Raw genomic sequence first — 122,546 nt, forward strand, 5'->3', positions numbered from 1 at the left:
GAGAGGAGTGGAAAGAAGGAGGCAGAGAGGAATGAGTCAAAGGTAGACGTGGGGAGGTTAGTCACCCAGAACTGTGAGAGGTGAGCCATCCTCAGGAAAGGAACTTATCAAGGCGTCAAGCTCATTGATGAACTCTCCAAGGGAACCTGGAGGGCGATAAATGATAAGGATGTTAAGCTTGAAAGGGCTGGTAACTGTGACAGCATGGAATTCAAAGGAGGCGATAGACAGATGGGTCAGGGGAGAAAGAGAGAATGTCCACTTGGGAGAGATGAGGATCCCAGTGCCACCACCCCGCTGACCAGAAGCTCTCGGGGTGTGCGAGAACACGTGGGCAGACGAGGAGAGAGCAGTAGGAGTAGCAGTGTTATCTGTGGTAATCCATGTTTCCGTCAGTGCCAAGAAGTCGAGGGACTGGAAGGAAGCATAGGCTGAGATGAACTCTGCCTTGTTGGCCGCAGATCGGCAGTTCCAGAGGCTGCCGGAGACCTGGAACTCCACGTGGGTCGTGCGCGCTGGGACCACCAGGTTAGAGTGGCAGCGGCCACGCGGTGTGAAGCGTTTGTATGGTCTGTGCAGAGAGGAGAGAACAGGGATAGACAGAGACATAGTTGACAGGCTACAGAAGAGGCTACGCTAATGCAAAGGAGATTGGAATGACAAGTGGACTACACGTCTCGAATGTTCAGAAAGTTAAGCTTACGTTGCAAAAATCTTATTGACTAAAATGATTAAAATGATACAGTACTGCTGGCTGGTGAAGTAGGCTAGCTAGCAGTGGCTGCGTTGTTGACTTTGTTTGAAAGTGCAGCTGGCTAGGTAACCTCTAACTGGCTAGGTAACCTCGATAACCTCGATAATTACTCTAAACTACACAATTATCTTAGATACAAAGACAGCAAAGACAACTATGTAGCTAGCTAACACTACACTAATCAAATCGTTCCGTTGTAATGTATTATTAGTTTCTACAGTGCTGCTAGTCGGTAGAAGTTGACTAGCTAGCTAGCAGTTGTTGACTAGGTAGGAGAACGGCGGCGCGGCGGACGAAAATAGCTGGCTAGCTAACCTCGATAATTACTCTAAACTACACAATTATCTTAGATACAAAGACAGCAAAGACAACTATGTAGCTAGCTAACACTACACTAATCAAGTCGTTCCGTTGTAATGTAATAGTTTCTACAGTGCTGCTATTCGGTAGAAGTTGGCTAGCTGGCTAGCTAGCAGTGTTGACTACGTTAGAAGGACGAAAATAGCTGGCTAGCTAACCTCGATAATTACTCTAAACTACACAATTATCTTTGATACAAAGACGGCTATGTAGCTAGCTAAGAAAAATTGCTCAGATCAAACAAATCAAACCGTTGTACTGTAATGAAATGTAATATTGCCTGTGGAGCGAAGCGAAGTGCGACTACTCGCTCCAGCCCGGAAGTCATACTACATGCTGTATGGCAATTATTCATTTTCAAATCACCTTAACTGTACAGTAGGTGTAGTAGACATGCTGTGTTGGGAAAATAAATCAGAATGAATTTCAAGGGAGAAAAAGTGATTTTAAGTAAAAAATGTATTCAATTATTATTGATTGTCACAGGGAATGTCATGTGTGCCCAACACAGCATGTCTACTACACCTACTGTGCAGTTAAGGTGATTTGAAAATGAATAATTGCCATAAAAGAACAAGATATAACATTTACAAACACAATGTATGCACCAGTCAGTCAGTGTTTTTCTGGGCCTGGCTAGCACCATTCTGGGACCTCACCAGTTCCAGCCACTCTTCCACAATTTGGCCGCCAGAGGTAGCGGCACAGAATCGCACAGTTCCATTCAGTGTCCAAATTCACAAGTTTTAGGCTTGCCACATTTAGAACAGTTGTATCCTTCATACGGCTTGTGCGCCCTGACTTTATTTCCAGACTCCAGCCTCTTCCTCCTCCTCCATTCGGTGGTCCTGGAGACCTTGGGTCCACCAGCAGGAGGGGGCAGAGGAGTGCATGTCTTGAAAGACTGGAGTTATAGGGAGGGAGGTGGTAGGCACACTGGGTGGCAGTGGCTGACTAGTGGCTGCCCTGCCACGCTGTGTAGCCTGCCCCGTTCTGTCCTCTGGAAGCTGGTACAGTAGGTGCTGCTGGTTGACGGGGCTGGCAGCGGTGGTGTGCTCCTGACTGCAGCGTGGAAGGTGCCTGAATCCTCTGGTGAAGGGTCACTCTCGCCATGGAGGACATCCTATTGTTGTACCTGTGTGATAATTGTAATTGTTTTCAGTAACACTGTGTCAAGGTCAACTTGTTGACCTCGAACAGTTGCAGCGTTGTGTGGATCTTCAGGTTTGGGCTGCTCAGCACCATGTTCCCAAGCACAGTCTTGCCAGCAGGGTGTTTGTGGCACAACTCAATGAAAATGGCCTCTACTGTCCTGCTGGTGTTGGGCCACTGAGCAGGTCCAGAGCCTTGGCCAAGCAGGGAGCTGGATGAAAAAGGGAAACATCACGTTAATGAGAAATACACTCACATGGCTTTGTGTGAGATTAGAACAATGTTCAGCACGTACCATTTCATACTCTCTTCCCCCTTCACGGTTGAGGACTTTGAATTTTTTAAGCGCCCCTGCAGGACTCAGTTCCGGGAACCTCTCGGGGAAGGAGACAGCCGCCTTGTCTCTCTCTGGAAGATTTTCCCAGAGAGCCATGATCTCCTATGTGCCTATTGGAGATCCATGGCCCCTCCAGCAGCCTCACCAGACTCTTGTCCAGGTATTCACCAACCCCATCAATTCCTATGTACTCCTGGAAATAGAGTAATGGGGAAGGGTTGGATTAATAGTTATGAATGGAAAGAAACTTAAGCAATCCGAGCTGTTTAGGATGTAGACAAGCGATCAAAAGTTGTAGAACACCTACTCATTCAAGGATTTCTCTTTATTTTTACTATTTTCTACATTGTAGAATAATAGTGAAGACGTCAACTATGAAATAACACATGGAGTCATGTATTAACCAAAAAAGTACACTGCTCAAAAAAATAAAGGGAACACTAAAATAACACATCCTAGATCTGAATGAATGAAATATTCTTATTAAATACTTTTTTCTTTACATAGTTGAATGTGCTGACAACAAAATCACACAAAAATTATCAATGGAAATCAAATTTATCAACCCATGGAGGTCTGGATTTGGAGTCACACTCAAAATTAAAGTGGAAAACCACACTACAGGCTGATCCAACTTTGATGTAATGTCCTTAAAACAAGTCAAAATGAGGCTCAGTAGTGTGTGTGGCCTCCACGTGCCTGTATGACCTCCCTACAACGCCTGGGCATGCTCCTGATGAGGTGGGGGCTTGTCTCCTGATGGATCTCCTCCCAGACCTGGACTAAAGCATCCGCCAACTCCTGGACAGTCTGTGGTGCAACGTGGCGTTGGTGGATGGAGCGAGACATGATGTCCCAGATGTGCTCAATTGGATTCAGGTCTGGGGAACGGGCGGGCCAGTCCATAGCATCAATGCCTTCCTCTTGCAGGAACTGCTGACACACTCCAGCCACATGAGGTCTAGATTGTCTTGCATTAGGAGGAACCCAGGGCCAACTGCACCAGCATATGGTCTCACAAGGGGTCTGAGGATCTCATCTCGGTACCTAATGGCAGTCAGGCTACCTCTGGCGAGCACATGGAGGGCTGTGCGGCCCCACAAAGAAATGCCACCCCACACCCACCGCCAAACCGGTCATGCTGGAGGATGTTGCAGGCAGCAGAACGTTCTCCACGGCGGCTCCAGACTGTCACGTCTGTCACATGTGCGTGTGAACCTGCTTTCATCTGTGAAGAGCACAGGGCGCCAGTGGCGAATTTGCCAATCTTGGTGTTCTCTGGCAAATGCCAAACGTCCTACACGGTGTTGGGCTGTAAGCACAACCCCCACCTGTGGACGTCGGGCCCTCATACCACCCTCATGGAGTCTGTTTCTGACCGTTTGAGCAGACGCATGCACATTTGTGGCCTGCTGGAGGTCATTTTGCAGGGCTCTGGCAGTGCTCCTCCTTGCACAAAGGCGGAGGTAGCGGTCCTGCTGCTGGGTTGTTGCCCTCCTACGGCCTCCTCCACGTCTCCTGGTAGCGCCTCCATGCTCTGGACACTACGCTGACAGACACAGCAAACCTTCTTGCCACAGCTCGCATTGATGTGCCATCCTGGATGAGCTGCACTACCTGAGCCACTTGTGTGGGTTGTAGACTCCGTCTCATGCTACCACTAGAGTGAAAGCACCGCCAGCATTCAAAAGTGACCAAAACATCAGCCAGGAAGCATAGGAACTGAGAAGTGGTCTGTGGTCACCACCTGCAGAACCACTCCTTTATTGGGGGTGTCTTGCTAATTGCCTATAATTTCCACCTTTTGTCTATTCCATTTGCACAACAGCATGTGAAATTTATTGTCAATCAGTGTTGCTTCCTAAGTGGACAGTTTGATTTCACAGAAGTGTGATTGACTTGGAGTTACATTGTGTTGTTTAAGTGTTCCCTTTATTTTTTTGAGCAGTGTATATGATAAATATTCCCTTTGATGATCTACATCAGAAAGCACACCAGGAATCCCAGGTCCACAATAAATGTTTGTTCTGTTCGAAAAAATCCGTTATTTATGTCCAAATACCTTCTTTTGTTAGCGCGTGTTGTTTACATATCCAAACGCTAATTCTGGTCAGCGTTATATAGGACAAAAACTTCAAAAAGTGATATTACCGGTCGAAGAAACATTTCAAACTAAGTACAGAATCAATCATTAGGATGTTTTTAACATATAGCTTCAATAAAGTTCCAACCGGAGTATTCTTTCTTGTCTTCGTGAGCAATGGAACGCGCATGAGGAAAAAGCATGATCAGAAAATGGCTGCTTGATGGACACCTGACTGATTCTGCTATCATTCTCTCCCACAACATCATAGAAGTCTCAATATAATTTCTATTGATGGTTGACATCTAGTGGAACCCCTAGGCAGTGCACAATCATTCATATCTCAAGGGGATTTCATTAGGGACTCTGGTGAATACATACAAGCTCAGATTTCTGACTTCCTGTTTTGATTTCAACTCAGGATTTTGCCTGCCAATATTTACATTTACATTTAAATAATTCAAACAGTTTTAGAAACTTGTGTTTTCTATCCAATACTAATAATAATATGCAAATATTAGCAACTATGACTGAGGAGCAGGCCGTTTGATATGGGCCCCTTCAGCCATAAGAAGTTAAGCAATGGCTTTTTTCTGGACACTCTTCCGTAAAGCCCAACTCAGTGGACTGTACGGCTTGAAGTGGTACTATGGACAGGTACTCCAATCTCTACTGTGGAGCTTTGCAGCTCCTTCAGGGGTCTCTTTGTTGCCGCTCTGACTAATGCCCTCCTTGCCTGGTCCGTGAGTTTTGGTGGGCGGCCCTCTCTTGGCAGGTTTGTTGTGGTGCCATATATTTTTAATAATGGATTTAAATGGTGCTCTGTGGGATGTTCAAAGTTTCTGATATTTTTTTATAACCCAACCCTGATCTGTACTTCTCCACAACTTTGTCCCTGACCAGTTTGGAGAGCTCCTTGGTCTTCATAGTGCCGCTTGCTTAGTGGTGTTGCAGACTCGGGGGCCTTTCAGAACAGGTGTGTGTATATATATACTGAGATCAAGTGACACGAAGGTCATTGGTTGCGCCAGATCTTATTTAGGGGCTTCATAGATGGACAAAATCAACATGCGGACGCAAGCGCGTGCCCAGTGTAGTCAGCATGTTGTGTTAACACTATGGTTTTGGCGTGCGCTCATGGAAATGTGTTCACTGGACTTTAACAAATGAAGCATCCAAACCAAATATGTCTCTTTATTTGCTCTGCAGAGGACCAAGATCCAATGAACTTGAGTGAAAGTCCTTGAACCAAAGTTAATGTTTGATCTGCATGTACATATATACCTATTAGCATTGTGTCTAACTGTCCAGTGTGGAGATCGAGATGAGTGGCCTCATGAGTGTTCTGCTGGTCACATCAGCAGCCTTGCTGGTTATAGCTAACGGACAGAGCAACTATGATATGTTGAGGGAGGTTGACAAGAAACATGTTGACATGGCTATAAGATATGCAAATAAGAATAGTGAGTTTCAGAACAATCGAAAAGAGCACCTCAATTTTTTACAAGTTCTTGGAAAATCTGAGGTAAGATTTAAATTATTCATGTTTGTTTTTGTCATGTGTGATTCACTGTTTATCATAAAAATGATAAATAGCTCCTTCCATCTTTCTGTCTACAGATCAACGCTCGGGAATTTAAAATCAACTTGTTCTTGAAAGCAACAGTTTGCTCTAAGGCCAGTAGTGACAGTGAACATAAACATCGCCCTGAATGTGGCTTTAAATCCAGAAGGGTGAGTAGTTCAGAACCTCCATGTGTCTTATATCCTCTTATCGCTTGGTAACATGCCATAGCTGTGTGTCTTAAATATCCACATACTATTTGAAATAGTTTTCTTGTAAAGGATAAGGATACATTGGACTGCATGCTCTGGTTTAGAGCAGTGCTTCACGGCAGTAGTAAGGATCCTCCATGTGTGTGATTAGAGTTGTAGCCCTCTGTGACCATTTCTGATTTGTAGATAATGAAGCTGAAGCACAAGAGGTGTAGATTTCAGTTAAAATATTGAATTTACCTCGACTCTGGAATATGAAGGAGGTCAGTACAAGCTCACCCATGTCCAAATGCATGAAATTCAGTGTTTAGTATTTAGGGCTCCCATGTGGCGCAGCGGTGTCACTACAGTCCCTGGTTTGAACCCAGGTTGTATCACATCCGGCCGTGATTGGGAGTCCCATGGGGCGGCGCACAATTGGCCCAGCATCGTCCGGGTTTGTCCGTCATTGTAAATAAGAATTTGTTCAACTGACTTGCCTAGTTAAATAAAGGTTAAATGTAAAAAAAAAATAACCACGTCTATACATTTTTACTTAATGTGCTTTCTCTGTCTCTGCAGCCTTTTATAAACTGTGTTGTTTGCAGCAAAGACTTCCATGACAGCACTGCCCCCTACATTGACTGTGTTCTCCACAAAGATGTGAAGAAGGTAATACACTTCAAAACATAAAAAAAAAAAACTTCTACTTCAAAAATACACATTTTGTTCAATTCTAATTTCATAAACTTTTTCTCCTGACAAAATCATTGTTTTTATGAATATTATTTTCAGCAAGATGACATCCGACATGACAAGTGTACACAACTTCAACGTGGAGGGTATACAACTTTAGCCTTACTTGCCAAAGAAGACCTTCAGACTGGATGCCTTGGCTGTTTCTGATAACTAATGAAAGTACGTGTCCAGCACTGACGGTCAGAGGCAGTCCTTATAAAGCACTTCTGTCTATGGATTTATAATGTAGCCTGTTGGAATTTAACACAATGCAATTGTCTCAAAAATACTCTTTCCAATTTTGAATCCCTTATATTATCGTAATCCACATAGAATATTTATCTAAACGTACCCTTCTTTGCTGATTCTCCACATATATTTAAAGAGAAAGTGAGAACAGTCTGCTACTTAAGATTCACATGGATTACCCAACCGCTTATTTCAATGTTGTACGTTTACGAAATAATATTACTGTTGAAAGTAAAGCTTATTCTAATTTAACCAGTATGAGGGGTGAAAAATGATTGCATCAAATAAAAAACAAATGAAATAAGGATGTTATTGGATTTTCTTTATCTTAGCATTGTTTTAAAATTTGGGGAAGAAAATTGCCTGTATGTCTGCATATATGTCTTGCAGTGTAAAATGATTGCAGCTCTGTTTCTACTTCTCTCAGGGCAGAGTGCCCACAGTCTCATCTCTGGGCAGCCAGGTCTGCCTGTGACCGTAGATCACTACCAGGTTTTTATAGGTAACATAATGAACTTAGGGTCTGGTCCCTATTGTCAATTCAGTATTTTCCTCAGTCACTGTGATCATATGTCTGCTTTGGGTTTTGTCTTTCTAATAGGTGATCTTTTTATTTTTAGATTCGATGACGGGTTGGTTGTTTAACAACAACCGAAACGTGCGCAACTATTGGGCAAAATAGACGTAGAAATACATGTTACTTCGACACTGTCTGCATCTGGGTCATACCTGAGATGTGATATAAGGCACTGATTCATAATCTATCAGCCAGCAGTTGACATTCACCAATCAAGTAGGTGACCCTTGTCAACATTTCTAAGTGACCCCCAAGCTTTTGAACGGTAGTGTCTAACTTGGAAGTACAATGTTTGCTGGTGTACAATGTTTACGGAGGCAGGGCAGACGTCACCCGCTTTGATGTGTGGTCATTAAATAACAAACTGGATGAGTTAGCGGCAAGGGCTAAATTTGAAGAGGACTTTAGGAGAAGTAATTTAATCTGCTGTACAGAAACGTGGCTCAAGCAGGACAATATTGATGGATACACACCTGTCATTCGAGCAGATGGAGACAAAACAACGTCACACAAATCAATAGGCGGGGGACTATGTATCTTTGTAGATCATACTTGGGCCACGCAGTGTAATGTGATTGAACAAGTGTTCACCAGAGACTGAGATTCTAATTGTATCTACCACGCAAGTTCGGACAAATTACCGTTTCTCTGGTCTATGTGCCTGGACCTGACATAAGGAAGCTGCTGACAGGGTGAGACTGTTTCAATGCTGCGTTTTCACAATCAACTGACCAGCCAGTATTTGTGCTTGGGGATTTTAATACGCTCTCCCTCTCCGCGCACCTCCCCACTCTGCAACAGTAGGTCACCTGTCCAACTCACATCCTGGATCAGTGTTATGGCAACGTAGAGGACACATACAAAGCAGTGTGCAGAGCACCCATCGGGAAATCACACTATAACGTTATCCATCTCCTACCGAGATACAGGCAGCAGGTGAAATGTGAAAAATCTGTAGAGACATCCATTCAGGTGAGGGGAGGAGCTCAAGGATTGCTTTGAAGTCACAGACTGGGAGGTGCAAGGATCCCCACGAGTTGACAGACAGTATTACGTCATGTCATTAACAAAACTTTCAGAGTATTTCCCAACAACAAGCCCTAAAGACATGAAAGGATATACTGATGCTGTAAAGGAGAGAGAAAATGAATTCAGGTCAAAAGTATTCAATCCCCTTGGCGTTTTTCCTATTTTGTTGCATTACAACCTGTAATTTAAATTGATTTTTATTTGGATTTCATGTAATGGACATACAAAAAAAATTGTCCAAACCGGTGAAGTGAAATTTAAAAAATGGAAAAGTAGTGCGTGCATATGTATTCACCCCCTTTGCTATGAAGCCCCTAAATAAGATCTGGCGCAACCAATTACCTTCAGAAGTTACATAATTAGTTAGATTGCAGACAGGTGGACTTAAATTAAGTATCACATGATCTCAGTATATACACTGCTCAAAAAAATAAAGGGAACACTTAAACAACACAATGTAACTCCAAGTCAATCACACTTCTGTGAAATCAAACTGTCCACTTAGGAAGCAACACTGATTGACAATAAATTTCACATGCTGTTGTGCAAATGGAATAGACAAAAGGTGGAAATTATAGGCAATTAGCAAGACACCCCCAATAAAGGAGTGGTTCTGCAGGTGGTGACCACAGACCACTTCTCAGTTCCTATGCTTCCTGGCTGATGTTTTGGTCACTTTTGAATGCTGGCGGTGCTTTCACTCTAGTGGTAGCATGAGACGGAGTCTACAACCCACACAAGTGGCTCAGGTAGTGCAGCTCATCCAGGATGGCACATCAATGCGAGCTGTGGCAAGAAGGTTTGCTGTGTCTGTCAGCGTAGTGTCCAGAGCATGGAGGCGCTACCAGGAGACAGGCCAGTACATCAGGAGACGTGGAGGAGGCCATAGGAGGGCAACAACCCAGCAGCAGGACCGCTACCTCCGCCTTTGTGCAAGGAGGAGCAGGTGGAGCACTGCCAGAGCCCTGCAAAATGACCTCCAGCAGGCCACAAATGTGCATATGTCTGCTCAAACGGTCAGAAACAGACTCCATGAGGGTGGTATGAGGGCCCGACGTCCACAGGTGGGGGTTGTGCTTACAGCCCAACACCGTGCAGGACGTTTGGCATTTGCCAGAGAACACCAAGATTGGCAAATTTGCCACTGGCGCCCTGTGCTCTTCACAGATGAAAGCAGGTTCACACTGAGCACATGTGACAGACGTGACAGAGTCTGGAGACGCCGTGGAGAACGTTCTGCTGCCTGCAACATCCTCCAGCATGACCGGTTTGGCGGTGGGTCAGTCATGGTGTGGGGTGGCATTTCTTTAGGGGCCCCACAGCCCTCCATGTGCTCGCCAGAGGTAGCCTGACTGCCATTAGGTACCGAGATGAGATCCTCAGACCCCTTGTGAGACCATATGCTGGTGCGGTTGGCCCTGGGTTCCTCCTAATGCAAGACAATGCTAGACCTCATGTGGCTGGAGTGTGTCAGCAGTTCCTGCAAGAGGAAGGCATTGATGCTATGGACTGGCCCGCCCGTTCCCCAGACCTGAATCCAATTGAGCACATCTGGGACATCATGTCTCGCTCCATCCACCAACGCCACGTTGCACCACAGACTGTCCAGGAGTTGGCGGATGCTTTAGTCCAGGTCTGGGAGGAGATCCCTCAGGAGACCATCCGCCACCTCATCAGGAGCATGCCCAGGCGTTGTAGGGAGGTCATACAGGCACGTGGAGGCCACACACACTACTGAGCCTCATTTTGACTTGTTTTAAGGACATTACATCAAAGTTGGATCAGCCTGTTGTGTGGTTTTCCACTTTAATTTTGAGTGTGACTCCAAATCCAGACCTCCATGGGTTGATAAATTTGATTTCCATTGATAATTTTTGTGTGATTTTGTTGTCAGCACATTCAACTATGTAAAGAGAAGTATTTAATAAGAATATTTCATTCATTCAGATCTAGGATGTGTTATTTTAGTGTTCCCTTTATTTTTTTGAGCAGTGTATTTAATCACCACCCACCAGAACATGAATAAAGTTAGCAGGACAGTCAATTTCATTATTCATTTTACATCTATGCCTAGCCTTAGACTACACTCTTAGAAATTGTTCTTGGCTGTCACCATAGGAGAACCCTTTTTGGTTCCATGTAAAACCCAATAGAGTTCTACCTAGAACCAAAAAGGGTTCTCCTTTAGGGACAGCCGTAGAACCCTTTTGGAACCCTTCTTTCTAAGAGTGTACAGTATGCCTGCCTCCTGAAAAGTAGGAGACCATCAATCACTGGAATTGTTTTATACATTTATTTAAAACATAATTGAAGTTATTGACATTTATGAATAAACAATATAAGTTAGATACTAATTTACCTTTTTGCATGTAGTCATATTTCCTCTTCCTTGGTCGGGGTTGGATGGGGTAGGATTGGGTTGGATGGGATGGGGTTGACTGTCATGCTCAGTGAGTTGGAGTTTTTTTTAAAGGTGACAGGACTTTCTCCCCGTCTTCTTTGGTTTGGTGTGGGTGTAGCTGGTCTCCTGGGTGGTGGGGGTTATTGGGGGTTTAACCTGGTTGGGGATCCGGGTGAAGCTGGTCTCCTGGGTGGTGGGGGATATCGAGGGTTCAACCTGGTTGAGGATGGGGGTGTAGCTGGTCTCCTGGGTGGTGGGGGATTTCGGGGGTTCAGCCTGGTTGAGGATGGGGGTGTAGCTGGTCTCCTGGGTGGTGGGGGATATCGGGGGTTCAGCCTAGTTGAGGATGGGGGTGTAGCTGGTCTCCTGGGGGGCAACTGTATCAGACAGTTCTTGGGCAGCAATAGGAGGAGGGTTGTAGTGTGGGGGTATGGGTGTTGATTGCCACTGCGAAATAGAACATATTAAGGAAATGGGACAGACAAGTGGACAACAGTTTCCAATTGGCAGAGGTGAGCATGTATATTTAAGCAATAAGGCCCGAGGAGGTGTGGTATATGGCAATATACCACGGCTAAGGGCTGTTCTTAAGCATGACGCAATATGGAGTGCCTGGATATAACCGTGGTATATTGGCCAGGGTGGTAGGTGTTTAGGGTCTGAAGAGAAGGGTGGTAGGTGTGAAGGGTCTGAAGAGAAGGGCGGTAGGTGTGAAGGGTCTGAAGAGAAGGGCGGTAGGTGTGAAGGGTCTGAAGAGAAGGGCGGTAGGTGTGAAGGGTCTGAAGAGAAGGGCGGTAGGTGTGAAGGGTCTGAAGAGAAGGGCGGTAGGTGTGAAGGGTCTGAAGAGAAGGGCGGTAGGTGTGAAGGGTCTGAAGAGAAGGGCGGTAGGTGTGAAGGGTCTGAAGAGAAGGGCGGTAGGTGTGAAGGGTCTGAAGAGAAGGGCGGTAGGTGTGAAGGGTCTGAAGAGAAGGGCGGTAGGTGTGAAGGGTCTGAAGAGAAGGGCGGTAGGTGTGAAGGGTCTGAAGAGAAGGGCGGTAGGTGTGAAGGGTCTGAAGAGAAGAGAAGGGCGGTAGGTGTGAAGGGTCTGAAGAGAAGGGCGGTAGGTGTGAAGGGTCTGAAGAGAAGGGCGGTAGGTGTGAAGGGTCTGAAGAGAAGGGCGGTAGGTGTGAAGGGTCTGAAGAGAAGGGCGGTAGGTGTGAAGGGTCTGAAGAGAAGGGCGGTAGGTGTAGGTCTGAGGAGAAGGGCGGTAGGTGTAGGTCTGAGGAGAAGGGCGGTAGGTGTAGGTCTGAGGAGAAGGGCGGTAGGTGTAGGTCTGAGGAGAAGGGCGGTAGGTGTAGGTCTGAGGAGAAGGGCGGTAGGTGTAGGTCTGAGGAGAAGGGCGGTAGGTGTAGGTCTGAGGAGAAGGGCGGTAGGTGTAGGTCTGAGGAGAAGGGCGGTAGGTGTAGGTCTGAGGAGAAGGGTGGTAGGTGTGAAGGGTCTTTATTTGGAGCTGCAAAGTAAAGAGAATTAAACAAGTTTAGAATTGTATTTCACAGCTGTATATGTAGGATACTTATTTTAATAAAAAAATTTAACTGAGCATTAAAATGTACTTAATTTGTAAGTGGATTACATCACAAAAAATGTAAAGAATGTGAATGATGGATAACAAGATGACCATTGGATAGATTCACTGTGGATGGGAGCATTGCTGTCTGGTGGTCCCAATTCATCCATTGTTTGGAATTGTTTTCTCCACAAGATCTAAAACTGTCTTTAGAAAGACTTTGCAAAGACAAGTTGAACCAGCTCTATTAGGCAGGGGTGTCAAACTCATTCCACAGAGGGCCGAGTGGCTGCTGGTTTAAGGTTTTTCCTTTCAATGAACACCTGGACAACCTAACCAAGGGAGGGGAGTTCCTTGTGACCTTCATTTATCAATCAAGGGTGGAGCAAAAACCTGCAGACACTCGAACCTCCCATGGTACGAGTTTGACACATGTGGATTAAAGTAATTAACCACTCAAACGAGTTTAATCAGGTGTGTAGATGTTGCCCAGAACAAAACCCTGTGCCCACCATGAAACTCCATAGACTGTAGCCTAGCTCGCTAAAGCTAGCTGAAACTGTTGAGTAGGCCAAAAGCTAAGATTTTGTTTGAAAACCTTGACAGATCAGTGAAAATGCATAGTGGTTTGAGAAATGTCGTAAAAAGCAATAAATCAATCTCCATAACATTACATACTAGCGATTAGAACCACGTGGTTTATTTGTATACTTCACTTACCGGGAAAGAGAATAATCGCATGGGAGGATCGGGTACGTTCCAAGTTGTCGTCATGATGCGCATTTGTGTTGTAGGTCAAATTACACAGATTCTGCACATACATTCAAACTGACTGGAAAAGCGTTTCTTAGATTCATTTAATTTGATATTCTTATATAAATTGAACACAGAAAGTAACCTCCCCTGCAGCCGATTGTGTTGACGAGCTGCAACGCGCTCCGCATTACATTGGGTTGAAGTTGCATATGTACAGTACTGATCTTGGGTCAGTTTTCCGTTATTTTCTCGTACGACTTGGGGAGAGAAAGCAACATCACCCGCAAGGGTTTTGATCGGCCAACATATGTTTTCTGACTGCAATGAGCGCAAAACCCAAAAATATTAAGTGAAATCAAGAATAGAAAACAGTATTTGCCATTGATAATGTATTTACATGTTCCCTGGCAAAGATCCCAAAGAGTGCCATTACTTGGAGTAATCTCTGAACGGTTTCAAAATGCCTACCTGTTGAATATCATATTGTCTGCAGCAAATAAATGTATCGGGAAGAGTGGAGTGGAAGATTAAATACATTTCTTTCAATGGGAAAATCACCCATAAAATAAATCTGAACACAGATGTAGGCTGCTATTACACATACTAATGCCTTGTTCAGGTACTATCGGAGTTCTCGGGAATTCCTAGTTCCGACTGGGAAGATTCACTTGAATGACCCTCCAAATAGGAAGTGGGAAATTAGAAAATGATGTGGCCAATCTTATTAGTTTAAGAATTGTTCAGACTTCAAAAGCACTTGAACACAATCATGTCGGAGTTACAACTTCCCATTTTCCCACGAGAATGTGAAGCCAGCATAATACAGCATTCAAGTGCTAGTCGGTACTAGGAAACTGACATTTCTGACCTGTTAACTGGTTGAACGCGTTAGAGTAGCCTAAGTATGTGACATGACCGTAATAATCATAATGGAAAGGCCTTGGAAGTGCCATAAGTGTAAGCCAGCATCATTCATTATTTTTACATTAACCTGTTTAACATGTAATACATGCATTATGAAGAAACTTGTGTGATTTAGGCTCCACGAAATATGAAATTGGTTATGAAGAAAATCGTGTACTGTTGCCTACATGACAAAAAGGCCTTCTGGTTACAAGTGCGCCAGTATCCAAAGTATTAAGCGAAATCAAGCACAGAAAACAGCATTGGCATTAATAAAACCATTTTTCACACAAATTAAGTCGCATGTAAATGCGTTTTTTCTCAAATTCTGTTCAGCAAGTCTAAAACAGTACATATAGGCATACAACGACACATTTTAAAACATGTTTAAACAAAGGTAACATTGCTGTATATTCATAACGTTGAATTAGCCATTAAGAAGAACAGAAATGAAATATAAACTATCGTGTCTATATGGTTGTTGCAAAGGCTTGTGTGTAGCCTATTGGTTAAATCTGTGTCTTTTCTCACTAAATAAGCCACACAAAAACACAAATTGATTGTGAGACTGTGTTGAATATGTATAAACTGAAGGTAGAAGCCTAAGTGTTATTGTTTATTCGTTTACTCCAATTGGGGGAGGGGTGGTAGGGTTTGCGGGGAATAATAAAGGTATATTTACCCCAAAATATGGGGGATTGGAAATTATGCAGACAATTTACATTAATGGAAGCAATTTTTATTTGACCTTTAACTGACTTGCCTATTTGACCTTTAACTGACTTGCCGTCATTGAAAATTCTTATTTTCAATGACGGCCTAGTAACAGTGGGTTAACTGCCTGTTCAGTGGGAGAACGAGAGATTTGTACCTTGTCTGCTCGGGGATTCGAACTTGCAACCTTTCGGTTACTAGTCCAACGCTCTAACCACTAGGATACACAACCTGTCTGCATTAAAGCTGATCCACCCCTTAAAATAATATTTGATTAAAGCCCGACAACAATCTAAGCCAATCCCGTCTGTTTTGCCCAATAGTTGTGCACGTTTCGGTTGTTGTTAAACAACCAACCCGTCATCGAATCTAAAAAAAAACCAAAGCAAACTTTAATGCTGTTTGGTCTACAGACATATGATCACAGTGACTGAGGAAAATACTGAATTGACAATGTGTGAACACAGCCTGGCCATAGGGACCAGACCCTAAGTTCCCTAAGTTACCTATAAAAACCTGGTAGTGATCTGCGGTCACAGGCAGACCTGGCTGCCCAGAGATGAGACTGTGGGCACTCTGCCCTGAGAGAAGTAGAAACAGAGCTGCAATCATTTTACACTGCAAGACATATATGCAGACATACAGGCAATTTTCTTCCCCAAATTTTAAAACATTGCTAAGATAAAGAAAATCCAATAACATCCTTATTTCATTTGTTTTTTATTTGATGCAATCATTTTTCACCCCTCATACTGGTTAAATTAGAGTAAGCTTTACTTTCAACAGTAATATTATTTCGTAAACGTACAACATTGAAATAAGCGGTGGGTAATCCATGTGAATCTTAAGTAGCAGTCTGTTCTCACTTTCTCTTTAAATATATGTGGAGAATCAGCAAAGAAGGGTACGTTTAGATAAATATTCTATGTGGATTACGATAATATAAGGGATTCAAAATTGGAAAGAGTATTTTTGAGACAATTGCATTGTGTTAAATTCCAACAGGCTACATTATAAATCCATAGACAGAAGTGCTTTATAAGGACTGCCTCTGACCGTCAGTGCTGGACACGTACTTTCATTAGTTATCAGAAACAGCCAAGGCATCCATGCTGAAGGTCTTCTTTGGCACGTAAGGCTAAAGTTGTATACCCTCCACGTTGAAGTTGTGTACACTTGTCATGTCGGATGTCATCTTGCTGAAAATAATATTCATAAAAACAATGATTTTGTCAGGAGAAAAAGTTTATGAAATTAGAATTGAACGAAGTTGGGGTTTTTCTATGTTTTGAAGCGTATTACCATCTTCACATCTTTGTGGAGAACACAGTCAATGTAGGGGGCAGTGCTGTCATGGAAGTCTTTGCTGCAAACAACACAGTTTATAAAAGGCTGCAGAGACAGAGAAAGCACATTAAGTAAAAATGTATAGACGTGGTTCATTTGTTTTTTGTTATTTTTTACATTTAACTAGGCAAGTCAATTGAACAAATTCTTATTTACAATGACGACCAAACCCGGACGATGCTGGGCCAATTGTGCGCCGCCCTATGGGACTCCCAATCACGGCCGGATGTGATACAACCTGGGTTCAAACCAGGGACTGTAGCGCCACATGGGAGCCCTAAATACTAAACTCCTGCATTTGGACATGGGTGAGCTTGTACTGACCTCCTTCATAGTCCAGAGTCGAGGTCAATTCAATATTTTAACTGAAATCTACACCTCAGCTTCATTATCTACAAATCAGAAATGATCACAGAAGGCTACAACTCTAATCACACACATGGAGGATCCTTACTACTGCCGTGAAGCACTGCTCTAAACCAGAGCATGCAGTCCAATGTATCCTTATCCTTTACAAGAAAACTATTTCAAATAGTATGTGGATATTTAAGACACACAGCTATGGCATGTTGCCAAGCGATAAGAGGATATAAGACACATGGAGGATCTGACCTACTCACCCTTCCGGATTTAAAGCCACATTCAGGGCGATGTTTATGTTCACTGTCACTACTGGCCTTAGAGCAAACTGTTGCTTTCAAGACCAAGTTGATTTTAAAATCCCGAGCGTTGATCTGTAGACAAAGATGGAAGGAGCCATTTATCATTTTTTATGATAAACAGTGAATCACACATTAATAATTTAAATCTTACCTCAGATTGTCCAAGAACTTGGAAAAAATTGAGGTGCTCTTTTCGATTGTTCTGAATTTCACTATTCTTATTTGCATATCTTATAGCCATGTCAACATGTTTCTTGTCAACCTCCCTCAACATATCATAGTTGCTCTGTCCGTTAGCTATAACCAGCAAGGCTGCTGATGTGACCAGCAGAACACTCATGAGGCCACTCATCTCGATCTCAACACTGGACAGTTAGACACAATGCTAATAGGTATATATGTACATGCAGATCAAACATTAACTTTGGTTCAAGGACTTTCACTCAAGTTCATTGGATCTTGGTCCTCTGCAGAGCAAATAAAGATACATATTTGGTTTGGATGCTTCATATGTTGTCTTGTTAAAGTCCAGTGAACACATTTTCATGAGCGCACGCCAAAACCATAGTGTTAACACAACATGCTGACTACACTGGGCACGCGCTTGCGTCCGCATGTTGATTTTGTCCACCCCACACCAGACGCGATCAGGACATGCAGGTTGAAATATCAAAACAAACTCTGAACCAATGACATTACTTTGGGGGAGGAACAATGTTGTTAGAGCCTTCTCTTGCCAGTTTACAAAAAATGTTAGTAGTTGCACTTTCAGACGTCCCTTGTTTCTTCCTATTTACTTCAGCTCTTGCACAAGGCTGTGTACAAATGCCTCATCCTTCAAGGTAGCAGCAGAAAGGATTGGCTTCCTGACAAACGCAAGCAGCTCTTCATCCACATCTTGATGGTTGACCTTGTTTTATTTTTCTTGGCTGCCAGTCTTGAGCCGTGTCTGTTAGTGGTTGGTCTTGACTGTTGTTCAGGTGTCTGTAGCACAGGGTCACCATGTCGTCGGGCTCCACAGGTTATGGATGGAGGCAAATTAGTATTTTCAAGGCTGAGGTTGCCTTTTGAGCTGAAAATAGGTCAACATGTTCAAGTAAACTTTAGAAACCTCAGCTCAGGCTCAATGAATCATTTCTCAAATCTGGGCCACGAAGTCTAACAATGCTGGTTTTCATCATTGATCTGTGTCGCTTGTCTCCACCCCCCTCAAGGTGTCGCCTATTATCCCCTGTGTATTTATACCGGTGTTGCCAGTTCGTTTTGTTTGTAAAACCTACCAGCGTTTGTTCCCCTGCTCCTTCCTAGTTTTGACCGTTCTGCCTGCCCTGACCCTGCCTGCCGTTCTGTACCTTTCCCCACCTCACTGGATTACTGACCCTGCCTGCCGTTCTGTACCTTTCCCCACCTCACTGGATTACTGACCCTGCCTGCCGTTCTGTACCTTTCCCCACCTCACTGGATTACTGACCCTGCCTGCCGTTCTGTACCTTTCCCCACCTCACTGGATTACTGACCACCCCTGTATTAGAAATAAATGTTTCTTCGACTCTGGGTCATACCTGAAATGTGATATAAGGCACTGATTCATAATCTATAAGCCAGCAGTTGACATTCACCAATCAAGTAGTTACTTAGGTCGAAAATAAAGCCAGCAATACTGCAAAACCTTGAGGTTCGGAATTCAGTGCGATCAATTCAAATGAACAGTACCAGTCAAAAGTTTGGACATACCTACGAGGGTTTTTCTTAAATTGTACTATTTTCTACATTGTAGAATAATAGAAGATATCAAAACTATGGAATCATATAGTAACCAAAAAAGTGTTAAAACAGATTCTTCAAAGTAGCCACCCCTTTGCATTCTCTCAACCAGACTGGTGTTTTACGGGTATTATTTAATGAAGCTGGCAGTTGAAGACTTGTGAGGCGTCGGTTTATCAAACTAGACACTAATGTACTTGTCGTCTTGCTCAGTTGTGCACCGGGGACTCCCACTCTTTCTATTCTGGCTAGAGCCAGTTTGCGCTGTTCTGTTAAGGGAGTAGTGCACAGCGTTGTTCGAGATCTTCAGTTTCTTGGCAATTTCTCACATGGAATAGCCTGATGAGTTTCAGAAGACTTTGTTCCTGGCCACTTGAGCCTGTAATCGAACCCACAAATGCTGATGCTCCAGATACGCAACTAGTCTAAAGAAGGCCAGTTTTATTGCTTCTTTAAATCAGCACAACAGTTTTCAGCTGTGCTAACATAATTGCAAAAGGGTTTTCTAATGATCAATTAGATCAATCAATCGCCTTTTAAAATGATACACTTCACTCTTGTCCTGCTGCAGTAGAACAGTACCAGCACCTCTGGCACTAGCATCTACCTCAAGTTTAAAAGGTTGTTCAAAATCCAGAGCAGCAAGTACAGGGGTATTACACGAGTGATTTAGCAGATTCAAAAGCTACCTGACAATCAGGGGACCACTCAAACGCTCTAGCCGGACTGAGCAAATCGGTCGTGTTAGGCTATAAAAATATAAATGGATTTTATCGAACAAAACGACCATTTATTGTGTAGATTGAAGATCTTCTTTTGGCAATAGAAAATGTCCAAAGGCAATTGATTATTTTATTGCTATTTACGACTTTCGTGACGCTAATGCTTGGTTGGAAAATGCTAGTAATACTTGTGCTGGGCGCTGATGGTTAGAGGTGTGCGTAAAATTTACGCACATTCAAGTACAAATTGATAAATCCCACACATTGCTTAGAAATGTTCGTACGCAACATTGTTAAATGAGGGCCCAGGGTCTTGACCTGATTTGCAGATGTTCACCTTTGATGGCCACTGGTATGCTGGAGAAGTGTGCTCTTCATGGATGAATCCCGGTTTCAACTGTACCGGGCAGATGGCATGTATGGCGTTGTGTAAGGAAGCGGTTTGATGATGTCAACGTTGTGAACCGAGTGCTTCATGGTGGCGGTGGGGTTATGGTAAGGGCAGGCATAAGCTACGGACAACGAACATAATTGCATGTTATCGATCTGAATGCACAGAGATAACATGACGAGATCCTGAGGCCCATTGTCGTGCTATTTATCCGCCGCCATCACCTCATGTTAATCCATGGCCCCATGTTGCAAGGATCTGTACACAATTCCTGGAAGCTGAGAATGTCCCAGTTCTTCCATGGCCTGCATACTCAGACATGTCACCGATTGAGCATGTTTGGGATGCTCTGGATCGACAGCTTGTTCTAGTTTCCGCCAATATCCAGCAACGTTGCATAGCCATTGAAGAGGAGTGGGACAACATTCCACAATCAACACCCTGATCAACTCTATGCGAAGGAGCTGTGTTGCACTGCATGAGGCAAATGGTGGTGACACCAGATACTGACTGGTTTTCTGATCCACACCCCTTGCCAACGTAGCAGAGTGAACCCAGCCGCCCTAGAGACCCACACACACCGGGTGCTCTCACTGAACTATACAAGTAGCCTAATTGTCTGTGTGCCTACATGATGTATCTACTCTCTAACAAGCAATATGCACCCAGCCAACCAGCTGTAGGTAATGCACTGAACTTTATTACGAGAACCATTAAAGCAATGCTATTGACTGTGGGCTGAACGCCAACATAGCGAACTATATAAAGGCATGGAACTCACTCACTTTTGGGCATCCAAAATCTCCTTTGCATTTAATCTAATATAGCTTTCGTAGGAAACAGAGGACCAACGGCCCCTTGATCTTCAGTGTGGACGCAAGGACAGATATTGAAGCAGCACCGACGTGAAATGAATGGCCTGCGTATAGCTCAGGAGATTAGCCCACAGCGTTGGCATAGACGGAGCCGTGACACAAACCAGTATTTCGTCATTGGTTTGCCACACCGATAGATAATGGATCGCCCGGCATGGCCAGTGGTCGCCATTGCAGGTGGCATAACATGAAACAGGACAGAAAGCAGTGTTAGTTTGAGCAATTACCACTGGACTATCTTTACCCTTCCTATCAGTTTAAGAATACTTTACCAACACGGTGAACAGGTGAGTGTCAGAAATCGTGAGATCATGCAACGATTAAATAGAAATGAATAGGAAGTATATTCCACCCATAGAAAGCCATGACAGACTGCCTCTAATAAAATATTGTACGAGCCAAAACAACACCGTTCCCATAACGTGAACTCATTTTATTTTGGGCCATCTTCTGTCACTGCATCAATGTTGAACAGAGGTTCACCAGGTACTGCCCATGTTCAGCATGCAAGCAGCATAATATGAAAGAGAGAGGGCAAAGCAGTGTTAGTTCTGGTGGTGACGACCTGATGTTCCATGCTAATTCTTTCATCTAGGGGTTTTTGAGAGTACGTTTAACATGTGAGAGTCCATAATGCAAACACATTTTAAGAGATCATGTATGATTAAAAATGGTAAGGAACATTTAGTGAAGAACCCATAAAGCCATCATACGGACCGCCTCTGAGCAGACTGCCCGCTGAAGGGTCCTGATAGCCAATATGAACTGAATCCATGCTATCGGAGCATGATAACGTTGCATTTGCCTGACTGAAATTGGAATAGAAAAGGCATGCATGGTTATATAGCAGAAGACTGAGACGAGCTTTTCAGTAGACTGCTGCTTAGCCATGACATACGCCTAGTTTCCTGAAACGAGTCACAAATGTCTGTCGTGGGTCACTACTTTCACAGCAGAGACATTTGAACGCACTTTTTTTAATTTATCGAAATGCCTTCTGGAACATGTGAACTTTCATGTGCCTTGAACTTGTATTCCATCTGTAAATAAAAATGTTAAATTATGAGCCTAGTTGGTTTATCCACAGAAAAAGACAGCAACCTTAGGTTGTTGTAATATTCATATGTGTAAACATACTGAATTATAATTGGATGCATTTTACCGCCATATCATACTGTGCTATGATTGGTTAAGACCACCCAAACGGTTAGGTGATGGTCAGTTTGATCCTGGTTGGCGATATGTGAACATGCCAGTTATAGCTAGCTAATAAAGAGCTACGTTAAGAAATATCCTGTAGTACTGCATTTTGTTATTTTGTACAATGCGTGCAAAACAAGACATGGTGTCAGAGTAAAAGGTCTTAAAAGATGGATTTTTCTGGAGTTCCTTCACCTCGAATGGACTGGGAGTCTACAAACTTACCCGATGCATGGCGTAAGTACAAACAGCATGAGGAGCTCATGTTCACGGGTCCTCTGAAGGAAAGAGGAGAAGAGGAAAAGTGTAGCTACTTGCTCCTCTGGATCGGTGAAAAAGGAAGAGATATTTACAACACATGGACACTTACCGAGGCTGAATCAAAAGGTACTGAAAACATACTACGATCGTTTTGAAGCATATGTTGTACAGAAGACCAATACGATTTTCGCTAGGTACAAATTCCATGAGAAAGTACAGGGAGCTAGCGAGTCTTTTGAACAGTTTGTGACAGAACTGCGTCTGCTTGTGAAAGACTGATTATGTAAACAAGGATGAGATGGTCAGGGACCGTATTGTATTTGGAATACACTCACCGCGAGTGAGAGAAACTTTTGAATGTTGGGTCTGAGGTAACGCTGGACAAAGCTATTGACATAGCCAGATCTCACGAGCTAGCACAGGCTCAGATGAAAACCATTTCGCTCGGCAGCACGAGCGCATCACGTGAACAAGCAGTGCACGCAGTCAGGCAGACATCAAAGCACACCTCCGGTGCACAGAGAGGAGAGAGACATAACTCCAAAACAGAGCGACACAGACTCAAAACATGTGGATACAAAGTGCATGGCGAACAAGGAAATTGCCCAGCGAAAGGCAAACAGTGTACTAAATGTGGAAAATGGAATCACTTTGCAAAAGTGTGCAGAGCTTACCGTGGAAAAACAGTACACACAGTGAGTGAAGATGAAATGTCAATCAGAGTCAAACGCTGATAAACTGTTTATTGATTCAGTGACACAGAAAAGTCAAATAATCAGAAACAGAGCAAGCCTTTGCTGACATTGAGATAGGAACACAAGGCACAGAGCTAAAGTTCAAACTAGACACTGGTGCACAAGTAAACATTAGTCCTCTGAATAAGTACCACAGCTTGACATCTGAGTGCGAGCTGCAGACTGACTGGTTATGGTGGTGAACAGCTCCCAGTAAAAGGCACATGTCACTTTCCTTGTATTTGCATTTGAAAGTGCATGTTGGACTTTTACGTTGTTGACACTAGAGCACCTGCAGTGCTAGGTCTTAAACCATGTTTAGACATGGACCTCATCAAGCTAGTTTTATCAGTGACAGCACCAGTAGAGACAGACAATGTACTGGAGGAGTTTGCTGATGTTTTTACAGGAATAGGATTATTCCCAGGAGAATGTACCATTCACCTTGACCCAGACGCAACCCCTGTGGTCTGCCCACCGAGAAAGATTCCCCTTGCCCGTCTGAAGAAAGAGTTGGAAAGCATGGAGCAATCTGACAAAGTCACCAAGGTTACAGAACCGACTGACTGGGTAAACGCCTTAGTGGTGGTGGAGAAACCACACACAGGCAAGCTCAGAGTATGTCTCGACCCAAGAGACTTGAACAAGGCTATCAAACGCCCCCATTATCCTTTACCGACGCTAGATGGCATCACACACAAGCTAGCGGGAGCACACTACTTCAGTGTCATGGACGCTAGATCAGGCTACTGGGCTATCAAGCTCACAGAAGAGTCATCTAAGCTCACAACATTCAACACACCGTTTGGACGCTACAGGTTCCGTCGCCTGCTTTTTGGGATTATCTCAGCGAAAGATCGACGAAGTGTACGAAGGCCTCGACGGAGTTGTGGCAATTGTGGACGACATCCTTGTCTATGGTCGAACCAAAGAGGAGCACGACCAAAACCTCCGTGCGATGCTGCAAAGGTCCCGCGAGAGAGGAGTCCGGCTCAACCCCGAGAAGAGCACAGTCGGCGCTACAGAGGTCAGCTACTTCGGACATCTTACAGCGACTGGAATCAAGCCAGATCCACAGAAGATCTTAGCCATAAAAGAAATGGAGCCACCAAAGAACCGTGCAGAGCTGGAAACAGTGCTTGGCATGGTCAACTACTTAGCCAAGTTCCCACCCAGCCTCTCCAATACTAATGCACCCCTGCGTCAACTGCTAAAGCAGTCCAGTGAGTTTCTCTGGGACAAGCAACACGACATTGCTTTCCAGAATGTGAAAGACTTGATCACGAGAGAACCAAGACCAATCCGTGCCTACTACGACCCCAACAAAGAGCTCAGACTCCAAGTGGACGCGTCAAAGTATGGACTAGGTGCAGTGCTACTGCAAGAAGGAAAGCCCATCGGCTACGCTTCCAAATCTCTCACAGACTGTGAAATCAACTACGCTCAAATCGAAAAGGAGCTCTACGCCATTCTGTTCGGATGGAAACGTTTCCATCGGTACATATATGGACGACAAGTCATTGTGGAATCCGACCACAAGCCCCTTGAGTCAATTATGAGGAAACCACTAGCCGCAGCCCCGCCAAGGCTACAGAGAATGATCCTTCAACTACAAAAATACGACTTCACAATCACTCACCGTCCAGGCAAAGACATCCCTGTCGCAGACACACTCTCCAGGAAGTTTCTTACCTATAAGGACAGCAGCCTCAGTGAAGGCATGGACATGCAAGTGCACACTGTGTACAGCAACTTACCAGTTAGTGACACAAAACTGAAGGAGATCCAAGCAGAAACAGAAAAGGTCATACAGGATGATGGCCTGAGAGGAGAAAATGTCCTCAGAGCGTCTCAGATTTCTGGAACTATCACAGATCAACGGAATAATTTTCAAAGGAGAGAAAATCATTATTCCTACCAGTCTGAGGAGATTTTGACAAAAATCCATGCTGGACACATGGGCATGGAAAAGTGCAAACAGAGAGCACGGGTCATTTTGTTTTGGCCCGGAATGTGCAAACAAATAGAGGACATTGTTGGTAAATGCGCCATATGTCTTGAACGACGCCCCTCAAACACCAAAGAGCCAATGTTACCTCACTGTATCCCAGACCGACCCTGGCAGGTCGTGGCAACCGATCTGTTTACTTGGAACAACGAGGACTACATCGTAACAGTGGACTACTACAGCAGATACTTCGAACTCGACAAGCTTCACAGCACCACATCTGCAGCTGTGATACACAAGCTGAAAGCAGCCTTTGCCAGGCATGGCATTGTAGAGACTTTAATATCTGACAATGGGCCCTGTTACAAATCAAATGAGTTTGAATCCTTCACAAAAGCATGGGAGTTTACACATGTCACCACAAGCCCGCATTACCCTCAAAGTAATGGCCTTGCTGAAAAATCTGTGCAGATTTCTAAATCACTCATGGATAAAGCAGACAAGAGAGACCCCTACCTCAGTCTCCTTGAATACCGCAACACTCCAGTTGACAACTTCAAATCACCAGCCCAGCTGTTGATGAGCCGCAGACTTCGCTCAATCCTTCCCAGCACCAACCAGCAGCTACAACCTGAGGTCGTCAGCTACAAGGAAATGCATGAAAAACGTGCACAGAGACAACAACAAAAGCGATACTACGACAGGTCAGGTAGACCACTGCCACCACTGATCGACGGAGAGTCAGTTAGAATCCAGGAGCATGGCCTCTGGAAGCCAGCAGTCGTCATCCAGCCAGCTGACACTGAACGTTCATAGCACGTCCGCACCGCAGAAGGAGCAGTGTACCGCCGCAATCGCCGTCACCTACTGAACACAAAAGAACAACACACTGATGAGATGAACTGTTCCCCTGAAAGAGAACGTGATGGACTAAACACACACACAGTACAACATACACCATACTTACCTGCAACACCACAAGAACTGTTGACTGACACAGAAGCATGCTCAGCATCATATCGCACAAGGTCAGGAAGAGAGGTCAAGCCCAGAGCTGTCCTAGACCTGTGAAATGTCAAAGGGTGTAGGTGGATCGCTGCCCTAAAAGAGTTCCAGACTGTAAACTTGTTATTGAAAGTTCACTTGAAATGCTTTGGTATTGTATTTGTTTGAAATGTTAAGATGTTATTTCTACAGTGAAAGCTGAGTTGCTGAGAATCCTTTGTTCAAAAAGTAACAGTATGTTGGATCGTTGTTTCAGAGTCTGTTGATTCAGTTGGTATAGTATGCAATATAAATGGTTACTTACCTTGAGTTCAAACTGCAGAGCATGTTTTCAAAAACGCTTAGAATGTAAACATTTTTATTTAAAAGGTGGATGTAATATTCATATGTGTAAACATACTGAATTATAATTGGATGCATTTTACCGCCATATCATACTGTGCTATGATTGGTTAAGACCACCCAAACGGTTAGGTGATGGTCAGTTTGATCCGGTTTGGCGATACGTGAACATGCCAGTTATAGCTAGCTAATAAAGAGCTACGTTAAGAAATATCCTGTAGTACTGCATTTTGTTATTTTGTACAAAGCGTGCAAAACAAGACAGTTGTCATTGGAAATAAGAATTTGTTCTTAACGGACTTGCCTCGTTAAATAAAAAACATACACTACCGGTCAAAAGTTTTAGAACACCTACTCATTCCAGGGTTTTTCTTTATTTTTACTATTTTCTACATTGTAGAATAATAGTGAAGACATCAAAACTATGAAATAACGTAGTAATCAAAATATATTATATATTTGAGATTCTTCAAATAGCCACCCTTTGCCTTGATGACAGCTTTGAGAAAAGGCCCAGAGTTTGCAATCAGCTTCACCTGGAATGCTTTTCCAACAGTCTTGAAGGAATTCCCACATATGCTGAGCACTTGTTATATAGCCAACTTGTTTGTTCCCAATACCAGCTTTCGGGTAAAGCCGGTGCTCTCCATGAACACACCCCATCATGGAGAATCATCCCTAGTCCATACAAGGATGAGTAGCCTATGTTAGGCTAGCATACATATACGAGCAGGAGATGGTGCCTATCACGGTGATTCGACAGTATTATAGTCTGTATGTGGACGTTAATTGGTTTAGTGCAGCATCAATATTGATAGTAGCTTGAATTTTGTGTCATGCAGCTCATGAGACAACTGCAATCAATGCACACGATTAGTGAGCCTACATTTTACAGGTCATCCCAGTCACACTTTAAATGTTGTACTAATTATTCTGACTATGGAACCCTATTCCCTTCCATAGTTTAAGCTAGAACACATTGCATTTGTATAGCCACACTTTTGCCGCTCTGAGCAAGTCAGAGGATCTGCTAGCTCATCAGTGCATACCAGAGATGGAAACTCGAGTCGCATTTCAGCCTCAAAGAAAATGACTTAGACTCGTGATCACTTGATTTGGATTAGATGAGAAACTCGTGAACAATGCAAGTCAGTACTGGGATAAGTTTTTGTTGTGTATTCTGTCAGAACATGGAACTGGCAGTATTGTGACAGAGAAAGTAGTTTAATACAGAGAGCTGAAAGCATTCTAGAACATCTGCGTTCCTCAAAATATGCAGACAAGGACATATTTATTTCAGTGGGAGGAAAGTGGTTACTTTGTCCTTATTTGATTGAGCGATCATTGTGTATGCTATTCCTATATATAGATCGTAACAAAAGTTATCCATAGTATGTGAAATCATGAAGGTCTTATTCTGGTGACATGATTGCCGTTTGACAAATAAAAATATTCTATCATACATGATAATATACTCTTATGTAGACTAGCCGTGAAGTTCATCATAATTTATTTAATCTGTAGCCGAATAAACTGCATGGTTTCTTGAGTTGTAGTTTGAGGACCACACACACACACACCATATCATAGCGTGACTCCAAGTTTACGTCAATATGGTTATGTCGCGGTAGGGGATTTTGCTATAAGACCATTGAGGTACCCCCGTCGAGAGTGACACAATTAGTCTCACTCAAGTTCTTATGTCACCCGGCTAACAGGTGACTCACAGGTCCGCCGGACTGACCTGGTTAGGTATCCTGCCCTTTATTCGGAGAGTAGCCTTATTGTGGTGCCGTTAGGCGTTTTTCGGGATCTTAGACAATATTAAGCAGACTTAAGAGAACCTTCTCATTTTACCTTCACTTTCCCTTTGTATGCTCCTATATCTAGACTCACGCAAGCTACGATTTATAGTCTATGTCCGTCGACTAATACTACTTGAATATTAATATAGAGGATACTTGTTACAGTAAAATGAGTATTCTGTCCAAACCATTATATGGTCTTTTGTGTAGAAACCAGGCTTATTTCCCTATATGTGGGAGTGTCGGAGGCATTTTCTCCCACAGGGCTTTAGACCGAGCTTCTACTTTTTATTCAATGTTTGCAAAGCACACAGTTATACACGTCATTACAGTTTCTTTACGTCTTTCCAATAAAACATCAAAACACTTAACTCTCAATGCCTTATCCCATGTATTACAACAAGCAGTTAATTACCTTAACGTCGGTTGACTTGGTTGGGTCCCGGAGAGTATGTTCTTCAACTCACAATTGCTCTACCGGTTTAGCCAATCACTCCAGTATCTGTTCCTCCTGCTAGAAGTTGTACCATGACCTTTTTCTTTTTTTGTATATTTTTTTCTGATTAGTAACGAGACTGCTATCGTAGTTCAAGACCCTGTGTAACACCACTGAGTGTGTACGGTGTACTTGACTCAGTAGGTCTCGCCTAAAAACCAGCGGTCAAAAGGTACAATTGTTCTAGAGTATGAAATTCAGATATGTATCTGTTTCTCCTACTAGAAGTCGCACTATGATTTACTAATTAGTGAAGAGACGGTTCGAGAGCAACACCCTTCACAGCACCAACTACGCCCTTCATCCACTCCAATTTGGTGGATATATTCAGCGCGAGGGGTGTATGGGGTAGTCGACTCAATATGTCTCATTCATAAATCAGAAGTCAAAAGATACAATTGTTCTAGAGTATGAAAGCCAGATATTACCTTTTAGGTTGATGATACTTTGAAGTATCACGAGTTCAGTGATAAGTCAAGTCGCACTATCACACCCTATAAATGAAGGCATTCTCCTTATATACTCTTTTCGGGACCCAGTCAACCCTCACTGCTGTCTGCACACATTTACGACACACATTTCACCGCTTCCTTCTAGTTTCAGTATCTGCAACCACTCTGCGTCTCGGATCTGGTGTTGTACTTCCTTCTCCTTGTTTGGGCACAATGTCTGTTAGTTCCTCATACCATGGCCTTACTGCCCACGGAGGGGGGGGGGGGGGGGGGTGTAGATTGAGACTGGGGAGAATCTTCCATCAGGTCCTTTTTTAGTGCTTCCGTCAGTTATTAAATCAATGTTTGCTCATATTTCTCACTTTATGAATTTTACCGACAAAAGATCCCACCATGTCGAACGAACAAATGTCAGTTTTAATAAAATTGTACCGAACGACATTACTTGCATAAAAACTGTGGATGGAAATGTGTTTAATGAAAACTTTTATAGAGACATAGTATTTACCCCACAACCTTGACTGCAATACAAGAATGGCGCCGAAGAGGATGGCTGCCGTTTTACAGGCCTCTAACCAATCATGCTATTCTGTGTTTTTTTTCATTGTTTCTGCCACCATCTTATGACTGAAAACACCTTCTGGACATCAGAACAGCGATTCCTCAGCTCAGACAACCCCCTAAGGTCCATGCCCCGAGGAGATCTAATTAGCACAATAGTAAAATCCCCATAATCTGTCAGTTTTTAATGAATCAAAGGTGAAAGATTTACGGCTCCTCCCGGACCAGACCCAAATCCTCGTCATTCGTTTGAGGAGATGCCGATACAGCAAACAACAGTAAGGGGTGGTGGTCTGTCTATTTGTAAATAACAGCTGGTGCACAATCTAATGTTAAATAAGTCTTGAGGTTTTGCGCGTAAAGTACCTCATGATAAGCTGTAGACCACACTATTTACCAAGAGAATTATCTATTTTTATAGCTGTCTATTTACCACCGCAAACCGATGCAGGCACTGAGACCACAAACAAGATAATGCTCACCCAGAAGCGGCACTCCTAGTGGCCGGGGACTTTAATGCAGGAAAACTTCTGTTTTACCGGATTTCTACCAGCATGTCACATGCGCAACCTAAATAAATAAACTCTTGACCACCTTTACTCCACACAGAGATGCGTACAAAGCTCTCCCTCAATTTGGCAAATCTGACCATAATTCTATGATTCCTGCATACAAGTAAAAACTAATGCAGGAAGTGGTCAGATGACACGGATGCTAAGCTACAGAACTGTTTGGCTAGCACAGACTGGAATATGTTCCGGGATTCATCCGATGACATTGAAGAGTATGCTTCATCAATAAGTGCATTGACGACGTCGTCCCCTCAGTGACCGTACGTACATCCCAACCAGAAGCCATGAATTCATGCAACATCTGCACTGAGCTAAACGTCTAGAGCTGCCGCTTCAAAGAGTGGGACACTAATCCGGATGCTTATAAGAAATCCTGCTATGCCCTCCAACAAACAAGCAAAGCGTCAATACAAGACTAAGATTGAATCCTACTACACCGGCTCGGACGCTCGTCGAATGTGGCAGGGAGCTGTCCAGTGACGCGAGCCTACCAGACCAGCTAATGCCTTCTATGCTAGCTTCTAGGCAAGCAACACTGAACCATGCATGAGCGCACTAGCTGTTCCGGACAACTGTGTGATCACGCTCTCCATACCTAATGTGAGAAAGATCTTTAAACGGATCAACATTCACAAGGCCGCAAGGCCAGACGGATTACCAGGACGCATCCACTGACCGCCTGGCAAGTGTCTTCACTGACATTTTTAGCCTCTCCCTGACCGAGTCTATAATACCTACATTTTTCAAGCAGACTACCATAGTCCCTATGCCCAAGGAAACGAAGGTAACCTGCCTAAATTACTAACGTCTGTAGCCATGAAGTGCTTTGAAAGGCTGGTCATGGGTCACAACACAATCATCCCGGAAACCCTAGACCCACTACAATTTTCATACTGCCCCAACCTCTGTTGCACTCCACACTGCCCGTTCCCAACTGGACAAAATGAACACCTACATGAGAATTCTGTTCGTTGACTGCAGCTCAGTGTTCAACACTACAGTGCCCACAAAGCTCATCACTAAGCTAAGGACCCTGGGACTAAACACCTTCTGCAACTGGACTTCCTGACGGCCCGCCCCCAGGTGGTAAGGGTGGGCCACACTGATCCTTAACACAGGGACCCCTCAGGTGTGCGTGCTTAGTCCCCTTCTGTACTTCCTGTTCACCCACGACTCCAACACCATTAAGTTTGCAGACGACAACGGTGGTAGACCTGATCACCGACAATGATGGGACAGCCTATAGGGAGCAGGACAGAGACCTGGCAGTATGGTGCCAGGACAACAACCTCTCCCTCAGCGTGAGCAAGACAAAGGGGCTAATTGTGGACTACAGTAAAAGGAGGGCCGAGCACACCGCCATTCACATCTACGGGGCTGTAGTGGAGCGGTTCGAGAGCTTTAAGTTCCTTGGTGTGTTTGGACTGAGTTTGTTAGTGATGTGGACACTAAGATAGTAGTGAAGAGGGCATGACAATTCCTATTCCCCCTCAGGAGACTGAAAATATTTATTTGGCTTAGATCCTCAAAAAGGTTCTACAACTGCACCATCAAGAACATCCTGACTAGTTGCATCACCGCTTGGTATGGCAACTGCAAGGCGCTACAGAGGGTAGTGCGAACGGCCCAGAACATCACTGGGGCCAAGCTTCCTGCCATCCACGACCTCTATACCAGGCGGTGTCAGAGGAAGGCCCTAAAAATGATCATACTCCAGCCACCCAAGTCAGACTGTTCTCTCTGCTACCGCATGGCAAAGTCTAGGTTTAAAAGGCTACTCAACAGCTTCTACCCCCCAAGCCATAAGACTGCTAAACAGTTAATCAAATGGCTACCCAGACTATTGGCTTTGACCACCTTTTTTTACATTGTTGCTACTCGCTGTTTATCTATTTTTAGCTAAATAAAATTTGAGATTTGATTTATAGGAGGCTCAATGGCTGGAATGGAAAGGTATCAAACATATGGAAACCACATTTGACTGTTCCATTCATGCCATTACAGTAAACCCGTCCTCCTAAAGCTCCTCCCACCAGCCTCAGTGATGAGACATACCGCTATCACCCCTTCCATATATTAAACCTGTGGTCATTGACCTCTTGTCATGTTGGTGAAGTTATTGTTTGTGGATAGGTTAAACAGTAACTGTACCTTCCAGAATGTTTGCAGAAGCTAAGGCATGTCAGTCATTTGACCACCCAAAGCAGAAGGTCAGTGCGAGCAATGATGTCCACACTAATGGTAAAATTTACACATTCCTAACTTGTATCCACATGGAGAAATTGGTCTTAAACATTTGTTATATTACATTTACTTTCCAATAATATTTTTGCAAGTAGTACACTTTGGCACTGAGTTAACCGAGCACGTGTGTCATTCGGCCAAATTTTAGACCTTGACCTATTTGCCCAATTAGGTGTGTATCACTCATTTGTCATCTTGGATTATCTCCAACTCTGCACTAAGAATTATACATAATATACAGTATAATCCTTCTTTGAATTAAAGTCTGCAGCCATTGCTGTACAGCTATTGGGCCAAAAAAAAAAAAAAAAAAGTATGTAAGTACATTTTGAAATGGATTGCTGTCAGTTCAAAGCTTATTTAATGTCATTAATTAATATGTTAGGTGAAGTGCAAAGGGCAGGACTGTGTCCTTTGTGCAGGAGGATATGTTTTGTTCTTACACATGTCAGGGCGGCAATGTGCTGGTGAGAGAGATGTTTGCTTTTTATGCTACGTACATTGAAGAATGCATCTGAATTTTCCTAAAATGTAGTACATTTGTTTGTCGCAAAATAGCTAATTCGTCTAGACTAGTAGGTATGTCATTTAGACTTTGCATGTCTTTCACTACTTGACATATTTCAATTTCAGCTGACAATGGTGGTGCGGTGTCTACATAAATGCAATTTATGTAGACCACCTTGTACCTAGCCAATTGTACATATAGCTAAGCCTGGTACATCAAAAGTTGAAAGTTAGTGACCATAACTATTTTATGGGAGTGATTTAACTGAGTAAAGTATTACATAATTACAACATAGGCGTGGCCCTGTGCTTGTGGTGTACTAGCGTACGGGGAGGGTTAGGGTGAAGGTGTTTATCACCCAGCAAAACAGCTACAGTTGAAGTCGAAAGTTTACATACACCTTAGCCAAATACATTTACTCAGGTTTCACAATTCTTGACATTTAATCCTAGTAAAAATTCCCCGTCTTAGGTCAGTTAGGATCACCACTTTATTTTAAGAATGAAATGTCAGAATAATAGTAGTGATTTATTTCAGCTTTTATTTCTTTTCATCACATTCCCAGTGGGTCAGAAGTTTACATACCAAATACTAATTGAGTGTAGCATTGCCTTTAAATTGTTTAACTTGGTTAAAGCGTGTCGGGTAGCCTTCCACAATAAGTTGGGTGAATTTTGGCCCATTCCTCCTGACAGCTGGTGTAACTGAGTCAGGTTTGTAGGCCTCCTTGCTCACACACGCTTTTTCAGTACTGCCTACAAATTTTCTATTGGATTGGGGTCAGTGCTTTGTGATGGCCACTCCAATACCTTGACTTTGTTGTCCTTAAGCCATTTTGCCACAAGTATGCTTGGGGTCATTGTCCATTTGGAAGACCCATTTGCGACCAAGTTTTAACTTCCTGACTGATGTCTTGAGATGTTGCTACAATATATCCACATAATTTGACAACCTCATGATGCCATCTCATTTTGTGAAGTGCACCAGCATCCCCACAACATGATGCTGCCACCCCCGTGCTACACGGTTGGGATGGTGTTCTTCGGCTTGCAAGCCCCTTTTTCTTCCAAACATGACGATGGTCATTATGGCCAAACAGTTCTATTTCATCAGACCATTGTACTTTTTGGAGAAATGTCTTATCTTTGTCCCCATGTGCAGTTGCAAACCGTAGTCTGGCTTTTTTTAATGGCGGTTTTGGAGCAGTGGCTTCTTCCTTGCTGAGCGGCCTTTCATGTCGATATAGGACTCGTTTTACTGTGGATATGGATACTTTTGTACCCATTTCCTCCAGCATCTTCACAAGGTTCTTTTGCTGTTCTGGGATTGATTTGCACCAAAGCACGTTCATCTCTAGGAGACAGAACACGTCTCCTTCCTGAGCGGTATGACGGCTACGTGGTCCCATGGTGTTTGCACAGATGAACGTGGTACCTTCAATTGCTCCCAAGGATGAACCAGACTTGGAGTTCTACAAAATCTTTTCTGAGGTCTTGGCTGATTTTCTTTTGATTTTCCCATGATGTCAAGTAAAATGGCACGCCTTGAAATACATCCACAGCTGCACCTCCAATTGACTCAAATGATGTCAATTAGCCTATCGGAAGCTTCTAAAGCCATGACATAATTTTGTGGAATTTTCCAAGCTGTTTAAAGGCACAGTCAACTTAGTGTATGTAAACATCTGACCCACTGGAATTGTGATACAGTGAAATAAACTGTCTGTGAAAAATGACTTGTGTCATGCACAAAGTAGATGTCCTAACCGACTTGCCAAAACTATAGTTCGTTAACAAGAAATTTGTGGAGTGGTTGAAAAACGAGTTAATGACTCCAACCTAAGTGTATGTAAACTTCAACTGTACATGAACACTCCCTTTGGCATGATTTAATGTGAGAATTGTCAATCTGTCATCAATTACCTGAACATTTCAGTTAGAGACAAGGATAGACGGACACGGTGTCCAAGCGGCACCATTGGGAAAGAGGGACACAATCAAGCCAGACAGAATTTGGGAAACTGGTATCTTCCGTAGTTATGAGGGGCTCAGGTGCCCCTCAGACAGTGAGGAGGAACAGTAACAAGGTCAAAAAAAAAAAAAAACAGGAGCTGCAGGAGCCAATAGAAAAGGAACTACGACCAGCCGGCATAACTTATAAGAGAGACACGGCCCGAGCAGTGCAACAGAGGGTCAACAAGGGGGTGAGAGGCTACCCCAGCGACAGCAAGGGAGTCAGGGACTAAACTAACAGCAGTAACTGGGGCAGGAGCAACAAGGGAGTCAGGGACTACCCTCGAGACAGGGGGCAGTAGGGGTTTATTGAATGTACATCATATTAAAACAAATTACTTCTATTTGACAGTGATTGACCCAGCTGAGGGAGACAGAGTTACTAACAATCTACCTAACAGATAGCTACATGGATTGACGACCCACCTATCAAGCTAATATCAGCTAGATATTGTTGTATTAGTCAGTGCATAGTTAGCATTGTAAGAATGGTTGTAGATAAAAGTAATTTTGAGTAGCTTACCCGTTGGTAAGTTTGTAGTAGCTCCGCCTATTGACATTTGAGCAAGCCAATTGTATTCCTTCTATCCACAAGGCAGAGCTGCCCTAGGAACAAAGTTGACAACACTTTGTCAACGTGTGAGACTATTAGATGTGTAATTTGCACGCCGACCTGAGAAAGACAGCAATACACAATAGAGCCTCTAGTCGGTCGGTAGAGCTTGGCGAGTGCCGGAGGGAAGGAGGTTGAGATGTCGGAAGCAGAAGTGTTGTTTGAAGCTGAAAGTGTGTCGAGTACAGTTAGTGAGAAGAATGGGTGGACAACGGTGAAATTCAATAATGGAACAAAAAGAGCTAAAATTGTTGTGGAAAATTAGTCTGATTAATAGTCGCTTGTTGGAGTACTTTTTTTTGACAAGGATGTTCATTTGGTAAAACCTTTTTGAAGTCACAAGGATAGTGAAGGCGGCGCTGGGAAAACTGGATGCAGTCGATATCTAAAGGGCAAAAGGAGCATGTATTCTGGCTTGCAAATTAGCCTAGTGGTTAGAGCGTTGGGCCAGTAACTGAAAGGTTGCTGGATTGAATCCCCGTGCTGACAAGGTAAAAAGGTCATTTCATGTCATTCTGACCCTGAACATGGCAGTTAACCCACAGTTCCCCGGTAGGCTGTCATTGTAAATAATAATTTGTTTTTAACAATTAAAAAGTGGAAAGCTTTGATTTTCGGAGCGGGCATCGGTAAAAGGTGTTCTCTGGCGTCCCGGTTGGACATTGGAAATCAGTATCTTAGGCTAGACATTCCAGGAGTAATTAATGCATGTCGCTTGACCCGTACGGAGAATGAGAAAAGGAGTAACGTTTATCTGCATTATTGATGTATCTACTGGGAAATATAAGATACGCCGTGAGGTCATTCGTGCAAAATCGGATGCAATACAAGAAGTGTAAAAAGTTTGGCCTCGTGTCAGGTGTTTGCAGACGAAGCAATATGTTATTGAATAGTCAATGTAAAATGTTTCAACTTCACGGTGGGAACCACACATGCAAAGATTCGCCGTTCACCTACTCACAAAGACACAGCGGTTGGAACGATAAATCTCAAATTTGGACTCAAAGGACAGATTTCCACCGGTCTAAAGTCCATTGCTTGTGTTTTTTGGCCCAAGCAAGTCTTCTTATTATTGGTATCCTTTAGTAGTCGTTTCTTTGCAGCAATTCGACCATGAAGGCATGATTTCACAGTCTCCTCTGAACAGTTGATGTTGCGATGCCTGTTATTTGAACTTTGAAGCATTTATTTGGGCTGCAATTTCTGAGGCTGGTAACTAATGAACTTATCCTCTGCAGCAGAGGTAACTCTGGGTTTTCCTTTCCTGTGGCGGTCCTTATGAGAGCCAGTTTCCTCATAGCGCTTGATGGTTTTTGTGTCTGCACTTTCCGCATTGACTGACCTTCATATCATAAAGTAATGATGGCCTACCCCGGCCAAACCGTAACCCGGAGAACGCTGGGCCAATTGTGTGCCGCCCTATGGTACTCCTAATCACGGCAGTTTGTGATAAAGCATGTAGTGATGCCTCTAGCACGGAGATGCAGTGCCTTGCGCCACTCGGGATCCCGGCCTCACAAACGCAGACCATGTGTAATCACACCAGCCCAGGACCTCCACATCCGGCTTCTTCACCTGCAGGATTGTCAGAGAGGGGAGGGGTGGTGCTGAGGATTATTTGTATCTATAATAAAGCCATTTTGATTGGCTGGTCCTGGCTCCCCAATGGGTGGATCTAGGCCCTCCCAGGCCCACCCATGGCTGCGCCTCTGCCCAGACATGTGTAATCCATAGATTACGGCCTGATTTATTGCGTTTCTGTTTTTGTTCAGTATACTTGTGCATTTCGCCACCTGTGCGGGTGGGTAATATATATATATATATAGTACCAGTCAAAAGTTTGGACACACCTACTCATTCAAGGGTTTTTCTTTATTTTACATTGTAGAATAATAGTGTAGACAAACTATGAAATAACACACATGGAATCATGTAGTACTGCCAAATTCTCTAAAATGACAGTGGAGGCGGTTTATGGTAGAGCAATTAACATGGAAACGCTCTGGTGGACATTCCTGCTGTCATCATGCCAATTGCACATTCCCTCAACTTGAGGCCATTGTGTTGCGTGATAAAACTGCACATTTTTAGAGTGGCCTTTTATTGTCTCCAGCACAAAGTGCACCTGTGTAATGATCATGCTGTTTAATCAGTTTATTGATTTGCCACACCTGTCAGGTGGATGGATTATCTTAAAGGATAAAATGCTCAGGGAAGTAAACAAATTTGTGCACAAAATTTGAGAAATATGCTTTTTTTGTGCATACATTTCTGGGTTACTTTATTTCAATTCAAATTGTTGCGAACCCCATTTTATATACCAAAGAAGTGCCTCTAGCACAAATAGAACAATGAGACAGATATTTCACCAGATGTATAAATGTGAACCATAAGGTTGGCGTTTTCACTCACTACGAAATATGGTGATGAGAGGAAGCCCAATGGCCGGCAAGGGGAGAAGATGGGGCAAGATCGATTGACAGACATTTGGTCTCCATACAGTTTTCTGTTTCCAAAACTATAATGTAACAGTGGACTACCCTTTGCCAAAGTATAAAAAAGGGCGTTGTTTAGGAGAAGTGGGCGTTCCCTAATGGAAATATGCAAATAAATGCAAGAGCGTCCAATAGGATCTCACTAGCTCGTGGTTGGCTCTGCCCACCTCCTTGTTTGTTCTGCCCACTATGGTTAATTTGCTCCCAATGGAAACGACAGGCTCTGGTCAATTTTGAGGTAGTTTTGAAAAAATCTTTGCCTCAAGTCTGCCGGAAAAGCACAAGTAGACCCTCCAGCCCAGTAGGTGGCTGTGATCAGAGGAAGAGAGGCCCAACTCGGCCTCCATCCAGCAAGTGGCGTTTTTCGTTTTGTCAATCAAACGAGGTCAATGAGTGTCGAATTTGAGCAACAAAAACATTTGCTATGTGAGGTTTATTTAATCAAATAGAAATGTCTTAATGCTTAAGTTGTTACGAGTGTACTGATATAAGTAGAACACGTGACATCCTGGTAACTATGAGAAAAAACACTTATATCAGCGTTGTCTCGAGATGGCTAGTAGGATTGCATCTCTCCCTTGAATACATGCGGTTGACGTCAATAATCCTAATCGAATATTCAAAAGAGGGTGATAATAATAATACATCCACCAATCCAAAGAAAGGATAGGCGGGAGCTAGACAGCCCACTGGGCAACGACTCCCATTGTTAGGGCGGAGAGACATGCATCTTGTCAGTATTTCCATAATCTTTGCTGTAGTGAACCAAATGTTGGCAAAGCCATCAACAGAAGAAGACCAAAAAGTTGCATGCTGGGAAGATGGCCGACACCAGTGCGGCTAGTGAAGAATGAGAGGACGGGGAACCGAATACAGTTCTTGCGGCAAATGCCATCAATCGTTTTAAAACTATTTCCGGTATAGGTGCGTCCGAGCTACCAGGGCAAAGAATACTTCTGTCAGTGTGAACAAGTCAAACGCATTGTCAATAACACCAACCCATGTCCGCCCCTGCTGCTGGATAGAGAGGACAGAGCGAGTCGAATTGAAACCTAGCCTACTAACGTTAGCTAGGTCAGACAGTTTGCAAAAAAATGGTGTCATTGCATGGACGTCCATGACATATGAACTATTACAATGTATTATTCCACGATTAACTAGCTAATTACATTTGTTAAATGGTCAACCAATATAGTGAACGTTTTATTGACGGGCTGGCTGTCACGCCTATGTTTCGCTAACTTCTTGGGAGTGTCACCGTCAGATGACAGACTGTCATTGCTCCCCGTTGGCTACTCACGGCACCACCCATCTGGATATTCCTCTTGCGTTGACAAACATGTAAGTACATGTTCGTGATTGTCATTGTAGCTAGCTTGTTACCATATTAACCCATTGCTTTTTATATGAAGCCATTCGATGGCTACGTAGCTGGGCCAGCTGACGCCTTGTAGCTGTCCTAGCTAATAGCTACTATTCTTACAGCACTACCTGAAATGCCCCCGGCCCTAGACACTTGTTGCCAATGGCATATTTTCCTGCTAGTAGTGTTGGCTACATAACATTTCCACTGATACTTGCTAACTATTTTGAATGATTTACCCAGCGTTAACAGGTATATACATTTCACTGGCATAACAAGTTCTATTCGGCGCATGTGATAAATGCAACTAGACTGATTTATTTTAGATTTGCAGTTTAGTTAACTAGCTTACGTTATGCCAGTTCAGTTTGACATTTAGCGTCCTACTGCTAACCAGGCTAGCTACACATACTGTAACGTTAGCCAACTAGTTTACTAAAACATGCTAGATAGCACTACGCTGCATTATCCTACGCTTGGATTTCTGGATAGGGTGTTTGTCTTCAGGATAGCTCAACTAGCTAACTAACAATGGCATTAGTAGTTAGTTTAGGAAACTCGTCAAAGGTTGAGTGAACATTCCTTATGCTGAAGGGCAAATTGGTTAGTTACCTGTTCAAATTTACTTTAGGGGAGGTTGGGTATGCGAACGGGATTTTTTTTACTGACTCAGTACGTGTGTACCCAACTAACATTACTGCAGTGTAACTGAATACTCTATTCTAGGCCCAACTAAAGAGACAGCCCTGTCAACATGTTTAATGATCAGCTATAATCAGTATATATTTGGACGTAGCATACTTTTAGGATTAAGACTACCTCCAGAAATAGAAGTAGTACTTGCCTATGACAGATTATAAAGTTGACAGTTTGTCTCTCGTTGACCAATTAGTGAACACAAAGGACATAAGACTGCTGAACAGCTAATCAAATGGCTACCGGACTGTTGACCCACCCCCTCTTTTTTTTACGCTGCTGCTACTCGCCGTTTATTTATGCATAATCACTTTACCCCTACCTACTTGTACATATTACCTCAACTAACCTGTACCCCCTTACATTGACTTGGTACTATTTAGCCTTGTTGTTGAAGGCTATGTTAGTGCATTGTGGGTTAAGGGCTTATAAGTAAGCATTTCACGGGAAGGTCTACATCTGTATTCGGCGCATGTGACAAATACAATTTATAGATTTTATTTTGCGTTTTTCTTGATTGTAGCCTACATTCACGCTACAAAACATTTAACATGTCTAGTTGGTGTGGTGGTGACACCAATCAGGTGTCTGCTAACCCATTTTCAGAACAGTTCTTGAGGTCTCCCCTTCCTCATCCCCATTCTTTGTTTTAGAGGGATTCACCCTCTCCCCCTCTAGTTGCAGGCTACCTGTGACCTGTTGTGAGTGCAGAGTCTGTAGACTAGTCTATGGTGGATAGAATTAGTCTCTTAGCCCACAACCTAGTCCTGCACTAGTTGGAAGGTTTATCGTTGTACGCCATGTGTGCATCCCAAATGGCACACCAATTCTGTGTTGCCCTGGTCAAAAGAAGTACACTACATAACGAAAAGGGGGCCATTTGGGACAGATCCCATAACTCACCTCATTTTGTCAGTGAAGCCTCCCATATATCAGACTAAACTCAGTCTGACCTCATTATTGCAATGAACAAACAGCAGGTGTTACAGGTTTTGGTTTTTCCGTTTATGTTGAGGTTGGACCTTTTATCATGTATAGCACATAGGGTGTCATCTCGTTAGTCAGTATGTGTTACACCTGTGCTGGCTTGTCCATCTCATTGTTACGCACGCCTCTAAAAAGAGGGAACGCAACTCAACTCTCCGTGAAGCGAAAGCGGTATGGACCGTAGGTGCGAGAAAGGACGACAAAGGCAGAATTTACCGTTACTAGGATTTATTTCCTACACGGTAATATGGGGAAAAGGGGCTGGACGGAACCAAAGGAAAGAAAGTAAATATCAAAGCTCCCCCTCTCCTATCTAACCTGCCTACCCACTTAACTTACCTAACTTAGCACCACCTGGTGCCCTAACCAAAATACAGGGGGTGGTCCGCCCAGGTCTTACCTAGTGTGCCTAGACATTGAATATACTACGGGTATATGTATGCCCTCGGGCCTCTTGCCTAAGCACTCCCTAAGTGCCTTCCCCTTCCCCCCTGGGAACAAATGAAACAGAATAATTATTAACAATTTCACAAACACTTTACAAAACTGAGTAAACTAACTCAGGCCACTAAAGAAGCTTTGACAAAGCAACAAATACATTACTCTTTCTAATGATTTCTCCAAAACATTCAATCTCCCTCTAACCTCCAATCATTTCTCTCTCCTTCTGAACAGAACACTGGCTTTTATATCTTCTGGTGGCAATGGTGATTAGAGTCAGCTGCTTCTTGACGAGGGGGCGGAGTCAGCTCCAATCATCAATTAGCCTGGTGTCGACCAATCAGCTGGTTGGGGAGGCTTCCAGGAAGCCATCTCCTGAAACACACACACTCAAATACAACACAGAAACTGGGGAACGTAACACTCATTAGTCGGGAAGGTGTTTCACCTGAGCTGGCCCAGGTGCTATTTAAGTGGCCCAGTGCTCCAGCTGTCTTGAGAGATGTGCAGGGTCAACACCTTTTAGTTGGTGCTCCCTATTTGAGTTCTAGAAAAACATTCCTTTGTCTGCTCATCCCTGTTTTCATTTTGCTCAACTTTTAGATTTTCTTCCTGTCTAAGTTTGGTGTGTTTTCTTTTGTTTGCCTCTTGGGAAATTTTTGTGGATGTCTTTTCAAATCAAATTGTATTGGTCACATACCCATATTTTATCAGATGTTATTACGGGTGTAGCGAAATCTAACAATTCACAATACACACTAGGGATGCACGATATATTGGTTAACATATCGGAATCGGCCGATATTAGCTAAAAAATGCTAACATCGGTATCAGCCGATGTCTAGTTTAACGCCCCGATGTGCAAAACCGACGTCTGCTGTGTGGATCGAGCAGTCATTTGAAAGAGTAACAATATTTCAGCGAGACAACTCAAAGGTGAAATCCATTTAAAGCCAAGATAATGTAATTCATTGCCCTTGACAATCAACTGTTCTCTGTTGTGGGTGACGTTGGCTTTCGCCGACTGGTTGAGCACCAGTACACACTACCAAGTGCGTTATTTTTCAGATGTTTCCCTACAATAGTTGCACAGTAATAGCGTCACTGCTATTAGCTTCACGACATGCATACTATGGAACGCCGTTTGTGTCTTTGCATGTCAAAAAAGATACAGTAACACTGTCAAAGTTGTACAAAAAAGTCTGCAAACACCGGCCACAATCGATGTGTTTACAATACCGCGTTGGTAATAAAGCATAATTTGTTTGACCGCAACTTCTGGGGTAGCTAGCTTTAGCTTGGTACCTAACTAGCACCAATACAACCAGCCTGAAAACAATGACCAGTAAACCTGCAGTCATTTTCATTATTCTTAGCAATGATTTAGGAATCCTTGTAAGTATTAGCTAGGTTGCCACTTGTTGTTCGCCTATTGAAATTTAACTTCAGTTCATGAAAATAGCTAGTCAGTAACTTAACCCTGTTGCCCAAATGTTATAAGCAGCCAGCTAGCTTCATCTGGCTAGTGAGGCTCAACTGCACCATGTGTTGTGAAGCTAGTCACAATAAGGATTAGGCACAATAGTGGAATTTGCGGTTTGCCTTCAAAATAAAAGTATGTAATGCAAATTAATACATAGTAGAATTATGCCATTCTTTTATTTTGAAGGCTAACCGCAAATTCCACAATTGTGGCTAATCCTTATTGTGGCTAGTTTCACATAGATGGGTCCGACCATCATTAATCAAATAAGAACTGTCTTATAAATTAGGGTTATTTTTAGATGACACCTAGCTATATAGTTAGCTAGCTAACTATAGCTACTGAAACAGATGTCGTATTATTTGACACGTCAAATAGTGTTATTTGACGTGTATCTTTTTTGACACGCAAAGACCCAAACGGTGTTCCATAGAAATCCTGGTTGGGAATGAAACGACTGAACAAATTAACAACGAAACAGCACAGCATGTGAAAGAAATGGGTTTTGATTATGTTTTACTGGTAATGGGGACATACGTAAATGCCAACCAAATAACTTTTTGGTGTGTGTAACCTTTATTTAACTAGGCAAGTCAGTTAACAAATTCTTATTTACAATGACAGCCCGGACGACGCTGGGCCAATTGTGTGCCGCGCTGTGGGTATCCCAATCACGGCCGGATGTGATACAGCCTGAATTCAAACCAGGGACTGTAGTGACTCCTCTTGCACTGAGATGCAGTGCCTTAGACCGCTGCGTCTTTGTGTGTGTAACTATTTAACTGTATTAGAATGATGAAAAGGCCGCTAAAATTGTAAATATCGGTACGTTTAATTTTTTTTGGCAAGGAAATTATCGGATATCGGTATCGGCCAAAAATGTCATGTCGGTGCATTACTAATACACACATCTAAAAGTAAAAGAATGGAATTAAAAAATATATAAATATTAGGACTAAAATACGGTATATATATGAAACGAGTAAAACGGTATGTACACATTATTAAAGTGACCAGTGATTCCATAGCTGTGTTCAAATACCCATACTAACATGTAGAAAGAGGAAGGGAAGTGCTACTAAGGTACACAATAGTAGATTTTGGTAGACAGAAGGTGCTCTTTTTTAAAAGGGGTAAATTGGTTATCAAAAAGAAGGACCAAGGCACTCTTCGTATAATACATTTTAATGCCTTCATTTCTATGGCATGTTCATTGGAAATAAAGTTTTTAAAAAAATTAATTGAACATGCCACACAAATAAAGGCACTTTATTTTATTATATGAAGAGTGCCTTGGTCCACTTTTCTTTTTGATAACCCATACTGTATACTACATACTTAATGAGTATATACTATTAGTTCATTTTAGTATACTGTAAACGAACGGTATCGTTTCATTTGCGCGTACCAGAGCTTTACCTGTCTACTGGAAGTTGATGTTGTTGCTATGCAACCTCTTGCTAGTTTGTTAGCATAACAAATGACTACCTACACATTTTACGATTTCGGTTGTGTTTGTAAATTCTGATCGTTTCGCTCTCGGCGAGTTCAGAGCGCACTCTGGCTGAGGAGTAGGGTTGATCCGCTTGGCTGCCAACTGGCTAACGTTGGCTAGTTACTTCCGGACACATGAGAGAACACCTCACTCTGACCATTTTACTCGCCCTAGCAGAGCTGGTTAGGCTGTTTTCATGTTATCCAGATCTTTGGTGACTAACTGTGCTGCTGGCAACAATTTAATGAAGTTTTTTTTGGGGGGGGGGTACTGACACTGGCCATATTCAACAGGTGTTGAGCGTTTGTAAATTCACAAGTTACTCTGCACTCTGTTCATTCTTACTATCTTCTATTTCAATGTCCACGCGCAAAGAATGACGTGAATAATCAAGTCAAGAGAATTCTCTTGGGAGGTAATACGGTCGGCATTTGATTGTGAGGTATTCTAGGTCGGGTGAACAAAAGGTCTTTAGTTCCTGTACATTATCACATTCACACCATGAGTAGTTAATCATGAAACATACACCATGGCCTTTCTTCTTCTTCCCGGAGAGTTCTTTTATTCCTGTCTGCACTATTTACTGAACCCAGCTGGTTGCATGGCCGGGGACAGTATATCCAGAGAGAGCCATGATTCCGTGAAACGGAGAATGTTACTGTCCCTGATGTCTCTGTGGAAGGAGATCCTTACCCTGAGCTCTACTTTATTGTCCAGGGACTGAACATTTGCGAGTAATATACTCTGAAGCGGTGGATGGTGTGGACGCCTCCTGAGTTGGACTAGAAGTCCACTCCGATTACCTCTTCTCCGCTGGCGGTGTCTTGGAGCAGCCTCTGCGTTAAGTTCAATTGCCCTGCAATACGAACAAAGGATCAAATTCAGTTCCACTTGTTGCTTTCAGTGGACACCCACATGAGTGTCTATTCAGAACCCCTCCTAAAAACCCAACTGTTTTGGTTGTTGTCAGTGACTGTTTGTGCGACATCATTATTTGTTTTTGTTGCTGGGAGTTCGTCCGGAATTTAGTTTCCCATGAGTATGGTAGTCGCTCTAGTCACCTAATCTGAAGCTCTGCTGTGCCAAGATATTGGAGTGTTCAAAATACACTTTTTGTGGTAGAGTCACTGACATCCACCCTGAGAGGTTATTAGAGTTTGTGGAATAGTTTTGAAAGTTGCATGAACACACAGGCTAATAAAAATAAAGCCATGGACTTTACGTTGGAAGCATTTGTGGAAAACCCTACATGTGAGATGCTAGATTAATGTACAAAAGCAAATGCGCTCGTCATTGCAAAGCATTATGACATCTGGCCACCCGAATGCAGTAGTCAGACTTGATCGGTACTGCTTTGGTGGCGGAGGAGGAAATCCTTCCGGACAGAGCGAGAGAGGCTGATGAAAAGGGCGCTACCGTTAGTGAGGTGAATCCCGTAAACTAAAGGCAAAATTGGAGCAACAGGGAAAGACGAGATGAGCGTGTAGCCAAACATGAAGAATGTGAACATGCCATCTGATGAAGACGCACAGATCTGGAGGAACTCTGAATCCAGTCAGGCCATCCTGACATCCTCAATCGATTTTGATCTTGGTCTGAACAGCCTTCAAGGAAGGTTTTCATCTCAATGTAGCCTATTTGTTTTCATTAATGTCGCTCTTCTTGTTTCCTGTGCTGTGTTTGAATCATTTACTTGATGTCACTGTACTGCTTTGCAATTAGGTGTGTGTGTGTACAATGGGAATCTCCAGGGATTCTCACACGGATTCTCATTTGGAATGTGTGTTTTGTTTAGTAAATTATTTCCCTTTCCACCCCTCTTCCCTCCCTTCCTCTCTCCCTGTAGGTGTAGTCTGCAGTGCCTCAGGGGTGTACTAGCCTGTGTAGTATGCTGTGGCTGTCCTCCAGCCCAGGCCTCCTGAGCTGCGAAAGCATAATCCCTTCGCCCCTCTGCCAGCGACACGCCTGCCGCCTTAGCGTCCTCGCACTCGCCCTCGCCGGCATGTACACTACCCGGCTGTACAGCGCAGTAGGTGGTGGTGGAGGAAAGCCTGGACGCCGGCCGGGCCTGGGGGGTGGAGGACTGCCCATGCTGGAGAACCACCCCCACCACCCTCTCCCACCACACCAACATCCCCACCACGTGCCCCCTCCACCTCCCAGCTACCCGCCTGTCTACCAGGGGCGCCCTGACCCTCACCGGGGGCCCCACTTCCACAGTCACCACCACCACCAGCAGCACTACCATCCCCACCCGCACCTGGCCCCTCCTCCGCCTCCACCCCTCCCCCCGCACCCCCACTACCAGACGCACGCCCACCTGCACCACCGCGGCACTGTTGGCGCCGCCGGCAACAACAAGAAGACGTGGAACTTCATCCATGAGAAGATGAGCTACGACACCTTCTTCACCATGAAGAGGCTGATCGAACGCTCGCGGAGAGCGGACGAGGTGCTGCGCTGGGTGACACAGAACCCAGGCAAGATTTCACACAACCATTACCCCATCGCCCTGCAGAAGATCGGCCAGCTACTACAGGCTGGGGTTGGAGGAGGAGGGGGCGGCAGAGGTGGCTCGGAGGCAGCCCTGGTTCCCTCTCCCGGAGTCGGTGGAGGAGAAAGAGTGGCGAATGAAGGTCGACAGATCCTGGAGCACCAGGACTTCCAGACGCTGTGCGACTCCATTGTGAGGGACTGTGCCAAGTTTGACAACTTCAGCATCGTCAACTGCCTGTACGCTGTGGCAGCATTAGGTGAGTCTAGGTGATCTGTGGCTGCACTAGGTGAGTTTAGGTGATCTGTGGCTGCACTAGGTGATCTGTGGCTGCACTAGGTGATCTGTGGCTGCCCTAGGTGAGTCTAGGTGATCTGTGGCTGCCCTAGGTGAGTCTAGGTGATCTGTGGCTGCACTAGGTGAGTCTAGGTGATCTGTGGCTGCACTAGGTGAGTCTAGGTGATCTGTGGCTGCACTAGGTGAGTCTAGGTGATCTGTGGCTGCACTAGGTGATCTGTGGCTGCACTAGGTGAGACTAGGTGATCTGTGGCTGCACTAGGTGAGACTAGGTGATCTGTGGCTGCACTAGGTGATCTGTGGCTGCACTAGGTGAGTCTAGGTGATCTCATGGAGGCAGCTCTGTTTCCCATACCTTACTTGGATTTGTTGGGAGTGTGAAAGTTAACTTTTTCATATTGCTAGTGTATTATCAGCAGGTGTTTTTAGTTCATTGCATTGTATATTATGTATGATATGTGAACATTGTTAAATGGCATCTACTACTTTATACGTGTATTCACTTGGGTTTCGTATAGATATGAAAATAATTTGTGTACATATAACAAACCTGATTGCACTTGTCTGGAATATTAAACTGACTTACATTCCTTGAAAAAAAGAAATGAAGTAAACCAAATAAACCCTAAACCTCCCGCCTCCTCCCCCAGGCCTTCCCAGCGACTCGCGGGTGGTGCAGGTGCTGGAGGCTGAGTCCCAATCACGACTGGGCCAGTTTAACCAGAAGGACGTGTCCATGGTGTTCAGCTCCAGCATGAAGCTGCACCCCAGTAGCCAGCACCCGCTCACCGAGGCCTGCCTGGCGGGCTTGGAGAAGAACCTGGAGCGGGAGCGTCACCCGCAGACCCTCTTCCTGCTGCTCTCCTACTACCGCCTCAAGTGGCGCTTGCTGCAATCCAGCGACGCTGCAACGGCCGAGATCGTGGCCAATGTACCACCCAACCCGGAACAGCTCCTGGCCAACAGGTAGGGTTGGGATGGTGGTTGATTACCCATTCGTGGTTCTCTTGTTTGTAAGAGGCCATCCAAGTAGAGGAAATGCGAGTTAAGCAGTACAACTGGGTCACTCTCGATAGTCATAAATGGAGGACATGTTTTCAAAAATAACAATTAGTATTCTTATTGCACATGCCTTACAGAGGTTCTACCTCAGTTTTAAAAACCTTTTATCCCATTTTTGTTTACTGAACACAATCTAGGTGTGATCTGTTCCTGAGTGTAATTTTAAATGTCAGTTATTGTGATTAAAAACAGTTATAGAGATACTTAGTACACTGAACAAAAATATAAATGCAACATGCAACGATTTCAAAGAATTGAGTGAGTTACATTTCAGTCAATTGAAAATACATTTTATTAGGCACTATGGATTTCACATAACTGGGAATACAGATATGCATCTGTTGGTCACAGATACCTTTAAAAAATAAAGGTAGGGGTGTGGAGAAAAAAACAGTCAGTATCTGGTGTGACCACCATTTACCTCATGCAGCGTGACACATCTTATTCGCATGCTATTGATTGTGGCCTGTGGAATGTTGTCCCGCTCCTCTTCAATGACTGTGCGAAGTTGCTGGATATTGGCGGGAACTGGAACACGCTGTCGATCAAGAGCATCCAAAACATGCTCAATGGGTGACATGTCTGAGTGTGCAGGCCATGGAAGAACTGGGACATTTTCAGCCTCAAGGAATTGGGTACAGATCTTTGCCACATGGGGCTGTGCGTTATCATGCTGAAACGTGACGTGATAAAGGCGAATGAATGGCACGACAATGGGCCTCAGGATCTCATCAAAATATCAGCCCAAATTGCCATCGATAAAATGTAATTGTTCATTGTCCGTAGTTTATGCCTGCCCATACCATAACCCCACCGCCACCATGGGGCACTTTGTTCACAACGTTGACATCAGAAAACCGCTCGCCCACACGTCTGCCCGGTACAGTTGAAACCGCGATTCATCTGTGAAGAGCATATTTCTCCAGCGTGCCAGTGGCCATCAAAGGTGAGCATTTGCCCACTGAAGTTCGTTACGACGCCAAACTGCAGTCAGGTGAATACCCTGGTGAGGACGACGTGCACGCAGATTAACTTCCCTGAGACGGTTTCTGACACTTTGTGGGTTTGCACAACTGAAGATTTTCTGCACAGTTTCATCAGTTCCCGCTGGCGAAACCACACGTTGAGGTCCTTAGCTTGCATCGTTACACCTTGTCTGCGGTTGTGAGGCCGGTTGGAAGTACTGCCAAGTTCTCTAAAACTACAGTGTATTCTGAAAGTATTCAGACCCCTTGACTTATTCCACATTTTGTTACGTTACAGCCTCATTCTAAAATGGATTCAATTGTTTTTTTTCTCATCAATCTACACACAATACCCCATAATGATGAAGGAAAAACTGTTTAAAAAAAAAAAAAAATGTTTGCTAATTTATTACAAATCAAAAACTGATATCACATTTATACAAGTATTCAGACCCTTTACTCAGTACTTTGTTGAAGCACCTTTTGGCAGCGATTACAGCCTCGAGTCTTCTTGGGTATGACGCTACAAGCTTGGCACACCTGTATTCGGGGAGTTTCGCCCATTCTTCTCTGCAGATCCTCAATCTCTGTCAGGTTGGATTGGGAGTGTCGCTGCAGAGCTATTTTCAGGTCTCTCCAGAGATGTTCGATTGGGTTCAAGTCCGGGTTCTGGCTGGGCCACTCAAGAACATTCAGAGACTTGTCCCGAAGCTACTCCTGCATTGTCTTGGCTGTGTTTCATCAAGGATCTCTGTACTTTGCTCCGTTCATCTTTGCCTCGATCCTGACTAGTCTCCCAGTCCCTGCCGCTGAAAAACATCCCCACAGGATGATACTGCCACCACCATGCTTCACGGTAGGGATCTTGCCAGGTTTCCTCCAGACTTGACGCTTGGCATTCAGGCTAATGCATTCCATCTTGGTTTTATCAGACCAGAGAATCTTGTTTCTCAAGGTTCTGATAGTCTTTGGGTGCCTTTTGGCGAACTCCAAGTGGACTGTCATGTACCATTGGCAAATTAGAAATGCTCACAGGGACATGAACAAATTTGTGCCAAAGAATGTAAAGAAATTAGCTTTCTGTGCATATGCAAAATTTCAGAGATCTTTTATTTCAGCTCATGAAACATGGGACCAACACTTTACATGTTGCGTTTTATATTTTTGTTCAATATAATTAGTATCACGATACTTGGTAATATCGCGATAATGAACGTTGTCATGATACCAAATTCCAAACCATTGTCCCGCACAACCTACCAACAGGAAGATCCTCCGACTGGTCAAGCACACACTGGCTAGCGTAAGTGGCGTGCGCGACCAGGAGATGGCGCTGCTGGACGAGATGCTGGCTACATGCGTACGTGAGGCTAGTAACAAGAGCCTGGAGATTATCTTCAGCTCCCACCTATTCTACCAGAACAGACAGGAGAGGTTTGTGTGCAGCCTGGCTGGTGAGTTTTCCTCTCCTCTCTGCTCCTCTGCCATTCTCTGACAGCTGTTTTTTAATCTGTCGGTTTTTCCATCTTTCTATCATTCCCAAGATAACCTTCTGGTCTTTTCCTAATAGAGGAGCTGCCTAAAAAAGTGGACAGCATAACCCCATACACCATGGCCCTCATTGCCAAATACATCGCCCGCCACCGGCTCAGAGAGACTCGACTCCTCGACACCATCGCTGATTTCCTGGTCAAGAAGGGAGAATACCTGGATAGCAAGGTAAGGTGGCACACTCATCTACAAAATCTCTGTCATATGTTTAAACAGCTGTTGAGCGACTCCGGTACACTGTTTGTTGGTTATTATTGGGCTGTATGCTATTACATCTGAAATGAAGGGTTGTTTATTTACACACATTATGGGTTCTTATACCATGGCATTGTTGAATTCTTGTTTCTGATTGGTTTGAAAGGCATTCTAGAGTGTAAAGGATGGCCACTACGCCATATTAGAAGCTATCAATAACCAGGTTTCCATCCAACCTTTTTTATGCGAGTAAAGTACATGTTGGATAAACATGTCACGAAAGACCTGATTGAAACAAAACAAAATACGTTTGACAAGGTGGTCTTTTTGTATCGATAAAATTAATTATGTAAGAAATTGCGGTGGAAACTGTATGCGCAAATATTGATATACTACCATCATATCGAAGTCAACTTGGGAGTTACGCGATGATATGCTGTGTGGCCCTCCCCCTACGACTCGTGAAAGCATGCAGTTAGCTAGCTGTAGCCTATGCTTCCAGTACTAGATTTATTCTCTGATCCTTTGATTGGGTGGACAACATATCAGTTCATGCTGCAAGAGCTCTGATTGGTGGTAGGACGTCCTCCGCAAGTTGTCATAATTACTGTGTAAGTCTATGGAAGGGGGTGAGAACCATGAGCCTCCTAGGTTTTGTATTGTAGTCCATGTACCCAGAGGACGGAAGCTAGCTGTTCTCCGGCTGCACCATGGTGCTACCCTACAGAGTGCTGTTGAGGCTACTGTAGACCTTCATTGCAAAACAGTGTGTTTTAATAATTATTGGGTGACGTGAATGTATTTAGTATAGTTTTATCTAAACTTTCACTATGTTTCTGAAGTTCACTGAGGAGGATGGTCCACCCTTTCCTCCTCTGAGGATCCTCCACTGGTACAAAGACCAGAGTGGGCCCATTTAATTTTTTTATTTCACCTTTATTTAACTAGGCAAGTCAGTTAAGAACAAATTCTTATTTACAATGACGGCCTACCAAAAGGCAAAAGGAATCCTGCAGGGATGGGGGCTGGTATTAAAAATATAGGACAAACACATCACGACAAGAGAGACAACACAACACTACATAAAGAGAGACCTAAGACGACAACACAGCATGGTAGCAACACCACATGACTACAACATGGCAGAAGCACAAAACATTGTTGGGCACAGACAACAGCACAAAGGGCAAGAAGGTATAGACAACAATGCATCACGCAAAGCAGCCAACTGTCAGTAAGAGTGTCCATGATTGAGTCTTTAAATTTTATAACGCAGCATTTTTTTTTAATGACAAAACAATCAATAGAGTTGAAAATGCGACAGAAACCCGGCACATGGGAATTTAACCGCAAAAAGTTATTTTTATATTTTTTATGTGTTTTTATCCTCAACAAGTCAATTTGGTGGAAACGCATCTCTGGTGGGAAAATGCGGTTGATATGGGTTTGATTAAAGCAGTTATCGCGTGCGATACTTAGTAATTAGTATCATAATGCTTGGTAATATCATGATAATGGGTTTCTCTCTTTTTTTCTTCACAAGGTAATCCAAAAGCTTGTGTTCCCCTTCAGCCGGATGAGCTACCGCCCGTCCAACGAGGTCCAGTTCTTCTCCAAGCTGGAAGTGGTGCTGGAGCTAAAGGCCCTGAGCTCCCCGCTAGCCACAGTCAACATCCTCATGTCCCTGTTCCAGCTGGGCCACTTCCCTGGCCTGGTGCTGCACAAGGTCTTCTCCACCGCCTTCATCAGCAACGTCACCAGTAAGTGGGGAGACGCACACAGCGACATCAAAGAGCAGCTATGTTTCATTTGTTTTTCGACTGGCCCCTTTCAGTAGACACAATAAACCTCAAGCCAAATAAATAACTAAGGAGTATGTTTACATGCGTTCAATAATACGATTATTTTGAATATTCAGATTAAGATAATAGTTTGATTAAAATGTTTTCATGCTTTTCAAGAAAACGATTTCCCTAAAAATGTTGTTTCCATGGACACATCTGAGATCAGGCTACCTGATGGCACTCTGATAAATGCAGAAAATCACCAATCAAAATAAACGTTCAACCACAGCGACCATGTTATTTTTGGGAAGCATATTTGGTTATGAGTTGGGACACAGCATTTGTATGTGAACTATTTCTAACGTGCAAACTTTCACGTTTTCCTTGCTCACTTCACTAGCGCAAAAGACAGAGCCTCGTGCTGGTCCCGCTAGCATATGCACAGAACAAATACACAGCTGGAACTCAATTTTTTTTTATATATATATTTTTTTACAATAATTCACACAACAACAAAAAATCCAATATCTAGATGTTTTAATCGGTGTATGCTTACTTCAATTATGACCGTACGCCAATTTAAGATAAGCAGAGTACTGTTTACATGACTAATTAAAGAACAGTCTGGTCTTCATGGCCATGTACTCTTAAGACTCAGGCTCTGAGGGGTGGAGATTGTATCTAGGTTTCTTCCTTTCTAGGGAGTTTTTCCCTAGCCACCGTGCTTCTACATCTGCATTGCTTACTGTTTGGGTTTTTAGGCAGGGTTTCTGTATATCACTTTGACATCTGCTGATATAAATTTATATATACAGTGCCGTCGGAAAGTATTCAGGCCCCTTGACTTTTTCCAACATTTTGTTACGTTACAGCCTTATTCTAAAATGGATTGAATAAAAACAATTCCTCAGCAATCAACACACAATACCCCATTTTTAATTTTAGCAAATGGATTTAAAAAAAAAATGAACATACCTTATTTACATAAGTATTGCTATGAGACTCGAAATTGAGCTCATGTGCATCTTGTTTCCATTGATCATCCTTGAGCTGTTTCTACAACTTGATTGGAGTCCACCTGTGGTAAATTCAATTGATTGGACATGATTTGGAAAGGCACATACCTGTCTATATGAAGTCCCACAGTTGACATTGCATTTCAGAGTAAAAACCAAGTCATGAGGTTGAAGGAATTTTCCGTAGCGCTCCGAGACAGGATTGTGCCGAGGCACAGATCTGGGGAAGGGTACCAAAACATTTGTGCACAGTGGCCTCCATCATTCTTAAATGGAATAAGTTTGGAACCACCAAGGCTCTTCCTAGAGCTGGCCGTCCAGCCAAATGGAGCAATTGGGGGAGAAGGGCCTTGGTCAGGGATGTGACCAAGATCCCGATGGTCACTCTGACAGAGATCCAGAGTTCCTCTGTGGAGATGGGAGAACCTTCCAGAAGGACAACCATCTCTGCAGCACTCCACCAATCAGGCCTTTATGGTAGGGTGGCCAGACGGAAGCCACTCCTCAGTAAAAGGCACATGACAGCCCACTTGAAGTTTGCCAAAAGGCACCTAAAAACTATCCGACCATGAGAAACAAGATGCTCTGGTCTGATGAAACCAAGATTGAACTATTTGGCCTTAATGCCAGTGTCACGTCTGGAGGAAACTGGCGGCATCATGCTGTGGGGGATGTTTTTCAGTAGCAGGGAGACTAGTCAGGATCAAGGCAAAGATGAACGAAGAAAAGTACAGCGAGATCCTTGATGAAAACCTGCTCCGCACAGCCAAGACAATGCAGGAGTGGCTTCGGAACAAGTCTCTGAATGTCCTTGAGTGGCCCAGCCAGAACCCAGACTTGAACCCGATCGAACATCTCTGGAGAGACCTGAAAACAGCTGTTCAGCAACACTTCCCATCCAACCTGACAGAGCTTGAGAGGATCTGCAGAGAGGAATGGGAGAAAGTCTCCAAATACAGGTGTGCCAAGCTTGTAGTGTCATACCCAAGAAGACTCGATGCTGTAATCGCTGCCAAAAGTTGCTTCAACAAAGTACTGAGTAAAGGGTCTGAATACTTATGTAAATGTGATATTTTAGTTTTTGATTTGTCATTATGGGGTATTATGTGTAGATTGAATAATTTTTTCCCCCCTCAATTTTAGAATAAGGCTGTAACGTAACTAAATGTGGAAAAAGTCAAGGTCTGAATATGTACGTATACATACATACGTGTGTGTGTATATATATATTATACACACACATTTGATGCATGAAGTTGAATATTACCGCCACATACCTCAACTCACTCCGATGCGCTTAATTTTCACGTTAGGAAATTTTAGACCGTTGGTCCCGCTCATGTCCTTGTTTCCGTCGATTTATTGTTCCCCCATTTGTAGACAGTCCTTACGCTCTGATCGTGCGTCGCTACCTGTCTCTGTTGGACGCAGCGGTGGAGCTGGAATACAGGGACTACACCGGTCCACGGCTCCAGGACACGCACAAGGTGCTCATGTTTGACCACGCGCTGACCGCTGACGAGGTCAACCGCAAATACAGGTACGGTGCAGTACTAGGGGTGATTAGTTGACTAACTAAGTTGTCTTCAATTTTGAAAGTTGAATTATGTCTGACTTTTTCATTGCAAATTCCAGTGAATCTCAAAGTATGTGTGTTTCAGCTACAAGGGTCTTGTTGCTGAAGCCCTCAGACAGTTGGTTGGAGAGCATGGCTACAAACAAGACGAGGTTCTGGCCCCTGGTTATTACACAGGTACATTGGATTTAACACACGCTCTGGTGTTTGTTCAAAGGCCACTCTTAAGATATCGCACTGTTACTGAACACAATGGTGTATATATCATTCTGTAGTACTGTAACCTCTTGTACAATTGCAAAAACTTGAGGAAGATTAGGGAAAACATTTTATTTAAGCAGGGAGTCATGCTGAGACCTTTCGCAGATGAGCCTTGTGTGAACACATCGATAAACAACAATTACACTCTACATGTCTATACACACGGCAATTACACTCTACATGTCTATGGGCTCCCGAGTGGCGCAGCGGTCTAAGGCACTGCATCTCAGTGCAAGAAGCGTCACTACAGTCCCTGGTTCGAATCCAGGCTGTATCACATCCGGCCGGCGATTGGGAGTCCCATAGGGCGGCGCACAATTGGACCAGCGTCGTTCAGGTTTGGCCGTGGTAGGCCGTCATTGTAAATAAGAATTTGTTAACTGACTTCCCTAGTTAAATAAAGGTTAATTAAAAACATCTATACACACGTCAATTACACTTCACATGAAACAGGAAAAGCTAAACAATCATATGAAAACACATTGTTCAGTAAAAAGACCTCTAACATCCGCTTGAATTACCCTAGAGGCACCAACTTCACCAGCTTTTAAGGAGTTTTTGGAGATCATTCCACATGAGACAAGCGAAAAAGCAGATTTACCTATTCGGTTGAGATTGAAGGGATCAATCTCCAGGGTTAGCCATCCCTGAGTCCAGGAGGTCTGATAACTTACCTGTCTGAAGGTTAACAATGATGGTTGAAGTTTATCCAAGATGGCTTTATTGATTAAAAAAAAGAGTGCGAGACTTCAAAGAGGCCCAGCCTACTTTCTTGATAAAATATGCAATGATAAGTTGATTACACATCGGCTGCAATAAAGTACTATGATAACCTGTGTCCAATGGCTTCAACACAGTAGTAGCTGCATTCATATGGACGATAACTCCATAGTCGATAACCAGAATTTAATATTGAATGAATGATTTAGAGTTCTGCCCCTCTTTTTGTATTTTTTTTTTATTTTACAAAGATTTTACTGGATGTTGACGAAACTTACATCATGATTGAGGAAGTCGGATCTATTTCTCAATTGCCTGACAAGCAGCCAACCAGCAACAGTGTTTTTCTAGCCTTGGCCCAGGCCTGATTTTTCTCATAAGATCTGAAAGTTCTATAGAGAACCAAGGACTTTTTTTTGTAACTTAAAAAAAAAAATATATATATTTTTTTAACTTTTAAGGCGTTTTTAAAGGGAGTGTGTTTGTCTGTCAGAGAGATTATGAAAAAGTCAGTTCTAGAGATAATTCAGGCACCAGACAGCTGATGGAGGAAACATCAGAGTAACATGTCATGAAGAAAAGCTTGTTTTTTTTAAACTTCTCTTCATAATTATACGATTACTGTCAAATGGGGCTCCCGAGTGGCGCAGCGGTCTAAGACACTGCATCTCAGTGCTTGAGGTGTCACTACAAGACACCCTGGTTCAAATACAGGCTGTATCACAACCGGCCGTGATTGGGAGTCCCATAGGGCGGTGTACAATTGGCTCAGCGTCGTCCGGGTTTGTGGTGTAGGCCGTCATTGTAAATAAGAATTTGTTAACAGACTTGCTTAGTTAAATAAATGTTGCAACCCTAAACATCTGTATATTCCCATTCCTTTGTAGACTTCCTGCTGTGGATCGACGGTTCTGGCCAGGTTCTCCCTATCCAGGCAGGGGCCTCCCAAGGTGTTACCCACAAAGCCCCAGAGGGATCCGTGGCCGTGACAGCCCTCACCTCAGACTTTCAAAAGTTCTCCCCCTTCGCCCCACTAGAGGAAGGGGTGGACCAGCGACCCGTCGGAGGGGACGAGTCGGTAACCCTCCTGCCACAACACATGCAGCGTGGGGCAAACCCTGCCTCGGTCCAGAGGGCAGCCCCTAACGGCGGGGGCCCACTTGACTACAACACTTACTACACGCCTGCTGACTACTACTCCAGCCTGGCCAAGGAGCACTCTCTGGAGAGCCAGGACAGCTCCACGCTCAGCAGCCCTCCCTCTGACAGCCTGGCCCAGCCAATGGTCTCCGGGGTAGGAGGATCCACCACAGCTGCTCCTGTTTCTCTTTTCCAGTTCTCTATTGGGAAGATCCTGGAGGACGAGGGAGGGGTGCCAGGGCCCGACTGCGAGCTCCCTGTCTTCTATGAGGGGTTGGCCGGGGACGTGGGGCCCACCTCGTCACTTCAGCTGCACCCGGCCGATCGAACCGACACAGAGAGGGCAGTGGGGGACCAGCGGCAAGTTAAGAGGTCAGTGCTGATGGAATCCCCAAATCTGTGTAGTTAGTCATTTTATACATACTACCCAACTACGAAGCGCTTGATTATGCTTCTTTGGTGGAGCAATGCTAGCTAGCAAATAACTTTCAGAAAGATCGTTTTGCTGGGAAGTCTGACTCGTCTTCATGGCAGACACCGGTATTTTTCTACCGTCTTTCGTCACTTGTGTATTCGCGGCATAAGTCATTTATTTCAAAATAGAGAAATAACAATTTAATTGCGAAATACAACTTTCTTCTTTTCAGAGTGGTCATGTCGGTGAATGACAAGTGGCACTACTGTCATAACTCTGAGGTGCTGGTGGGCTCCCGAGCCATGAGGGACCGTCATCTGTTGCTCCTGGGATACGTCATTCTGCAGGTGAGCCATTACCATCATACATACAACCACATTTCAAAGCATTTTTCAAAAATGTTTCAACAATCCTACAACACAGGAGGTTGGTGGCACCTTTTATTGGGGAGGACGGGCTCGTGGTAATGGCTGGCGAGGAAGATGTGGAATGGTATCAAACACATGGTTCGATGCCATTCCATTTGCTCCGTTCCAGACATTATTATGAGCCGTCCTCCCCTCAACTGCTTACAACCCTCATTTCAACCATCTTACAACCACATTTCAGTCTTCCCTTAACTCCATTACAATCATCCAATGAAGCTTTTTAATTGGTACCAGGGACAACTAACGGTCCACTGTGCCCAAATAAGGTAGTACGTACCACTGTTAGTTTAACTCATCTCTCCCTGGGTTTTCTCTATCCTCTTGTTCCTCTTCCGCAGCTGCCCTATCACGAGCTGGAGAAGCTGAATGGCATAGAGGAGGTGAAGCAGTACCTCCACAAAAAGCTCCTGGAGGTCCCCTTATGACAAAAGACTTGAGTGTGTGTGTGTGTGCGTACGTAAGCCATTGCGACTGCTTGGGATATGACAGGGGGTTGTTGGTGGGATTGGGAAAAGGGGGTGGTTTGGGGTAGAGAACAAACCCTGGTCAAAGTCTAAAGCTAGAGTTTTTTTTTTTGTGTGTGCAATTTTGCTCTTGCATTCATCAAAATGGCGCCAGGCTATTTGCAACGAGCCATATACCCAGTTGATGACATGTCTAGTATCATGTTGCCACACTTGGTATCTCGTTATTGTTACTTCACAACCGTTCTTGACCATCTTGCCTACGGACTGTTCCTAGTGTATTACAGTAGCATGACAAAAGTTTTTTTTTTTTCTATAGTTGTAGTTTTAATCATGGTTTTGTGTGGGGGGAATAAGATGTTATAATTATTATAGTCATACAGAGATGACAATGTTCTGATGGTGTTTGAGGGAGAGAGGGGGGGGGGGTGTAATTTTCTATTTAACTCCAGTTGTAACGCATGACTGTTCATACAGGACAAACAAATGAGGCTTCTTCATAGTGTTTTCTAATACTGGTGCACCGTATGTAGACTAATGGACTGTAGGATGTTTAATGAGGGATGAAAATGTATAAATCTAGTTAATGTGTTTTATATATTTTTTGTGAATGCTGGAACGGCTTTTCCGGTGTCCAGAACAAAGCAGCGCGAAGTCCGACATCAACTTTGTCTCTTTGTTTTGTCTTTGCCACGTCACTTGTGACATTTTTTAATGAATGACTGTATTCAGAGAGGAATGTGTGATTTCCTCCTGTGAGTTCCCACCAACTGCATTGACAATGAAACAAAAGTTTTCCAGGAGGGAATTGCTAGATACCTGGGACCTCATTTATCTCGCTCAATTCTGGCGTACGTGGAGATCAATTGTTGCGCAATGGCAAGTTGTAAGAGATGAACACATTTGGGCTACATCTCTACAGAAGTGACTTTTTCAAACTTCAAAATGCCGTGGCCGTGCATTATGCAACCTTGTCTATTTGAGCAATTTTAAAAGTAAATGTTTCAGCCCACATTTTTTATGTAGAAGATGAATTGTTCAATATTTTCTTTTATCAATACATAGAGCCACCAAGGCAGAAGATATAAAACACTGAGATTTAATAGCCTATGATGTCGTGCTCCTACAGCACAGCATTACTGTAGACTACCCATACTGTCAAATATTTTAAGTAGGCTACCAGTCTATTTACTTTTGAGCATGCTTTGCTATTGAATGAGCGATGGATAAATGGTATCCTAATTAGTTGTGCAGCAGGAATAAACCAGTCAAAAAAGGAGAGATGTCCTGCAATATATGATTTAGGCCTATATAATAAAAGTAATATAAACATATTAGGCTCCATGCTTCTCTGAGATCTCCTTACTAAATGTAAATGCATCTGTGTTATCATTAGGACCACGTTTTGTTTTAATATACCATTAAAATTCCTGTGCATCAAAACCACCATTTCCCCATAAGAACAATACAGTTGATTAACCACCAGACGTACACATGGTCTGAGCTGTACTTTCCCACAAATTCAAAGGTATATCTTTACAGGGAGAAAGTGGTACATGCAAGGGTGTCTTTTTTGTGTACATACACACATTTGATAAATGAGGCCCCAGGTTAGTTTAAATTTGAGAATTTTATTGGAAGGTCCCAAAGAATTGCTATGAAAAAGACAAGTGGATAGTCTCTCTGAAAACCTTCCAGTGGTATTTGAAATCGTACCCTGACCTAATTTCTGTTTGAATGAGGTGATTGTGTCATACAGTGAAACATTTCATTTCTAAGCGATACAAATATGAGTCCATTAGCTTTGTACATGACCCCAAACACTTGGAACTGTGTAAGGTAAAGCAGAAATGGCTTATGTGATGTAAATCCACCCCAGTATTACTGGGTGTGTTGTCTTTGCTCTGTTTATGGAGCCTTTCAGATATAGACAAGGGTCACTGAGTCACCTGTGTGTAATATATTAATGAATGCATTAGCCTATGGATCCTTACAAATGATGTATTATGCGCAGGTGGTTGAGTTAGTATTTATTTATTGGTATAATGCCGCTGGTACAGAGGATGTGAGTGTGTGTTTGGGGAAAGAAGGATGGAAAAAATATTAAAAGAATGAAAAAAATGCAACTTCTGTCATTAAATATTTATGAAAATATCCATATTGGTAGATTGACGTATAATTCACAAAGACAACAAAATTATCATTTAAATTTGATTTGTATAAAGTCTTGAAATGGAAAGCTGTTGAGTGAAATCACTGACAGAATTCAGAAGTGGCCTTAACTGCAATAGAGACCTCAAATCTTATGCAGACACATTCTTCAGAAAGGAATACGTTGCTAAACTAAGCAAAATACATACAGGTATTGGGGAATTGATTACAGCCAAGGTCATTGAAAAAAAAAAATGGCTGTATTCTGAGTGGATCATCCCTTCATAAAAATATGAAATAGGCTGCCATTTTGGTTGCACAACACCATATGTGACAGAGCTGAGCATACCTCTCTTACATTAAATGATATCAAGTACAAAATAAATCAAAATGATTGAAATCACACAGAATACAAGAGAAAAAAGTGCATTTTATTGGAGGGTTTGACCAGATGTTTCAATGGAGGGAAAGCAGCAACGGTCCTCCCTCTGCACGGACTGTCAGAGACCCATGGACAAAAAAACGGCAAACTCCTCAATATGCCCCTCCAAGTCAGACTTGTTAAAAAAAAAACTCATCGGCTTAAGTTTAAAATGTCTTTCTCAAAGTTTAAAAAAGAATGAAAATGTTGCAACAAGTTCATAATAACACCTATATAAAGGCAAAAAAAAAAAAAATTGAACACGTAACAAAGCCCTGTAAAAGAGAACTCGTCCCGTTTGAATAAAAGTCCTCCGGGTCAACAACTGGAGGTGGAGCAAGACTCCTCCGTTTATTTATTCTCTGTCTCTCATTTCTCCTTGTGAGAAAGAGGTGGGAGGAGCCAACGTGCAAGCGTTTTGATGACGCCACCATGACTGCTCCTGACTCACGAGGAAGCGTGTCCCGCACAGACCCTCCTCTTTTGGGGGGGGGGGGGGGCTAGTCTGTGTCTGAGTCACTGCTGTCCTCTGAGGAAGAGCTGCTGGAGCCCTCAGATTGGTCGTCATCATCATGGTCATCGTCATTCTAGAGAACAGAGACAGAACAGCTGGGTCATTCTAGAGAACAGGGACAGGACAACAGCTGGGTCATTCTAGAGGACAGGGACAGGACAACAGCTGGGTCATTCTAGAGGACAAGAGAACAGCTGGGTCATTCTAGAGGACAGGGACAAGACAGCTGGGTCATTCTAGAGGACAGGGACAGGACAGCTGGGTCATTGTAGAGGACAAGAGAACAGCTGGGTCATTCTAGAGGACAGGGACAGGACAACAGCTGGGTCAAATTACTTGTGCAGCTTTTGATGTGGTTTGCCCAGTACAATGGAACTGATCAGATGTACACGAGGTAAATTAAGCAGACCTCAAATACTTTTGAATATTTTTGCTTAATGTATTTGACCCAAGTCTACACTAAAGCATAGTGCGGATGACCCCTGGCTTGGAAAACTCACATCATCTTCGCTGTCGGAGCTGCCGGATGATTCTTCGTCGTCGTCGGAGTCTGACGAGTCCGTCTTGTCATCGTCGTCTGAGTCGGACGTATCCTGCTGTAGAGCACAGGGTCACGCCTCTACTGCAGACTCACCCATTTACAGAACGTTGTGCATTCGGAAAGTGTTCAGACCCCTTCCTTACATTGTTACGTTACAGCCTTATTCTAAAATAGATTTTTTTTAATCCCCTCAATCTACACACAATACCCAATAATGACAAAGCGAAAACAGGTTTAGAAATTTTGGCAAATGTATTAAATTAAAAAAACATACCTTATTTACATAAGTATACAGTCCCTTTACTATGAGACTCGAAATTGAGCTCAGGTGCATCCCGTTTCCATTCATTCCATTTCTACAACTTGATTGGAGTCCACCTGTGGTCAATTCAATTGATTAAACATGATTTGGAAAGGCACACCTGTCTGCAGTTGACAGTGCATCTCAGAGCAAAAACCAAGCCATGAGGTCGAAGGAATTGTCCATAGAGCTCCGAGACAGGATTGTGTGAAGGGTACCGAAATTGTTTTGAGGCATTGAAGGTCCCTAAGAATAGAACGACCATCATTATTAAAAGGAATAAGTCGGGAACCACCAAGACTCTTCCTAGAGCTGGCCGCCTGGCCAAACTGAGCAATCGGGGGAGAAGGGCCTAGGTCAGGGAGGTGAACCTGATGGTCACTCTGACAGAGCTCTAGAGTTCCTCTGTGGAGATGGGAGAATCTTCCAGAAGGACAACCATCTCTGCAGCACTCCACCAACCAGCCACCAACCAGAAAGATGGGATACAGAGGATTCCTTGCTGAAAACCTGCTCCCGAGCACTCAGGACTTCTGGGGCGAAGATTCACCTTCCAACAGGACAACCCTAAGCACACAGTCAAGACAACGCAGGAGTGGCTGAATGTCCTTGATTGGCCCTGCCAGAGCCTGGGCTTGAACCCGATCAAACATCTCTGGAGAGACCTGAAAATAGCTGAGCAACGACGCTTCCCATTCAACTTGACAGAGCTTCAGAGGATCTGCAGAGAAGAAATGGGAGAAACTCTCCAAATACAGGTGTGCCAAGCTTGTAGCATCATACCCAAGAAGACTCGAGGCTGTAATCGCTGCGTCAACAAAGTACTGACTAAAGGGTCTGAATACTTTAGTAAATGTCATATTTCCAGGGTGGTTAATAAATTAGCAAAAATAACTTGCTTTGTCATTATTGTGTGTAGACTGAGGGGGGGGGGAACAATTCAATCCATTTTAGAATAAGGCTGTAAAGTAACAAAATGTGGATGAAGTCAAGGGGTCTGAATATTTTCTGAAGGCGCTACATAACCAGAGGTTGGAACCTTCATTCTCCAATCATTCTGAACGAGAACCATTATTCCATTCCACTCTTCCAACCAGCAAAATAAAGTTCTGAACCCGTTCGAAATCAGAAAATCGGAATATACATTCAGTACCAGTCACACCTACTTATGCAAAGGTTTTTCCTCTTTTTTTTTTTACTATTTTCTACATTGTAGAATAATAGTCAAGACATCAAAACTATGAAATAACACATATGGCATCATGTAGTAACCAAAAAAAAATTAAACAAATCAAAATATATTTGAGATTCTTCGAAGCAGCCACCCTTTGCCAACTTTGCATTCTCTCAACCAGCTTCATGAGGTAGTCACCAGGAATGCATTTCAATTAACAGGTGTGCCTTAATTTGTGGAATTTATTTTCTTCTTAATGCGTTTGAGCCAATCAGTTGTGTTGTGACAAGGTAGGGGTGGTATACAGATGATTGCTCTCTGGTAAAAGACCAAGTCCATATTACTACAAGAACAGTCCATATTATGGCAAATTGCTGCAAATAAACCACTACTAAAAGGACACCAATAAGATGAAGAGACTTGCTTGGGGCATTTGACTGAGAAGGACAGTGATGGAGTGCTGCATCAGATGACCTGGCCTCCATAATCACCCAACCTCAACCCAATAAAGATGGTTTGGACCGCAGAGTGGAGGAAAAGCAGCCAACAAGTGCTCAGCATATGTGGGAACTCCTTCAAGACTGTTGGAAAAGCATTCCAGGTGAAGGTGGTTGAAAGAATGCCAAGAATGTGCAAAGCGTGGCTACTTTGAAGAATCTCAAGTATATTTAGATTTGTTTAACACTTTTGGTTACTACATGATTCCATATGTGTTATTTCATAGTTGATGTCGTCACTATTATTCTACAACGTAGAAAATAGTAAAGAAAAACCCTTGAATGAGTAGGTGTCCAAACTTTTGACTGGTACTGTAAGTATAGATTGATATGTACATTTCAAACTGACATTAAATTACTTCACCAATCAGTGAGGACAGAGCTGCTTGCTGTGGAGCGGGTATGCGATTTAAAATCGGTATAGGAAAGTCGGGAAATAGCATTTTGCCGTAACAGCATGGTTTAATCACAATGAAAGAAACACATTGTGCTGCCTTGAAGCGCTAGGTATCTTGTTATGACGTGCATTATCTGAATTAGGCCCACAGAATTATACCTACGGAGGAGTGGCTTCTATGGAGGAACTTGAAAGTTCAAAGACATTCAAAGTTGGTTTAACGTTGGACCAGAGCAAACGTTCGCTAACTAACAAGCTTGTGTGTGTGTGTGCAGAGCAGCACTAGAATTAAAAGCATCTTACTTTTTTGTAGTTAATAAATCCAATGTGAAACGTGATAACTATAGTATCGTTAACTAGCATTGATAAAGTGAATCCATTCTTCTCCCGGAACGTCAACTAATGTTATTAACTGGTTCTAAAATAACAGTTTAGTTCCGGAACAGGATAGATTACTTTCGGTTCTGTTCCTCAAATTATTTCATTATTTTCCATGAACCGGTTCCAACCCTTGCTTACAACAGCACATGGAATACACAATTATAGGACACACACATAAGACAACCACCCGGACATAACAGGTTAAAACGAACATAAGCACGTTAGACGTAAAATCACCGTAAAAATGTCAGGACCACACACACAGCGCCCACATCCATGCCACCACTTCAAAATCAGAGTGCATTAGTGTGTGTGTCTGGATTGAGTGCATGCCTGTGTGTCTCCGTCTGTGTGTGAGAAAGGGAAGCAGTCCGGCGAGAACGGCACGGTTACCTTGGCCCGGTACGCCATGGCCCGCTTGCCCCCCCCGACCCCTGCTGCTGCGGCTCTGGCACCTACCGCCTTCCCCTTCACTGCAGTCACGCGAACCTTAGCCCCCGGGCCCCCCCGCGCCTTGGTGGTGCTCCGCCGTTTCTGCATGAAGGGGGGGGGGGTGAGGTGGAGAGGGAATGAGGGAGGGATAATGGGCAGGGGGATGGAAAGATGGAGGGGTATAAGACCAGCACACAATCAAGCTCAAAGCATTGATGATTAGTAGCTAGATGTTAATAGGATGATGTTCTGTTTCCATGTAAACTCAGCAAAAAAAGAAACAGGACCCTGTCTTTCAAAGTAATTTGTAAAAATCCACATATCTTAATTGTAAAGGGTTTAAACACCGTTTCCCATGCTTGTTCAATGAACCATAAACAATTAATGAACATGCACCTGTGGAACGGTTGTTAAGACACTAACAGCTTACTGACGGTAGGCAATTAAGGTCACAGTTATAAAAACTTAGGACACTAAAGAGGCCTTTCTACTGACTCTGAAAAACACCAAAAGAAAGCTGCCCAGGGTCCCTGCTCATCTGCGTGAACGTGCCTTAGGCATGCTGCAAGGAGGCATGAGGACTACAGATGTGGCCAGGGCAATAAATTGCAATGTCTGTACTGTGAGACGCCTAAGACCGTGCTACAGGACGGACTGCTGATCGTCCTCGCAGTGGCAGACCACGTGTAACAACAGCTGTACAGGATCGGTACATCAGAGCAGGACAGGTACAGGATGGCAACAACAACTGCCCGAGTTACACCAGGAACGCACAATCCCTCCCTCAGTGCTCAGACTGTCCGCAATAGGTTGAGAGGCTGGACTGAGGGCTTGTAGGTCTGTTGTAAGGCCGGTCCTCACCAGACATCACCGGCAACAACGTCACCTATGGGCACAAACCCACCGTCGCTGCACCAGACAGTACTGGAAAAAAGTGCTCTTCACTGACGAGTCGCGGTTTTGTCTCACCAGGGGTGATGGTCGGATTTGCGTTTATCGTCGAAGGAATGAGCTTTACACCAAGGCCTGTACTCTGGAGCGGGATCGATTTGGAGGTGGAGGGTCCATCATGGTCTGGGGCGGTGTGTCACAGCATCATCGGACTGAGCTTGTTGTCATTGCAGACAATCTCAACTCTGTGCGTTACAGGGAAGACATCCTCCTCCCTCATGTGGTACCCTTCCTGCAGGCTCATCCTGACATGACCCTCCAGCATGACAATGCCACCAGCCATACTGCTCGTTCTGTGTGTCATTTCCTGCAAGACAGGAATGTCAGTGTTCTGCCTTGGACAGTCAAGAGCCCGGATCTCAATCCCATTGAGCACATCTGGGACCTGTTGGATCAGAGGGTGAGGGCTAGGGCCATTCCCCCCAGAAATGTCCAGGAACTAGCAGATGCCTTTTGTGGAAGAGTGGGGTAACATCTCACAGCAATAACTGGCAAATCTGGTGCAGTCCATGAGGAGGAGATGCACTGCAGTACTTAATGCAGCTGGTGGCCACACCAGATACTGACTTACTTTTGATTTTGACCCCCCCCCCCTTTGTTCAGGGACACATTATTCAATTTCTGTTAGTCACATGTCCGTGGAACTTGTTCAGGTTATGTCTCAGTTGTTGAATCTTGTTATGTTCATACACGTGTTAACTTTTCTGAAAATAAACGCAGTTGACAGTGAGAGGACGTTTCTATTTTTTGCTGAGTTTATATGCAGTTATGCTGGATGCCAGCTTGTGAATACAGATATTCACTAAGTCAGTCATATCAGGCTACAAAGTCAGATAAAGCCAATTTAAATTGACAAATGTATTTGGTGTCAGGTTTTAAGAACTCCAGCTACAGAGAAAAGAGTACCTATAGCCATGGGATGTGAATGTAGAATAAAACATATAGCATGAGTGTGAAGGGCATTGTAATATGAAGTGCTGCGTTGAGTCAGTGTCAAGAACACAACACCATGCGTATTTGACAGCGTGAAACTCACCGTGGTGGAGAACTCTTTATAAACCGCTCGCTCCTGGGGAGAGAGAGACTGAAGGGGACAGACAGACAGAAAGGGAGAAGAAATTACAAGACTGATTTCTTCCAAAAGGTGCTGTCGCTAACATTGTATCTATTATTTAACTATTTAATGCTTTTTTAACGAATACAATGCATAGGTTCGGAGTACGCGCCTTGTGTACCACTGTCTCCTTCTGTGACGCGTTTGATATTTTAAATGTTTATTTGATTATTTTGAGGCAAGCGACATTGGGTGTCCACATTTCAGAAAGGTGCCTAAGAAATAAATGATTTTACCTATGGCCCTTACCTTGACCCAGGCCTCCAGCTCGGCCTTGTACTCAATCTGCAGTTCCTCCACCAACTTCTTGTACTTGTCCTTGTGACTCTGGCTGAGCTTGTGCCAGCGCTTGCCGATCTCCACCATCCGCTCCTTCAGGCTGAAGTGATTCAGCTCGCCATTGGTCAGCAACTCCTGGGAGAACATCTGGTAGCCACTCCTGCACACACAGAGACAGAGGTTTAATTATACCCACATAGCAGTCAATATAAACTGCAAGCCATGAGCAAACTAATGGCATAGGCCCATCTAAATAAAATGTATACATTCATACTAACAGTTAGCAACACAAATGGTAGTAGTAAATAGCCTAGGATCTTCTAGGCTTAACGTGTCCGATTAAGGTGGTGAACAAATACATGAAAAATGAGCAAAGGAAAGCAGAGGACATTTAGGGCGGTGTAAAGCAGAGGACATTTGGAGGGGGCGGGGGGGCAGAGGACATTTGGAGGGGGGTGGGGGGGGGGCAGAGACATAGATAATAGGATGGAGCAAAGTGAAAAGATAAATAAATAATATGGGCCAGGATAAACAAAGACGCCATATGACAAAAATAGACCAGTAACATCAATAACACTCCAGGGTCATTGTGTAGTTACTCACACAGGTGGCTTCCTGGGCTCCCCTTCAAACTTGGGTTTCCTCTGGCCTGCTCCTGCCTGGGCTGTTCTCATCTCTAACAATTCCCTCTGCAGGACAAGTACAGTTCACCACACACAACAACAACGCATCAGACCTGGGTGTACTGTACATGTCAAATACTTTCAAAAGGATTCCATTTTATAGGGCAAATTTAAATCAAGTGACGATCAAGTATTTGGAAGTACTTGCCATATTTAACCCATGTCAAAACATATGGGTAATGGTATATGGCTCATGAAAATTACACACATCAAAAACAGAGGGACTGTTGATTAGATCCTCATTATATACACAAACATTACATATTCCAACACCGAACAAACACACACTACATGACCGAAAGTATGTGGACACCTGCTCAAACATCTCATTCCAAAATCATGGGCATTAATATGGAGTTGCCGCCGCCCCCCCCCCCCCCCCCCTCTTTGTTGCTATAACAGCCTCCACTCTTCTGGGAAGGCTTTCCACTAGATGTTGGAACATTGTTGTGGGGACTTGCTTCCATTCAGCCACAAGAGCATTAGTGAGGTCAGGCGATTAGGCCTGGCTCGCAGTCGGCATTCCAATTCATCCTAAAGGTGTTCGATGGGGTTGAGGTCAGGGCTCTGTGCAGGCCAGTCAAGTTTTTCTACACTGATCTCGACAAACCATTTCTGTATGGACCTCGTTTGTGCACAGGGGCATTGTCATGCTGAAACAGGAAAGGGCCTTCCCCAAACTGTTGCCAAAAAGTTGGATGCACAGAATCATCTAGAATGTCATTGTATGCTGTATTGTTAAGATTTCCCTTCACTGGGGCCTAGCACAAACCATGAAAAAACAGCCCCAGACCATTATTCCTCCTTCACCAAACTTTACAGTGGACACTATGCATTGGGGCAGGTAGCGTTCTCCTGGCATCCGCCAAACCCAGATTAGTCCGTCGGACTGCCAGATGGTGAAGCATGATTCATCACTCCAGAGAAGGCGTATCCACTGCTCCAGAGTCCAATGGCGGCGAGCTTTACACCACCCCAGCCGACTCTTGGCATTGCACATGGTGATCTTAGGCTTTACACCACCCCAGCCGACTCTTGGCATTGCACATGGTGATCTTAGGCTTTACACCACCCCAGCCCACTCTTGGCATTGCACATGGTGATCTTAGGCTTTACACCACCCCAGCCGACTCTTGGCATTGCACATGGTGATCTTAGGCGTGTGTGCGCGCGGCTGCGTCGCCATGAAAACCCATTTCATGAAGCTCCCAATGAACACTTCTTGTGCTGACGTTGCTTCCAGAGGCAGTTTGGAACTCGGTAGTGAGTGTTGCAACCGAGGACAGATGATTTTTACGTGGAGGGATGGGGAAGAGGGGTGGCTTGGAAGAGGGTAGGGGGCGGGAAGGAGAGGTGGCTTGGAGGAGGGGAGGAATGGGGAGGAGGGGTGGCTTGGAAGAGGGTAGGGGTGGGGAAGGAGAGGTGGCTTGGAGGAGGGTAGGAATGGGGAGGAGGGTAGGGGGCAGGAAGGAATGGGGAGGAGGTGGCTTGGAGGAGGGTGGGGGACACAGGAATGGGGAGGAGCAGAAGGTGGGGAGGGCGACCAACATTTTGACATTTCTTCAGCACAACTGGAGAAGACAGCGGTCAAAACGTCTGGTCACTGACCACGGGCCGGTACTGAACCTCGTATCGCTTCTGGTCTTCAGCCGCCTTTTTGATCCAAGGGATCTTCTCCTTCTTCTCCATGGCCTTCCAGGCTGACTCCATGGCACTCTGGGTCTTCTTACGGTCACTCTGTAACCAGAAGACATGGAACACATAAGTTTTTTTATTTTTCACTTTAGTACTGTACGGATTAAAAAGTGCATTCCTAGATGCTGTACAGCATGGGACTTCAACCGGTGGTCTGCGCACCACAACTGGCCCACGAGCCAATTTAATTTGATCCGCCACAGTATACAGTGTTTGTAAAAGAATATGGTTTGTTGAGTTGTTAGAAAACAACTACTTCAATCTAAATGTGAAACACTAAAACCAGATAGAGAACTATAAAAATGAATATGGCCCTAAATTAATTAAGATACAATCATAATAGTCCCTCTTTCTCACCCTGAACTTGGCCAGGTAGTCTCCTACGACGCCTTGTTGCCACATCTCCTCGGCAGTCTTGGGTGTCTCAGGGAGTTTGGTCCTCTTCTTGCCATCGCGCTTCTCTTTCGCCGTCAGGCCGGAGTGTACCCAGTGCCCCTGCTCAGCTTCGCGACAGCGCTCCTGAAGGAATCCCATACAGAGACAGACCTGGTGTCAATGCAGGTGGCATATACATTGTGTACCTAGTATACCTTTAAACGTAAAATCTTAACAGGTGACATAGCTCAAACATCTACTACACCCACAATAACATCTGCTAAATCTGACCAATAAAATGTGATGTTGACCCAACATATGAAATAGTTAGAAAACCTTCCCAGTGACTGACCAGGTGCCAAACTTTCACTGTAGCTTAGCAAGACATAGCCCACCTTCACTGTAACCTAACAGAAAGACATAGCCCACCTTCACTGTAACCTAACAGTAGGGCTGTTACGATGACTGTATTACCGCCACAGCGGCTGTCACCAGTCTTGACCGCAGTCAAATTTCACATGGCCGTTTAGTCACGGTAATTAGGTTTCTCCAAGCTGCTGATTGTCATTAGTAGCCTACCAAACTTTCTAACTGCCTGGTACTCAGCACTCTATTGTCCCTCTAATCACTCTGACATCAATACAAATGTAATCAAAAATCGAATTAAACACTTCATGTGAGCCCATGAGCTCATGTTGCACAACATTTCTATAGGCTATGCAATTGCGTGAGAAAACATAATGATGGCCTCTACTAAAAAGAGGAGTACCCCATCAGCTTTCTATAGGCTAGACCTACAATATTTTTTTATCAACTATCCTAATATTAAGCACATCACTTTGTTTTACAACAGGAGTGTAGCCTACCTGGCTGGGATGAAAATGAACCACAGGAAAAGCGTCCTCCATTCGCTATTTAAGTGCAACGATTACATGTATTTTTTTCTCCTGCCCCGGTTCTGAGACCGAATGGACCATTATCATGCACCTAAATCAAAACTAATTTCACACATTAAGTTTATGTAAAGACCAGATTAAATGAAGAATAGTCTGATGGGTGACAATATTATCGCTTGTGATTGATACCCAGCATATGCCTTTCATCCAACTTTATTTTTTACATCGTCATTAGAATCGCATCATGCAGCACAATGACCACTGGCCGCAAAAGGCATGGATTTTAGAGGGCATTACGACCACACTAGGGTGATGCTGCCGCGAAATTCGAGGCATTATCAAGCGCTTGTGAAATTTTTTATAAGAGACTGATAAAATGTGTGCAGCCTGTCCAAGAAAATCAAAACATATCACAACTGAAGTTGCATAAATAACTCTAAATTAAGCATATAGGAGGACCTGTTTCTTTGTTAACCGCTCAACAAAATAGACATGTGTGCACTCCCTCTGAAATAGTTTGGAGAAAATATAGTTTCTACTTTACTTTATGTTCAATTGTATTCTTCATACTATAAAATAATTCCATGGAATTCTAAGCAAATCTTGCATGCTAAATGAACTAGTGTAGCCCACAGCCATATCAGGGCCTAACATAAGGACAACTCAGAGTATGCTAATTGACTACATTTCTTTAGACCTTTCTAAAATAAATAGTGGATTTATTGTGATGGGGTAGGCTATATTACATTTATTTATTAGACTTTTAAAAATGTAGAAGTTCCAAAGGTCTACACCTGTGGCTTGTATGGAAGCCAGGAGATGCTAAATGTGTTTATGTTAATTAATGGTCAATTACCTTGACTGGCAGTTATTTGCTTGACAATCACCGGCTGACAAAATTTCACGACTACCACAGCCCTACCTAACAGAAAGCCATAGCCCAGCTACACTGTAACCTAACAGAAAGCCCACCTTGTGGCTGAAAGGGTGGTGACATACCTGTTGTAGTTTTGTGAGACCCACCTTGGCGGACGGGGACTTGGATCTGTGAGGGCTGCCAACACCCCCCATGCCCAGCCGCGAGCCACCCAGCTTCTCCTCCGTCATCACTCGGTCCCTCTCCTCCTCCGGGAGACTCTGGAGAAAGAGAACTGACATGTAGGCTGCCAGACTTCCACTACTAAAACTCAGGTCAGCCAAGAATGTGTAGTGTGATATGTACTACAGTACTATGGGTATATTCAGTTCTACTTACCTCGAGAAACCTCTGTAGGTCAATTTCGTACTGCTTCTTTTTCTGTAGTGAGACACACCAGCACAGGGGTGAAAGAGCATTGATACGATTGGTGAATGACAAAAATAAAAAAACTTTCATCATGGCTCACCAAACCAAAACCCTTTCAAACCTTCACATTACATATTGAAACCTATAGAGGCCAAAATAATTAAAGCACCTATTAAGGATGCTGTGCTGGACCGGTCTACGACATAGAGAAAATACTGGTGATTCATTGCATTTCCCCCTTTGAACGGAGCTGAACAAGACTGACCTGCTCGCAACGTTTCTGAAACATGTCCTTCTCCTTCTGCGTCATCACCTTCCACTGCTTACTGCACAGCACCATACGCTCCGTACTGGGAACATCCTTCATGTTCACCATCAGCTCGGCACAGTATAGGGAGTAACCGTTCCTGAAGACCAAAAAAGCCAAGAACCTAGTTCAGCGCTATAGAATTCAACGACAAAGATCTTTAAAAAAAAACTCAACAGATGTTGTCACTGAGAAACCAAGAGCTACTGTTTGCATAAGGATCTCCAATCCATAAATCTCTGGGGGGAAAAATGCCTAAGGGCAAAAATACCCTTTGGTCTTTTCAGAACTGTCAAGAGGCTGTGCCAAAGTCTGGTATCTCTGCTGATACTAGATCATGATGATCATGGGGGTGTGAGCCCCACCTCAGTCCCTCTCCACTTATATTATTTTATTGAAAGAATATTGTGCGACTCCGATCAAGCAACTTACGGCGGTGGTTTGGTTGGCCTGCCGTCGAACTTGTCCTTGAGCTGCCGCTCGGCTTTGGTGAGGACGGACTTGACGTGCTCTTCAGCGTCTGGATGGGCCTCTTGGTAGACTCTCATACAACCCTGTAGAGATAACCATGGATTCAAACTTTTTGGGTGACAATAAAAAATTGAGACATTTTCTCCTCATCAAGCCTTTAATTTAAAAAAAAAATGTTTTTAATTGTGCAGTACTTCCACAAAAAGGGTATTCTATTTATTTAGAATGTGCTTGCAAGGCTGCGTTTACACAGGCAGACCAATTCTGATCTACTTTCCAATAATTGGTCTTTTGACCAATCACATCAGATCTTTTTCAGAGCTGATCTGATTGAACAAAAGACCAATTAATGAAACTTGTAAACGCAGCCTTACTCTCTAGGCAGTGTATATCACATACAAAGTGGCAAATTTGCTTGTTTCTTCTACCAGGGGGGGGAAATTGTAGAGGATTACCGAGTTGTGTCTTGAGGCGCTATCCTTTTGAAAATGTACGAATCCTCTGAACTCCGGCACCCCTTCACACCAAACCTCTTACCGCATAGTCTTTCTGCAGCTCCAGGGCCTTGCTGATCCACTTAAGTCTCTTCTTGTCTGACAGCTGGGACCACTGTCTCCTCAGAGCTTCCTTCAGCTCCTTCTGGCTCACCTGGTAACCCCAGAGAAAGGAATGCCATTCATCATTCACCACAAAGAATTCCAAAAGGGGACATTTTCTTTTTTTTAGGGTAAATTCAAGGAAGCACAACACTTGACAGTTTCATTTCGTGAAATCCCAGACTTAGCTGGGCGGGTTCCACTGTACAAACTCACATCAGGGTGGAGCTTCATGTATGTCTTCTTCTCGTGGTTGTACCACAGCTGCTGGGGCGTCTTGGGCTTCTCAGGGAGGTCCGACTTCTTTCTTTCCTCTATCAACTCCGGGTAGTCCTCTCTGGGTAACAAGAGCAAAGACGTTAAGGCAGCTGTATATGGGTGGTATACCCTTTCAACCAACAGATAGAGGAAAGTGATCACTTGGGTTCTTTTTAAGGAAAATGTGTCAGTTTTTGGAAAGTGTTGCTTGTTATTCAGCAGATTAAGCTAATTTGGCCACTGAAGGCTGGCTTCAACGAGACAGAAAATGCCACTCACTTGAATCGGGCCATATTTTTCTCAAAGGACTCCTTCTCTCGCTGAAACTCTGTGATGTACTTTTGCTGTTGGGTAACAGAGAATAACCCTCACTCAATTAGTTATTAACTGAAAAACTAACAGAATTACTCCCATGTGATACATCCAGGCTGTATCGCATCCGGCCGTGATTGGGAGTCCCATAGGGTGGCGCCCAATTGGCCCAGCGTCATCCGGGTTTGGCCGTCATTGTACATAAGAGTTTGTTCTTAACTGACTTGCCTAGTTAAATAAAAGGTTCAATTATTAATTTTTTTAATTGAAGAAGAGAAAGCTATCAATTCAGAAGCAAGAAAAGTAAGTAATTGGTTCAGGTAGTTGTCTAGTCACAAACAACTCTCTGTTTTCTATACAGTAATGTTATGTACAGATTTGGGCTCTGCCTTTGAATTAAATAAAGATTATCCCAAAGGCATAATGAAACGGCATGGTAGACTTGACCATCACCTTTTTCTTTTCTGGGAGTTCCTTGTATTTCTTGGACAGAATCTTGGTGAGGTCAAGGTTGCTCATCTCCGGGTGGATCTTGGCATACTTGGCTCGCTTCTCCATGAAGAACCGGAAATACGGTGTAAGGGGTTTCTTTGGGAAGTCTGGGTGTGTCTAAAAGGGTGGAAAACAAAACAATGGTCATTTGTATGGTAGAAGACGTGAGCTTGACAAGTATAACCCTAGCATTTTGTGACATTTCATGGGTACAAAGTAAAACCTGATTGCTTACCTTCAATTTCTTCCCTTTGTATGGGTTCTTCACAAACTCAATGGCATCAACTATGAGCTCGGTCATAGTCCTAAACTTCCGCACCTGAACACATAGTATTAAATGGATTAAGGCCTAACCTGAAATTATGTTGTAAACATTTTTTTTTCATGGTGCCGTGTTTAATTTCGCAACAGTAAGATATTTCCAGTAGAAAAAGAGGCTACAGACATTGCTTTCTGTAATTTGTGACACTTCCCTCCACAGATTCAAAACAGAAAATAGATTTTTCAGCTGTTGTGATTGGCTAAAATTGTGACTTGTAATTGGCTAACCTCGGTGGACACCTTCGCCCACTTCTGTTTGCACATGTCGCCGGTGAAGCCTCCGAAGCAGACCTTCTCCCAGTCAAAGTGGGACTCGGTGGTCTTGTATTTCATGGCATCACCATCAGGCAACAGGCTCCGAATTCTCTCCAAAAGAGTGAGGCAGTCCTCCTTACTCCATGTATCCACAACTGGAGCATAGACAATCACACAACCGCACACACATCCATCAAGCAACATCAAAGAGCAGGTGTGTTGTTTTGTTTTGCCTTTTTTTATTAGACACAATAAACCTCAAGCTGACCCCAGAATAGATAAACAACTGTCAGACAAATCTAAGTAAAATGTCAACAAAAAAAAAACTGATCTTTCAATAAACCAGAATTTAACACCTCAATTATCCTGACTGAGAAACCCCTAGGCTACCACCTATACAACTTTAAAAAGGCAAGAATACACCAAGAAATCATACATTTACATCCAATTGGGACACACATAATGGAAGGATCCACAAAATTAGAAGAAATACTACATCTTGTGGTTGATGAAGGGGTGGTTTTGGTTATGTACCCCCACCTGGTTCTGTTTTGATCTGGATGGTCTGGGAGGCAGAGGACACACTGCTGCTGCCGTTCATGGTGCAGCGTCTGTGGGCAGCTCAACTGACCCGGCTTTCTAGAGATTCTGGAGAACCACAAATGCATCAAATATTTAGGGTACTGTCTGTCCCGACTTTAGAAAAAAAAAACTCCTATTATAAACAAATTAACTATGGCTAAAAGTGGAAATAGCAAGGAGATAATTGTCTTTGAGCTACAGTCTATGCTAAAAACTCCCCAAGTCCAATATATGCGTAAAGATATGTATCTACACGAGAATGTATCTACAGTTCAAGAACTGACTCATGACGTTCCATCCAGGTGTTCTAATGTAATTTTATGGTTCCATCCACGACTAAATTAGTTGATCTGGAGAAGTTGCGCGTACTGACAATTACTCAGCTGACAAAGCACCTTTACACTCAAGGTCAAACGTCTTCACTACAAGTAGGGTAACAAATAGGAAATGCACAAATAAGTTTTCAAAAGCTACACTTTTAACACAAAATAGCGACACGTGTATTTCTGATACAGGAAAAGTCGGTCATGCGGATGCTCCGCCCAAGTCTACCCATCCTTTCCCCATATGAGGGAACATCGTGTACTTCTGGAAAGAGTGGCACACAATACGATTTACCGAGAGGACCGATCAATTTATTGTTTCGTCGTGTTGTTTTTGAACGACAGCCGAATGGATACATCATATTAATTCGTTTGGAGATTGCTGCTTTTCGGAACGTTATTATCAAAGCGAGCCAAGCGCAGCTGACCTTTCACTGTGTTGGATAGCTTACCGAAGTGATGGCGCGGTGAGAGCAAGCTGAAGTTTTTGCTTGTCAACTGAGCAATTGATAAAATGCTACAGCTTAAAATAAGCGTTGAAATAACCTAGAACAGAGTATCTTTAAAAATGTGAGTTAGTGCTGAGCCCAGCAATCCAAACACGGGCGTTTCCAAATTCGAAGCCTCGGTCTCGACTCCGGACATGAGACGCAAGTGCTGTGTGCCTGCCAACCCCTCGCCTGTCACCCGGTAGACAGGAGCGCGTCAAGGCGCTTATAATAGCCTAGGCCTATAGGCTATTTACTGTAGGCTAATATAGTCCAAATGAGCGCTATATGCAACCGTTCTTTATTAATTTTTGCGGTATGTTATGAAAATGAATAATGCATCATTTGAGAAACGCACGGTCCCTGTACCAAGTGGGACGCAAAGGGGATTCAGTCATCTCGGGGGCGCATAGTTCCGCGGCAGCCGTTGGCCTTTTCAGCTTCTTTTCATCAGGCCTATACCCCTGAACTGCATAGCCTAGATAGGCTAACTAACCGCGACTGTGTCGGTCGATAGATATTACACCAGGCAACTTAAAACCCTACGTATAGTTAAGGCATAGCCCAATGATTAAGTTACACGATTAGACCTAAATCAAACATTTGTTTTCAGGTTTGAGTGCATATTTGTGAAAAAGTGTCAACATTGGGGAACGCTCGGCCGCAAAACGTCACCAGGTACCGGTCAAAACACCACTCCTGCCGCTGAACAATCTGACAGTTGTGCCTTATCCAATTAGTCTTAGCCTAGGCTACTTGACAAGGCTACATAAATACATCCACAACTGTCTCAAACAACAAATGTAGCCTACGTATTTTTTTAAATTAAGGTATTTTCCCCTTTCCCACATGGGGTGATACGAAACCCCTTAAAATATCCTAGGCTAGATAATAGGCCTAAATTTATAGGATGAAGGGAGCGTTCTAGACAAGGGAATAGAACGCTTGAACATTCCGTGGCGGAGGGCTGAATCGAACTGCCAGAAAATGCGCGCCTGCCCCCGCCCGCTTCCCCCAAGCTGTGGCGCAGCTGTGCACCCGACCGAGGCGTCGCTTTCTCGGTGTAGTGTCATCGTGGCCCGCTCACAAGGTCAAACTTCGGGAAAAACAGATTGCAAACTTAAAGAAAATAGGCCTAACGTTACATTGCATAAAAAAATTGTCGCATCCATCTATACATCTACCGATAACAATCCTGTGAGTATTTCACAGCCTAAAACTATGAAAACATAAAATGCTACGCTCATCAGTCTGCATTCACATATTTCGAGGGGCCGTGGCATTACTATTTTAATGTCTTTCTATTTTGAATCAAGGCTAAAGCCTTCTAAGTTTGTCTTGGGAACACCGACCGTTCTTTGCCTGCTACCCCAGTAATGGCGCCCTTATTCAGGCAGGAGTCAAAACGCAGCTTCCGCTGGCATGAAAACTGGCTACCAAACACATTTTTCTATATGTTACACTAAGTAAATTGACAAGAAAACCACTGTAGACTCAATGCACTATTAGCAGACTGGATGTGTATAGTGCACGTGCATTTTGTAGCATAGTCTAAATCGTAAATTTGTGAAAAGTCGTTTTTTAAATGTTATAATTTGGAGGAGATTGCATTTAACTGTCAATGTGGTTCTATAACTACCAAAAGCAGTAAGTGAAAAGTTCAGAAATGCTTATAAAGCTAGAACTTGATGAAAAACAGATACGCGAGCGAACGCATCTGCTTGCTTTCGCCCCAAAGCTCTCACTGCAGAGCCGCCATGAATGTTATAAAGACTCGGGGAGACACGACTTAAAAATCGCGTTTAACGCCATCAAAACACAACTTTTCACTCACCTTTCGTGGCAGTTAGAAACCAGCGTTGTTACTACAAATCAAGGTATTCGTGTTTAATTATTTTAGGGCTGTTTTAAGTGTCGTTTTTTCAGCCGTAAACCCCGGGGAGTCAGGTCGGAACGGATCCGACAAAAGGAGCGTCTTGTTCGGTATGAAACTCCGCCCAGCGCCGCAGGGGGAGGAACTCCAAGTAAAAACATGCGAGAAAGAAGGAGACAAAGGCGGAGGCTGAAACTAAAAACATACGGCAGTATTTCATAAGAAATAGCTTGGTCGTGATGCTGTAATTTATCTTTAATGAATAGCGCATTTAGTTTACACAATTTATCAATTTAAAAAATTGTAGACAATTCATGACTGTCTTTCATTCTTATAGAGATTATCAAGAGATTATTAAATAATATACTTAATTCTAGCTAGACATTTATCCGCCACCCCCTTCATTTTAGCAGTGTCCATGAAGTGCTAAACCGATTAGCCTACCCTATCCACAGGTTTCCAGGAATTACAGGGCCTCAGAAAACGAACTACAGTGTGATTTGAGAGATCCAGGGATGGACAATAACTAGTTTCATCCAAGGCTCGGAATCGAAACGCATGAGGAAATAAATGAAACGTTCAGGTAGTGTAGCTCTACTGTAGCACTAGCAAGCAATGTGTCCTGCAAATATCTAAACTCTTGTTTGCTAATGCCTATCCATAATCTGAAATGACAATAGGCCGCGGACATACTTTACTTTTCCCTGTCTCCCTTTCATGTGGGCTAACAACACAGCCGTCACGCACATTTCACTGCTGTGGAATTAAGTGAAACTGGCCAATAGACGAGAAAAGGAGGAGACGGCCCTTCACTGCAATTCCTCATCTATTTGAAACTGGAATGTAATAATAAGGCCGCGTTCACGTCATGTTGGAAACTCGGGACTTCTGAGTTCAAATTAAAATCAGTTTTTAGCGCAGAGCTTCCAATTGGTCGGTTCTGATACTTCCCAAGTGGGAAACGCAGGTACCTATATCATACTACGAGTATGCAATTCAGACATGTCCGAGTTTCCGACATTATATGAACGCGGCACAACTGTAGACCTATCAGGATAGGCTGTGGCCTGTGGTGTGTCACGTGAAAAAGCTGAGCTGGTGATTTGAGCAATTTATAGGCCTACATGTAGCGGTACCCAGCAGTAGGCAATGTAATTAAAGATGATGAACCTATTCTTTCTATGATCATCCCGTTTTATTTGCCATACACTCATTATACTTTTTATTTCAAACTTTCACATGCAAGCAGTGACTGATACACATTTCCTTTATGGGAGTTTAGGTGATACATCATGTATGGTTATGACAAGAAGAATGTGTACAATACATAATGTATAGTCTATATATACAGGCTGTATCACAACCGTCAGTGATTGGGAGTCTCATAGGGCGGCGTACAATTGGCCCAGCGTTGGCCGGTGTAGGCTGTCATTGTAAATAAGAATTTGTCCTCGACTGACTTGCCTAGTTAAATGAATATAAAATACATATATCCACTTTAAATGTTCAGGTATCTGCCTTAACACCTTTACAAACACTTTTGTACAGGGACAGACACATCCTTTCTTTTTGTTTTACTAGGCAAGTCAGTTAAGACAGCCTACCAGGGAACAGTAACCGATTTTTACCTTATCAGCTCAGGGATTCAATCCAACAACCTTTCAGTTACTGGCCCTACGCTCTAACCACTAGGCTACCTGCTGCCCGCCTTGAAAATTGTAAAGAAAAAACAACTTTTACACACATCTGTTTCAGTTTATTAAGCTTCATTTATTTGTACATATATATATATAAAAAAAAAATAACATTTACAATCAGCTAAAGCTCTAATTCTACAAACTTGGCAAGGCTAGAGCAAGGAAGATTGTTTATTTTTAACATATTGCAATGTAGCTAAAGCCCGAAAGCACTTGAACCATGATTGAGTCCTACGAAAATATATGGATATACTTGTATAATATATTTTATTTCTTCTTTACTTCTCAATCTCATTTCTACATCCCTGCATGTCAACAATAGATTTGAAATATAAAATGCTATAATATTTGCAGTTAAAAAAAAAAAAGAATAATACAATGTGAGAGAACATGAGTTAATATTTTAGCATATTTCTGGATGCTAGCAAATCTGCAACAGAGGCAATTTTTTTAGGGGGGGGGGGGGGGGGGGGGGGAGGACCACATGATAACAAACACATACAAGGCATCCAGTGCTCTTCATTTGCAGTGATTCAATGAGACACAGTATTCCTACTGCATTACTTTTGGAATACTTGCAAAGAACTGTATTGCATGTGGTTTAACTTTAATGTGGTAAAAAGTAAACATAATATCAATAACTTTGATTATGGCTGCATGTGTTGTTACAACACATTCAGTGACATTTTAAGATGGAAACAGCAGTTATGAATGGACTAGCCTTATTGGGTTTATAGACATGAGTAACTACTGGGCCCCAAGTAAATTGATGTGCATACATACTTACAAATGCCTTAATTTGTATGGAATAGAATGTCTCCCGACTTTTTGGTGACTGTACATTAAAGCCATAATCATACTCAAAACTGTAGTACACAATTGAAACGTCATGTGATTTCCCTCCCAAAAGCTCAGTTGGCTTAATAACTGATTGCATTTTCACATTGGTGTTTTCAGATCACGCCGATTTGTAGTGAATGTCGCTTTAACTCTTTCAGGCACAATCACATAGCTGGTCGTCATATGTAGATAAAGCATGGAAGGCCATAATCATACTCTGGAACAAGACAAGGTTCCATATACAAAATACATAGTAGGCATTTACTACAGTTAAATGGAGTCAAGAGACATGGGTGGAGAGGTAAAGACTACATGACTACGGTAGGAGTGCATGGCAGTGAGAATCAAGTGACTCACTTAAAAGTGGTATGTAGTGTATACAGGTATGATGGACGATTTATGTAATGGGACCAAACATCTTTAAACATGTTTGGAAAAAGCACAGTGGTGAGATCTAAGCAGCAAAGGGTCGGTCGAAAGTCACTTTCAGTATGTGCTCTTCAAAAAATATACAGTGTTTGTCAGTCCTACAGGATAGGGGGAAACAATTTGGACACATTAACTTCCTGAGGCAAAGATTGCCAAATGAAGACTTCCGCCGTGTACCATCCCAAATATATACCAGGGGTACTGTAGTGCTACTTTATTGCTAGGCCTGTATTCATTAAATTGCAAGTAATGAATCTGTTTGAATGAGGGCTGCTTTTAAAGGGTAACTGCACTTCCTAATTTGGCCTCATTTTACATTAGGTTCCGTAAGAAATACTAGCTGCCAAGACTGAATTTAAACCTCAAGTTGGTTTTGGGGTGTGGTCTGACGTGGGTGTCTCGTGTGTGTGTGTGTGTGTGTTCACAGGTAGGAAGACTTATTTAGCAAATTAGCTTCAGCTGGCTGGTGTGCGACAGTGACAAAATTGGTTTGACTTTGGATAGCCTATCTCCGGGGCTAGTTAGGGGCCGTCAATAAATTACACGATGTAAATGTTGCACACCTTTTAGTTCTCATTAAATGCTTTCAATATTTGTATATGAATTTCTACAATTTGTAGTTGGTTTGAGATTTTTAAGTCATTGAAATGTGGAACTATTGGAATTTTAACATAATGTCCCATATACATTGTGTCATTTACCATGGTCCCTAACTAGCCCCATAGGAATATCCAAAGTCAGCCCAAATTTACCACAGGCATTAAGACCGGGTCACGTGCAGCTGCTCTCGGGAATTGATGATTGCTTGTGGGCTGCCAGCAGGATTGAAACAAACCCAACATTCATTTACATTGTGATGCAGTCATGACCACAAGTCTTGCAAAACTCAGTTTTGTACTAGACTGACTTCATGACCAAAATGATCCTATTTACACTTTGTAGTAAATCTTGACTGTAGAATAAATGTTTCTGACTCATACTGATGCCATATAGGAAGTTTTCTAAATGTGAAGTTGGTTTTTAGGGGCAGTTGCTCTTTAAACAACGGTATAATGGATGTAGGCACCCCTATTCTTAATGTATCATACCCCTGTAAACACCCCCCCACACCTGAACAGACCCTGTCCTCTAGAAGACAACAACGTTCAGTCACTTACCCACTGTACCCGATTCTAAAACAAACTTACTGAGACACAACCAGAACTCTTTGGCGTGCTTGATTACACTGTAACAGACCGTATATCATCATAACCAACTTCCATAGCCACATAGCATATGTGATAACGCCACCACAGAAGCAAACAGAAGACACTGTAAACCAGAAAATAATTCATATCTGCTATCACCAGAAGTCTTGAATAGGCGCTGAATATAGGCTTCTCAGGGGGGGTTTACACTACAATGGCAAACAGCAGCTTTTATGTGGACACCAATCCTTTACTTTGACACATAGCAAATCCAACTCCCACCTGAAATTAAAACATACCCCACAATACCCTAAAGATACATAAAAACAGGATTCAACATTGTAACAATGACTAAAACAATTTAGAAGTATATATCCACCTTTCGAAAAGCAAAATAGTAAAAACAGACCAAAAAAAACATGATTTGGGAGTTGGGACTCTAAAAACTTTTAAAAATAATTCAATAAAATACAAATAAAACCGTTCAAACCATCAGTGGTGCATTTATAAAATATCAGGTTAACAAACAAAGGATTTGGTGGGTTAGGAGCAACTTCCTGGAGTATAGGACTTGGGTGCCTATTGGTCAGCAGGATGTTCATCACGTTGGCCCCAACCAATCATTATACAGGCATGTGCATCTCTGTGTACTCATCCTGTCCCTCCCTCTCATCAAACTTAGGTTCTGCGTCGTCTGCATCCAACTAAGACACAAAGAGAGACCAGGTGTAAAAGTCAAGGGTAAAGGTTATGACCAGGGTTATTTCCCAGGCAAAGGCCCCCGAAGCAACATCCAACTCTATAAGAAAACCAATAAAACCCCAATTACTTTAAGCAACAGTGCTAGACTGTGTGTGTGTGCGTGTATCCATGCGGTTAGACTTACACACTGCATCTCGCGTGTGGTGAAGATACGGGGCAGCAGGAACCATTTGACGGGCACGGTGAGGATGAGAACGAAGGGGAAGGCCAACGAGGCCGCGGTGGACATGACCGCCCACAGAGCCGCAAGACACACCAGCTGAATCGCTGTGAACAGGTGCATCCGCAGGGTCCTCACCTGGAACACACACATATGAGAGTATCAGTAGGAGGAGTTGTAGTAGTAGTAGTGGTATCAGTTGTAGTATCAGTTGTAGTAGTAGTAGTATCAGTTGTAGTAGTGGTATCAGTTGTAGTAGTAGTAGTATCAGTTGTAGTAGTAGTAGCAGTTGTACTAGTAGTAGTATCAGTTGTAGTAGTAGTAGCAGTTGTAGTTGTAATAGTATCAGTTGTAGTAGTGGTATCAGTTGTAGTAGTACTAGTAGTAGTATCAGTTGTAGTTGTAGTAGCAGTAGTGGTATCAGTTGTAGTAGTATCAGTTGTAGTAGTAGTAGTAGTAGTAGTGGTGTCAGTTGTAGTAGTAGCAGTAGCAGTAGTGGTATCAGTTGTAGTAGTAGTAGTAGTGGTATCAGTTGTAGTAGTAGTATCAGTTGTAGTGGTATCAGTTGTAGTAGTAGTAGTAGTATCAGTTGTAGTAGTGGTATCAGTTGTAGTAGTAGTATCAGTTGTAGTAGTAGTAGTAGTATCAGTTGTAGTAGTAGTAGTGGTATCAGTTGTAGTAGTAGTATCAGTTGTAGTAGTAGTAGTGGTATCAGTTGTAGTAGTAGTATCAGTTGTAGTAGTAGTAGTGGTATCAGTTGTAGTAGTAGTAGTATCAGTTGTTTTAGTAGTAGTAGTGGTATCAGTTGTAGTAGTAGTAGTAGTAGTAGTATCAGTTGTAGTGGTATCAGTTGTAGTGGTATCAGTTGTAGTAGTAGTAGTAGTAGTAGCAGTAGTAGCAGTAGTAGCAGCAGTAGTAGTAGTAGCAGTAGTAGTAGTAGTATCAGTTGTAGTAGTGGTATCAGTTGTAGTAGTAGTGGTATCAGTTGTAGTAGTAGTGGTATCAGTAGCAGTAGTGGTGTCAGTTGTAGTAGTAGTATCAGTTGTAGTAGTGGTATCAGTTGTAGTAGTAGTGGTATCAGTTGTAGTAGTAGTAGTATCAGTTGCAGTAGTGGTATCAGTTGTAGTGGTATCAGTTGTAGTAGTAGTGTCAGTTGTAGTAGTAGTAGTGTCAGTTGTAGTAGTAGTAGTATCAGTTGTAGTAGTAGTAGTGGTATCAGTTGTAGTAATAGTAGTAGTATCAGTTGTAGTAGTAGTAGTGGTATCAGTTGTAGTAGTGGTATCAGTTGTAGTAGTAGTGGTATCAGTTGTAGTAGTAGTAGTAGCAGTAGTAGTAGTAGCAGTAGTAGCAGTAGCAGTAGTAGCAGTAGTAGCAGTAGTAGTTGCAGTAGCAATAGTAACAGCAGTAGTAATAGTAGTAGCAGTAGCAATAGCAGCAGTAGAATCCTTCCCTTTAGATCCCAAATTCACTTTTACAAGATAAAACCAGTGTTGTATGAAATAAAGTTTTGCTGCAGCACAGCATTTGGGTGTTGGGGCGTGGTTGGGGTTTTGCGGTACTGACCTTGCGGACATAGGTGTGGTCAGGATGATACTTGGGGGGCATAAGCAGCAGCAGCATGCGCTCGGTGAGCTGGATACCGTTGAGGGACATGACACCCATGTAGAGGAAAATCCCAAAGAGCACGGCGATGGGAATTTGGCGCAGGAGATCTCCGATCACAATGGACAAACCTAGACATGAGAAGAGAGTTTTTCCTTTGGAAATGAACACACATTTACATTCCGGCATGTGTCTCGGGTGGCAAAACTTCAGAACCGTTTCCAAACTTCCCAGGTCTTTCAGAAATCCTGGTTGGAGGTTTCTCAGTTGGAGGATCCTCTCCCTGCTTATTCCCTCCTGATTCCTGCGGAATCCTCCAAACAGTTTTTTTGGAAAACCTGTGAATTTTGGGAAAGTTTCTGGAATTTTGCAACCCTAATCTCGATTTAAGCCTGGTCCCTAAATTAGAGGGGTCATGCCTACCAACGAACAGAGCCACGAAGAAGCCCGTCACCCTCTGCTCTTTCACTTCCTGGATACGGGGCTTATCGCCGGGGGCCACCGCCTTGCTCATGACGGTAAGGGCATTGGTGTGGGTGACAGAGCGCACGGTGGCGGCGGCCAACCAGGGCAGGCCGAAGAGGGCTGAAACCCCACCTATGGCCACAATGATGAGCAGGTCCAGGTGGAAGCCGGAGCCCTTCAACAGCATCCGCTCCTTCTTACAGACTATCAGCCTGACGGATGGAAAGAAAGAGAGAGCAAAGATAGTGTGGAGAAGAAAAAGGGGAAGTGAAGAAGAGATACATATATATATGACTTATCAACACCTGTAACAAGTTGTCCAGTGTAGGAAATCCTCACTGGTACCCTTGTTCATAGAAAGACCCTAATACAACACATCTCGCTCTCTCCTCACTCTTTCTCTCCTTCACTCAATCTCTCTCTCCCAAAATCTACTATCTTTTTATACATATATATTTTGTATTTCTTATTTAACCTTTATTTAGCCTAGTTAAATATAACTTAAAGCAGCTTTACCCAACTCTGTGGAGACCGAGCCTGAGACCAGGTTTGGTCATTTGTAAGTCTAAATTAAATTAATGACGATAGATACCAGTACATAGGAAGTTTCTACATGAGTGCTTGTAGATAAACAAAACATAATGGTGAGTTCTATAACCATCACCAGTAATAAACCTATTTATTTTAAATTTTTATTTATTTCATCTTTATTTAACCAGGTAGGCAAGTTGAGAACAAGTTCTCATTTACAACTGCGACCTGGCCAAGATAAAGCAAAGCAGTTCGACACATATAACAACACAGAGTTACACATGGAGTAAAACAAACATACAGTCAATAATACAGTAGAAAAATAAGTCTATATACAATGTGAGCAAATGAGGTGAGATAAGGGAGGTACAGGCAATAAATAGGCCATGGTGGCAAAGTAAATACAATATAGCAATTAAAACAGTGGAATGGTAGATTTGACAGTAGATGAGTGTGCAGAGTAGAAATACTGGGGTGCAAATGAGCAAAATAAATAAATACAGTAGGGGAAGAGGGTAGTTGTTTGGGCTATTTATAGATGTGCTATGTACAGATGCAGTGATCTGTGAGCTGCTCTGACAGCTGGTGCTTAAAGCTAGTGAGGGAGATACGTGTTTCCAGTTTCAGAGATTTTTGTAGTTCGTTCTAGTCAATGGCAGCAGAGAACTGGAAGGAGAGGCGGCCAAGGAGGAATTGGCTTTGGGGGTGACAAGTGAGATATACCTGCTGGAACGCGTGCTACGGGTGGGTGCTGCTATGTTGACCAGCGAGCAGAGATAAGGCGGGACTTTACCTAGCAGGGTCTTGAGATGACCTGGAGCCAGTGGGTTTGGCGACGAGTATGAAGCGAGGGCCAGACAACAAGAGCGTACAGGTCGCAGTGGTGGGTAGTATATGGGGCTTTGGTGACAAAACGGATGGCACTGTGATAGACTGCATCCAATTTGTTGAGAGACATCGCCGAAGTCAAGGATCGGTAAGATGGTCAGTTTTACGAGGGTATGTTTGGCAGCATGGGTGAAGGATGCTTTGTTGCGAAATAGGAAGCCAATTCTAGATTTAACTTTGGATTGGAGATGTTTTATGTGAGTCTGGAAGGAGAGTTTACAGTCTAACCAGACACCTAGGTATTTGTAGTTGTCCACATATTCTAAGTCAGAACCGTCCAGAGTAGTGATGCTGGACGGGCGGGCAGGTGCAGGCAGCGATCGGTTGAAGAGCATACATTTAGTTTTACTTGTATTTAAGAGCAGTTGGAGGCCACGGAAGGAGAGTTTTAGGGCATTGAAGCTCGTCTGGAGGGTTGTTAACACAGTGTCCAAAGAAGGGCCAGAAGTATACAGAATGGTGTCGTCTGCGTAGAGGTGGATCAGAGACTCACCAGCAACAAGAGTGACATCATTGATGTATACAGAGAAGTGAGTCGGCCCAAGAATTGAACCCTGTGGAACCCCCATAGAGACTGCCAGAGGCCCGGACAACAGGCCCTCAGATTTGACTCACTGAACTCTGTCGGAGAAGTAGTTGGTGAACCAGGCGAGGCAATCATTTGAGAAACCAAGGATGTTGAGTCTGCTGATGAGGATATGGTGATTGACAGAGTCGAAAGCCTTGGCCAGGTCAATGAATACGGCTGCACAGTATTGTTTCTTATCGATGGCGGTTAAGATATCGTTTAGGACCTTGAGCGTGGCTGAGGTGCACCCATGACCAGCTCTGAAACCAGATTGCATAGCGGAGAAGGTACGGTGAGATTCGAAATGGTCGGTGATCTGTTTGTTAACTTGGCTTTCAAAGACCTTAGAAAGGCAGGGTAGGATAGATATAGGTCTGTAGCAATTTGAAGAGGGGGATGACCGCAGCTGCTTTCCAATCTTTGGGAATCTCAGACGACATGAAAGAAAGGTTGAACAGGCCAGTAATAGGGGTTGCAACAATTTCGGCAGATGATTTTAGAAAGAAAGGGTCCAGATTGTCTAGCCCGGCTGATTTGTGGGGGTCCAGATTTTGCAGCTCTTTCAGAACATCAGCTGACTGGATTTGGGGGAAGGAGAAATGGGGAAGGCTTGGGCGAGTTGCTGTGGGGGGTGCCGGGCAGTTGACCGGGGTAGGGGTAGCCAGGTGAAAAGCATGGCCAGCCGTAGAAAACTGCTTATTGAAATTCTCAATTATAGTGGATTTATCGGTGGTGACAGAGTTTCCTATCCTCAGTGCAGTGGGCAGCTGGGAGAAGGTGCTCTTATTCTCCATGGACTTTACAATGTCCCAGAACTTTTTTGAGTTTGTGTTGCAGGAAGCAAATTTCTGCTTGAAAAAGCTAGCCTTGGCTTTTCTAACTGCCTGTGTATATTGGTTTCTAACTTGCTTGAAAAGTTGCATTTCAAGGGGGCTGTTCGAGGCTAATGCAGAAAGCCACAGGATGTTTTTGTGTTGGTTAAGGGCAGTCAGGTCTGGAGAGAACCAATCTGTTCCTGGTTCTAAATTTCTTGAATGGGGCATGCTTATTTAAGATGGTGAGGATGGCATTTTTAAAGAATAACCAGGAAACGTCTACTGAAGGGGTGAGGTCTATATCCTTCCAGCATACCCGGGCCAGGTCGATTAGAAAGGCCTGCTCGCTGAAGTTGAACCTATGGGCCCAATGGTGAGTTCTAGAACCATCACCAGTAATAAACCAAAGGGAACAATGGTGAGTTCTAGAACCATCACCAGTAATAAGCCTAAGGGAACAATGGTGAGTTCTAGAACCATCACTAGTAATAAACCTAAGGGAACAATGGTGAGTTCTAGAACCATCACCAGTAATAAACCTAAGGGCCCAATGGTGAGTTCTAGAACCATCACCAGTAATAAACCTAAGGGCCCAATGGTGAGTTCTAGAACCATCACCAGTAATACAGCATCAAGTGGTTTAAGTGTAGTTGCTGGTGCATGCATATAGATAATATCTCCATAATATGAAATAGACATAAAAATGGCCTGGACAATGTCCTTCCTATTTAATTTGTTTCTTGTATTTATTCAGGGTAGCCCAATTGAGACCCTTTACCTTTATTTAACTAGGCAAGTCAGTTAAGAAGAAATTCTTATTTACAATGACAGCCTAGCCCGGCCAAACCCTAATCCGGACGACGCTGGGCCAATTGTGCGCCGCCCTATGGGACTCCCAATCACGGCCTGTTTTGATACAGCCTGGAATTGAACCAGGGTCTGTAGTGATGCCTCTAGCACTGAGATGCAGTGCCTTAGATCGCTGCACCACTAGGGAACCCCAATGAGCCCCAATGGTGCCTGGAATAAAACAAATGTTTTATTAACAAAAGTCAGACATGCTTTGTTTCTGTAAAAGAAACCAACGTTTTATTTCTACTTCTGTGAACTTCAATGTCTGTATGAACCCTGCTTAAAGGATGTATAGTCCTAGGCCTATGTGGTTGTATTGGTGGAGTTATGGGCCGATTCGCATATATATTCACTTGTATTCCTCTAAGTACACATGTGGAACTGCATGAAAATCCTTTTTTTATGTTTGTTTCAAACCATTTTGAAATGTTGATGCCAATGTCACACATTGGCTCCATTATTTATATAAAAAAACCAATTGCTCTATAATACTGTATGTAAGATGGGGTTGCAGAGGTGAGGGGTTGAAGGGGTTTCTTACGTGGTGATCTGCGTCTCCATGAAGATGAGGATAAAAACGAGCAGGGCGGGTAGGATGCTAGCACCCATCATCCAGACAGGGAACTGGCCGTCTGAGCCCAGCGGGGGGATCAGCCACCCCCGCTTCTCAGGACTGGTCACCGAGAAGCCTGTGGGCACGCTCAGCTTCTGTATAGGGGGAGGGGGGGGGGGGTCAACGGGAAAAGGTCAGCCTGGGCTATTCTCACTTCTGATTGGACTCTCTTTATATTTGATCGTGACCTATATTTCACCTGGGTGTAGGTGTCTTTTATGCTGTAGTCCACCAACACCATGATGAGAATCGAGATGGGAACCCCGAAATCTCCAATCATCCTACGGAGCTGAGACACAGAACATGTCGGGTTGAATATGATATGGTTGCTTACTGCCACAAGTTGTCAAGGCATTTTGAATAATACTTTTTTTTTTCTCCCTTGGCCAACACTGTATGACTCTGGTCTGTACTTACCTTGCCAGGGAAGAAGGCGCTGTTCTTGAACTTGCGCAGGTAGAATGCAATGAAGAAGGTTCCAGACATGAGCACCAGCGTCAGAAGGGCTGTGTTGGGCTCTCCTACCACCTTGTCAGGCACGTCGACCACAGTGTGGTTGCATGATGATGACGTCCATGTGCCGTTGACTAGGTAACAGCGTTGAAGAGGATGCTCTTGAAAGATCTGGGTCGGTTTCATTCATTCATTCATTCAGACAGACAGACAGACAGACAGACAGACAGACAGACAGACAGACAGACAGACAGACAGACAGACAGACAGACAGACAGACAGACAGACAGACAGACAGACAGACAGACAGACAGACAGACAGACAGACAGACAGACAGACAGACAGACAGACAGACAGACAGACAGACAGAGACAGACAGTTTTCTTATGAGTCTCATACCTTCCTGCACTATGACATCTGTGTCAGGTGTGTTGTAGATGACTTCAGTTTCAAATGCTCTCGACGGTGTCATAATGCATGCAACGGTATAGATGCGGTAAAGAGGTCAATGGAACGTAGACCGTGGGGATAAGAAGGATGTCGGATTGGCACACATTCAACCAATCTGATCTAACAAAGTGGATATTCGTCAAATCCGTCATGATTGATGTATTGTAACTTTTTTTGCTGAGGGGCAATGAGGAGATTTGGGGTCTTTCCCCCTTCGGCATCTTTCCCCCACGCTTTTCCATGGCATTTCTATTGTTTTGGTTGAGTTGTATTGACCTCGTTACTGCATCTATGCTAGCTATGAATGGCAAACTTGTTAGCCTGTGGACAATCTAACCCAATCAGCTCCAGCCCATTGTTTATGGGCGCTCTTCCTTCCAACCTCACCTTGCCCAGTTTGGAGAAGGTCTCGTAGATGAAGATGAGGGAGATGAGGAAGGAGAAGATCTCCTGGGTGAAGCGCGACACGAAGCGGACCAGGAAGCTTCCCTCGAAGGCCACTATGAGGACAACGATGAGCACCAGCCAGAAGCCAATCCATACCCGGCCCGTCAGATACTCCATGTCATTGGCATTGCAGAACTGCATGACAGAAACACGAGACAAAATGTTGGGTGATGTTCAGAAAACGTCATTATCATGCTCAAATTTAACCATATTCCTTACACCAGCTAGGGTTGCACATTTCCAGAAACTTCCCCAAATTTGTATCATTTTTTTTTCAGTTGAAGAATTTTTGGAATTAGGAAGGAAAGGAATCCTTTAACTCTTCTAAACGGGATTTGTAAAAAAAAAATAATAATAAAGAAAACTCTTAGGGATTTTGCAACCAGTTAATTCTTTGTAAATTCTTGCCAGGTGAGTGAACAAGTGCCCAATTTGGGGAGAAGGGGGAGTTAGGATGAATTAGGCTAGTTGCTCACCGAGTAGAAGGCCTCTTCAAACACCAGCAGGGGTCCAGAGAAGCCCACCACAAGGAGAGGCTGCGCCCCAAGGAGAGAGAATATAACCCCCTGCATTGCCGTGGCGATGATCAGCTCCGACACGCCAATCAACCCCCCTGTTTTCTCACCTAGAGAAGAAGAAGAGGAAGTGAATACCAACTCAAAATGATATGACTACCAATATACTCTATCCCTCTTTTTAGCTTAATTTCGATTCATACATTTTTTTTCCGTCAGTGCTCCAATTTTGTCCCTCTTCTTTTTAACTGTCTCCCTGACTTCCCTCCCCCAATGGTTGACTGACGACTGACTGACCCAGTAGTCCTCCGAAGGTGACGGCGGGCGACAGGGCAGCGAAGTAGATGAATATGATGGCGGCCATGCACTGGGGGTTGAGCGCGTCACGTAAGTCACTGGCATATTTGGGGTAGCGCCGTGCGGCGTCGCGGATCAGACCCCCAAACAGGCGGCCTGAACGGCGCAGAGGGTCGACCCCAGGTTTGAAGGGCGCCTGCAGAGCTGAGGGAGAGAGAAGGAAAGGGTTATTTGGTGGTCATCCCTCAAGCTCTTTCCTTCAATGTGTGCCTTTATTACCCTTGGCCATGGAATCTTTGGGCTTTTGGTCTGTAGTTTGCCCTCCTGTTCCTCTGTAGTATACGTATGTATATCTGTGTATGCCTGTCTCTATTACCTTTATCCTTTGGGCTCTTTGGCTCTTTGACCTTGAGCTCCTTGCCCTGCTGCTCCTCTCTCTTGCGGAGCATCTCTCTCTGGAAGCGGGCCACCGAGCGCAGCAGCTCTTCGCCACCCACCTCAGACGGCGGCAGTACGATGCTGCAGTCCAGGAAGCTGTTGATGGCATTCAGCAGGTCCTGCCGCTCGTCCGCCAAGTATGCCGCCTCATGGAAGTGCTGTGGTAAAATGATAACAATAATATATCGTTGCTGTCTGATGATAATCTCTTATCTCCAAAACAGAAACTTTTCAGGAAATGGAAAAAGAAATGCCATATTTTACCAATAACGAACATACAATCACCAAACTTCAGAAGCTATTTAGGATACATTTCTTGGTCCTAGAGTCATGAAATGTTCAGAGTACATTGAGGGGAGTTACTGCTTTCAATAGACGTAAAATAAGGAACATTTGTAAAAATGGTTCCAAGGTTTTCATCAGACAGTAACGATACGCCACTTAGCAGATGCTTTTATTCAAAGTGATCTACAGGAGAGGGACTGCATCGTTTTTGTTGTATGTGTATGTGCTCCCTGTGGGAGTTCCTGTGGGGGTCACACAACAGTTTAACCAACTGATCCACAACAGGGCAGTATGGGTCACACAACAGTTTAACCAACTGATCCACAACAGGGCAGTATGGGTCACCAAACGATTAACTCGCCTTGTCAGACATAAGTGTGGAGATGGAGCGGCCAATCTGGTGGTAGTCAATGTTGGCGATGGGCGGGCCCATGAGGAGGAAGAGGAAACGCACAGGAACAGGAACCTCCAGCACGGACTCCAGCAGGACGGCTTCCTGCAGACGCACAAACGCCATGGAAGGCTGCTCCAGGAAGGCCACGGCACCTGCGGGAGACAGTTATTACATTTAATTGAACTTGATGGATTATTGAATTTAGGATGATCGTACTATCAGACTCAGTGGGGCTTTTCACTTTCAGATCCGGTGTGTTAGACTAGAGTACAATTGAAGCAAAATCTTAATGGAGGATCATGCAAAAATTCATGCTTTAATACAGATATTAATAACAACAACAACATGTTAATCTACCATAATTGACACTATCGGCTCTCCCACCAATGTGGGAACGTCTGCCTCATAGCAGGAAATGTGAGTGAAATAGCAAGGCGCACCTACGAGGACGACAGTGGCCTCTGCATTTTCCGGAATCTTCTCCAGCAACTTGAGCTCATGCTTGGACTTGGACCTGTGCATGCCCAATATGGGAGGATTGTCCTTCTGTAGATGAACACTGGAGTTTAGACACCAACAACACGCACACATTCAGACTCAAAAAACCATAAAACACTCACCCAAGACAAGAGGGCAAAGATGAATACACACACACCACAAACACAACTCAAACAACACACTAATACACAGAGCTCGCAAAAACGCTCAGACACACAGACATCCTGTACACAGAGACACAAAGACACATCCACACTTCCAAGACCTCGCTCTTCTCCATGTCGATGCGGGAGTCTGTGAGGGTGCCGGCAGCCCCTCCTCCATCCATGAGGGGGTCAGTCACAGAAGGCTCGGCTTGGCCTGTGTGGTTGCTGCTGTTTTGGTGGTTCACCATCAGTGAGACCAGGCTGGCGGCAGAGATGTTCCGCGTGAAAGAGCTGTGTTCCTTCTCGTCGCTCGGGTGACTGCGGGTAGAGAGGAGGAGAGAGAGAGAGAACGGCTGAACTGAGTTTGTGTAGTATAACTAAAGTAATACCTGAGTTTGAGAAGTGACAAATGATGTAAATAAACACTGTGAATATGTACCGTGTGTCTATGTTAGTGACAGAATGTACGTAGCAGGGTAGCAGGCGGATCATAGACAGCTAGAGGAGAGACGTACCTGTGTTTAAGTAGTAGGGCTCTGAGGACATTGGCCCGGTCCTCTACTTTGATCTGATCAGAGATAATCATCTGCTCCACCACCTGATGGGCGATGCCAGGCAAGGTCTTCTGCTTCAAGTCCAGCAGCACCGCACCTAAAGAACACACCCCCAAAGTTTCCATTTAACACAACTAACTATTTTGTTTTCTTGCCTTTGTCCATCCCTTTTTTTATTCCCCATTTTCTTCCCTTCCTCCCCAATCTCTCCCTTCCTCTCTATCTTCATCTGTACTTTTTCTACCTCCCCCTCTCACCTCTCTCTTTCACCCTCTCCTCTCCTTTCCCAAACCCCCCACCCTTCTATTCCCAACTCCTTCTCCCACACCTTCTATTCCCAACTCCTTCTCTCCCTCCTCCCCCTTCTATTCCTCACTCATCCTACCTTCCCTCCCTTTGTTCCCTCACTCTCCCCTCTTTCTCTCACCGTGGGAGATGGTCTTTCGGAGCTCCAGGAGACTACGGAAGGAGAGCGAGGCGACGTGGGGTTTTCCCCAACGGTCCGTTTCCTCCTCCACGTCCTCCTCAAACTTGATCCAGCGAGCCGTCTCCCGCCACTGCAACTCCTGGTTCTTATCCATCACCAGCTCGTTTAGCTCTACAAACACCTGGAAGAGAGGTCACACATACAATATAATATAGAAAACTATCTCCATAATGAAAACCTCTTCTTGTAACTTGGATCCTGTTCCAACAGCCCTGCTCCAATCATGCACCTCTGCACTCAGCCCTCTAGCAACCCAGATTGATAACCACTCCCTCCAATCTGGCAGTGTCCCACCTGCATTTAAGACTGCTGTCATCAGCCCTCTTCTGAAGAAGCCCACCCTGGACCCGGAAGTGCGGGCTAATTACAGGCAAATATCTAATCTTCTCTTCCTCTCCAAAGTGTTGGAAAAAGTGGTTGCTGTGCAGCTCCGAGACCATCTCAATCAGAACAACCAATTTCTGAAGTTCCATTCAGGTTTCCAGCCGGCCTACAGCACTGGAACAGGCCCTACTCAGGGTCACCAACGACCTGCCGATGGCGGCTGATGGCGGCTCTCCCTGTCCTCTGATCCTCCTGGACATGAGCGCAGCGTTTGACACTGTCGACCATCCCATCCTTCTGAAGCGCCTCCGGGACACAACAGACTATCTGGACCAGCTCTGAGCTGGTTCCACTCCTACCTCTTAGACAGGACTGAGTATGGGTCGTTAGGTGGGTCCAAGTCCCGCTCCCACCACGTCACCTGCAGTGCCCCACAAGGATCTGTTCTTGTACCCCATCCTGTTTGTTCTGTACATGCTCCCCCTTGGACTACTGCAACACCCTCTTCATCGAGAACCCTGGCAGGTGTCTCCAGAAGCTCCAATACATCCAGAACAGCCCTGCCAGGATCCTGGTGAGAGTGACACCCATCCTGGCATCTCTGCACTGGCTCCCTGTCTCATTCAGGAATGAATTCAAACCCCTCCTGTTGACTTTGCAGTGTATTCGTGGCAATGCCCCTCCTTATCTCAAAGAACTGCTCTCCCTCCATAACCCCACCGTCAGGTCAAGCAATAACCTGCTCCTCCACGCCCCCAGGACCAAGCTCCGCTCTTCGGGGGATTGGGTTTTCAGCTCGACCCCCCCCCCTAACCTCTGGAATGCCCTCCCGGACCACCTGAAGGCACCACAGAGGGCTTAGGAAGGCTTTCTGTTGATATCTGTGCTCCTTGGTGCCCTTGTCACGTGTACCGTCAGCGTTGTTCTTTGTCAACAACTTTTATTTTATGCACTTTGAGATTATTCTGTATAATGAAAAATGCTTTACAATTGTAATAAATTATTATTATTCATTATTATTATTATTATACAATAGAATGGTTCTTTATTTGTCATGGACACCGATTTGGAAAATATATATTGATATATATTGGTTTTATAAAACATTGCAACTGTGTAAATGTTGACTTTTCTGATCACTTCCACAACTCTGTGAAGTCCAGACAACTGCTTGCTGATTGTCCATTGGGTCAGGTATGAGTGTTCTGGACCCCCTTCTGGGAGTCTACCTACCTAAACAGTTTGAATACAATGGAAAACCCTTGATGGCTCATCAGCAGGTCATCAAGTATATCAAGTTGAGAGCCTGTGAGAAGGTCTGTGAGAGGGTTTTCTCCATGCAGTCATATGGGTCATTCCACCAATAGAGTGCATTTTTAGGTAGTATAATTACATTTTTCTTAAATTGATTTTAACAATCTGTCATAAAGAGCACATGTTCAACTTCATAAAAACATATTTTCCCCATTTCAAGAAGGGGCAACTGAATGCAAGCTTCACTAAATTTTAAATAACTGTTTTTATTATATATATATATATATATATATATATATATATATATATATATATATATATATATATATATATATATATATATATATATATATATATATATATATATTTAGTTTTTAATTGTTACAACATTTCTAGCTTATCTATCTATGGGTAACAGGGTTGCCGTGTAATGCTCGATGCAGTTTTCCACCACAAAACACCAGAAAATGGCAAAAAAAGAGTACAGAAGAAGCAGCTCACCTGCTTTTACACTATTATTTGACTATTATATGTAAAAAATAAAAAAATAAAAAATAAGAATAGTTTTACCATATTAAAACAAATGTTTGTGTAACAAGATCGACCTTAAAATTACGGACAGATGTAAATTAATTACTAATCACATGAAATAAATGATCATCTTTAGAAAGGACTTTGTCAAAGCAACAAAAATAACTAGGGTTTTACAATGATGGTGCAAACGGAGAAATGTTGGGGTTAAGGAGGTTAAAATCAGAAAAACATGACGAGGGACATGTCAAAATGAAGATTTTTGGCAAGTCTTTATTTATTTATTTTAATTGAACCTTTATATAAACTAGGCAAGTCAGTTAAGAACAAATTCTTATTTACAATGACAGCCTACCCCGGCCAAACCCAGAAGACGCTGGGGTCAATTGTGCGCCGCCCTATGGGACTCCCAATCACTGCCAGATGTGATACAGCCTGGATTCAAAACAGGGACTTTAGTGACGCCTCTTGCACTGAGATACAGTGCCTTCAGACCGCTGCGCCACTTGGGAAATCAGATTTTTTTTTAAACGTCCATGTGCTTTATATTAAAGGGCACATCATTTAATATAACAGGCTTTTAAAATTCAATATTGGCACAACGAGAATCACACACACACACATTTTCCCATTTTAGGTGACTTCCTACTCATGTGTAACATAACCCCCCAAAAATGTGCACATTAGACAATACTTGCATTTCTATCGTTATTGCTGTGAATCCTGAAGTTTCCCTATCCAAAATAAGTGTTGTATCAACCAGACTATGTTCCAATGAACTTAGGACAGGTGCACGAAGATATTAGGACATGTATCCAGCATACATCAACTCTCTACAGATAGCTTAGTGGTTAGAGCATTGGGCCAGTAACCAGAAGGTTGCTGGATCAAATCCCTGAGCTGACAAAGTTAAAATGTGTTGTTCTGTCCCTGAGCAAGGCAGTTAACCCCCTCTTCCCCGAAGGCTGAAGATGTTGATTATGGCAGCCCCCAGGTTAAATGTGGAAGACACATTTCAGTTGAATGCATTCAGTTGTACAACTGACTAGGTTTCCCCCTTACAAACACACCATGCTGTATAGGCGTGGTGTTAGATTTTGACTGCACAGTTACTTAAACTTCTATCTGAACGCTAATACGGCAAGTCCAAAGTGACACTGTCATATGCTATTACACTTTGATTCGACCCCCTACTGAGATAGGCTAAAACCGTGTTGTGCTAGTCCAAAACCACCCTACCTTCTGGTGCCGTGCCATACGACCCACGAACTCCAAGCGAACCATTCTGTCCAACAGAGATGTGGATCGATACACAACTACTGGCTGGGTGAGCGAGAAGCAGAGATACTGACAAATCTGACAGAGCAGCCTTACCTTACACACACACACACACAGACACAGAAGAGAGTGAACTTTACCTGGTTACCCTAATACAACAAACTTAACTCCCTGGCTTACCTCTTAGAGCCCCCTTGTGTCGTGTTACCTCTCCTCTTTTTTCTTGTGGCGTGTGAAAGTTGTCCCTTCATTCATTTCTAACGTCTCTGTCTTTCTCTCCCACCTTTCTCTAACTGACCTATGTACCAAAGCAGGGAGTTGAAGTACAGGTGACACATTTACTTCTTAAAACCAAACTCTCATCATAATAACGACTTGACATGTGCTACTCACACGTCAGTGCCTGTTACTTGTAACCAGCAGTAATTCTACTGGCCTACATCTCAGTAGGGGGTCGAATCAACGTGTAATAGCATATGACAGTGTCATATAAGTCTACTTGATGGACCTAAGACACTGCATCTCAATGCTAGAGGTGTCACTACAGACCCTGGTTCGATTCCAGGCTGTTTCACAACCAGCCGTGATTTGGAGTCCCATAGGACGGCGCACAATTGTCCCAGCATCATCCGGGTTAGGGTTTGGCCGGGGTAGGCAGTCATTGTAAATAAGAATTTGTTCTTAACTGACTTGCCAGGTTAAATAAAAAAAATGCAGGTAAAGTGGTAGCAAAACAACAAATACTGCCACCCTGTCTACCAAATGGATGTTCAAGCAAGGAAAGAAATGTGGAATTGGGCCATATAAACCAGTACCCTTCGCCCCCCCCCCTAGTACCCACCTCATGTGGGGTACGATCCAACTTGCGGCTGCGGGCACTAGGCTCCTTGTGGTCCTTGTTGATGTGTACCACCTGACCCTTGTTGCTCTTCCTGACCAGGTGACGGCGAACCGCAGGCACATCCTCGAACCTGTGGCCTAAAGGGGACATGGGGAGTGGGGACAGAGAGAAAGAGAGATGGAAAGAGAAAAATAGAGAGATAGTCATTTTCTGGTCCCAAACTGATTTTCTGTTTGTTAAGTCATCAGATCAGACAAATATTTTTTTTTTTAATGACAACATCAAACTGTCTGAGAAAGACGTCATATTTTGGATGTTATCTGACCAGATTACAAACAGTTAAAGATGTAATTTTCTGGTCACTAAAATGATGTCTTAAAAACATCCTTTTTTTTACAATCAGAATACAAATGACCATCACGTCACAAAAGACATCAGATTAACGTCATTTGCAGCTAGTTTTGCCCGCTGCAGTGTGTTTTAACAATCCCGGTGAGAACACACTCAGATTCCCACGGGAGTACTTTTCGTGAAAACAACATTTCAGGATTGGCTTTAACAATAGGAAAGCTTTCCAAGGACTCATGGTGTGTGAGACTAGTGAATCAAGACCAACTCCACCCTTATTAACTAGCCGACTTTTTTTTTTTTTTTACTCACTTCTCATAGCTCAAATAGAGGCAGATTCATGGCTATCAAACTAAGATCACGACTAACCATTTAGATCAGTAGATCTGAATTACAAACTTGCAAATAAATGCAAGAACTTTAAACAGGCAGTCAAACCCAAAGAAAAGATAATCAAACGTATAGTATTATAAATTATAACAATCTCATAATAATTTAATTGTATATTATATCATGGATACTTACACAAATCTTTCCTCTGACACAAAGAAAGGGCGCAGTTGCAACCTTTTGACTTTCAGAACACAGCAACAAACCTTGCTTCACTTTGGGGCAAAATGAATGATTGTTTTCCAAAGAATGACGGATGAGCACACATCACACACACACACACACACACACACCACACACACACACAGACTTTTATCTGAACATGAACCAAACAATGCAAAACTGGGAAAGTAGTACAGTGGTGGGCAGCTTTGGGCTCTTTGAAAATGCTCACATTCCGACCGTGCACAGTGGGATGGACAGCCTTGTTTGCCTGTACACAGAACAATCAATTCCATATTGGGCTCAGATTTAAGATAACAAATGCAAATTGACTGTGGAGAATAGGCTTTTTGTCTCTAAATATTAGGGTTTTGTAAGCTTTCATTTTCCCTAGAGGTGATATCATTTGGATGAGTTGTCCATTAAAGTTACTGACAAATACCTTAACATACAGCCAAAGTGATGTTTACGAGATATCTAATAAATTAATAGGTTACAATCTGAGTAATTCCACCATGTTAAATAAAGGTCTTTTTTTTTTTATAAATGTAAATGTCTAAATAATGACATAGATACAGTTGCTAGTGAAAGTCTATACACCCCTTGCACAGTCTTCACATTTAGCTGCCTTAAAACTAAATTTAAAAAATGGGATTAAATTTGATTTTCCCCCACCGATCTACACAACCTACTCTACATTTTCAAAGTGAAAGAAAATGTATAGAACATTTTCAAAATGAATTAAGTGAATATGTATTGATTGTGTATGTTTTCACACCCCAGAGTTAATACCTGGTGGAAGCCCATTTGGCAGCCATTATAGCTGTTAATAATTTGAAGAATATTCTTCCAACCTTGCACAACTCTTAGGGCAACATACATCCATTGCTTTTGTCAAAATTGCTGACGCTCAGTAAATTTGGTTGGGAATCATTGATGGACAACAATATCAAAACCTTGTTTCTGTTTTCAAGCACATTTCAGTAAGAACAGAGTGGACCACTCAGCACCTCTTGGAAAGCCATTATGGTGTATCTTTGGTATAAAACGTTGAGTAATTGGCCCACATTTTTTTTTTTAACTCTATCCCAGGGTTTTCAGAAGACTACGGCAGGTTTTCCTCTAACTTTTTACCTGGGCTTTGCTTCTTTTCAAATTTATTTTGATACGGACAAACTCCCAAGTCCCTGATGGTGACAAGCATACCCATAACATGATGCTGCCACCACAATACTTGAAAATACAAAGGGATCAACAACATTGCATTTACTCCACATTATTGGCCTTTTTGACAAAGTGAAAAGAAGCAAGCCTGTGTTAAATAATCCACTCCATATCATCCATTCGGTTAGCAACAAGTAACATTGCAAGACAACACGGCAAATAAATGTACTTTTTGCTGATCTCAATTGCAACCTTAATTTGCCACCGAATTACCGCTCCCTAACACAGATTTTAAGGTTATATTTGATGAACAAAAATAGGACATCACTCTGGTGAATAAACGTAACTTTATGACTACTGTTCCCCGGAGGGAAACGAGATACAACACAACTATGGAGAGTCGTTCTTTCTCGGCTTCGATTGAAGAACTCAAAATCAGGCCTGACAAGGCTCTTTCCACAGGCGATAACCCCGTGGCACGGATTCATTCCTTTAATTCAGTATCGCTCTTCACCGAGAGCCCAAAACTGGGCGGCGAGGTGCCTCGTTTCCTTCAGGGAAAAGTAGTTATAGTCGTAACGTCACGTTCCAATTCAGTCAGTACTCTCGGTACAACACAACTATGGGGGAAATTAAAATCCGGCCCCAACAAATACCAAATGAAAACGGCCCATGGCAGACCACCCAGACCTCCAACTCGCAAGATGCTGTAGTCTGGGTGTTGTGCACACCGTGTGCAGCCTAATGACTCTGATCCTGGCCCAGCTGTAAACACGCTGTGTGGGCTACACTGGGTACAGTGACATCCAAGCGATGAAACCTCTCAAAAAAGTGTGAAGTTGCGCACAGAACAAATAGCCCCTACTGTTAACCCTTTCAATAACGGCCCAAGACCGTGCCGGACCCCTGGTGGAGTGGGAGCGTACACCGTTAGTTAACCCTTACCTATTTCTGCTATATGCCAGGAAGATAGCTTACATAATCCAGTGGGATAGACGCTGCTTAGAGAGTGCCCTGCCTTCAAGCTGGATTAACAAAACAGACAAGAAGCTGGTCACTTAACCAGATATCCCAGGTCCGCTTAATGTAAGCGCGTAAAGCTCGTACTGGACACAGGGCATGTAACCGCCATTGATTCTCAGAAGCAAATGGAGGAGGCGAAACGGGCAATAGCTCAAAGCTCGAGACCTATAGGACATAGTCATGACCATTGGAACAAAGGCCGGCATTAGGACACAACATACAGGAAGGGTGTATGGATAACGGGTGGAGATCCCCAACGTGTTTAGCCGAGGCCAAAGCCACGAGCGAGGAGTTTTTTTTTGTAGGAGAGGATCTTCAGATTCCAGTGGTTCAAAAGGGGCTTCACACAGAGCATCCAAAAGCAAAGCTAATATCCAAAGTGGGAGCGTGATAGGTCTAGAAACAAGTCTGAGGACAGCGCACACCCTTTTAGGAACCTCACCGCCACGTCACAAGCCATCAATTCCTACATGACGCACTGACATAGACGCCATATACACTTTCAAAGTGGAGAATGAATAACCATACTCAAAAAAGCTCCTGTGGGGACATTCAAATGTTCCCCAGAGCACTCTGAAAAGGATTACTTTATTATTCCTTTATAAATTATTTTATTATGGCATCAAAACTCCAACGCCTGCCGCTTAAATGCATACGCCGTTGCAGACGAATAGTAGCCAAGCCCACAGACACCAAAACTCTGGCCGAGGATAATCAAGGAGGGCTGTATGCGTTTAAGTGGCAGGCGTTGGAGCTTTGGTGCCGAAAACAAAGGAATCGTGTTCGTGAGAGTCTCCCGTTGTCCATAGAGTGGTCATAATAGTTTGTAGAACGATTTTCGGGATGTTTCATGGTCTGTTTTTTTTATTACTTTTACCTCTTTTTCTCTCCAATTTCGTGCTATCCAATTGGTAGTTACAGTCTTGTCTCATTGCTGCAACTCCCGTATTGCTGCAACTTCCCTCGGGAATGGCAAAGGGCGAAAGCCATGCGTCCTCCGAAACACAAGCCAACCAAGCTGCACTGATCCTTGACACAATGCCCACTTAACCCGGAAGCCAGCCACACCAATGTGTCAGAGGAAACACTGTACATCTGGCGACCGTGTCAGCGTGCATGCGCCCGGCCCCCCACAGGAGTCGCTAGAGCGCGATGGGACAAGGACATCCGTGCCGCTGGGCCAACTGTGCGCCGCCCCATGGGTATCCCAGTCGCGGCTGGCTGCGACAGAGCCTGGACTCGAACCAGGATCTCTAGTGGCACAGCTAGCAACTTGACAGACAGCTTTTCATAGCTCTGCCACCTTTCACCGCAGAAGCAGAAGTGCGATATCGGCGGATGTGGTGGATTGAGACGCATCTAATGCAAATAAACATATCTCTAGCTTAAACTGAGGGATTCTGATGGGTGTTTTAAAATGATGTTACTTAGATTGTGTCAATCGACTCTAGGGGTTTAAACATGGACAAGCGTTCAACATACGTAGTGCTTCCACAAGACTGTATAGCCTGCTTGAAGCCCCCTTATGTGCACAAGGGGCTCTGGCAATGGCTGACATGGTATCCCGTTTAGCAGTAACCAAACGTGGGGGAACTGTTGTCACAGTAATGTTTTTGTGGAGGGGCGCACTGTTCGCTGAAAAGTGGGAGGGGTTATATCCTGCCTGTTTGGCCCTGTCCGGGGGTATCGTTGGATGGGGCCACAGTGTCTCCCGACCCCTCCTGTCTCAGCCTCCTGTATTTATGCTGCAGTAGTTTATGTGTCGGGGGGCTAGGGTCAGTCTGTTATATCTGGAGCATTTCTCCTGTCTTATCCAGTGTCCTGTGTGAATTTAAGTATGCTCTCTCTAATTCTCTCTCTCTTTCTTTCTTTCTCTCTCTCAGAGGACCTGAGCCCTAGGACCATGCCTCAGGACTACCTGGCCTGATGACTCCTTGCCTGCCCCAGTCCACCTGGCCGTGCTGCTGCTCCAGTTTCAACTGTTCTGCCTGCGTCTATGGAACCCTGACCTGTTCATCAGACGTGCTACCTGTCCCAGACCTGCTGTTTTCAACTCTCTAGAGACAGCAGGAGCGGTAGAGATACTCTGAATGATTGGCTATGAAAAGCCAACTGACATTTACTCCTGAGGTGCTGACCTGTTGCACCCTTGACAACCACTGTGATTAATATTATTTGACCCTGCTGGTCATCTATGAACATTTGAACATCTTGGCCATGTTCTGTTATAATCTCCACCCACCACAGCCAGAAGAGGACTGGCCACCCCTCATAGCCTGGGTCCTCTCTAGGTTTCTTCCTAGGTTCTGGCCTTTCTAGGGAGTTTTTCCCTAGCCACCGTGCTTCTACACCTGCATTGCTTGCTGTTTGGTGTTTTAGGCTGGGTTTCTGTACAGCACTTTGTGACATCAGCGGATGTAAGAAGGGCTTTATAAATAAATTTGATTGATCGTTCAGACCTATGTTAAGGCCCCTCACTCTGGGGGTAGGGGGATTCTTCCTCATCAGAAGTACATACAAGCCCCGCTTCCTCCATTCCCTCCAACTCCAGGAACTGGAAATAGGAATGGAGTTGCTACAATGCCGGGAGAAAGCCGGGATGAGCGGGGGCAACTACCGCCCAGGCAGACAAGACATTTGCTCCGACCAAAGACCCAATCCATCTCCGCGTCCCACAACTCAGTGACTTCTTCTCCCGGGTGCCCGAGTCTATCGGAAACACCAACCCCCTCAAGAATTCTACACGATTGTCAAGAGAACCTGCGCCGTGGACTAGGAGAACAGTGCCAGCCGCGGGCAAGCCACTGTTACTGACACCGTCAGTCCCACATACAAACTGATTAGAGCGACGGCAGCCAGAGCATGCACCGAGTCGAGACGTACAAAACAACAAACGTGGGTATCTTTTTATTTATCTGGGCATGGTCACGAATCCAAACCTGGCTTGTTAGCCTTCGTCGTTCGGTCTCATTAGCCATCTGACTCATTGCTACAGCCAGGGCAAGCAATCCAAAGAATAAGTAATTGGTTTGTAGATAGGAAACTAGCAAAACAAATGCAAACTCCAGCACACAACATTCAGGGGGTGAGCACGCTCTACGACAAAGGGACAGTTCAGTTGGCACAATTTTTTTTGTTTTGTGGCATGAATCGTTCGAGGTGAAGAGCTGAAGAATTGGAAGGAATTAATCCGAGCCTCAGAGTTATCACCTGTGGAAGGCGTGACTTTCAGCGAGGCGCGTATTTCACTGGCCGTGTCAGGCGTGATTTGCGAGAGTACGACGCCCCATAGTTGTGTTGTAGGACAAAGTTGGTAGAATCTTATTCAAAATGATTCACAGCTGTAATGCCAAAGGTACCACGTATTAACATCTTCAGGTTATTTTTTTATATATTTTTGGAACTTTCTATAATTTTCTTTCCCTTTGAAAATGTGGAGTAGGTTGTGGATTACATAAAAAAAGATGGAATCCATTTTGAAATAAAAATTCTAAGGCAGAAAATGTTGAAGACTGTGCAATAGATGTGTAGACTTTTGCTAGGCACTGTATATCAAAAATAATATGTCATTTGCTTGCATGGTCTCATATTAATGCCATATAATGATGTCACAGTAAAGTGTTATCAGAATTGTCATAATGATGATAGCCCTATGTAGGGATGCTAAAGTGATGTCATAGTAAAATCTGAAGTTATATCAAAGTTAATCCCATTGTGTTTTCATGGAAGATCTGCTATGATGTCACAGAAATATCAACATTAATCTCATGTGTAGTCATGGGAATGCTGCTATGATGTCACAGTAATATCAAAGTTAATCCCAGGTGAAGTCATGGAAATAATGCTACAATGATGTCACAGTAATGTATAACGTTAGTCTCCTGTAAAGTCATTAAAATGGTGCTGCAATGGTGTCGTAGTAATAGTAAAATGAATCCCCTGTTTCGTCATTGAAATGATGTCACAGAACCAAGGTTAATAGTTTAGTCATTAAAACATTTCACAGGTACCAAAGGTAATAGTTTAGTTATTAAAACATGTTAAAGAACCAAAGTTAATAGTTTAGTCATTAAATCCTTATATGATGTCACAGTGAAATGGGAATCATCCCTCTGTGTAGTCATTGTAATCAAGGTCGGTTCAAGGTCGGTTCAAGGTCGGTTCAAGGTCGGAAAAAAGTGATTGATTACTTGATTGACTGACTGACTGATTGGTACTTACTTTTGATCCCATCCAGGTCGGCGGACCCCAGCATCTGGGCCTCGCTGTCGTCAGTGGCCTGGCGCTGGTGATGCTCCTGCAGCCCACACGTCATGTTGCCCGAGCACCGGCGCTCCTGCAGGTCGTAGCTGCGGCTACCACCAGGGGGCGGGGCTCTGGAGGAGGGAGGTATGGAACCCAATGTGGAGGGGCTGGGGGACTCCCGGGAGGGGCCGGAGGACAGGCCGTTCCTCCCTTTGTGAGGGGCCGACACCGAGTCCACTGGCTTACTGGTACCATGTCAATGACATGCAGAGAGACAGACAGATATACAGACAGAGGCTCTGTGTGAATTTGTATTAATGTTTGTATTGCTATATCAGTCTGTGCATGTGTGTGTTGCTCACTCAGTAGGTGTGGCGTCCTCTGGCAGGTCGGTGCCCAGGGCAGTCTCGGGTACGATGGTGAGGCGTCTGGGAAAGCTGGCACTGCCAGGCTGGCTTGGCGTGGCACTGGCACAGTCATCCTCAGACACAAAGAACTACAGAAAGGACAGACTAGGGTCAATGAGGAAGAAGACGACCTATTCAAAAGGAAAGGAGCTGAGTGTGTGTGTGTGTGTGTGTGTGTGTGTGTGTGTGTGTGTGTGTGTGTGTGTGTGTGTGTGCGTGTCTTATAGTGTGTGTGTGTATTATAGTGTGTGTGTGCATGTCTTATAGTGTGTGTGTGTGTGTGAGTGTCTGTGTGCGTGTCTTATAGTGTGTGTGTGTTTGTGTGTGTGTCTTATAGTGTGTGTGTGTGTGTGTGTGTGTGTCTTATAGTGTTTGTGTGTGTGTGTGTGTGTGTGTGTGTGTGCGTGTGCACGTGTGCGTGTGTGTCTTATAGTGTGTGTGTGCGTGTGCACGTGTTGTGACGGCCCTGAATATTTCTGAACCGTCTCAGTGCTTCTCCTTCTAATAGGGCGCTTCCCCTTTAATTCCCCATTAAATAGCCAGCATCAGCTGCGCAAAGGTGAAGTTGTGATTGAGACATGAATGAGGATGTGTACTACCTTCAGTTCATGAAGCTTCGCCATTATGTTTGTTTTGTTGTCTTACAGTGTGTTTTGTAGCCTTAAAGCGAGGTTACCCAGGATTGGATCCACTCTGTGCGTCTGTGGACTACAACTCTCCGTTGGTTTTCGTGGCCTTTTCTCCGCTGGAGATCTGTTGGCGGATTGTCTGACTGACCGACTGACTACAACTTTTTGTACACGGTATTTCATTTGTTTGGGGTGATGTATACTGTGATTTATGTAGTTGTGAGGACGTATTATTCTTTGGTTAGTCTTTGATACGCTTTATAGTTGTGTTGCAAAATAAGTGTTATTTTGAGTGTATGAATATACTGGGTTTACGCTACGGACAAACGTTGCGTGACTAAGGTCACTTGAGTCACTGAACTTATTTACCGGGCTGGACTCTTTTTATGCCCGAGGTACAGGACATTTCTAAATGAAAATAAGTGCATTAATTGTTATATTCTTGTGTGTGATCATTTATGTTGTTAATACAACCACGCAAAAGAATACACTTGTTTGAAGTTCTTTCCAATGTTTTAAGGGGTTTATGAAAAGTATATTTCCATCCTGACTTTTACTTAAGTCCTTTGTATTGGTGTGACTTGACGGACCAGATGGGACTCATTCCCTCCCAAACTAAAAGGAGAAACCAATGCTTTCTCTGGTAGGACAACCTACCTGGCACCCCTATAAATAACCTCAAGTCAAAACCGTTACAGTGTGTGTGTGTGCGTGTGCGTGTGTGTGTCTTATAGTGTGTGTGTGCGTGTGTTCAGTATGTATGGTGTGTATACCCTTTGTACTGTATAAACCATTATAAGCTTGTGACTCCACCTGCACGTCCTCGTTTTGTGTGTCCATGTCTGTATCAGGTGTGGTGGTCTGCCCTCCCTCTCCATCGTACTGGCTGTAGGACTCTTCCTCCACATCCTCTTCCTCCTCGTCCTCCTCTATGGTGGGAGCTCCTCCGGCCCCAGATCCTCTTCTCCGTCCCGTTCCCTTCTTCCTCTTGTTGCTCTTCTTCTTCTTCCCCTCCGGGGGAAGTTTGGACAGCGGGTGGTGGATGTGATGAGAGGAGTGGCGGTGGTCTGCAGACATTGATTGATATGACTGATGTCAAACGCAAACAAGGAAGTAAAGACAAACAGAACCCACAGTAGTGTGGTCATTTCCACAGGGTCAACGTAGTAAAGACAAACAGAACCCACAGTAGTGTGGTCATTTCCACAGGGTCAACGTAGTAAAGACAAACAGAACCCACAGTAGTGTGGTCATTTCCACAGGGTCAACGTAGTAAAGACAAACAAAACCCACAGTAGTGTGGTCATTTCCACTGGTTCAACGTAGTAAAGACAAACAAAACCCACAGTAGTGTGGTCATTTCCACAGGGTCAACGTAATAAAGACAAACAGAACCCACAGTAGTGTGGTCATTTCCACAGGGTCAACGTAGTAAAGACAAACAAAACCCACAGTAGTGTGGTCATTTCCACAGGGTCAACGTAGTAAAGACAAACAGAACCCACAGTAGTGTGGTCATTTCCACAGGGTCAACGTAGTAAAGACAAACAGAACCCACAGTAGTGTGGTCATTTCCACAGGGTCAACGTAGTAAAGACAAACAGAACCCACAGTAGTGTGGTCATTTCCACAGGGTCAACGTAGTAAAGACAAACAGAACCCACAGTAGTGTGGTCATTTCCACAGGGTCAACGTAGTAAAGACAAACAGAACCCACAGTAGTGTGGTCATTTCCACAGGGTCAACGTAGTAAAGACAAACAGAACCCACAGTAGTGTGGTCATTTCCACAGGGTCAACGTAGTAAAGACAAACAGAACCCACAGTAGTGTGGTCATTTCCACAGGTTCAACGTAGTAAAGACAAACAGAACCCACAGTAGTGTGGTCATTTCCACAGGGTCAACGTAGTAAAGACAAACAGAACCCACAGTAGTGTGGTCATTTCCACAGGGTCAACGTAGTAAAGACAAACAGAACCCACAGTAGTGTGGTCATTTCCACAGGTTCAACGTAGTAAAGACAAACAGAACCCACAGTAGTGTGCTCATTTCCACAGGGTCAGGAGAATGACTGGAGTAAATGTTTGTTATTTCTTGAACTGCATTGTTGGTTAAGGGCTTGTAAGTAAGCGTTTCACTTTAAGGTCTACAGTACACCAGTTGTATTCGGCGCACGTGATAAATACATTTTGATTTGATCTGATTTTACCATAGAGAAGATGGCTCCCTATCCAAGTCCTATGCTATTTAACTGGCAGGGATGTGCATATTAAGCGAACACACATTTGCCACATTTGTCTCTGTCTATGCAGGTTATTTTCAAACACAATGTAATTACATAGCCCTACATGGTCACTGCATGAAACAGTGATTGAATAGATGTGAAAGGTAACTAGGCTAAATCAGCGGTGGGTGGCTCACACTCAAAGTCCTCCTCGTTATAGGCCCGGTGCTTCTCTGGTGGTCCACGGGCCGGCGGGTGGAGGATCTGCTGGAACCGCTGCACTCCCAGGGTCTTGTTCAGGTCCCGCTCTTCGTCCTCGTCATCATCAATCCGCCGAGGAGAGGGCGGCGGCTGAACCGGCTAGCGGCGGTGGGGGGAGGAGGGTATGGGTGGATAGAGGTTAGTGATGATTTCAGCACGGATTTACAATTACATTACATCTAGAGCAACTTTTTGTTAGGACATTCAAGAAAAGGCATGCCAATTGCATAATTGCTAACAGTAAATGTGCATCGTCATTAAACTGCTCATGTGCTATGCTATAGAGCCGGGGTATTCAAATTTACCCTATGAGGTCTGGAGCCTGCTGGTTTTCTGTTCTACCTGATAATTAATTGCACACACCTGCTGTCCCAGGTATAAATCAGTCCCTGATTAGAGGGGAACCATGAAAAAAATTCAGTGGAACTGGCTTCGAGGTCCAGAATTAAGTTTTAAGGCTAGAGGATATGATTGGTAGACATGGAAGTGCAAAGTGCATGGCATCATAGACACCACTAGGGGGAGACAAAGTCACTGGTACATGCCAGGTGACTGACTTGATACTACTTCAAGTACTGCATTTCATTGCAATATATATATATATATATATATATATATATATACATATTGTACCAGGGCCATTGCTGTATCAAACTTATAGTACCAACAAAGACATATCATCCATAGATACACTCCTAAATTTCCTATATATTAAAACACACATGGGCTTTTTTTTCAATTTTCGCCTAAAATGACATACCCAAATCTAACTGCCTGTAGCTCAGGCACTGAAACAAGGATATGCATTTTCTTGGTACCATTTGAAAGGAAACACTTTGAAGTTTGTGGAAATGTGAAAGGAATGTAGGAGAATATAACACATTAGATCTGGTAAAAGATAATACAAAGAAAAAACCAACCTTTTTTGTATTTTTTTGTACCATCATCTTTGAAATCAAGAGAAAGGCCGTAATGTATTATTCCGGCACAGGTGCAATTTAGATATTGGCCACTAGATGGCAGCAGTGTATGTGCAAAGTTTTAGCCTGATCCAATGAACCATTGCATTTGTGTTAAAAATTTTGTAATTTGTTTATTAATAACTTTTCATGTTCAAAACGGTGTACTCTCCTCAAACAATAGCATGGTATTCTTTCACTGTAATAGCTACTGTAAATTGGACAGTGCAGTTAGATTAACAAGAATTTAAGCTTTCTGCCAATATCAGATATGTCTATGTCCTGGGAAATGTTCTTGTTACTTACAACCTCATGCTAATCGCATTAGCCTACGTTCGCTCAACCATCCCGCCGGGGACCCACCCATCCTGAAGAAGTTTTTAACTGACTTGCCTAGTTAAATCAAGGTTTAAAAAAATATAAATAAAATAAAATGCAGGTAAAGTGGTAACAAAACAACAAAGTCTGCCACTGACTTGCCAAGTTAAATAAAAATATGTTTTTAAATGATGCCCTCTACTAAAATAATATATATAAAATTCATAGGCTGTATTTAACCAAGCACTGTACTTCCAACCTGTAAACAATATCAAGATCTTAACAAGTCAACCGCATCATTATGAGACTAAGTATTTCCATAAAAACCATTTAAGAAAACAGTGATGACCAGATACAAACCTATCATTCTCATCTTAGAGACAACAATGCACATTAGCATATGCTTAAAGGGCCATGATGCAATGCATCTCCGGCTGATTGTGTATTCAATGTGTCAATGTTTTAATTGTATCTGTCCCTATTCAAACAAACAGTTTGAAATGTTATGAAATGCTATGAAACTGAACCAGATCACCACCATGAACAGTAAACTGACTTATGTTCTGACAACGGGGCTGAGGGTGGAGGCTACAGCCCCCTGCTGCCTGTGGGATGTAATCGATAAGGATAGAACTTAGGGGATGTTATCACAAGGATTCACTGGTGGCTCGCATGCTTTTGGTCCATCCAACAGCGTTTGTTTTCAGAGGAGGCCCACCTCTGGGTAGCAGGGGATATATTGCCCCGCCGATGCCAGGGTTCATATTCGCAAAGTAGGAGTTTTTGCCTGTTAGATCATAATAAATAATATTACATGGACAGATGATCCTAGATCAGCTAATTTGAAGAACTTTATGAATACAGGCCCAGGGCTAGCCTCCTTCGGGTTAACGCAACCCCCATGGCTACATAAACAGTAGTGTTTCTGAGGTTTTGTCTCTTTGTGGTAAGGCTACGAGGTTAGATAAAAGGAAGGGAAAAGTCAAGGAGACATTGGTTCACTTAGTTTGAGCTCAAGCCTGCATCCTTTTGTTACTTAGGTTGGTGTCGTTTAGACATTTTACCTTCATAAGTTTTTTTTTTTTTTTGAATACAGGACAAAAAAAAACTATCAAATAGGCCACAATCTATGCTAATACGAGTTTGACTTAATCAAACATAGTCTCAAACTCATAGCACAATCTATAGGGGAGAAACAAATACCCAAAATGCAAGGGTTAGTCATCGTAATATTAATGCTAACCAGAGCCACAATCGCAAATGCTAAAGGTATGGTACCATTGAGCTAATGCTAGCATAGCTACACACAGTATATCAGCCTTCGGGCAGGTACTCAGTGAGTGAAAGTAAAAGTTGTTTCCTGTGATTCAGCAATGCCCTCTCTGAGCAGTGAGTCCTACGATAAATCAACAGACCACATCCTCACAACAATAAACCTTTCCACGTCACAAAGGATTAACCTCAGGTCCCCTATTAAGCAGCCATCTTGTTTCATGACACAGCTCCTCAGGGACGGGACAATAGTCACATGTTTTCATCTGCTCAGAGCTTGACATTTCCATTTGCAATATCATTTCAAATGCTTGCATCAGGGGAATCTTAAAACAGCTGAGTGATACTACAGGTCAATTATGAAAAGGTCACAAAGTGAACAGTTCAAATCATACGAGACCTAATTACTAGTGCTACTAAGTAAATATCTTAATATCGTACAACTATACTACAGCACACATATAGAAAAAGTGTCTCAAGAATGATTAAAAAACAGTCATCATAGTGCGTGCACACACACACACACACACACACACACACACACTAATGTGTCTCATTTAATTTTATATCAGTAACACCTGACTCCAATAGAGGTCAAAAAACTCTTGCTTAAACAACCTATTAAATCTGTTGAATACTAGCTCACGGATTAATCTCTTGTTTTGCTTGATAATTTCTACTCTCCTCTTGAAAGTCACCCACCTCACCTACACCTTCTTTTTACATACAATATCTACGAGAAAAATATTTCAACACTATTTGGGGTTCAATTTAAAGCCACAGACTGTAAGGTGACTACCACATGTATTTATTTTTATGGAGCAAACACATCCCTTTTGTACACTGCTGCTACTCGCTGCTTGTTTGTTACCTATGCATGGTCACTTTGCCCCCACCTACACGTACAGATTACCTCAACTAGCTTGTACCCTCGCACACTGACTCGGTACCGGTGTCCCCTGTATATAGCCTCGTTATTGTTATTCTTATTTTGTTACTTTTTATTTTAGTCTACATGGTAAATGTTTTATTCTTCTTGAACTGCACTGTTGGTTAAATATGATATTAGCTGATATGGACTAGTCTTCTACAGTTAAGTAAATATGATATTAGCTGGATCTGCCCCATTAACTGCCTGTAGCTCAGGCCCTGAAGGAAGCATATGCATATTCTTGATACCATTTGAAAGGAAACACTTTGAAGTTTGTGGAAATGTGAAAGGAATGTAGGAGAATATAACACAATAGACCTGGTAAAAGATAATACAAAAAAAACGTATTGTATTTTTTTGTACCATCATCTTTGAAATGCAAGAGAAATGCCATAATGTATTATTCCAGCCCAGTTGCAATTCAGATACTAGATGGCAGCAGTGTATGTGCAAAGTTTTAGACTGATCCAATGAACCATTGCATTTCTGTTCAAAAATGTGTATCAAGACTGCCCAAATGTACCTAGTTTGTTTATGAATAACTTTTCATGTTCAAAATTGTGCAATCTCCTCAAACAACATCATGGTATTCTTTCACTGTAATAGCTACTGTAAATTGGACAGTAGACTAACAAGAATTTAAGCTTTCTGACACTATCCGATATGTCTATGTCCTGGGAGGTTTTCTTGTTACTTACAACCTCATGCTAATCGCATTAGCCTACGTTAGCTCAACCGTCCCGTGGACGGGACACCGATCCCGAAGGAGTTTTAAAGAAAGCCAGAGAGCTATAACACTGAGGAATGGCTGTGTAGCGTTACATTTAGCATAGAAATGGAATGGCCTCCTGAGACCTGCTATTGAATTGTCTCTGTATTATAAATAGTCCATCCTTTATGGAAGGCAGGCACTGCTACTACAGTCACGTGATAACTTGATATATTTGATTTCGCTGGTTGGCTGGCATCTACATCATTTGTTGTATATTGTAACCTACAGTTGTCCCAACTTGTATCTTAGTGAATACATGCATATTTCTTTAATGTTTTTTTTTTATTTAACCTTTATTTAACTAGGCAAGTCAGTTAAGAACAGATTCTTATTTACAATGACAGCCTACTGGGGTAACAGTGGGTGAACTGCCTTGTTCAGGGACAGAACGGCAGATTTTTAACTTGTCAGCTCGGGGATTCGATCCAGCAACCTTTCTGTTACTGGCCCAATGCTCTAACTAGTAGGCTATCTGCCACCCCCCAGATACCTGATGTACCTATGAATCAAAACCATAGTCAACAGCTACTTTGCTCACTAAGATTTGAAACTCTAGGCTGTGTTGCTGTTCATTTTCCCACCAAAGGCAGAGACATTTGGTTTGACCCGCTGTGTTGGGAAACCCAGGTGGTTTTAAGAGTCTGCTGTGGTGTTATGTAACTGCGTCTGAATCTTTCGTGGCCTTTTCTCCCCCTGCGGTGTGTTGGGGTCCAATCCGTGATGTTATTCCAATTCCCGGGTTATCATTTTTTGTAACACAATGTTAACCACATAAATACGTACTAAAACCCCTTTTGATTGAGAAGGGTTATGGTAATCTTCACGTTCAACTATCCTGATATACTTATTCTTAGAATAGATTTTTGTCTTTACTGTGATGTTCACACTGATTGAGTGATATTAGCTGGGTCGTGATTGAGATGAATGTGTTGTGAAGATCTTGAAGGTTGCTGTAAACAAACGTTCAGTTTTGCCCAGTTACAGTATGTTATCCAGTTATCCATTTGTAGGGGAGGAGACCTTGAGTCTCACTAAACTACAGTCCTTAGTGATTAGACCACTGTGTATGAGCTTTAAAGGTTGGAAACAACATTTTTCACTGGAAACAGCAAAATCAATGTTTTATATTAACAGGAATTTGGCATCACATTGCTGGCTCAGTACAGCTTGTCTGGACAAATAAATAATTGTGCAATGATTAAATCATTTAATAGAATGAAATCAAAACTGCGTTGAATATAAAATATGAAGATTTTCAAGGTGATTTTCTTGTCAAATCTTTTCTTTTCCACTCCACATATGATCAGGAATTGATGGTGTGCCAAGTCCATTCAATCATTTGTAGAAATTACTTATTAAACCGTTTTAGTTAAATCATTTAATGAAAGAACACTGTTATTGTTGCCTCTATCAACGTTGTTCACCCCGATGGCTACATCCATAGAATTATTAAGTTAGTCAGCTAACTCTGATAAACAGCCACATCCCACTGGGCTCAGACGTCAATTCAACGTCTTTTCCACGTTGGTTCAACGTCACTTATTTTAACTGACGTGGAAACAACATTGACTCAACCAGTGTGTGTCCTGTGGGTTATAAATCTTGATTTTCTGGTTGATTAAGAAAGCTATATTTGGATATTGGTTGTCGAATCAATTATACCTTGTACATTTTTTGGTCTATATATTTTTTTTAAATATTAAGTTACTAGTAATTTTGAACAGTTAGCCGGTAACTCATTGATCCAGCTGTCTGGAACAGCCCACAGGGCACTCACCTTGATTTCAAGCAGGAAGTCCATGTAGCATCAGCTATCTGTCACAGTCACGTAGCGAAAGGACGCTAGCTGCTCATGACGAGCATTACAACAAAAAGGGCAATCTAAAATAGCAGGGAAAAGCTACGTTTGGGCAGTTTTTTGGAATGCCTCTGGTCACATGACAAGAGTAGTCCGTCCAGACAGGAAGTAGACCTTGTCCGGTGACATAATGACCCCGTATAAGATTCATAGCCGGCGTCCCAAATGGCACATTATTCCCTATATAGTGCAGTACTTTTGTCCAATGCCCATTGGGCTCTAGTTAAAAGTAGTGCACTATATAGGGAATAGGGTGCCATTTGGGACTCGTTTATAATCTCTGTGCAGATTACCAGGCCGCCTTGGGGTTCTACGCATGCAGAGCACACACACACACACACACACACACTAGACAAACAAACTGTGACTCTCAATCAAACACACACCTCACAAGGAACATAAAACACCTAGACAAAATAGATTTATGGTAATACTGTCATTCCCAGTCAAGCACCAACACTGACATTAATCCCGGCTAATGTGTAACTCCTTGAAGAACACAGACTCACGGACAGTGAGTGAACGACAACATTGGTTAAATTACTAGAGCTCTGGAAAACCTCTAGCTTTGAATTATTTTGCAATTTTACACACAAGACCATTTTTTTTCACACTGACACACAAATTAAAACATGTTTTTGTTTAAGTTAATGAGATACTCTGTGAGGTACTCTGCTGGCTATAGAATCAGTATGCATAGAGGCTACTGTTGGTAGGATGACATTGTGACTTGACTTACTGAATACATGAGTCAACATACAGAGTATGACAGAGACTGACCAGGTGAATCCAGGTGAAAGATATGATCCCTTATTGATGTCACTTGTTAAATCCACGTCAATCAGGGTAGAGGAAGGGAAGGAGACAGGTTAAATCAGGATTTTTTAAAACCTTGAAACAATTGAGACATGGATTAAGTATGTGTGCCATTCAGAGGGTGAATGGGCAATGGGGTATGGTAGTAGATGACAGGCACACCGGTCTGTCAAGCACTGTAGCGCTGGGCCTCCTGAGTGGCGCAGTGGTCTAAGGCTGTGCCACTAGAGATTCTGGGTTTGAGTCCAGACTCTGTCGCAGCCGGCTGCGACCGGGAAACCCATGTGGCGGCCCAGTATCGTCCGGGTTAGAGGAGGGCTTGGCAAGGCAGGGATGTCCTTGTTCCACCGCGTACTAGCGACTCCTGTGGCAGGCTGGGCGCAGTGCATGCTGACACGGTCGCCAGGTGTACGGTGTTTCCTCCGACACATTGGTGTGGCTGACTTCTGGGTTAAGTGGGCAATGTGTCAAGAAGCAGTGCGGTTGGGTTGGGTTGTGTTTCAGAGGACGCACGGCTCTCAACCTTGAGTCCGTATGGGAGTTTCAGCGATGCGACAAGACTGTAACTACCAATTGGATAGCATGAAAAATGTGTAAATATTTGTATTTTTTTAAGAACTGCAACGCTGCTGGGTTTTTCATGCTCAACAGTTTCCCATGTGTATCAAAGGACATCCAGCCAACTTGACACAACTGTGGGAAGCATTGGAGTCAAAATAGGCCAGCATCCCTGTGGAACGCTTTCGACACCTTGTAGAGTCCATGCCCCGATGAACTCAGGCTGTTCTGAGGGCAAAAAGGGGGTGCAACTCAATATCAGGAAGGTGTTCCTAAAGTTTGTTATACTCAGTGTATTCCACACATTCTTTGAAAGTTCAATTCTGGCCTCCCGAGTGGTGCAGCGGTCTAAGGCACTGCATTGCAGTGTTGCGGCGCCACTACAGCCTCTGTCATTACTGGCCAGGAGTCCCATAGGGCGGCGCACAATTGGCCCAGCGTTTGGCCGGGGGGGATTTACTTGGCTCATCGCGCTCTAGCGACTCCTTGTGGCAGGCCAGGCGCCTGCAGGCTGACTTCGGTTGTCAGTTGAACGGTATTTCCTCCGACACATTGGTACAGCTGGCTTCCGGGTTAAGCGAGCGGGTGTTAAGGAGCGCGGTTTGGCTGGTCATGTTTCGAAGTACGCATGACTCAACCTTCGCCTCTCCCGAGCCCGTTGGGGAGTTGCAGCGATGAGAAAAGATCGTAAGCAAAACCTTGCTAAAGGCCAGTGAGTGGTAATGCCCCACCAACCCCAGCAGTGATTGACAGGTGCGTATGGTCCGTCAGGTTGCCATAGTAATGAAAGGTGTTTATTTGGGCTGCAATTCTTTGGGCTGTCTATTGTTTGACCGAGAGCAACCAGCCCTCAAAGATCAAAACGGACAAGAGGGGGAGGAAATTGCATTCATCAGACACACACACACACACACACACACATACTCCCAGTCACGCAAGCGTCATCACGACCACCTTAACCGCCCACCCACAAGCACTCCCTCCCACCCCCGATATGAGCATTGGGGTTAAGTCAAAGCTGGTATTAATAAGTAAATCTAGGCAGGAATGCTGGCGTGTGGGCGTCGTACCACCACATGTCACCCATGTCTGAGAGGAACTAGCCAACAGTGGCAAAAAAATTAAACACTTCATGGGTCTTAGTGGTTTAGCTCATGTCCCAGCAGGCAAAACTGGGTCTTAGCTAGCGGGGTTTAGCTCATGTCCCCAGCAGGCAAAACTTGGTCTTAGCTAGTGGGGTTTAGCTCATGTCCCCAGCAGGCAAAACTGGGTCTTAGCTAGCGGGGTTTAGCTCATGTCCCCAGCAGGCAAAACTGGGTCTTAGCTAGCGGGGTTTAGCTCATGTCCCCAGCAGGCAAAACTGGGTCTTAGCTAGCGGGGTTTAGCTCATGTCCCCAGCAGGCAAAACTGGGTCTTAGCTAGTGGGGTTTAGCTCATGTCCCAGCAGGCAAAACTGTGTCTTAACTAGCGGGGTTTAGCTCATGTCCCCAGCAGGCAAAACTGGGTCTTAGTTAGTGGGGTTTAGCTCATGTCCCAGCAGGCAAAACTGGGTCTTAGTTAGTGGGGTTTAGCTCATGTCCCAGCAGGCAAAACTGAACAAAACTGATTGAAATGATGTCATAATTGTTGTAATGATGTCATTTCAACCACATTTACTCGTTGGGGTCACGACACAGCGGAACAGTCTCCAACAAACAGCCATACACATGGGGGTGGTAGTTGGTTTTGGTTTTTGATTCATTTGTAATAGAGCATGGAATTGGCTTTACAGGTACTACTGGGTGCAATGTAAGCATTACCTGACCAATAAGTAAAAACACCAACAAATAAATACATAAATAAATGTCAAATAATGTGTGTGTAGAACACCGTTTCCCAAACTCGGTCCTTGGGACCACACGGGGTGCATTACTCTGGTCTAGAGTAACTAATGTGTAAAGTTTTAAACTCACAGCTGACGTGACCGCGGTCTTGGTGTTGGTGGCGACGTTGGTGTCGCTGGCATCCTTAGGGTTACTCATGGCTCCGTGCGGGGTCACGAGGTCAGGGCAGTATGTTGTGACGCAGTCCTTAGCCCTTTTCACTCTGTTTCTGACTCAACAGAGGACTTTTGAGAAGCATAACCTGCAACAACAACAAAAGGACAGGAATTGTATTGTTCGTCTTGATCAAATTTAATATTGTTAAATTAAGTCACTTCTTTTTAATTTGCACATTTTAATTTGGGTAGTGATTTAAATTATATCAATGAACATCTTCATTGTACTTCCTACATAGTGATTATAAGTCCATAACAATGACATATGCAATGTCAATTGTCACAATATCATTTACACACTTAGGGCCACGTCACCAGACCAGGGTAAAGGTCAGGGCCCTAACAAAATAATAATATAACAGTTATAAGTAGGGTTAGGGTTTTTCCTGGACAGGTCACAGGGTCCTGACCCTAACCATATTAAAGGCTTTACCATGAGACAATATCACGTGTGCTCCCTCTCCGGCCTCTAGGTCACCAGGCTGCTCGTTATGGCGCACACCTGTCACCAACGTTATGCACACCTGGACTCCATCACTTCCCTGGATTACCTTCCCTATATATGTCACTCCCTTTTGTTCCTTCCCCAGATGTTTCTGTTCGTGTTTCATGTCTGTACGTTGTTCGTGTTTCTCATTTTGTATTATGTTGTGTTTATTTATTAAAATACTCCCTCCCTGAACTTGCTTCCCGACTCTCAGCGCACATCGTTACAGACAACCCCTTATGAGTGAACAACAAGATGTAATTTTTTAACTTTTATTTAACATGTCAATTAAGAACAAATTCTTATTTTACAATGACGGCCTACCCCCAGGCCAAACCCTCCCCTAACCCGGACGACGCTGTGTCAATTGTGCGCCGCCCTATGGGACTCCCGATCACGGCCGGTTGTAATACAGCCCGAGATCGAACCAGGGTCTGTAGTGATGCCTCTACAGCTGAGATGCAGTGTCTTAGACCGCTGCGCCAATCACAGTATTGTGATTCTAAATGGGGCCAACACAGCGGCAAAAAACAACAGCAATCAATCTCTCTAGCACTGAGTTTATGGGAGCATGTTTTTTAATGAAAACCTGTGTGATAGTTTCATTATGAAAACATGTGTGATAGCTTCAACATGAAAACACTGCTAAGCATTGACTTGTTCTGAATGGGTTAGACGAGATTAGGATGTATCCACCTTGGCAAGACCACAACATCCAATGGCTGTATTTTTCCAGAGGGAGAAAATCCATTCAGCTGGACAGGCAGCATCTTGTAACACTTAGCTGGTGTTACCATGGTCTATTATGGTAGTGGCCACCTGGTTTACGTGATGAGTAACTTTGCCTGAGATCTGAAGACTTACATTAGCTCCCCGAGCGAATGCCTAGGCCTTAGCTCAGTGGGCTAACAGTACAGTGGTGCCAAGCTGACCCGTGTCCAAGCACAGTTGGTCACATTACCGCCAAACAATGGTGCGAGTGCCAGCCCAATAACACTGACCGAGTTCACTCACCGCTTCGCATCTCTGATAGAAGTGAGATAACATTCATAAACACTTAAAACAGTGTAGAGCTTCTCTGTTAGTTGGAGAGTTTTTCCTCAACAGAGAATAACATATAGCAGTTATCATGAGTCTGTGTATGCTTTTTAGAAGCAGCAACTAAGGGTCAGGGTTGCCAGATTGGTACCTGGTATTTAGATAACAGGACAATATCTTGACAAATTTCCCTTCGATGACGTTCAGACACGCAGGAACATCCCAACGCAGCGCTTGAGGGTCAGGGTTGGCAGATTGTGTCCTGGCCGTGGTCAGATAGTGAGGGCTTGCCACTATCTCAATAGTTTGAGGTGATGCCCTCTCTGTTCAGTAGATGTAACGGGTCAGGAATGAGTCCACTTGGAAATCCCCCGAATGTATAACCCAAATAATTTCAGTAAGTAAATTGACACAGTCAGCATTTTCCACATTATTGTGATGCTATGCAAATTCAGGTCAAGTATTGACATTATGTTGGTCTCG

General features: G+C 43.6%; 4 protein-coding genes across 8 annotated transcripts; 1 reads left to right on the plus strand and 3 right to left on the minus strand.

Annotated features, from left to right (window-relative positions):
• Positions 1–11,501: 11,501 nt before the first annotated feature.
• On the minus strand, positions 11,502–13,397 carry LOC120019935 (repetitive proline-rich cell wall protein 2-like). Its single transcript, XM_038963346.1, has 3 exons — positions 13,391–13,397; positions 12,059–12,924; positions 11,502–11,741 (listed from the first exon to the last, which is right to left on the minus strand). Exons 1-3 carry the CDS (start codon positions 13,395–13,397, stop codon positions 11,502–11,504), a joined length of 1,113 nt encoding a protein of 370 aa, XP_038819274.1.
• A 25,731-nt stretch (positions 13,398–39,128) lies between these two features.
• On the plus strand, positions 39,129–61,323 carry LOC120020707. The gene is made up of 11 exons (XM_038964424.1): positions 39,129–39,704; positions 46,675–47,581; positions 48,270–48,585; positions 50,913–51,100; positions 51,217–51,365; positions 52,936–53,152; positions 55,573–55,732; positions 55,854–55,945; positions 57,637–58,261; positions 58,537–58,651; positions 59,071–61,323. The coding sequence occupies exons 2-11, from the start codon at positions 46,717–46,719 to the stop codon at positions 59,155–59,157; spliced, it is 2,814 nt and encodes a 937-aa protein (XP_038820352.1). The 5' UTR covers positions 39,129–39,704; positions 46,675–46,716; the 3' UTR covers positions 59,158–61,323.
• A 434-nt stretch (positions 61,324–61,757) lies between these two features.
• On the minus strand, positions 61,758–80,296 carry LOC120020708 (nucleolar transcription factor 1-A-like). 5 transcript variants are annotated; one of them, XM_038964426.1, is made up of 20 exons: positions 80,006–80,296; positions 76,836–76,943; positions 76,269–76,450; positions 75,955–76,038; positions 75,681–75,836; positions 75,195–75,259; positions 74,874–74,994; positions 74,599–74,709; positions 74,023–74,144; positions 73,549–73,690; positions 73,254–73,295; positions 72,998–73,135; positions 71,085–71,246; positions 70,641–70,769; positions 68,953–69,038; positions 68,320–68,509; positions 67,993–68,040; positions 65,967–66,107; positions 62,783–62,878; positions 61,758–62,355 (listed from the first exon to the last, which is right to left on the minus strand). In XM_038964426.1, the coding sequence occupies exons 2-20, from the start codon at positions 76,894–76,896 to the stop codon at positions 62,269–62,271; spliced, it is 2,163 nt and encodes a 720-aa protein (XP_038820354.1). In that variant the 5' UTR covers positions 76,897–76,943; positions 80,006–80,296; the 3' UTR covers positions 61,758–62,268. The 5 variants fall into 5 exon arrangements, with proteins under 5 accessions (XP_038820354.1, XP_038820356.1, XP_038820355.1 ...); XM_038964428.1 differs by having other exon boundaries at positions 73,022–73,135; positions 79,523–80,296; XM_038964427.1 differs by having other exon boundaries at positions 70,659–70,769; positions 79,523–80,296.
• A 1,437-nt stretch (positions 80,297–81,733) lies between these two features.
• LOC120019936 (anion exchange protein 2-like) lies at positions 81,734–120,521 on the minus strand. Its single transcript, XM_038963347.1, has 22 exons — positions 120,453–120,521; positions 110,953–111,115; positions 109,345–109,598; positions 107,858–107,991; positions 107,472–107,701; positions 100,164–100,300; positions 95,876–96,056; positions 95,410–95,545; positions 95,014–95,212; positions 94,691–94,796; positions 94,218–94,402; positions 93,510–93,729; positions 93,134–93,337; positions 92,798–92,946; positions 92,262–92,456; positions 91,388–91,594; positions 91,170–91,259; positions 90,899–91,065; positions 86,662–86,915; positions 86,200–86,369; positions 84,601–84,774; positions 81,734–84,418 (listed from the first exon to the last, which is right to left on the minus strand). The coding sequence occupies exons 1-22, from the start codon at positions 120,519–120,521 to the stop codon at positions 84,338–84,340; spliced, it is 3,705 nt and encodes a 1,234-aa protein (XP_038819275.1). The 3' UTR covers positions 81,734–84,337.
• Between the last annotated feature and the right edge of the window lie 2,025 nt (positions 120,522–122,546).

This window comes from Salvelinus namaycush, chromosome 25, assembly GCF_016432855.1.
Source record: "Salvelinus namaycush isolate Seneca chromosome 25, SaNama_1.0, whole genome shotgun sequence".
In the NCBI taxonomy this organism is placed as follows: Eukaryota; Metazoa; Chordata; class Actinopteri; order Salmoniformes; family Salmonidae; genus Salvelinus; species Salvelinus namaycush.

What these genes read in the sequence shown, in the direction of transcription:
- LOC120019936 (XM_038963347.1), bottom strand. Translation starts at nt 120,521, where the DNA reads ATGAGTAACCCTAAGGATGCCAGCGACACCAACGTCGCCACCAACACC. An exon ending in GCCCTACTACTTAAACACAG is followed by an intron (nt 95,213 to 95,409) that starts GTACGTCTCTCC and finishes CTCTACCCGCAG; the next exon opens with TCACCCGAGCGACGAGAAGG. An exon ending in CTTCGTGGCTCTGTTCGTTG is followed by an intron (nt 86,370 to 86,661) that starts GTAGGCATGACC and finishes TCTCATGTCTAG; the next exon opens with GTTTGTCCATTGTGATCGGA.
- LOC120020708 (XM_038964426.1), bottom strand. Translation starts at nt 76,896, where the DNA reads ATGAACGGCAGCAGCAGTGTGTCCTCTGCCTCCCAGACCATCCAGATC. An exon ending in GTCTCACAAAACTACAACAG is followed by an intron (nt 71,247 to 72,997) that starts GTATGTCACCAC and finishes GGATTCCTTCAG; the next exon opens with GAGCGCTGTCGCGAAGCTGA. An exon ending in AGCTGGAGGCCTGGGTCAAG is followed by an intron (nt 68,041 to 68,319) that starts GTAAGGGCCATA and finishes TGTCCCCTTCAG; the next exon opens with TCTCTCTCTCCCCAGGAGCG.
- LOC120020707 (XM_038964424.1), top strand. Translation starts at nt 46,717, where the DNA reads ATGCTGTGGCTGTCCTCCAGCCCAGGCCTCCTGAGCTGCGAAAGCATA. An exon ending in GAGAATACCTGGATAGCAAG is followed by an intron (nt 51,366 to 52,935) that starts GTAAGGTGGCAC and finishes TTTCTTCACAAG; the next exon opens with GTAATCCAAAAGCTTGTGTT. An exon ending in GAGGTCAACCGCAAATACAG is followed by an intron (nt 55,733 to 55,853) that starts GTACGGTGCAGT and finishes TGTGTGTTTCAG; the next exon opens with CTACAAGGGTCTTGTTGCTG.
- LOC120019935 (XM_038963346.1), bottom strand. An exon ending in ACCCTGGCCAATATACCACG is followed by an intron (nt 11,742 to 12,058) that starts GTTATATCCAGG and finishes CCCACCACCCAG; the next exon opens with GAGACCAGCTACACCCCCAT.